The 117,170-nt window shown below is 39.2% G+C and overlaps 2 protein-coding genes across 3 annotated transcripts; both read left to right on the top strand.

Moving 5' to 3' along the window:
• The first annotated feature begins 670 nt into the window (after positions 1–670).
• MSMO1 (methylsterol monooxygenase 1) lies at positions 671–9,234 on the top strand. 2 transcript variants are annotated; one of them, XM_087737824.1, is made up of 6 exons: positions 671–879; positions 2,551–2,860; positions 3,921–4,069; positions 4,669–4,795; positions 6,575–6,729; positions 8,263–9,234. In XM_087737824.1, the coding sequence occupies exons 2-6, from the start codon at positions 2,606–2,608 to the stop codon at positions 8,468–8,470; spliced, it is 894 nt and encodes a 297-aa protein (XP_087593950.1). In that variant the 5' UTR covers positions 671–879; positions 2,551–2,605; the 3' UTR covers positions 8,471–9,234. The 2 variants fall into 2 exon arrangements, with proteins under 2 accessions (XP_087593950.1, XP_087593951.1); XM_087737825.1 differs by lacking the exon at positions 671–879 and adding an exon at positions 1,149–1,268.
• Positions 9,235–18,749: 9,515 nt separating this feature from the next.
• On the top strand, positions 18,750–76,299 carry CPE (carboxypeptidase E). Its single transcript, XM_087737375.1, has 9 exons — positions 18,750–19,066; positions 58,249–58,445; positions 60,313–60,480; positions 61,431–61,548; positions 62,550–62,732; positions 69,030–69,169; positions 71,468–71,567; positions 73,720–73,838; positions 75,587–76,299. The coding sequence occupies exons 1-9, from the start codon at positions 18,778–18,780 to the stop codon at positions 75,683–75,685; spliced, it is 1,413 nt and encodes a 470-aa protein (XP_087593501.1). The 5' UTR covers positions 18,750–18,777; the 3' UTR covers positions 75,686–76,299.
• The last annotated feature ends 40,871 nt before the right edge of the window (positions 76,300–117,170 follow it).

Raw genomic sequence — 117,170 nt, 5'->3', positions numbered from 1 at the left:
CTGAAATTAAATGGATGATTGCAGTTTACTGTTGGTACTGTACGATGCATTGTGGGTTTGTGTAGAGGGCTTCACTAGAAACATTTTATTTGAATTGTACATTTGTATTATTTGTAGAATTTTACTTGCATGATACCAAACTCGATGAATGGGGTTCTGGTCCGTTGCTACTCGGCCACACCCTTGTATTTCAAATCTGATGGCACGTGGGCACCACCCGTCCCCTGCAGCCGCGGGCAGCGCTGTCAGGGCCGAGGCTGCGTGCACAAACCGGAGCGCCGCTCCTCCCCGAAACAGAGAAGACGACCCTCTTGCTAAAACGATGCCTCAGGAGCAGCGCGGGTAGAGCTAACGGACCGCGGGGCCTCCTGTCCGGAACGAGCCGCCGTGGGCCGCGCTCTGACTCCTCCCCCCCTCCTCCTCCTGCGATTATGCAGCCGGTCACGCCCTGGGGCGCGGCACCGCGCAACGCTCCCGGGGCTACGGAAGGGCCGCGCCCCGCCCCCCCCCTCCCCCCCCCGCCTCACTGCGCCCGCCTCTGCCCACCTGAGGAACCGCTCTCCGCCTCATCACGTCTTTGACGTCACCGGGCCACCCTCACGCCTCATTGGCCGCGCGCCGAGGTCTCACTATCCTCACTCCACCCCTTCAGCCAATCGGCGCGCGGGAGCCGCAGCGCCGTCCCGTGCCTCCTCACGCCTGACTCTGCCGCTGCCGCCGGCCGGCCAATGGGCGCCGCGCCGGGGCTGGCTGCGCGGCCAACGGGAGGGCGCGCTTGGAGAGCCGGCGGCGCCGGCGGTTGTTATTGCTGCGACGGGCGCTGCCGCCCTTGCTGCTGGTTTCGCCGCCGCGCCGGGAGCCGCTGCCGCCGTCACCCAGGTGAGGGGGCGCGCGGGGGCGGGGGAAGGCGGTCGGTCGCGGCCTGACCCGGGGGTGCCCGTGTCGTTGCCGGGGCGCGGGTGCCGGTGCCCGGCCGGCTGCGGGGCTCCTCCCGGTGGCACCCCGACGCGGAGCGGAGCGGAGCGGTGCGGCGCTGTGCCAGCCCGGAGGACCGGCTGTGCGTGTGTGCCGCCGGCCGGGCGTCTCCCCTGGGCTTACCCCTCCTCGCCGCCGTCGTCCCGCGCGGGGGCGGCCTGTGGCCGCTGCCAGCCGGCGGCGTGTGCCAGGGTCTCTCCGCTTCCTCGCAGGGGCTGGACGGGACGGACGAGCCTGGTCCAGGCGCAGCCTGGCCGCTGGTCCCTCGGCTAGGCGGCTGCTTTTTCGGGAGGGTAAGTAGCCTTACAACCCAGGCGCTCGGGTTGCAAGCTTCCTTGGCATCTGCTGTGATGTGTTTACCGTGAATAAAACGGTATCTGCTGTGATGTATTTGCTGGTAATCAGAAATGGTAGCATTTTGGTGCCGTTGCTAAGGAAGAAAAATGGTAACTGATGTTGCTGGATGCCGAGCTTGGCACGTTATTTATGTTGGACCTAGTCGGAGTGCATCAACAGGGGACTAACCAGCGTCCTCCGGCCTGTGAACTGTGCACACGTTTTACGTTTTAGAGTGGAAGATGGACCTGTTAGAGGGGGTCGTCAAAGGGCACGTTGCCTGTGGAGAGGGTCTGTGAGGGCTGGGGTTGTTTAGCCTGGAAAAGAGAAGGCTCCCGAGACACCTTACTGTGGCCTTTCAGTATGTAAACGGGGCTTACAAGAAAGACGGAGAAAGACTTTTTGCTAAGGCCTGTAGCAACAAGGCAAGGGGAAGTGGTTTTAAACTAAAAAAGGGTAGGTTTAGGTTAGACATGAGGATAACATTTTCTACAATGAGGGTGGTGAGGCACTGGAACAGGTTGCCCAGAGAAGTTGTGGATGCCCCATCATTGGAGGTGTTCAAGGCCAGGTTGGATGGGGCTTTGAGCAACCAGTTTGAGTGAAAGATGTCTCTACCCTCGGCCGGGGGGGTTGGACTAGATGACCTTTAAAGGTCCCTTTCCACCCAAACCAACAAGCAGCCTGCTCTGTGGAAGTGGCAGAAGTTCTGAGCCCCTGTGGGAACGCTGCCTCTGTGCTCTTGGGAGCTGTGATGAAAACTCCCTTACTTACAGAAAGGTGGATTGCCTTGAGCTAGCTGCAGTCTAAAGGCAGTCTGCTGTGTTGATGTAGTTTGCGTGGATTCTGGCTCACAGCTATGAGAGGAATGAGGCTTGGATAAATAGGAGATCACAGTTAATTTAACTTCTAAATCTGGTTTGAACCTTTCTGTGCCCTTTTAGTACAGAATACAATTATCCTGCAAAAGACTTGAAATAAAATTGGGTAATAATTAATATTTCTTTATTCTTTTGCTTCCTTGACCTAATCTCAAAACTGGAGAGCTGATTGCCTCTCAAATTGGTTTGCCTCTCAAACCAATCTTAAACTTTGTTTTACACTATTCTGTAGAAAGAGAATCTGTCTTTCCCTTCCTTTCTCGGTTTTTACTTTAAAACTAGGTCACAACTAAGATAGGTAATGCTTTTTTTTCTGAAGGTTAACTGCTGTTTATTTAATTTTTCTCAAAATTTGCAGGTTACTTATAGACAACAGTAGAAGAACTGTAATTGTGATGCTTTATGTTTGAACAATGGCAATGAACGACAGCGTTAATATCTTGAACTCTGCTTATCTGGCGGTGGAATATATAGACTCTTTCTTGCCTGACAATCCATTGCAGCAACCATTTAAAAATGCCTGGAATTACATGCTGGATAACTACACAAAGTTCCAGATTGCAACTTGGGGATCACTTATAGTGCATGAAGTTTCATACTTCTTGCTCTGTGTACCTGGATTTGTCTTTCAGTTTATACCATACATGCAAAAGTATAAAATTCAGCAGGTAAGACAAAGTTGTGAACTACACACTTCCTGATTCGTCTTTGAATATGTGAAGTAGACCATATAACTGCAGTATCCTAGTTTCCAATTTATATGACCCTATTTCCACTATCACTGTAGACACCCTGGAAGTGACAGAGCAAACTTACAATGTGTGTGAGGAGAGAAAGAGGAGTGGATTTTGGGGAAGGAAAGGAGTTATTTCTGAGGGAGGGTATCCTTTCTACCGTGGTGGTACAGAGAGAAAAGAGTATGTCAATCTCTATGTTAGCAAAGTTAAATTTTCACCATGTGAGTTTATATATCTGCAGAGGAAAGTACAGTAGAATCACAGCATCCGGTAGTAGAGCTGTGTCTTAATATTATGAAAGAATTACATGGTGTACTTATTTAATAGCAAGTGCCTCTTTCAAAGTATCTCTATGCACACCCTCTTGAAAGGATTTTGAAGTATTTTAACAATGGAGAAAGTCTAGGATGGATTGCACACTACTAATTGGTACCAAATGCACATCCAGTGTCTAAAGATGATTGCTTCCCCCCAGTTCCTTGTAATATGAATTAGAAATTAATAATACCAGCTTCTGAAATTATTACAGTAATTGGTAAAATGTCTCCCTGCAAAAACTGGATCTTGTCAACACAACTTAGTTCTTTGCAAGTTTGTATCTTCAGCTTCTCTTTGTATTATTTTAGCTATAGAAATACATTCTATTACTTTAGCTGTGGAAATACAAACTTAGATTTGTATTAGACTGTAGAATATGAAATGTTCCTGCTAATTACAAACACTGAAATAACAAGAGTAGTTTGGGGAGACTGGCAAAGATGACCTTTGTTAAGAGAGACTTACTTTAAATTTTACAGAAAGCTAGCTTAGAAAATCAAGAGGTTTTGATGAAACTGAATCCAATCCCGTGGAATTTATATTGCCTGAGTTAATTTGTATTCTGCTATCTGTCTTCCAAGGTGAAATGAAACTGCCTCCAGAGTAATTTTTGCAGCACTTCAGTTATTTGCAGTAGAAGTATCTAACACCACTGATTCTTTTTGCTTCTTAGGATAAACCAGAAACATGGGAAAAACAATGGAAGTGTTTCAAAACACTTCTCTTCAATCACTTTTTCATTCAGCTTCCTCTGATTTGTGGCACCTATTATTTCACAGAGTATTTTAACATCCCGTATGAGTGGGAAGAGATGCCTAGATGGTAGGTAGATTTTTCTTGTATGTTGATGCTGAGTTACATACAGCTGGAGGCAGAGTATTTAACAAATAGTGTTGTCAACTCTAACACACAATATTTTTTAGGCGATGTAAACTATGTTTGTTAATTTTGCCTCTGTTGATGCTTAACTGCTATAAGAGCTAGTTATAGCTTTCTAGATTTTTTTTTTTTAAATGCCTTTTCATTTTGTGTTTTTTTTTTTTTCTGATAACTGTTCTTTACAACAGAAGCTCATGTTTCTTGGAAATTTATTTTCTGTCTGGTTTAGATAGCTGATGCAGCTGTATATTTTTATATGTACATCTTACACAGTCTGTGGGTGTTCTTTATGTTGAAATGACAGTTTGTTATACTTCATGCTAATTCACTTCATATCAACAGATGAGCTGATGGGTACAAGGACTAACATGCTTGGCAATTAATATTTTTAGTATGTTAAAAAGGTAGTGTTAATGCACTCTTATTCAATCAGTAACATACATAAACATTTCCCACCCTTACTAGAATATAACTATTATATTTTTCAAGATTGTGTATCTGCTAGTATAGTCTATAACTAATAGCTCTTCTCCCTTTTAAAGGTATGTTGTGCTTGCCCAGTGTTTTGGATGTGCAGTGATTGAAGATGCCTGGCACTATTTCCTGCATAGATTGCTGCATCACAAGAGAATATACAAGTATATCCATAAGGTTCATCATGAGTTTGTTGTATGTATTCCTTGATTATTATTTTTTTAGTAGTTTTTAGCATAGGCGATTTCATACAACTTGTTTAAAAGGTCTTATTTGAAAGACTTAAGAATTTTGCATCCCTCTGACAGTGGGATAGATGTCTTGTCTTGAGCTCTTTGTCAAGAACAGTCATCCATTTTGTTTCTGGAAACACCTCCTGTAATTTTATTTCATTTAATGGGAATGAAAGGTGGCACCCAACTCTCGAGGTTTGATTGTGTCCGTTGAGCTAGGTGAAAGCAAGCTTTTAAAAGTGTGTTACATGCTTGAATGCTAGGGAAGGGGGAAATGGTGGGTTTCTGGTTTTGATTGTTGGTCAGTTCTCCGCCACCTAGAGTGTTATCCAGAGTATACTAATCCCCAGAACACCATCCAAACAGGCGGCTCCTGCATGGCCTGGGTGTGTTCTTGTTATATGCAGGATATATGATTCAGGAAAGGCTTATAGCTTTGGATATAGCCCTCTGGAAGCAGTATAGCCAGTTGTGTGATACTGCATGGAGAGCACAGTGCAGTACAGAGATATGTTGGGTGGTTCTACGTTTAGCAGTGTTGGAGCTGACATTGGGCACAAAGTAATGAGCCATGCTTGACTGGAGGTGGCACTGTTCTGAGCAGGTAGGGTCCAGCAGTGCTTACACATTAGAGTTGGTATAGCTGCGTTTAGATGGCACTCTCTGGATCACAGAAGTCAGCGCTACCGTGTTTGTCTACTGCTGCGTTTCAGTGTGTAACCCATACTGTTCCTAAGGTAAACTGCAAGCTACTGGGTATGAGGTGGTTTATACAGGCTGTGATAATAGAGAAACTTGGTATTGATTGATGCATGCATACGTACATACATCTGCAGCAGCAGCAGCTGCTGTTTTCCTCTTGTTCTTGGCAGCCCCTCAGGTCTTTAGCAGGAGCAGTTTCTGGCCATTATTCTTGAGTGGTTAGCAGTTCATACAGAAGTGATCTGTAGGCTAATGGCTGTTTTACTAAAACCTTTCCCTGATAGTAATTTTTAAATTAAGCTGAAGTGAATTTTTTTTCCCCCCCCGATAATCAAACTTACAACCTTGAGCATTAGGTTAATTTTTTTTTAATTATTGTCTTTCTATTGTGGTCTACTTCTGAAAACTCTATGGAATTTCTTTTTTTGTAAACCAAATGTAGACATGATTAGGGGTTGTTTATATATATATATAAAAATATATATACATATATAAAGAAAATGTTTTATTTCAATCTTATAATAGTATTTGAATAGTAAGAATATATCTTAAAAATTGTCAAAGATGAGGGGGGCTTTTTAATTATTTTTTAAATAGATTTCTAAGTGAATCCTGACTCTGAGAATATTTTGGCTTCCTTCTTTCTTCTGCTTCCAAGACTGGATGTATAGCAAAGCTGATAGGAGCTTCCCAAACACTTTTAATATTCCTGAAATAATGCTTTGGCCTTGGGTAATGGTAAGCCTAAATAAGTTTTCAACTTTTCAACTAGTAGTGAAGTGTTTGGAATCACTAAAGGAATGATAATCCTTACGACCTTGGAATACTGTTTCTTGTTTTCCCAGCGAGGAGCTGAACACCTGTGTTAAGGCCCTTGCTTGGTCAGACCGTTTCCTTTACCCGTAACATCATTCTGCTTGTCCTATTGTAGTCATGTGGGGTAATGGGAAGGGGAGAGTACCACAAAATGGTGATTGTGATTTGGGGGTATAGAAAATTGAAAATGGTGACTGTTTTCCTGTCTGTTATCTCTTTCTAGTCTCCATTTGGAATGCAAGCAGAATATGCACATCCTCTGGAAACACTTATCCTTGGAACTGGCTTTTTTATTGGAATTGTTGTTTTCTGTAACCATGTGATTCTTCTGTGGGCATGGGTGATATGTCGCTTGATGGAAACCATTGACGTGCACAGGTGACATCCTTATTGCTTTTTAGTAATTGCTTTTTCTCTTCTCCCTAAGTCTGTCTTAAACTTACTTGTCTATTTCACTGAGCTTTACTGGTTATTTTGCACTGAAATGCTTTTATGCATCTTACAAAGAATGACACAATCTGAACAGTTACACTGCCTTCTGTTTTGAGGTAGTGTTAATAGCAAATGTTGCTGATTAAGAGTGTAGACTATAGCTAGAGCATCTTGAGGAGGGTTTCAGAAGCTGGGTGCCTCATTAGGATGTCTGGCTCTTGATATTTGGTGTACAAGTGACCTTATGCATATTAGAACACCAAAAACCAATTACAAAATGCGATATTCCAGCCAAGGGTTCTTTCCATTTAATACTTGTCAGCCAGTTTTCCTGAGCCAGAGAAACTTTAGGCTATAACCAGGCTAACCACTGACTGTATTTTAAATATTTAAATAAATTTAATTTAATTATTTATTTATGGTAGATACAAAGGGCAAGACTTCTTGTCTCTGTAGTATAACTGGCTTCTTTTCAAATTTGGCTCTGCCAAGTTTTGCTAGCGCAAATCCCAGTAGGCTTAGCTGGGTTCATCTGCAAATGAACGAGCTTTTCTTTCCTGTGTTTGAGAGGAAGGGGTAAGTCAGAGTTCATTTTTGAAATGCTAGTATTACACTTGACCTTGTCTCTGTAAATATATTATGAAGCGTATAGTGACTTACTGTAAGCTGAGTGTCAAGTGTTTTAGTGGAACATGAGCTACTAACCAACTCATTGTACACATCATTGCTGGTTTAATTATATATTGGGTGTAGACTGAGAAGTATATGTTGTGACATATCATAAAGTAATTGATGCAAAATATGAATCTCTGATGATTATCACTTTAATTTGTGGTCCACATGAGGTGTTTATAACAAATTACCTCACGCTGTCCCCACTAGGTGGTGGTAAGATGCTTTCCAGCACTACTAAGCAAAAGAGCTGAAATCCCTCTAAAACAAACTGTTCTGGTTTTAATATTACTTTAATTGTATATTTTGAATTTTAAACATTTGAAGAGCTTGCAGTAAGCTGAAAATAAGAGTAGAAATACTGCAATTGTAGTTGATTTGAGATGCTGTTTGATAAGCAGCTGAGCTGATGTTCATAGCTTGTCGCTAAAAGATAGTGTTATTTCTTGTTCCTCCTTCCTAACGTCACTCTTGAGTCAGTTAAAGCTGCTAAGCCAGCAGGAAGTCAGCCACTGTGATTTTTTTAGGTTACTTGCTTAAATTTTTTTGTGTTGCCTAATAAACTGAGCTGAAAAGTTCAACAAGTGGCAAAGCCATTGTGGGATAGTTTACAGAAGCATTTGGCTGCGATAGGATGGATCTTGTTTTCCTATTAAGCCAGCATTACAGTCATTACCTCATGGCCTTATAATAACAAAAAATCTTGTTATTTTATAAAAACAACAAGTTAGTGTCTATATTTTGTGGTTTATATCTGGGAAAATTCCTTACTCTAGTTGCTTTTTTTCCCCTCCCCCTCCCCTGTAGTGGCTATGATGTTCCGCTGAACCCTCTTCATTTGGTGCCTTTCTATGCTGGGGCTCGTTTTCATGATTTCCATCACATGAACTTTATTGGCAATTACGCTTCAACCTTCACATGGTGGGACAGAATCTTTGGTACAGACTCTCAATTCATTGCCTATAAAGAAAAAGAGAAGAAGCAACAACTCATAATGAAGAAGAAGGCTAACTAAATTTCCAGTGTAAAAATTCTGATGCTAATACTGGTAGTCAACTTTTGCTTTTCTGTAAAGCAAAATAGTGATTGGGTGTTAAGCGTAAATCTTGTTCCTTGGCTACTAAGTGGTAGGGAAAAATGGCTAATTACACTGCAGTATCTTCCTAATGGGAATGCTTTCTATTTTATATGTAAGTACTGCATATATTTTAACTACAGATTTAAAGATGATGCAAAAAAACTGAGATGACTTGTGTCTATCCTTTTTTTTTTTTTTTTTTTTTTAAAATCAATTTTATCTTTAATGTTGCCCACTTTGGATCCAGGTAGAATTATATATGTACACTGAAATTGGACTTAGCTTTTTTAAATATATATTCTTAAATTTGTAATATCAAATAGCAGAACATATTAACTGGTGTCAGCACTGTATTATTTAAATATTGGGTAAAAGTTACTTAAAACCAAAACATCTGTTAATAGGAAACATGGACAGGCCATTTGCACACTGGATAATGTGAACTGTTAATAACAGAATATCTGGCTAAACATAAGTTACAGAGACATTCCTGATCTAGACTTATTATGTTATTTTAGATTACAGGTATAAAGAATAGAAGTTTTTATTTGAAGAAACTGTTTTTTGCTGCTCTTTTGAAGTTGGTCTGTCAGCGTACTTAGCATTTATATTATATTCTTCTCTGTATGTTGTAATTTGCTGAACTGACTTGTTGCTATATTTGCACTTGTGACAGATGAAATAAATGTGGTTTGGTTTGATGCGTGTATTATACCTTTCATATGTTTTTTAATACAAAGTTGTGATAAAAAACACGTAGGATATAGCGTCTTACTCTGTTCATCGCTTTAATGAAGAAGCATTATTTCTGGTAGTATGGTCTACAACAGTTCCATCTGTAAACTACTTAGAGACAGCAGTAAGAAATGGAAATAGAGAACATGTAAATTCTGCTGGTTTGTGTTTTGAAGGACGTGGATATATAGCTACTCAGTGTAGTGACAACTTTTGGGCCAAGTGCATTCTCAGGTTAAGCTACAGCTTTCACAAACTAGAATCTCAAAATCTACTTGGGTTGTACTAGTAATAGAAGCAGTAGTCTAATATTGTTGAATCTACTCTACATATTTGTCTGTTGCACAGGAAATAACAGTGGAAGTATTTAAGAAGGGCTTAAACGCTTGTAAAGATCTTGCACTTTGTATTTTAATGTCAGCTGCTCTTCAGACTTCAAATACCACTTCGTCTACCATCTAAGTCCTTTAGAGATGCTTACAGTGTTTTCCTTACTCAGGACCACCTCAACTTTCATGCTGCTCCACATGCAGTCTGGTGTAATACTCAAAACAGGCACTCCTGTGAAAGTGCAGATGAGATCAGGCTTGTAACAAAAAAACAAGGTGTTAATGATCTTCAGAGTGATTAAAATATTATTTGAGATGTGGGAGTGGTTCAGATTCCTCTTCTGCAAGTGTTTTGTAGAAGCTTTTACTTCTCCATCTGTATCCCCGTTGAAATTTGTTGTGCTTTCTCTTCCCCTTCCCTCTAAAAGGATGTAAAAATGCTTGACTGTGGCAGGTGAATGGAAGCCGAAATCCCTATATTGCTCAATTTTTAGCGGGGACTGGTACTTAAGACTTCCCAAATCTGTATGTACTGTCAGCCTGAACTCTCCAGGGTGGAAGTGACGTCTTTAATCAAATTTCAAAGATGGCCATTATCTTCTTTGCTTTGTCAGCTCCCACTCTCATTGTGCAGCCGCGGCTATACTTCGCTTTATTTTACTGAACCCCTAGCCTAAAATACAAGGAGCTTTCAGTGCTTCAGATTTTCCCTGTGTATATGAATTCTATTCACTGGTTCTCAGCCTGCTGGCTTATGCCTATACAAGCACTGTCGCAAAATTGTGTACAACTGTGAGCCAATTGCTTAAACACTCTAGTAAAGGTATTTGTAAAAGCTTGGTGTGTCCTCAGCTATTGGAGAGCTCAATCAGAGCACTAGAAGTTTGATAGGATGACTTACAAAGTTAGGATGTATATTCTGTTCTTCAAGAGGTTTTGAAAATAATGAATGTAATTTTAACACATTACTTATGCCATCTTTTTAGGTACAGTGTGCATGGGGTGAGTTTTCCATTCTTTTTTTTCATTACTTGAATCCATATTTTTCTGACACACACTGCTCCTTCAGGTTTTTGGGTTATTTTACATACATCCTTACAGTAGAATGTGATCACATCATTGCTTTTGATCCTCTTTCTTTAACAAATCCCTAGAGAATTATGCAAGCTGTGCTTTAGAAATGTATTTTTTGCTGAAAAAATGTGTCCACTGGACCTCTTTCAACACAGGAACTTGCGTTTGAAAACCATAGGTTTGTTTCGCTGCAGGACTCTGATAGACCTGCATTTTGCCACCACCCCAGCACCTTTTCAAATGCAGAACCTTGTATTCATTACTGAACATGATGCTGGCTAGTAAATGACCTCATTACTATGTATCTTTTATGCATATTAAGAACTATGTTAGGCAATTACATTTCTGAGGTTTTAGGCCTTTATTAAATAAGACTTCACTGTTTTTTTTTTTTCCATATTTAGAGAGACTATAGAGCATGTGTAGTTCTGAAAACTAAGAGGTTTTTGTGCAATAGGGAAAAAAGCATCATACAGGTGACAGTTTTTGGCTCTTGACAAGGCACGACAAAACCTTACACAATCTGTTCTCCTTTAGCAAGGAGATAGATTTAAATCTTACAAGTGGTAGGATAGGGCAATAAGTGGGGTAGCAACATTTTTCACAACTTAACCTTTTTCTGAGAGTCCAGTTGAGTTTAAGTGAGGTTCATCTGTGGGAAATAACAGCTTGTACTGTTCCTTAGGATATGACAATAATTAAGTCCTATGAAATCAATGAATTAATTTCTTAGGTTTTGTGTCAAAAAACATGGAAACTTGAAAAGTTCAATGAATTGTTAAGGTTAGGATTGCAAAATAATCAACTGCTTTTGGCTGCTGATGTGAAATACTAAATAAGGAGGTTTATATTACACTACAGCACAGCTTGCCAGAAAATATTAATAATGATTGATATTATGATGATATTTGTAATTTATGAGACTTCATTTATTTTCCTCACTGAGTTTATAATAAATGTTTGCTGAGTGTTTTAAGATAATTTTGAAGTGTGATGTATTTCTAGATTTTTAACATTCATTTTTGTTGAAAAATGTTATTATTGAAACCTACATTATGGCTACAGATGGTTAGTGCTAACTGCAGTGTCTGGTTCATTGCCTCCAAATCTCCATCCTGTTACTGCTGCCTCTCTCCCCCCGTCAGCTGCAGCCTTCTGGTGAATCTCAGCCATTGAAACCTGTAACTGGCAGATCCAGGGAGAAGGCAGCTTTTTGCCATTGGTTCTTGCTATGATCTTCTGTCTGTGAAGGTAATAAGCACAGCAGTGAAATCGCTTTTCAGTTGCATTTTTTACCAGCTAACTGGATTATATCATGTCCTCTGCAGTAGGGTATTTCCTCTATTTTTCAAATAATTTCTGTGGCTTGTCTCTGAATTTTCGATGCCTTGTTTCAGCTGTAGATATCAGAAGTGCGTGTCCATTCTCTCCAATACCACCTTGGTGGTATAATCGCATCCTTCCTCTGAAGCATTGTCCTTCTGGCTAAACATTCAAAGATAAAATTAGCTCTTCTGCAGCATTGCGCTGGAAAATAGAGTCAAGTTACCCATCTATTTGTGATCTCTCGATGCTTCTAGCAATACTGCTTGCCAGACTGTTATGAGTGTGGTTTATATTTCTTGCGCTTAAGTATAATTTGCAATTTGCTGCTCTGAAATATTTAAATGTGCTCGACTTACTAAGTACTCTAAATCACACTGCAGAGCTGCTATGTCCTTATTATTCACCATTCTTTGTCATCTGCAAATTTTAATCAGTTTTGATTCACATTTATGTAATTGCTGAATAAATTAGCCCCCGGACTTGAAATACCAGTCCCTGTGGAAGACCAGAAGAACACTCCTGTTAGGTAATGACTCACCACTTTTAAAAAACCCTGTCAGCCAGTTCTGCAGACCCTCAAAACGATCCTGCATGGTAATTTCTCTGTAAGAGTGTGTGGCAGTGTAGCCATGCCATCTCTCAGAAACAGCGTTGCAGTTCAGTGTCCAGGACCTAGTATCACCCCTGGAGCAGTGATTACTGCTGCAGTCTGAAACAAGGGGCAGAAATAAGCCACTGCCATTTGTGTCAGTATGCAGCATGTAAGTGCAAATGTCAGGTACGTTTTATGTGAAATGTAAGTTGCAGCCTATAAAAAGGCTTTACACAGAATTGTTACATGTATAGGATGTTCACCACCCCACCCCAACAAGAGCACAGTAAGCTCTTAAATACCTGACAGGGTTGAGTTTCGGTAACACGGGTAGGTCCTGTAACAGGTGGAGCCAATAAAAGATTCAGTCTTGCAATACATAACTGGAAGGTAGTTTTATTTCCTTTCCCTCTCTGTAACCTCCTGTGTTACTGCCTCGTCTATATTTGGATTTTAAAACATTTATTCATTCTTTATATTTCCTTTGACCTGCCTTGTGTTAAGCCTGTTCTCAAGGTACTGGGAAAGCTGTGACTTCCCATGTCTCAACCCTGTTTTGCAAGCATCCAAGCAATAGAGCCACTGAGTTGTGCAAGACATTTTGGAGGTTGGTATTAGACGCTTCTGTCTTAAAGGCAAATCTTCAAGTGCCCAGAGCTGCCAGGTATAGTATGTGTATATAATCAGCATTCAGATAAGTTTTGTAAAAGCTTCTTACATCTCACGAGTTATCTCTACCTGCTGGCCTGGTAGTTTGTCAACACAGATCAGCTGTTCTCTTTTTAAAATTGACTGGAACTATTCTATTCCTGTCATTAATTTCTTAATTGAAACCCTTACCAGCTTTTCTGTGGTTTGACCTGGTCTTTTAGTACATATATAGTTTATACCTGTTCTTTCCGAATAGTTGTGCTGTGTTAATGCCCTAACTAGTCTTTCAGAATTTTTTCAAGGCTTGAAAATGCGATATAACTGAATATTAGGAGGCCAAAGATAGCCTTCCTCAGAGGGGGGCTTGAAGACCAACTAGTCATTTGGTCTTGCTGGTCTGAACACGCTTCTCCCTTACGCCTTATGTTCAGCATCCTACTTGCTTATTTGTATGTTAGAAAACACTGCCTTCCTCGTGCAGCATAGTGCACCCTCTCACTTCTTTCCAAATATAAGCCAGAGTTTGCTGAGTATTTCCATGGCGTCATTATGAGCAGTACTTTGTTATTAATAATATAAGTATCTGATCTCCATCATAGAGTGTTTTGGGGATTTCTGCTGTTCCTAATGTACTTCTATTGTTTCTAATGGACATAGCTTTAGCGTGCTCATTTTGGGTTATAAAAGAAAATAGTTGCCTCAGCCTGCTTGTCGTGCCACACAAATGAAAAAAGTGCAGAGTTACTCAAGTCTGGTAAGCAGAACTCTGAGAGTGAGGGTGGGTTTTTTTTTTTTTTTGGAAGTTTTATTTGTATACTTGCTGGTAAGTCATGAATTGCTGAAAAAGATTCAGGCAAGTCAAAAGCATTTGGAAATTTGAATCACATTCAGCAAATTGTTTTGGCCACAAGAATGGAATGATAGGTAAAGATATATGAATATTATATATATGTTTGTACATATTTATTTGTCTATGAATATGTATTTTTGTAAATGTCAATGAAGTTTTCTTCACTATTACCAAATTATTTAGGCAGCATCTGTTAGCAAAATATAATTTACTATTTGGTGTCATATACAGACATAAGAGAGAGGTAAACCAGATTTGAAATCTTCTGATCAGGACGTTTTCTGTACAGGGAGCATTTGAGCTCTATGCCCTGCTCTAATTAGTAGGATTAGCTTACCAAGGCCATACCCAGGAGCCTGGTTATGCATATAGCCTGGGAATGCCCTTGGGGTTAGGTATTCCTCTGAGACTAAGGCAAGTGCAAAACCGTTTTCCATACTACAAGGAAATTTGGCCTTTGCCTGTGATGATAGTTGTCATCTCTGAACTATGGAAAATGGGAGGAGGGATTGGATGCAAAGGAAGTCATCAACTTATTCCTCCCGCTCAGTTCTGCGAATGTGCCTAAGCTCTCTGAGAATCTAATCATTGTTTCTTAATCCCTTATTAAAAAGAAATTAGTATGTGTGAACTCAAAATGAAATATTTGATGGTCTGTAAAGTGCCCTGTTTTATGTACGATGTGTATGTGCATGTGTTTTTAGAAGTAATCATTCTCGTCATTTTTTTAGGGGTGAGGGGATAATAAGTATGAAAATTAATGGAAATCGATTCAGACCTAGTTGTGAGACTAATTTTGTGTAGTGGAATAATAATTCACTGCTTGAATAGATGAAAAGAAATAGATGATTTCTGAGCCTAGTTGTATCTTTTAGTGACATTGGTTTTGGGGAAATAAATTTAAAGGGAAGCCAGTGAGAGTTGGTACACTGCACAGAGGGGTTTTTTGGACTGATCAGAAAGTTCTCCCAGAAAATGATACTGTAAGTCTAAAATCACAGCATCAGCAGATTGGTTTACTTTGTGTATAAGGCACAAGCGAAAGTGATGAAGAAAACAAGGAATATTTACCCTTGTGATGAAGGTAGCCAACAAAACTGATTAAGAATGCGAATCTTTTGAATTCTAGGTCAGCTGCCTTTATTTGTAGTTAATTTTGAGCTCTGAGCGCATTGCACATATTGCACATAATTCTAAAGTGGTGTGAAGTCGTAATACAATTCATGCTGTTAGGGAGGAGAGAAGTCAGAGGGATGGTCCTTCTGTGATCCTAAATCCGAACAGCAATCTTGGTAAGAGAAAACAATATATCAGGGAGTCTCTGTACATCCAAGTCTTGCAAAATGCTTAGAGCAAATTCGCGTTGTCCTAACCTCAGAGCTAACGTGACGTGATATGATAGGCATCTCCCAAAGTTTTCTAGCAGTAAGAATGGAGAGTTGACAGCTCCAAGAAGTGCTCTGAAGGTGCCATTGCACATGGTTGCATTCTTGTAACCCTGGAATTAAACTGGGCAGAGAAGCTTCTGAACCAGGTTGGCTTTGAAAGATGGTAAGGACTGGATGAGCTGACCTTTGGTTCTTGCTATGAAGAAACACATCAAATAATCCAGGACTGACAGTCAGAACACTGAAAAATAACAAGTATAGGTGAATATAGACAAATAGACATATAAGTATTTACATACAGTAGTTGCATTTTCAGGTCTGAGTTTCCGAGCTGGTATATCACCAAGTGTCAATGAAGATGTTCTCCTAGAACATGCTTACCCATGCTTATGGGTAAAGATCAGAGGGAAGGCTAATAAGGCAGATATCCTGGTGGGAGTCTGTTAGAGACCACCCAACCAGGATGAGGAAACAGACGAAGTTTTCTGCAAGCGGTTGGCTGAAGTCTCACGATCTCTAGCCCTCGTTCTCATGGGAGACTTCAACTTACCAGATATCTGCTGGCAATACAACACAGCAGAGAGAAAGCAGTCTCGGAGGTTCCTGGAGCGTGTGGAAGATAATGTCCTGATGCAGCTGGTAAGCGAGCCAACCAGGGGAGGTGCCCCGCTGGACCTGCTGTTCATGAACAGAGAGGGCCTGGTGGGCGATGTGGTGGTTGGAGGCTGTCTTGGGCTCAGTGACCATGAAATGATAAGAGTTTTCAATTCTTGGAGAAGTAAGGAAGGGGGTCAGCAAAACCGCTACCCTGAACTATAGAAGGGCAGACTTTGGATTGTTTAGGAGTCTGGTTAACAGAGTCCCTTGGGAGGCAGTCCTGAAGGGCAAAGGAGTCCAGGAAGGCTGGATGTTATTCAAGAAGGAAGTCTTAAAGGCACAGGAGCAGGCTGTCCCCATGTGCCACAAGTCGAGCGGGTGGGGGAGAAGACCAGCCTGGCTGAACAGAGAGCTTTGGCTGGAACTCAGGAAAAAAAGGAGAGCCTACCACCTTTGGAAGAAGGGGCAGGTGACTCAGGAGGACTACAAGGATGTTGTGAGGTTATGCATTAAGATTAGAAAGGCGAAGGCCCAGCTGGAACTTAAACTGGCCACTGCCGTTAAAGATAACAAAAAATGTTTTTACAAATATGTCAGCGACAAAAGGAGGGCCAAGGAGAATCTCCCTCCTTTGTTGGATGTGGAGGGAAACATTGCCATGAAGGACGAGGAGAAGGCAGAGGTACTTAATGCCTTCTTTGCCTCAGTCTTTAATAGTCAGACTGGTCATCCTTGGGGTTTTCAGGCCCCTGAGCTGGTAGATGGAGATAGGATGCAGAATGAAGGCCTAGTTGTTGAAGAGGTGGCAGTCACCGACTTGCTCCTCCACCTGGATGCCCACAAGTCCATGGGGCCAGACAGGATCCACCCAAGGATATTGAGGGAGCTGGCAGAGGAGCTTGCCAAGCCACTCTCCATCATTTATCAGCAGTCCTGGTCAACCGTGGAGGTCCCAGATGACTGGAAGTTGGCAAATGTGACGCCCCTCTACAAGAAGGGTTGGAAGGAGGATCCGGGGAACTACAGGCCTGTCAGCCTGACCTCGGTGCCGGGGAAAAGTCATGGAACAAATCATCTTGAGTGACATTATGCAGCAAGTGCGGGACAACCGGGGGATCAGGCTCAGCCAGCATGGGTTTATGAAAGGCAGGTCCTGTTTCACTAACCTGGTCTCCTCCTATGACAAGGTGACCCTCTTAGTGGATGAGGGGAAGGCTGTGGATGTTGTCTACTTGGACTTCAGTAAGGCCTTTGACACTGTCTCCCACAGCATTCTCCTGGAGAAGCTGGCTGCTCACGGCTTGGATGGGTGCACTCTGCGCTGGGTTAAAAACTGGCTGGACGGCCGATCCCAGAGAGTGGTGGTGAATGGAGTCAAATCAGTTGGCGTCCGGTCACGAGTGGTGTTCCCCAGGGCTCAGTGTTGGGGCCGGTCCTGTTAAATATCTTCATTGATGATCTGGATGAGGGGATTGAGTGCACCCTCAGTAAGTTTGCAGATGACACCAAGTTGGATGGAAGTGTCGATGTGCTGGAGGATAGGAAGGCCCTGTAGAGGGATCTGGACAGGCTGGATTGATGGGCCGGGACCAACTGTATGAGGTTCAGTAAGGCCAAGTGCCGAGTCCTGCACTTGGGTCGCAACAACGCCATGCAACACTACAGGCTTGGGGAAGAGTGGCTGGAGAGCTGTCTGGCTGAAAAGGACCTGGGGGTGTTTGTCGACAGCTGCCTGAACATGAGGCAGCAGTGTGCTCAGGTGGCCAAGAAGGCCAATAGCATCCTGGCTTGTATCAGGAATAGTGTGGCCAGCAGGACCAGGGAGGTGATGGTGCCTCTGTGTTCGGCACTGGTGAGGCTGCACCTCGACCACTGTGTTCAGTTTTGGGCCCCTCACTACAAGAAGGACATCAAGGTGCTGGAGCGTGTCCAGAGAAGGGCAACAAAGTTGGTGAAGGGTCTAGAGCACAAGTCTTGTGAGGAGCGGCTGAGGGAACTGGGGTTGTTCAGCCTGGAGAAGAGGAGGCTGAGGGGAGACCTTATTGCTCTCTACAACTACCTGAAAGGAGGTTGTAGCGAGGTGGGGGTCGGTCTCTTCTCCCAGGTAACAAGCTATAGGACGAGAGGAAACGGCCTCAAGCTGCACCAGGGGAGGTTTAGGTTGGATATTAGGAAAAACTTCTTCACCAAAAGGGTAGTCAGGCACTGGACCAGGCTGCCCAGGGAAGTGATTGAGTCCCCATCCCTGGAGGTATTTAAAAGAAGGGTAGATGTGGTGCTCGAGGACATGGTTTAGTGGTGGACTTGGCAGTGACAGGTTAACGGTTGGACTCGATGATCTTAAGGGTCTTTTCCAACCTAAAAGATTCTATGATTCACCAAATAGAATAAAAAAAGCAATGTAGGAGTCGCGCCCCGGGATTCTTCCAACGCTTTTCTCCACCTGGACATCGAGATGGGTTGATGAAAACGGCTTTAGCGGCTCCGGGCCGCATCTTGCGGGGCCGCGCAGTCCCCGCCGCCCTCCGCGGGGAGCTCTCGCTCCTCCCGCCGCGGCCCGCGGAGACGGGCGGAGCGGCCGGTCCCTCCCTCCCTCCCTCCCTCCCTTCCCCGCCGCCTCCGCCCGCCCCCCGCTCCCGCCCTCCCTCCCTCCCTCCCTGCCGCCGGGGCCGGCGGCAGCTGCGCGGCCGCAGGCGGGCGGGATGGCGGTGCGGGTGCTGCTGGTGCTCTGCGGGCTGCTCGCTGCCTGCCGAGCGGCGGCGGAGCCGGCGGCGGGGGCGGCGGCGGGGGTCGCCAGCCGGCGGCGGCGGCTGAGCGCTGAGGAGGGCATCTCCTTCGAGTACCACCGCTACGCCGAGCTGCGGGAGGCGCTGGTGGCCGTGTGGCTGCAGTGCCCCGCCATCAGCAGGATCTACACGGTGGGGCGCAGCGCCGAGGGCCGAGAGCTCCTGGTCATCGAGGTCTCCGACCGCCCCGGCGAGCATGAGCCCGGTAAGGGGGGCTGCGGCGGCGGGCGGTGCCCGCACCTGGCGGCAGGTAGCGGCGGGGCGGAGCGGAGCGGAGCCGCTGCCCGGGGCTGCTGCGCTGGGCCCGGGTCCGGCGGCAGCGGGCAGATGCTGTCCCTAAAATATTCGCTGTCAGCGATCGCCTGCACTCAGCGCAAAGCCTCTCTGTGTCTCTGTCCTTGGATTTAGCGCCCTGTTAAAGAGAGAAACACGCAAAAATCGCGGTGAAATGTCAGAAGATGCAGCAGCAATAGGGAATGAACGCGCTCCCCTCTGCTCTGCGGTGAAGCACCTGGTGCAGATGTGCTGAAAGGGAAAGCGTTGGCCTCCCCCTTCCCTGGCACGACCCAAAGTGTCGGGGAAAGAAGCACTAGGTATGAATGTGCCTGTGTGAGCTGTGTAACACGGCCAGGCTGCCTGCGGAAACAGTGTTACTGCATCGCGCTACGGGCATTTGCACAGGTGTCTCGGGATATATGGCTACGTGTACCTAGGGTTTGAGACGTTCTTTATAAAAGGGGATGTGATTGACACTGTGCATTTGTTTTATGTCTATGAGGGTGCATTTTTCATCGTTTCCAATTTCAGAATTGGTAGTATCGCTTAGGTCTATACGTGAAAAAGCTTAATCTTGAAAGCTGCTCAGTACCTAAGGCCCAGCCATAAGCCACCTGCAGTCGTGTCTTCACATTTCCCTTGGTAGGTTACAGAACAGGCCTGGAGGTCTGTGATTTTTAGGTGGAGATGTGGATTCTGTGGGTCTCTGGGGATTTGGTCTATACAATTCGTGCTTAATGTCCTGCTTTATGACCTGAATATAACCTTGCTTTGCATCCTCAAGGGACTTAAATTTTTACTGACTGCGTTAGGGCTACTGATAAAACTTCAAGGTCATAGGATATTGGATGTAAGGAAGGCAGGGTAGCAAAGCATTGTCTTGAAAAATGTAGGAATTGCAGTGAAATTTGAAAAATTTCTTTGTGGTATGTTGTCATCTTCATATGAAGGGTGATCCTGAAGCTAAGAATTAATCTATTGCCACTGTGTAATTTGCACACGGGAATGGTACATGGTTATTGTTGTGACTTTGTGTTACTGTCAGGGGACAGTCGCTACAGCTCATTTATTTGACGCTTCTGTCAAGCCAGCTGAAACAAGGACGAAAAGAGCTCTCCGTGCAGTCTGAGATGGGGCTGTGGCTCTTCCCAGAGAGGCACTGCTTCTCCTGGTGGTGTCAGTGATGTGAGAAAGGGTTTGTCACTGAGACCAAGCAAAAGAAAATTCAACTTTGTATCAATGAGCGATAATAAACCGCTGAAAAGAAAGTTTCCTATGGATTGCATCCATATATAAGCTACAGTGAATGTCAAGCATTTCCTAGAACGTGCTCGGTCTCTCACAACAGGAGCCCATGACGAAAATGCCACATGTTGTAATGTCCAAATCGCATGTCAGGGAATGTGATGAGTCCTGGCAATCTTTAGTGGTGGATGCTGAAAATGCTGGGTTTTTCAGAGGATTAAGCAGAGTTTGAACCAGAGCAAATTCATTGTTTTATTTAAATCCTCAGTTTCATTCTGCGAGGTACTGAGCATTTCTCACACAGTGGAGAGCTGCTGCAGCTTTTCGCTATCTGCACATGAGAGAAACTCAGGATCTGTTTCAGAAGGGCAATGAGCCAGACCCCATGCCTAGTTATGGTTGTGCTCCTTGAAATAATTGTGAAGGCACTGTTAACATCGCTGCTTCTTTGTTACAGAGCCTAAGCACCTAAATATTATGCTAATGGTTGCATCAGAGGCGTTTTCTTCTTAATAACATGCCCTTTCTTCTACTGCGTAGTAAAAGGTAGCACTGTTTATTTTTCTATGTGAGCTTTTTTAAGCTGTCCAGTAAAAGAAGTGGAGCCTTGTACTAGCCTTGGCAGGAGATACGAGGCTGATTCTGCAGCTCTTACCTGAGGGGGGATCCTCGCTCACTCTGAGCATCCACGCTTGATTCCCAGGGCAACAACAGGAATAAGGATGTTTCCTGTGATTAAAGCTTGCAGGATCAGGACCTGATTTATCATCATCTATTGTTAAAAAATGATAGAGAGATTCACAGACACATACATACACATAGTTATTATTTCTTTTTTCATGATAGGCTAAGAAGTTTTTATTCCTGAATGTAACCTGTTCCTACAAGATATCCTGAGTGTCATGGGGTTTATTTTAAAATATATATATAAGTATAAACAAAATATATGCGTGACTCATAGGTTTACGGTCTGTAGAGAGCTCATGCTTCTAGAAGCCTGGGGATTATGCAGGGATGGTACCTGAATTATCTAAGTGAGCTGCTGTGAAAACAAAACCAAACGTTTCCATTCACTTAGTGGGCAAGTTGATGACAAAATAAATCAGGATGGTGTCAGCAGAGCATCAATAAAGACTCTTTGTACTGAGTAGAGAGGCTTTGTACTGAGTAAATCAAATACTGTACATACATGCATACATTGCGTAATCACACATATTGCATGGCCGTGCAACGTTGTGTGAATGTATTTGATCGTATGTAAGCATATAAATCAACTTTAATTTTAGAATATCACCTATTTTTGAAAATAAATTTGTAATATATGAGTAATATTTGAAAAAAAAATGCATGAGAGAAATAGGAAAATTTTAGAAACGTGTTTTAGACTTCCAAAGCAACTGGAACAAATCCTTAGTGAATGAAGCAACTGGAATAAATCATTAAGGCCTTCTTTTGCTGGGGTATATGTATATTTTGCTGGGGTATATGTACATTATGAGGATTTTTTTAAAGTCCTGATACTGCATTGGAATCCAGAACAACTCCATATGAGCCAGTCTGGTTTCTTGTATAAGCATACAAAGTGTCCTGGCAAATCTTGGAAACCTGGATTAGTCACTTGGAAGATGAGCATAGCCTTCACTGGGCTCTTCCCAGGGACGTGCTAAATGCCAGAAACGTGAGAATGCCTAAAGTTTCTGATCCTACCTTAAATACTTGGAGAATGTGCTCTCTTCTCTGCAAACTTGAACACCATGCCACGTGTATTTCCCTTCTGGTTAATGCCAGAGTTTGTTTTAATATTTTGCAATTTTGTTTTTTTATGGCAGCAGTTTCTTTAGGCTGATGCTGCACCCCTATGGGAGATTAAAGCCTGCAATTGCTAATGGAAAAGCAGCCCTTGAATAAGGAGAAGCAAAAGCCGCAGCTGAGGATATTTGAACTTTAACAAATAGCTTTATACTGAGGAAGCTGTTCCGTGCAGATAACCTCACTTTGAGTCGGTGGGGACTAGAAGGTTAAGGCAGAGGAAGACTTGAATGAGACTATATCAGTGGTTAGGTGTAGAAGGTATTGTATGAACCTAGACTGGAAGTGACCAAAACATTTTGGAGTGGCTTTGATGATGTGAGAAAATATAATTCATTTCCTTGTGCTTGCCAAAAATTGGCAAAGTTGACAGAAGATGGTGGACGGCAAGGTAAGATAAAGCAAAGAGAAAGAGATTGTGGGAAGTTGATGATGCACCAAGGAAAAACAGAGGACAGTTGATAGTAAAGCACAGATTATTTCTGGGATAAACTAAACAATATTTTACCTTAATTCAGGTGCAGGAGAATACTGTCTACGCCTGAGAGAGGAAATAGGCTCTTGCTTTGGATATCTGATGTTCTGTTGAACAAACACCCAATGGATGCTGATCTCTTGAGGCTTTTTTTATTCCCATAACTAAGCTCATTTGGGCATAAGTTTGTATTCTTTAATAGCAATGAAATATATTTAGAATTGATTAATGCCAAAAGCAGTTCCTCCACCATTAATGTTCAGCCACTTGTTTAGGCATGCTGCCACTTCTGACTCATTTGTGCCATTGATTTTGGTGGTGCAAGACCAGTCCCCTCCATTACTGCTTCACTTTGAACGTGAAAATGAAACATTTTGACACGAAGATTCTTAGTTGTTTTTTTTTTTCTTTACATGAAAAAATTGCAGATAAAAATTTCTCTCAACTCCTACCTTTTTTTTTTTTTTATAAATTACTAAGATTTTTATAGTGGTTATTTTTCAGTGTTTAGTTTTGTGAAGAAATCCTCAAAGTAAGGCTTATTAATTGACTGGTTATGTGTGCTACAGATACAAACTCTGAAAATTACTTTGGCATCCAATGGAGGGGAGAGAGGGTGGATGAAAATACAGATTTTGTTACAACAAAATGATCTGCAAATTTGTGACATTTTTGTCAAGTTGTTTATACTAGAGAAAAGGAAACAGAAATCCTGAAAATATCAGAATAATAGCATTTTGGAAACAAAATATTTCTTGTTTATTCAAAGCAGTGTTTAATTTGGAAGTTTTTTCAATGTTAATGATTTTATTGTTCATCCTTCTCCCCACAAGCATCTTTAAAAATACTTCAAATAGAAGGAGAAGGTGTATTTGTAGTTGAGTGAGACATCTGATTTTCTAGAAGATGGCATACTTGGACTTTTCAGTTTTGAAAAACAACAAAGCATTGTGAGCTGGTGAGGCAGGAGCACACCGCGCATGAGGTAAGCAACGTAGCTGGGACTCGGAGCATTGGCAGGGCACCGCGGGTGTGACTTCAGTCAATTTTATGAGGTGCAACTCAGCTACATTAATCCCCAGACCCATCACTTTATCAAAGACCCCACTTGGCACAGTGAGGAAATGGGTTGGGTGGGTCAGTGCTGGCGCTGAGCCTAAATAAGCTGCTTGGCTTCCCAAATTGCAGCTCCTGTACTGGCCCCCCCAAAGTCACCCAACGTTAGGCTCTCAGTTTCTCACACTCCAGCCCTGCAGTGCTGAAGCCATTTCCTCCTGCAAAAACATAATTAAAGGGTGACTAAGAGAGAAGTGAAAATCATGCCTCTACTGTATCTTAATGAATGGGGAAATCCAAGATCTGTCCACTAATGCAGAAACCATACCTAGGTTTTTTTCTGTCATTGAAGTGCACCCTCATTCAGCTGTGGCACCAGCCATGTGAGCCAATACTTTCTGTGATAAGAAATTGTGATAAGTAAAGCTGACAAATTCACAGGGAAAAAAATTGTTGCTCGTAATGTTTGTATTTCACTGTTGCACAAAACCCATTTTTTAATATTTTTTAAATGATTGTAATTTAAATGATTCTGCAGCTGTTCCAGAGAACCACGAGCAAGTGCTGCTCTTTAAAAAAGAGAAACAGCAGCGCAAGAAGAAACAAACGTGTAGGAGGCTGCCGTGATTTCAGCCCAGCGTGGGCAGGAATCTTCTGTGCTGCCTTAGGGCGGTAGCCCAGGAGCGGGGAGACTGCTCGGGATCACCTGTGGGCCTTGTGGGATGCCCTGCTTCAGATGGGTGAACGCAGCACTCGGATCAGCGGTAGGGCATTTTAGCAGTGGTGATGTTAGAAAGCACGCAGCTCGTCTCTTGGTTACGGTGATGTCATCAGATGTGGCCATTCTAATTTTATCTCTTACAATTTATTGCACTTGAGTTTGTAAAGCTTCTTTTTCTTACGCTTGGAATTTGCAAGTAAAAATCTTGTGAGCTCTTTGATGGGTCCTGTTAGTATTTCCCAATTTTTCAGAGCATTAATACAAATTGTATACAACAAGAGCTTGTTATTAAATCTAGATATTAGAGAGCAGACCTAATTTTTGCATGCTTGAGGTTTAAGCAAATGCCAGTTTTTATCAATGGCCACTTGTTCAGTATTCCCTTTTTGGAGGGAGGTGTTGAAGGAAACAGGGCTGGTCTCTGGTGAACGCGAGTGCACCGAGTTGATATCTATCCAGCTGCAATGCATACGGTAGGGGCTGTAAATGGGTGGATATAAGCAAAACACTTTGTATCAGGAGTACAGGACATGCTGTGCTGACGACATTATGCTGTCACATTTTTCCTTCAGCTGTGGTTCAGCTTCTCTCCTTCTCTCATGGCTTATGTTTGCAATCCTCTTTAAAGGTGAGCTGCTCTTCGGGCAGCAGAGTAACAAGAGCACCCACAGTGCCAAACCGAGAGCATGAGCAGGGCAGCTGCTGGTGTCTCTGCAGGGATGTATAAAACAAAATGCAGAATAAAATGTGGTTGAACCTATTATTCACGTAGCCTTCTGCATTTGGATTTTTTCTTTCCTTTGTGCATCAGGGAACAGATTTTTCTTTCAGAGCTTGTGAGGACGTTCTGGCTTTCCCATCAAACACCGCATGGGACACGCTACCAACTCACCTCCTGGGAGTGCAAATCTGGGGCTGGTTGTACCTCTCTCATTCTGCAGAAGACTGAGAGGCTGTAATTAACTTTCCAGTGAAATTCCTTATGGGTTGTAGTGCCACTTAAGGTAGTCCCTCAGGAGCCTCCCAGCCAGGATTTGGCCTGGGGTAGTCTCTGGCAGCATGATTTTAATGTTGTCTGTGTTCAGAGAGGGATGTCCAGTGTCCTTCACAGATTCTGTAGGTTGTGCAGGTCTCGAGAGGGCTGTAGGATTTGCTGGCAATAAGATGGCTGGCTGTATGTGCTGAGCGGGTTTCTTAAAAACATGTTTTATTTTTAAGAGCCTTGAATAACTTAATATTTTTTTAGAATGTACTTGGTAACACTCAGTTTTTTGAAAATGGATTTTTCTTCCTTAATATTTTCTTTCTTAAATAAATAATATTTCTGAATTCATCTACCTTCCTATCCCAGTTTTAATGTTCAACTAAAAACAGAGGTGTAGAATACCAAGAGAAAAATGTGCTCAAAAGCTGGTGAAAGTCAAGGAGATGTAGGCACATTTATAGATCACAGTTGCAGCTAGCTGCTAATGCCATTCACGTTCCCATTGAAGTCAATGGAAATTCACAGTAAGTGTGGTTAGGCAGCTGTGCTAGGCAGTCTCTGCAGTGTTTCCTAGAGATACAATACCCTTACTCCAATTGCTTCACTGGCTGAGGTATTTAAAGACTTCCCTTTTTGTTAGATCATTTAAAAAAGGGTTAAGAGAGGCTGTGTGCTACCTGCAAAAACACTGTAGATCCCAGCTACTGCATCTCAGAAGTTTCTCTTTTATTTGCTGGAATAACACAGAGGGCAACCAAGCTGTAGTAAAGAGGGCTGTAATCATTAAGAATAAACATGACTCTACAGAAGGCAGTTGTTTTATTTTTAAAGCTTAAAATTAGTCTGAGTATGCAGAGTGTTCAGAGTTTGTCGGTTTGACCCAGGCTGGTTTTGACAATCCCACTCCTTTTGAAAGAGTCGATTACTTTAATATTTTAAAGAGAAGAGTTGTCATCACCTCCCACATCTGCAGAATGCCTTAACAGTTTCCAATGAAAACAGGAGGTGAGCCTGTTTTGTTGTTGGTTGGGATTAAAGGGATGTTTTATTATGGTGACATCAGTGTGAACTCGAGAGAATTAATGAGAAATATATAAAGCACAGCGATTTCCTAAGATTTCATGAGACATTTTGTTAAAGGTAGTAAATTATAATCATGTGATTTATCAAAAAATGACCTTGTTAAATCTTAATTAACTTTATTCAGGAGAAACTGTTTATTTTTCTATAATTTAGTGATCACTGTCTCTACTGACTATCAGAGGAGCTGACATTGGGCAGGCTTCTAACTTAGGAACATGTGCAAGAACTTATGGTTAAGACCTGATGAACCCCAGCTTTCATGTGTCATCATGTAAAGTACGTTGTTGTACTTTATAGGCTTGCTTTGTGAAACATACTATTTATGAACCCTATCTGATCTTTTCTCAGCAGATTAATTTATATTGTTAAGTCTTCATACCTGTTTAATTCATGTTCCTCCTAAAAAAAAAAAAAAGTCATATGTCACATCTTTTTTTGGTCTATGTTTTCTTTTTAAAGAAAAGCCTCATGCATGTATTACCACAGGCTCTTGCTTATTTTTTTCCCATTGAGTTGGGAATTAAACTGGAAAGAAGGTTTGTAGCTGAATTCTCTTAAGATGTTGTGGAATCAAGCAAAAGTGAAAACTGCAGTGTGTACTTTAAGGCTTCTGGGTCAGTTAATTAAAATAATGGGTAGAATTGGGAGCAGTGGAGTAAAGGATATATACTTCATATATTTCATTTTGGAGTAAGTCGCAAATCAAAAGCCAGGGTTCAGTGAATTCAGTGGGATCAGAATGTTATGTTGGAAGCTTACTTTCTTGTATGCTGAGGCTAAATGAAGACACCAACGGCCTTTGTAGTTAAAAGGTTGGAAAAAACCAATCCTTATCAGTAAAATGGTAGCAGGGTAGGGAGGTTTGATTGGCAGTGTGACATAAATCTGAGCTCTTTTGGCTGCCATAAATCTGCATGTGTTATCTCAGGTTTGAAGCTGAAAGCTGGTGCTGTATGGGGAGTCGGTTCGGAGCTCTGCAGAGCAACAGTGCTGGAGAAAGATGCTTGACTTGCTGGGATTTGGGATTTTGGAATCCAAGTGCTGCCATATTATGAAGAAACGATGGTATGTACTGTGACATGATAGGTGCCCTGTGGCACTGAAGTTGTCACCTTGCTTAGTCCTTTCAGGTGCACTGTTAGGGATGAGAACAGTAGACTAAAAGCATGGCTTGGTCCATAGTGCCCTTCCCTTTGGAGTGGAGGTTTCTTGCAGTGCACTAATATTGTGCTATCTGGATCAGCGCTGGACACATCTTCCCATGACAGCAGCAGGTAACAGGGTGATTGTCAGAGGGGTTTGGTTCAATACGAAGGCATATGTTAGAAATGTGTCTGTGCAGCTACAATGGCCAGGTAAGAGAGAATCCTGAATCATAAAGCTGTGGTTGGCAGTTCGAAGGCAGTAAACATTTGTTTTTAATTAATTCTTTTTCTGAAGTGAAACATTTATAATTGTATAAGCTAGTAGCTGCTTCCTGGTAGTTGTTCATATTGAATTATAAGCAAAACCTGACATCCTTGTTTACTCACAAATGAAGTCCCGTGGAGCAAGCTGAGATAGTCATTATTTGTGTGGAACTGTTCATGACCATGGAGCACGAGCTGCCTGCTTTACAACCAAAGAAAGATACTGCTCTGGCTGCAGAGCTTGCCTACAGCAAGAACAGCCACCATATGCCGTTTTGAATACTTATGCTTAGCGTGGATCTGCCTTAAAGCCAAGTGGAAAGAATTGTTTCATCAGGTGGGACATCCAATTGGCCAAGGTTTAATGAGCTGTTTTCTTGGCAAAGGCATCCTTGCTGGTATACCAATCTAATGATCCAGTAGATTTTTTTTTTTGGTATCAAGAAAATGTGAGGTTTCCAGCTGCAAGACCTGTAATTTGAATGTCCTTTTACTTATGTGTCCCTCAAAAGTAAAGGGAGCCCACGGCGTGATGGTCTTTCAGTTACACATTGCTGTCCTTCACTGTTCTGAACGGTGTACTCCTTGCACACTTAACATTCAAAATGAACCTTTCTTGCCTATGCTAAACTGAAGGTTTTGTAGTTTTGGCTGGCTCTGCATTTTGGCTTATTGCACAAAAGCACAGTTTTAGAACTATAAGCAACATCGGAGTGAGTCTACATCCTAAATATACACTTTTTACACATGTTAAAGATTGTTACTGCAAAGGGAGCTTTATGGCTATGGTAAACTGACTCTCCATGTCAGATTTTCAACTGATATAAGCTAGACAGGGGTTTAATTTCTCCTCCTGTCCATCTGCTGAGCATCCACAGATCAAACTGAAGTCACTGTAATCTGTACATCTGAATCTTCATGATAACCAGGAGGCTTATAAATCCTAATGCTCGAGCCAACTTGCATGTGTGCCATAAAAAAGAGGTCTAAATGTGACTTCAATTTTGTAATAGCCTGCAGTTAAGGAATGAGTGATCAACTTTTATGCCTTTCTGAATGAAATTTCTTCTTTCTTTTTGGTGACATCAGTACGTAGTGGGATGGAGAGAAGAAAAAAGCTGTGGGGTTGGGAGCTGGGCTTTCACATGTTTAAACTTTAACCATTACCATTGTAGGAAGTTGTTTCACAGAGAGGAAAAGTGATTTTGTGATAAAGGATGTCTGACTTCTTTCCTGGCTCTGCCGTGTATTCCTCGTCTTTTCGGATAAGAGCATCCTCTCCCTGTGCCTCAGGTTCTCATCTACCTGCCTAGGTTCTCATCTTCTATGCCACAGGTTAGCGTGTGGCTATGCCATGTATCCAATATATATATGTACCTGATAGGTGGCATATGGTTCAGCATTTGATCTACCTTTAAGATGCGGTTCCTACCTGCTTCCTGCCAGACTTTTCATAGCAGCAAATAGCCCCAATATTTGGGCTGACTCAGCTATGCTTATGGACACAAGGTGAGGAGGAGTCAAGAGTTTCTCTCCCTGTTTACCTGCTGCAGATATATAATTTTTTTGTTTTTGTTTTTGTTTAAAAATCTGCCTTGATAGCAGAGGAGTGTGAGGAAGGTACCAATTCTGCATTTTCTTCCAGTGCTAGTAGGTTTCACAACAGAGACATTTTGCAAGGATTCCATGTGTTACAGTTAGGGGAACTATTCCACTGTTTCCATAGTGGAAATAAATAGTACAAATCTTCAGTGGAAATCTTATAGTACAAATCTTCAGTGGAAAAGTCTATAAATAAACAGAAACAGAGGAGCATCTGTTCCTTGATACTCCATGGAACAGCTGATAAAAATAAATTCTGTATTACAACGGTAGCCAATACAAAGTGAAAAAGTACCTGACAATGGAGGACCCCCTGAATAGAGAAGTTTAAGAGCCAACAAGCTCATCTGACTTGAAAATTGAAGAATTGTCTGAAATAGATGTTGCCATGGAGACAGAGAGGATTAGCAGCCTGAGACTGATTTCATTGGTCTGCTGCTAGCACAAGTTGCTTGTTTGAGTAGCATTAATATGTTGTCTCATGCTGCTTTATATGCTGAGACCATCTGGCATTAGTGGTATTTAAAGGTGCAGTTCTGCTATGGAAAGAGTTGGCCACCGTGGTTTGATTTATGCTTGTAAGACGAGTTACAAGAGTTAAGAGGTCTTTGAAAAGCTGCCTCATGCACTGAAAATATTCTCAAAAGTCACGGCCCGTACAGAGATGAAGTGGGGCTTTGGCAAGCTGTATGGGGAATTTCAGAAGTTTGTTTTATACTCAATCAGTGCACATTTAAAGTATTCACTCCACAAACATGCACTTTTGCATGTTTCTTCAGGTGTGCATGTGGAGGTAGCCACATTTCTCTTTTCAAAAATAAGCCTTTTCACTGTACACTGAGAAGCTGCTTGGGAGCTACAGCTCCACCACCTTGAACAAGCATGAGATCGTATTGCTCATCATATTGTGTATTAAGGAAAAGTATGTCATAGAGTTTAATGAACAAAATAAGGTTTAACCAAACAGAGCCCCTCTAGGTTACTTCAGAGTCCATGCTTTCAAGAAGAAATATTTTCTTTTAGTTTGACTCTATACCATTGAAAACATATTTTGTAGCAAAGTATTTGATAAGAATGACAGTTTGTAGAGACTAAGATAAACCTTATCTTTGATCTATTTATAGCTGTGAGTCTTCATCTGCTTTCCTTAATACCACTCTGGAGTGGGAGTTATTTTCCAAAGGAGCTTATATGATAGTGCTGACATTCCTCAGACGCTGTTCACTGTTTTTTTTTCTTTGATAATTATTATCACGATACTTAGTAATTCTCAAGAGGTTTTCCCCAGACAGGGATGGATGGTTAAAGACTGACCAAATAATAGCCAGAAAATGTTCCTGTCTGAGCTTATGAGTTCCAGTGTAGAGGTCTGTCTGTGGCTGAGCATCATAGGAAAAGTGGCTGGAGGGAAAACTAGCTGGAGGCTTTGTTCTCCTGGACAGACTTAAAACTATTTGAAGTTAAATCTTGATAAGAAACACTATGGAAAGCATAGGAATGGAATAATTTTTACATTCTCAAGTTACCGATGTTCTGAAGTTACTAATGAAAAGCATTCATCATGGTGTTCTGCAGCTGTGTAACACTTGTCCACAGATATAGATGTGATATTCATTGGATATTGGTGGTGTACTGTGTAGTACAATAATAAAATGAAATGAGGACTTGGGATTTATTGCACAAATCTTTAGGTTTTAAGCTTTTATTCTGGAGCACAGACTTTGATGCCAAAATAAATTCTTTGTATAATTTCACTTAAAATACCAGACCCAAGAAATACATAGCTGTGGATGTTCTAGCTCCTTTAAATAGCTTTAGAATGATTATATATGATGCTTAGTGTTTTTACAGCTTAGTTCTGTTTTAACTCTGTCAGAATGAATATAGGGCACATGAAGAAAGCCAAATAACTTATCTCCCCAGCCCACTCTCAAGCCCCAGTTCCTTGTTTGCAAGTCAGTTTGCTCCCTGGGTTTTTCTTGAAGCTGGTCATCCAGTTCTCTGTGAGACAAAGCTTGGGTGCAATTTTGGGGATCAGTTCACCCCAAGACCCACCTCGCGGTGATATGGACAAGACTGCTACAGGACTGCTTGCTGCTGTTATCCCTGAGCAGTCTTCCAGTGTTACCTCGTCATGTCTCACAGCATCACATACATCTACCTACTCTCACAACACACCCAAGGCATGCCACACACTTTCACAGTGTTGTGCTATTAAAATCAGCCTGAGAGGCTGTGGCACAGCCCTGACATGATTGCAGGCACTTTGAACTAAATAAAACCACAAGTAATTACTTCCTAAAGACACCTGGTGGGGCCCTTTGTAGCCTTGTCCAGCCATGGGGGTGATCAGAAGGGACTATCCCTGAGGAGCGAGGGTGTAAGTCACCAACGCCACCTGGCACGAGACGTCTCTTGGGTGCCCTTAGCAATGTAGGCATAGCCATAATTGTTGTTTTCCAGTTTTATAATTAGAAGTTATAGTTTCTTGAAAGTTATTTATACTTAAAAGCTTAATTTCTGGAGCCGTCTATTTTGGCCAGATGCTACTTCATGCCTTTGCAGTATTTGGTTTGTTTCAGTTCTCCAGATACTGAAATTTCACATATCAATATTTATAGTCTGGGAATGAACTTTTTTTTTCTTCATTCCATTCATTTCCAGGGATGGAATGCCACTTCCATTCTTGCTGCATTTCCATAGCACTTTAATGAACCTACTACAGCTGATTAAACTATTCACAGGTTATTTTGGTGTGAGGAAAGATGATCAAATTGAGAAACAATACCATCTGGAATAGTGTTTGGGCAACTTAACATTATACTGAGTTGCAAAGTCTGATGACTTGGACTGTCTGAAATTGAAATAGTTGCAACTAGGCTTTCTTGTCTGGAGTGTCCAACCCAATTCTTTAAATTTATTGTTAATGTGAAGTGGAATGAACATAGATCAATTCAACATATATTTTGGGATCTATTCTACTGGTAGCCCTGAAAACTAATGATATGGAAATGTGCATTTGAAATAACCATCCATAAAAGGCTATTGACAAGTTCTTCTCACAATACCATTACAATAGATTTGTAGATCCAATAGATCTATTTTAACAATATGTTTTCTATATTCGGTGGATTACTTTAATTAATAGAATTCCATATTATGGGGGCAATTTCAGAAATCCGTAGTTAGAAACATTTGACTCATCAGAAGGCGAAATGTCTCCCATACAAAGAATCAATAAAAGGCTCCAGAAATGCTCTGCTTAAATGTAAACAGAGCTGCTGTTAGATTTATGCTTCCTAAGCTTTGTCCCAGGTAAATTGCACCTTTGGATACAATTCCAGTGCTATTCCAGTAATCCCAGTGAAATCACTATATAAGGTCACTCTGGAGTGCTTAGGTATTGCTCAAAGACTTGGCAAAGATTTAGTACCTGTCTATACCTCTGACTTCCTCTGCAACTTTGAGAAAGGTTCTTGTTCTGCCTGTACCTCAGTTCACCCTCTGGGACCCTGGAGCTATAGCGCTTGCACAGCTCACAGGAATCTGTGAGGGAATCCTGTGACGTCTGTGTTGCCCAGCCACCGCAGGAACTGGAGATATTAGTGCACTCCAATCCGTTTTTCATTTTCTCCTTCCTAGGAACTGAAAGTATTAGGATAATCTAAATCAAAAATGTGAATTTGACGTGGCTGGAGGAGGTGGAGTGTCTTGTTGCAGGTCCTGCTTAAGGGTTCTTTAGTGTCCTCTCTATTGACTGGCAGCATTGTCTTCTGCTCTTATTCATCTGCTCTGTAGGTATTGGCTAGAACAGAGCATGGTGTCTCTGTAAGTTCCTTAATCACTTTGTAGTAATATTTACTTCAAATTACTTTAAATAGATAACACAGATCACATCTTTTTTTCCAGCATAAAATAGATTGGTGTGAGGCAGGACCTTGAGCATCATTCTGCTAGCCAGAGTTAGGAAGAGAGCTGTATTTTGCAAAGGACAGGTGAGCATCCAGAGCTGAACAACTTACAATTTGCTTATTGCTGGTGCTTGTCATCTGGGAGCACTTCCAAGACTATTTCTATTAAAATTAATTGCATGGACATTGAATTAGATAGACCTTACCCTATTGCTGGTATAAAAAATGTAGGTTGAAACCTTTATGAGCTCCCAGTTCTAATTTAAACTCATCGCATCCTGGAAAGCTGTGAACAGCTTTTTTTTTTTTTTTTTCTTTCTTTTTGATATAAGGATGAATTTAAAACATTTTTCTCTTTCCTTTCTTCCTCCACCTTTCTTTTCACTATCTTTTTTTTCGTTAATTTTTTTTTTTTTTTTTTTTTAATCACTGCAGTTGTCTTTTAAAAGCAGCCTCTCAAAATACAGCAAAGGTGAAATAGAGGAGAGGAAACAGAAGAGACTAAAGAAAATGTGGTTTTGCTGCATATTCTGTAGACTTCCAGTTTTCTCCAGCCTTAAGGCTGCATTATAGTGTGCATGAAGATTATACTATCCAGAAGGAAGCTGTAGCTGTAACTTACAACAAGAACATGGCACGTTAATCAGCAATCTGTTTTTAACATTGTGGTTTAGAGCAGAACTTGCCCTTTCTGTAGGAGGATCTCCAGCAGAATATCAGGAAAATTGAAGCAGCTGTGGCTGTAAAAGGAAATGTCCATTAAAAATGCCAGGGAGAAACCACAGGCAAGGTTCCTCCTATGCCATTTATAGCTCTGTGATTAAATGTCCCTTTCAAAGCTTTGAATGGAGATAGAAATCATGTTTACATATAGATACATAAAAGGAATAGGCAAATAATGACATCAGTGGTTCAGCTGCTGATGACATGATTGCTGTAGTCTGTAATAAACTGGGATCTGTCATTGTAGCTAGTGTCTGAATAGAAACCTCTGAGAATAAGAGCATGGGAATACAAGAGGCAGTAAGTGTACAGTCTCACCTAGTCTATAGGACTGGAAGGAAGCCAATGAAATATTGTGATAATTTCACTATTAATATTTTTACAGAAAAATGCTGATTTGGTTATGGAGATTTTCATGAGCAGATGCAACAGGAGTGTGGATCAAACTCTTCCCTCTGATTGCTTTAGGTGAGGGACAGGCTGATTTCAATGCACTTTATCCTCTTCTGTTACTTTCTCTTTGGTTCCCCTTGTGTTACTCTGTGTTGTTTAAAAAAAATTGAGATTAATGCAACATAATTTCTTGTTGTGTTTACTTGGCAAATTGCGTAGCATGTTTGATTTCTGAAACAGTTTATCAGAAGTGCACTAAGTGCGTTTCAAGGAATGTATGTCAAGTTATTTCTTCCAGCTTTCCCATTAACTGGTTTACGGTGATGAATGCATCTTCCAGTAAAGCAGTCAAAATTAAATAGCATGAAAACCTATATGGATTTCAGTTCTGCACACAATGAAGTCCATTGAAGCTTTGCCAGTGACATCAAGGGATCCAGAGTTTAATGTATTACCTACACTGTTAAGTACTATGGAAGTGAGACGAGAGGGTGGGCTATGTGTGCCTTCATAAGCCCTTATTAATAGTATGAAATAACTTATAATAGGTTAAAATCATACATGATTGCATGTGCATATTCATGTGTACATGTACCTTTTATATCAAAAATCTTCCAAAAGGTCCTTGTAGAAATGAAAAATTCAGATCTCTCAACCATTGGCTGTGTAGAGGAGCTGTTTCTTGGGAGCTGTAGCAGAAGCTTATCAATGTGGAAGTAAAGGTGCACCGATAAGTGGGGTAATTGCTGAGCTGATCTTTAAAGCTCACTGGATACTCCAGAGGAGAAAGTAAAGTTAAAGATTGGAAAAAACTTATGCTAGTACTTATCTTAGATAGGATTCCACATTAAAAACTAGATACTTGGTAAACTTTCCAGCCCTTCATATTCGTGCTGCAATTACCTTTTCATAAAGAAATGACATTAAATGCAAAAGGAAGCATGGTAAATACTTCATTTTAACATTCTTAAAAGAGCACTGATGGCATTCATTGGCCACAGCAGTGAAGTCTCATGGAGACTTCTGAATTATTATAATAGAATTTTTTAGGTTGGAAAAGACCCTTAAGATCATCAAGTCCAACCATTAACCTAGCACTGCCAAGTCCACCACTAAACCATGTCCCTAAGCACCACATCTACCCATCTTTTAAATACATCCAGGGATGGGGACTCAACCACTTCCCTGGGGAGCCTGTTCTAATGCTTGATAACCCTTTCAGTGAAGAAATTTTTCCTAATATCCAACCTAAACTTCCCCTGGCACAGCTTGAGGCCGTTTCCTCTCATCCTATCACTTGTTACCTGGGAGAAGAGACCAACCCCCACCTCGCCACAACCTCCTTTCAGGTAGCTGTAGAGAGCAATAAGGTCTCCCCTGAGCCTCCTCTTCTCCAGGCTAAACAACCCCAGTTCCCTCAGCTGCTCCTCATAGGGCTTGTGCGCTAGGCCCTTCACCAGCTTCGTTGCTCTTCTTATGGGCAGGGCAGGCCAAGAAGCAGCCAGTAGTTTTGAGATTTTGTTAATTCTTCTGTTTGAGAAGCTAATGAATCCCAGATCATCTGAAGATAATATATGGATACAAATTAACACACAGTTATGCTTGATCTTGTGTTGTAAGTTGGTTTATATTGTTCACAGTGTGCACGGTTTAACAACAGATAAAATACATGAAGCCCATGCTCTTCCCTTGTTACTAGTCAGTAACAGAGCTAATTTGTGATGTTTCACCTTTCCTGATATTATTAGCAAAGCTTTAGTGGTCTGCAGTGTGTGCAAAATGGATATTCTGATTGGTTTTCTTTCCTGTTTCCTTGGCTATCCCTAGTAGCAATTATAATTTCAGATTGCTTCAAAAAACAGTCTGTCTTACTAAGCTCTTGGGGGAATTAAAAAAAAAGAAAAAAAAACAAAAAACCAAAACCAAACAAGCAAGAAACTTGTTCCAAAGCTACTTTTTATTTTCAAAGCCTTACAAAACAAAAATGTATTTTTTGGACTTTGAAATGTCAAGAATCACAAGTCTTGTCTCTTTTATTTGTATTCCTTGATTTCCTGGATCAGTCAAGACTCTGTATTGGGAGTGGTCGTAAGTCTCCAGTGGCAAGGTTTAACCTTGAAGAAAGATGTTTTTTTTTTTCTAATATAGTTTGGTTAAATAAGTTTTAATAAGAATGAATAATCAGGTAAAATTACTCAACTACTAATCAGAGTTTTAAGCATGCAAATATAGTTGGAATTCAAGTCTCAATTTGCCATTCTTGGTGCATCAAAATTCTCCAGTTGTTTATTAAGTCTTTTTGCAATTCATTTCCTGGCATATGTTGACCCATCCTTCAAAACTTCAAGCATTATTATATGTTACAGAAAAAGATCTTTTGAACTTTGTGGCAACTCTATAAAAGTTACAATGTGCTCAGGGGAGGTTTCTCAGGTCAGCCTGCTTGCTTGACTTGCAACAGTGAGGCCAGTATCTGTAACACTGCAGACACAGTTGTCCTGTCTTACCAGAGGGTCAAGGCAAACCAGAATACCATTGGTAGGTGGCAGGATGAAAGATGCCCTCAGAAAACAGAATTTCAAATGTTCACATTGGGCTCAAAAGCCTTTAAGATCTACTAAGCCTAAACTGTGTTCAAGTCAAGAGCTTGCTTTGTTTGCGATTCCGTAATTTCAAAGGGGAAAAACATAAATAACTTTAAAAAGGAAGTGGTCTTAGAGAATGAGAACAAAAACATCAAAGGTAACTTTCTAAAACTTTCTCATGTATTGAAGGGATAAGAGCAGATAGGTTAGAGGCATATGGTGCATCTTGAATACTGTTTTATTTATTTCTTTACAAATAGAGAAAAGAAATAAAAGAATCTACCTAATGTTAAAGTCTGTGAAAGCTTTTTAGATAAAAAGAAACAAAATTCTCTCAAGAGTTTTACTGTGTTGCTATGTGAACAATTGTAATGCAGTAGCAGAAAATGTTTACTGAGTGCCCACTATTCTAGGAAGTATTTTCTGTAGCCTATATCAAAAGAGAAAGAAGTGTTTTGATGCCAGTTAAAAAGATCTGTCCATGGAGTGAGATTTGTTCAGTAGTGTTTACTCTGAAAGATCATGGCAAGCCTGTTTACCAAGACTTGAACAGACTCTAAAATTGCTGAAGAGTTAAGAAGACATTCAAGGACAATTTCATTATTGTTAATTATTGATATATGGGTATTATATATGTGTGAAGGACAAATTCATTCAGAAAAGAGATGCACAGACTCATCTCTTTGTAGGGTGTCTACCAAATAACTAAAAGTGCAGTTGTACCAGAACGTATACTTATACTTTGTTTAATCAAGTGGCTGAATCCAATGGTGTTGATGAAAATATGTTAGTAGAGGTTTTCCTCTATGTTAATAGAGCTTTTCCTGAGGGTGTTTTGAGCTGACTAGGATTTTTGGGTGCTTATTTGTATTACTAGCCTATGCTTAAATGTGCATCTCCATCACTGTTGTCACCCACTTAGGTAGGTTAAACTTGTCCGTGCTGCTGTCACACCTCCATTTATAAGATTTCCTGATGCAGTATGGTCGTTGAAACTCAAATCTGGAGAGAGGAACAGGACAAACAACCCATTCATTAAGGCAGTGTCACAGAATTTTAACGAGGACAGATATGACTTTATTATGGTTCCTAATAATCTGGAGATTGGCACTCTCGGAAAGAGAGGATCTTTAACAATGTGAGGCATTCATTCCCAATGGGATTGGAGGTATTGTAATATCCAGGTATTCTGTGAAAATAAGCAAGGAAAGAAATCTTGTTTGACAAAATGTCTTGCTTTGTCAATGCTGATGACATTATTGAAGTGCTATTATTAGGTTTTCCTTGATATTTTTCTGTGAAATGATGTCTCTAGCTGATATCCCAAAGATGATGTTGACTGTTCTCATTGTCTTATTGATGCCACTGTTATTAAACTTCTTAATTTTTTTTAATATTTCCCTGATAAGTAAAATAAATACAATTTATTAAAGAAGTCAAATAAAATATAATTATATTTATTATGATTTAGTCAGTTTTCTTTCTTCAAGGAAAACTTTGGGAACTCCGTTCCTTCCTTCTCTACATTGTTATTGTGTTGGGTTTTTTTTCATTCAGAACTCTGGAAGGAAATTCCTGACCTTTTGATTTTTCCCATGTAAGTGCTGAACTTCATTTGACATGTCAACTCATAATGTTGTCATAATGTCACAACTATGGTTTCAAACCTGTGTCTCTGTGGGGTTTCCTTAGGAACCAGGAATCATAAGCAGTGTTTGTAGATACACTCTATGGTATTACATTTCACTGATAAATGGAATGCAAGCAATTAATTAAGAAGTGGTTTTAGTTAATTACTAAGCATTATCATTTTTAGAATGATTAGAAGAGAAAGAACTGGGCAAAACTCTTCATAACTCTAGTAAGAGTGAAATCACAGTATATATAAGGTTTTTTTATTAATTTGACTTTTGAGAGTGATCTGTAATTGAAACATAATTTTGGTCCATATTGTGGACCAAAACATCAGTATTAAGGATACTTTTTCCATCATTTGAGTTTATTCTACTTATAACAAAGATGGATGCATTGTTCCTGCATAGTGAAGTCAACACAACAGTGGAAAAATGAGCTGGCTTTTGTACAAAGAGTTATGGACTGCACAGCTAATTAAGTGGAAGTAGAAATTGGTTGCAGTATTTTTTTCAGGGGTAAGAATACTGTGATGATGGATATAATCTAAAAATGTAAGGAAGGAAGGTTAAAAATGGTTCAGAAAGAGCAATGTGTAATTTGACACATAAACTGGGACAATGCATGTCCCATCATTGTCCCGATGCATGTGATGTTCCATCAGTTCCCAGCGCTTGAAGAAAACCCCAGTGTTATGGTCCTCTGGGAGGCTAAGCGCTAGTTATACTTTACCACTTTCCAAGGCCATAAAGAGAATAAATGTAAATATATTAGTTTGGCAGTAACCTGGGAGACGTAGCTGCTGCTGTCTTGGGTGTCCAACAGGTCTCCAGTGAATAGATGCTAATTACTGTGCCAAATGGAATATTTTTCAGGGTGGATGGACAGAAACCAAAGGCTAAGGATTAGAATTAAGCAGTGCTGAGGTCACATGCGGAAACTACTTTTCAGTGTGGAATACCTAATCAGAAAGAAAGTAATAACCTGTGTAAACTTAGTAGTGAGGAGATGGTTTATGAGAAAAAGGTGAAAACCTGAAATAAGAAAATAGTCATGTTAAAAAAGACAGGAAAAGCATCTAGCAATATTCACGTTAGGAAATTAAATTATGAAAACAAATATGAGCAAATTCCTAGAAGTGTTCCCTCCCTGTTTATTCTCAGGCCAGTGCCTGTTGGTCTTGTTAGGTCTGTGGCATGATAAGTTAATGAAGACTTTTTTTCCCCCTCTTTTTTTTTTTTTCTACTGATTACCCGCATAACAATTCTTCACGACTTTAGATGATGTGAAAACAGCAGGATGCTCCAGGTGGTGTGATCTCGCAGGGTGAATGATGATGGAAAGCTGATGCCATGGTCAGCATGTTATAATGAGGTCATGGAAACATTAACTTTGTGGTCTGGTGCTCCCTGTCACTGAGTCTGAGTACGCGCTCGGACTGGACTGGCCACTGTCTCATCTCCAGGAACATGCAGTGCTGAGGCACTGCTTGTCTGAGGGCCATGTGTCCAAATTGCTCAGCACCTGGCCACCTCTATTTCTCTGGCTCCATAGGAGAGCACTGTTTGAGCGCAAGCTGCTGTGTTTGCACCTTCTGCCTGTTGTCCTCCCTCTTTTTGGGTCCCATGCAAAGTAACTTCCCTCTCCCTCCCCTTTTACTTCAGAAGACCTCCAGTTTCTTCAAAGTAATTCTTTGCTGTTCTCAAAAACATCAGCTTGAATCATGGAATAGCTTTCCGGGTAAGTGACTGAATTTCCAAGTGCTGTTTTCCAGCCGCTGTGGTGCTGTGAGACTACTCCCTTTGCTCACTTACAAGCCTTGCAGCAGAATTGAACTCACACCTTTCAGAAGCTGACATGGTATGTTATTTCATCTTACTGTCTGCCTAGGGTAGCTTATCCTGGTCTTGTATTCTTCTCTATAATTGTCTTCATTAATCAACCTCTTATGGCAGCTTAGCTTAACTCTTCCTGAAGTCCACAATAACTTCTGAAATATTTTCGCTTGGTGGAAGAAGTCCAGTGTGATTATATTCTGCATTGTATTTTAACCTCAGGAAATCCTGGCCTCCTGTTCCCCAAGCTGAAGGACATGTAAGTGCTACAGGAGCATGGCAGCATTTGTATTTTCACAGTGATTTCCAGAGGAAAATATTAGCATGTATTAAATGTTTTCTTCATTTTAAGAGTTTTTTTAAAAGTATGTTAATTGCTTCTCCTCTAATTAGTTTAAGTATGCCTCTCTTTCTCCTCTATTTCTGACATTCAGTAAAAGGATAAGACAAATTAAAATCCCACAAGTGTTTCTGAAGGAAGATGAGTGCTTGGAAGTTCTTGGAAGAAACATACTTTGTCTTAATGCAACACCATATATATAAGAAGTGGTTGATGAAAATAATTATAGTATCATAGCCTTAAAATTTTTAAAGGAGAAAAAGCTTATTTTCCTATACCTGCTTCAAGGTGTTATGATGTGAAATGAAGTTTGTGTCCACTCCGATGTAAAGTAGGATTTATAGCTACTATGTAAACCTTGATAGGATGCTTTTTGCATGCTGAACTGTGCCGTACTTGCTTCATTGCATTGTGGATAGTTTCTCCAGTGTATAGATCCAGTGGTGAGATTTGAGGGCGAACTAGGCATAGTACATTAAGCATGGTGATAACAAGTCATAGATTCTCTTCCTAGTGTCTAAATCTTTGCTTTTCTGGTAGATAACCATATATACTATAGGGCATATATGAATAAATTTTGTCTTCTCTCTGCTGTATGCCAGTGTTCATTACTCTAAAAAATGAAGGTATAATGCAATTCCTCTTGTAGGCAATTGAAGTGCACCATGTAATGGAGAGCAGAATAGATCCCAAATCCCATACCTAGCCTCCCCTGCATAGCAAGGGGGACAAAGTTGTCAGGGTCCTTAAATGCCTGTTGCTAGTATGATAGTCTAGCAACTTACATTGAACAGGCCCTTTTAAGAAGAAGTGGAGTTTAGCTTGGTCTGCTACCAAGTATTCTGCTTCCAGAATAATTCTGTGAAATTACCTACATCAGGGTTTGTGTAAGAAAAAAAATAGCACGAAGAATTTGTGCCGGCAAAATGTGGCAGGTTCAGTATCCAGTATCTCCAGGCATAGAATATTGATGCCAAGATAAAATCTAAATTTCCTATATTTAACAGAAAAATACATCTAACATAGAAAATGTGCTCTGAGGGGAATTTGTCTTGCCTCTTTAGTGCTCTGAAACGTACAGTATCACTGAAGATACACTTTTCAGAATGAATTATTTATGGAAGACACATCTGTGTTACATGGCTCATTAGACCAGTAGTGTGCTGCTTCTGTGGTTTGCTGCCACCCAAACTCAGCTGTGTCCATCATCTTTACATCTGTTATTCCTTTATAACTGATAACTAGTTGCAGAGAGATGTCAGAGTAATAGAGCAATCGCATACGACAAAACTGAAAGGGGAAAAACACTGAACTAAAGCATAACAAGAAGTCCAGTACGGCAAATTTCCAAAGAGCAAAAGCCTCTTTCTATATGAAATAATACAGCTAGCACCACGTGTAATGAAAAAAACATTAAAAAATGGGAAATGTTACTTACCCAAGTCTTATCCACATACTTCTTACATATGTGCTTATACATTTGAAGTATGGAGTTTTTGCACTTTCAAACGTCTGGGCCTTCATTTTATTAAAAAGTGGATACTGAAGTTAAAATCAATCAGTCAATCACTATTGTGAACCAGTATGGTGATTTCTGCGCAAGCTCTTCTCTAAACTTAGTTCAGGCTACTTTTCTGCTCACTATCAGAAACAGGTTTAAGTGCAGTATTGAACTGGAGGCTGATTACTTCAGGCAATGATCCTTCTTCAGTTCGTAGGCAATTTGGCACAGGAGTTGAAGTAACCGGGTTTGATACTGTTTTGTCAAATCTCAGACATGCTAAAACGTTTCTATTTTCTGTAGAATGTTAAATTTTTTCATGAATTAATGTTTCCAGCCCTTCAAAAAGCCAGAAATGCTTTTTGAGTGCAGACTCAAACAGTAACCGTTACAGACTCTAATTTCCATGTTAAAAAAGATGTGACTCTGAAGTCTCTCAGTAAATTTGAATATCAGCATTTATTCTCTTACTGATGATGTAACAGGCAGATTCAGTTTAAAAATAAAATTGTTGCAGCATGGACTTTTTCCTTTGACTGGCTCTCCAGGATGCTTCCAGTCTTTTAAGTTGTCAGTCGTAGGAAGAAGAGACTTCATCTAGCTGTAGCTAGGATTTCTGCTACGTGAGAGAGATGGAGTTGAGGGAAAAGGCCTAAAAACTCTGCGTGGGAAGAGAGGTTCAATCCATATAAGCCACTGTGGGAGACTGAACAGCAAGTCCACTTTTTTTGTGCTGATGGTGCTGTGTTGTCAAGCTGCAGAATTTCACCAGTTTGTGATTGTCACCTTTCTGAGACTCCTCTGGGGCATAACAGCTAATTCAGGCTGTCTGTAGTGTCACACTCGAGTGGTGCCCCTTCGAGTGGCGTGGCCATTCCTGGCTCAAACGGCCTCATCCTGAAATCTTGATTCAGATCTGGAGTTCAGCTGCGAAAGGCAGTGCAGACATCGCTTTCATGCTCTAGCGTCCCTCTTTTTCCCCAAGACGGGGTGCTTGTGTAGAACGGGAAGATGGTTTGCAGATTATAAATTAAAGGAGAAGTGAAAGAAAATGGCAGTGAGAAACCTACATCACCTGACACAAGTATCTAGTAGCTCAGTGCAAGGAATTGTTATAGTGGTGAAAGTGATAAAGAAAAATTTCCTGGAAGGTTCATCAGATAGTCTACAAAGGGTGTCAGGAGTTAGTTATTTAAAAATAAATGGAAAAACCTTGAAGGATACTTTAGAGCAAAATCTTCTGGCAGGAGGAGAATATACAATATCCATGTAGGCCTTGCTAGCTTCTCTGGCTTCTTCACTTACCTGGTTAAAAAAAAAATAGTTGTCTTTCACTCTTGTATGTTGAGAGTTAGAATATTCATGGGATTTAAATGAAACAACACATAAAGGGCCTAACAAAAACGCATTCTCTTCTCAAGTTTTTCTAATTTACCTGAAAAAATGTTATATTCACTAGGGGTATAGCATTGCTTCTCACAAAACTTTCATTTTCCTTTATAGGTGGATTTGTGTGGGTGTAATCACAATTCAGCAATCCTAAAATAAAGCCATAAGATAGCACATTTCCTTCCTTCCTTTATATAGAAACATATAGCTATAAAGCCTGATGATAAGTCAATAGCAGCTGAACATCACGTGTCATCCTGCTTTCTCATGCACATCGATGCGATACCAAAATGACATCTGTTAGGGTATTTCTGTAGTGAAAAATCCATGAAGAAAGAGCTCTGCAGTACAGCTGCCCAGACTTCAAAAAATGTTATAATAACACCCTTAAATTTTTGTTTCATAGAAACATTAACAATATACTCAGGAACAATTGCGGCATAATGACAAGTGAGTGCTATGTATTTCTTCCTCTGCCAAAATTCACTTGCTTTTATACTAATTGTACAACGAACTGATTTTCATTTTAGACAGTCTTGCTATCCTTATACAAACCTCTCTGTTTCTTCTTTTTTTTTTTCATTACATCATAAAATGAACTGTACCTTAAGAAAGAATGTATTCATATTCAGTTGTCTATTTGAGCTAAGTGTTGCTTATTCTGCCTATTTGGAGGTTTCTTTGAGTCCAAAGGAGCATTATTTGGGATTGGTACTCGATTTTGTTGCTGTTGAGACATTAAGTGCCAAAATATTAGTAAACATTAAAATATTAATTTGTACTTCTGAGCCATTAACGATCACTTCTGTTGTCCACTGAGCAAATTTTCAAATTTTCAAACCACCTTCTTTGTACTTGCTCCTGTGGTGACATCTGTGGTAGCAAACAACTTCCCCACAACAGTGTCAGAGATCATGATTTGATGCCCTTCTTCAGAGCTCTCCATAATATTTACTTTTGTCACAGCAGTTCCTAAAGGGAAGGGAGGAAAAGGGGTTAATGAGATCTATGGTAAGATCATTGCCTGCCCTGTGTTTGCCAGATGCTTCTATTCTCTTTTCTTCTTTTGCTTAGATAGCAGATGCTCTGAGAGCAGGTACAATCTTTGTTTGTTTGTGACAGCACAGTGGTGTCTGTCCTGTCCTGGAGACTGTTAAGGATTCATGATAATAGTATTAATACTTGTACAGAAAGTCTCTCACTGCTGGAGTGGCAACTTTGAGTAACCTATGGTTAAGATTCCTGCGTGGCTTTCTGCACCACAACTATCCCTTGTAATTGTGCTTGTGTACATGTTGGGAAAGAGGGCTGTTGTCTCTGACTGATGGTTTTTTTTTTTTTTAGAAAATGCCTGTTGTTTAGTGATCAATACAATAAACTATATAGATTTTTTCACATTTGTATACACCACTCAAGTCACCCACCATCGTCAAGCAATCTAAAATAGATGTTTTTCTTTTTCTGGGAAAAAACTTATGGTCAAACTCTTGTTGCCTGGCTGGAAAGAGCTGTAAACTGAAGCATGAACTGCTCAAAACAGGCATGTATAATACAATTCTGGTTTCCTACATTACACAGTGTTATGTTTTAGCTTGGTAGTCTGTAAGTTATGCAGCTGTGACAGAACAACATCTTGATGGAAGTCTGGGAGCCATTCCTAGTCAGGAAACTCTTACAGTTCCTGAAATTATCTCTTGTGTTTTTGGGTTGTTTTTTTTTCTTCTTCCCATAAAAGACTTAGGTTTGCCCTCATATCCTGCTTCCTTTGACACTTTGAGTTGATTATTTGGATCTAATGGGGCCTTATGAATAGCATTAGATATGATAACAGCATAGTTGCCCACATGAAATATTTTATAAGCAAACCTCAATTTTGAGTTTGTTGCTTTCGTGAGTTACAGTAGTAGACTACTATGTCCAGTGGGGGAGATAAAGATTATCCTGAGAGCCTAGCACACATTTGTTCCCAGCATAGCCTTATTGCTAAGGGCTGCTTTGTTTTCCCTCTGTAAAAAAATGTTATTCTCTAACACTGAAGAATTTGAAATAGTTGTCTTAGCATAGCAATAGTATAATATAAATGTAATTTTCCTTTCTGTCTCCCTTTTTAAGCAAAACAAGAGTAAGAAAGGCTTAATGTTTTACTAACCCCAGTGTGCTTTTCTACAGTTTGTTACCAGATACGAGTCTGCAGAGTAGACAGTTAAGCGTCAACATCCCACTACAACCATGTGCCCAGCACTGATACTCTATATTCACCTTTTTTAGTAGCTTTTCAAAGAGTGTCATGATTCTAAATTTCATATTGCCTACTGCGAGATGGAGTTTTCAAGCTTTTAGAAATCTGTTGGTTCATATCTGGTTTGAAGGGAAAGCCTCAGTGAAAACAAGCCAACTGGAGAATTTTAACATGAAAAATTGATTTGTTTTCTCAGTTACACAAGTGCAAAGAAAATATCTGCGCAAAAAAATGTTGTCTTGCTAGGGCCTATATGTTTTTACCCCCAGATAATTTATAAATGGGTGAAAAGCTTTTGCTTAAAAAAAAAAAAAAGTAGTTAAATGCAGATAGAAACCAAATATGGAAAAATTGCATCCAGGAAGAAATTTTTCAGAAATAAAGACTTGATCCAGAATTTACAGGAGTCAGTGAAGAATCTCTTCTCAATGTTGTTGCCTTTGCATGAGACTGTAATGCCGTATTGTGGCAAATTCCGGAGCATGTGCTTGACTTTGTGGTCCAGACTAACCCCTCTGATGCTAATACGCTGAAGTTAAGCATATGTTTAATGTGCTTCACTGGTTCAAATCCTAAATAAAGGGAAAAGGTGATAAAACTGAGCTCTCAATGTAATTTCAATGGTAGCTTTTGCTACTAGCGAAGTTAAAAGGGAAAATATCTTTATTGTATAAATACAGAAGTCTTTATAGTGAGAAGAAGAGAGCCATATCAGGTCAAATATCACTCGGACATTTTTGGGAGAAAAGTATTGTTCCTACCTGCTGGGTTAGTAGCATGTCTTGGTGAGTTTTATGTGCTGGCTGCTCTTTCCCAAATTTGTTGGCTTTCATTAAGTGCAGTCTTTAATGGACAATGTGGTAATCTTCAGTCCCTTTGCCTTCCCATTTCTGTGTTCCTATAATCTGAACACAGTTTTTTAAATTATTTTACATTTTGTAACTATTTTTTTTCTTTATGGCTTAGCAGACAGCTGGAAAAAATATACTGAAACATGCTTTTGGCAGTCATCACGCTGTGATCATAAAAGTTAAACCCAGGATGAAAGAGAAAGTTAAGTAAAATACATATAAAAAGAAGTAGAAAATATAGCAAAGACTGGATAGCTAATATTTTATAGAACAATCCAAGCAGCTTAAGGTTTGTCTTTTAATGCAAAAATATAATCATTTGATAAAAAAGGCTTTTCCTTCACATTGTTTGATTAAATAAGAATGAACTACTGAGTCTGAAGGTGTAAGAGGGTTAATAAAGACGGGGAATACTGGGTCACTTCCTAAAGGGTTTCTTTCTCCCTTGGAGTCATGTGGTTTTGATTTTGTTTGTGAACTGTGCCAAATCTGTCTTTTCATATGATTTTGAATATCTGCAAATGCAATTTCTTTAGTTAAAATTAGAAGCGTGCTTTAGGTCTAAGAAGATGTTAGTGAACAGAAACATGAAAAATATTTTCATGACCTGGGGATGACCTCCTTGGTGCCTAAGTCTCTCAGTGACGGACGTTCTTGCATGTCTGTAAGATGTACATGCCCACATACACACACAATAGTAGAGAATTGCCTGTGTACTGCCAGAAAAGATTTTGCATCCGCACTACCCAGTACTGTTCCCCTGTTTGTTGAATTACTGTCCTTGAATTAAGAGCTAGTCAAATGCATGTTGGATCAGACACCACAATGTCTTCCTATTTGATTGGAATCAGTATTTCCTAGACTTCCTCTTCTCTTCATTAGAGAATTTTTTCTTCTCAAAAAGCCCCAAATGCCTGAAACATCAAAGTGAAAATACTGCTGTAGGGCTTATCAGGAGATGCCTTTTGGATGTATTGTGCTTTCCTCTGTGGGCTGGCTAGTTAGCTACTTCATGGGGTCTCTAGCCATGAAGAATGATGGTATGTATGAGAAAAGTAATTTCAACAATCTCAGAATATTTGTTAATAAATAAAGGTACAAAATGCATGAAACCATCTTTTAAAAAAGTGCCAGACTTTATTATACCTCTTCATTGTACCTTGCCAGGCTTCTACACCTACATAAAATTGAAATAAAATGGAATAAATCTGGAAGGTAGGGCACAGTTTTCCTCTCACTTTCGCTGCTTTAATATTGGTCTGAATTACAGAAGTATGGCAAAATATTTCAGCTCCTAGCGTTTTACTTCACTTAGTAAAAAATATAAATGACTACACAGGAATCATGGTGAATACACTCAGACTAATGCCAGATACCACTGATACCATTAACAAAAGCCTTTTGGACTCTTATTAGTGAAGGAATTTGCCCTTAGATAACATGTACATTTTCACTAACATAATGTTTCCTCCTGCATTGGCAGAAAAGAGCTTGTCTGATATACTGCTAGTAACATAAAACAGAAAGAAAGTTTCAAGTGAGATGAAATGGACCACAAAAGATGGATTTGCTGTAGCCCTTTGTATTGATCAGAGGAAAAAAACATTAGACAATGCTAGGAAAAGCTACTCAGTTTCTGATCCTGTTGGTCATTGCACTTTAATGTGCTTGGCATATTGGAGGCATAGCGGGTATTATTGTAGGAAATGGCTATTATTCGCTCTTTTGTGAGGAACCATGCCTTCTTACTTTGAACTAACCTTTCTGCTTGCACTTAGAATAAACCCTAGGTACCTTCATTTTATATCAAGTTGCACAAAGCTCTATTGCCCTACATAGAGCTCATTATAAAATACCTAGTTGCTCAGCTGCTGGTTCACTTTCTGCACTTATAGGTGCTGCTCAAAGACAAGATTGTGTTTTTTGTCATCTTTGACTGTAGACCATATGGACAACAGGTACCCCTCTCTCCTTTCTCTTAACGGAGGACTGTCTTATTACTCTTCAGAGGGGAAACCCAGTGGAAGCTCTGAGGAAAGCTGAGAAAATACCAAGCTTTTATGTTTGTTCCCCATATGAGGAAAAAATCTGTCTATTTTTAAGACACTAGGGTGTGTGTCCCTGAGCAGACCTAAAAGCCATTACAAATTTTTTGTTAAGCATTTGTTTCTACCTTATGAAGGCTGTTCTGTATTTTGCAGCTATACAGCTGTGCTGTGGCTTGCAGTGCTGGAGTCGGTATCCATATGGGATTTTTTGTGTGGAGCTCCCTCATCTAAAGGCAAAAAATCTCTTGAAAGCCTTCTGAATTCACTTCCATCTGCTATTGAGACAAAGGATTTGTCTGGTTCTGTCATCTCCATCATTATTCTTGAGTCATCAAGCTGTTACATGATTCACTTCTTCCTCTTATGCACCAAGCTTGATTTTATTAGCCTCTGCACCAGTTTAGCTTCCTCTCCTTATACTGTCTTACTAGGAATCATCACCTTTTTTCCTTTTTTTAATGTTTAAGATGATATAGGGGGCATTTTCTAAAGGCTATCTATATTTCAAACTTACATGAGTGTGAAGAGATAGACCGCCTCCAAGCATCCAGATCTGCATTTCTACCTAAATTGGCTATAAATAAATTGTTAAGGTACGATATCAATTTTAAATAAAATTTTATATACCATTGAAAAATTCTGAAGCCAGGTATTGCAATGGTTGGAGATGTAGTGTTGGACTACCAGTCTTGATCACTCTCTACCCACTTATCCTTTTTTCCTTCTGCTTCCTACTGACCTGATATAACTGGTGCTATCTCAAGAACAAGTACAGTCAAGATTTACTGCTGGCTATCACATAGCATTCATACCTTAAATGCAGAAACTTGAGATAATATTACCTGCTAAAATCAGTCTGGAGGTGAAGTGCAGCAAAAGAATAGATCCCAATAAGCTACTTTTTCATCAGGGTTTCACACAGTTTACCAGGTTTTTAAGCCTACAATGCAGCAAAAAAACCCCTTAACTTCTGAAATGACAGAAATCTGTTTTTAAAAATTATTTATACCAAAAGGGTGATGCTAAAATAGTATTAGGACTAAAAGAAGCTACCTGGGTATTTGTTGGTTTCTGAGGATATTGACATAAATCAGGTTGTTTATGTTCTGACGTAAATGGTGTCCTCTGTTAGTCATCACATCAATCTTGCATATTGTTTTTCCACAAAGGAGCAAGGTAACAGTATAATTAGCTCCTGCAGTTTGCCTATGTCTTTCTTACTGTAATTTATTTTAAAAGGGCACTTTATAACTCTTTCTGTAAACTCCATGGCCAATAATCACAGAAGCTAAGATCAATAAATATTAGGGCTCATCTAAGCAAGGGAAGCTAAATAAATATGCCAGTGCAGAAGAAACTCTTATTTTGTAACATGCTGTCTACACAAGGGACTTGTTACAGATGTATATTTATGGGGAGATTTTATCCCTCTCCATCTGTTAACAATGACCAGTGCACTTCAGCATCATCCGTCTGAATCACAGATCTGCAGCCCACAGGTTTTTTCACACAGTGTCAGATTGTGACAAAACAGCAGTGGAATAAAATAGTGTTCCAGTTACCAATAAAGAAGCAGCATCCACTATGTGTAGCCTCAGTGGAGTAACAAGTGCCATTGTGATGCCTCAGAAAGGCTCCTGGAAATCAAGGGAGGAAGTCTGGGGGCTTACTACTAGTTGTTTCTAGATCCTTAAGCACAGAAAGTGTATTTCGCAAGGACCCAGAACGTCCTCGTGATGGGAATTGTAATCCTTTTCAGTCAGAAATAGCTCTCCTCTACAGAGAGAAAATGCAAAGAGCGAAGATGAAATCTGTGAGTGAGCTTCCCTTGCACATGCTGGTGCCCAAGGTAGCACAGCCCTGAAAGGTGTCCTAGCTTGCTTTCCTCCTGAACCAGAGCTTCACAGCGAGTACTGGGGCATGAGGCTGCAGAGGTGGAACCCTGGCCTGACTTTACCCTCTCAGCCCTCTTCAGATTTGCTTTCTGCTCTGGGCACTGCTGGGGAAATCACAGTGCTCATCATTTCCAGCCTGGAAATAGCCTCCAAGTGACCTCATGCCTGTGCTTCCATGCTTTTGGCCCGCCATTTGGCACAGGGAAGCCTCATGGCAGTGTTGAATTGGGCCTCTATAACTTACTGGAAAAGACTTATTTACACCTTTTCATCGACTTTTTATGGAAAGCTACTTTTGTTTCTTCACCTTTTTTATCCAGCATTTCTGCCTAGCTCTTTGACTTTAGAGTCTGGGATCTGGATATAAATGGGTTATTTCTGACTTTTATTTCTTGTCTTCATGAAACGAGGATGAGGAAAAGCAGAGCCCAAATGTGTCTCCTGCTGGTAGGAGGCATTTGAACTAGTTTAGCTTTGAAATTTCCTGTATATTTGTTGCATGAAAAAGGAATGAGATAGATGAGCTCAGTCCTTTTGAAGTACTCTGATGGCTGGCAGGTACTTTCATAGTTGAAGTGAAAAAGCCGATTCTAGAGTTTGCTGAAGAGAGAAAGCTTGTTAAGTGAACTTGATGAGGAACCATCATAAATACACGTCTAAATTATATATCAGCTTTCTCTTCATCAGAAGATCTGTTTTGATGATGGATTAAAAAACTATCTTTGCTCTGTGTGCCAGCCAAAACTGGAGGGATACAGTGAGTGTCTTTGAAATGAAAATTCACTTGGTCACACATAATTATAAATGGAAAATCCCCCCCTCTTGAAAAAGATGAATTGAATCAGTTGTATCCCACATGTGGCATCGCAGAGAACGTATAGAGAGTTACTTGGGTAATCTCTGTACTGCCAGTGTCCTTCATAAAGAATCCCAGGGTACGTTTTGGTCTGGGTTTTTTCCTCGCAGTGAAAGCAAAAACTGGGAGGTGAAAAAAATGTACATGTCTTGTACTCTGCCACAGACTGGCTCAGGACAGTTCATTTTATGTTTGGTTTCTGAGGAATCTCATCTTCAATGCTGAGCTAATGATACCTGCCACTGTAACAAATTCCATAAATGCGAAGTCCTATTCCGTTTTACTAGAGCATGAAAAATGCAATGCAATGTAAAACTAATCTGGTTAATCTGCTTGTATATATAGATGGTTATTTGTTACTTCTAAAATTCTGATGAATTTTAAATCTGCTTTGAACTTCAGAGAGCACTTTTTAACACACACAAAATCAGGGTTTTGTGCATATCACATTTCAGTGTTTCTTGTTCAGTTAAACGGTTTTGATTAGATAAGTAAACTTGTTTTGCTTTACAAATGATTTGTTATGATTTAAAGAATCACCATCATCAATTTTATTAGATAGCACCGTCACTTTGTGCGCAGTAACTCAAACCTAGTAGGCAAAACTCATTCTACTCTCTGGTAAAGCAAGTGGGCTTTACCTGAAATACCGAACTCAGTGCTATACTGTGCGCAGTGTAAGCGCAGGGTGTTGTGGAAAGATCAGCATTGGGATGTGCCAGCAAAGAGCTGTAGGTGGGGACTGGAGGAGCCGAGCAGATGCTTTGCCCACTTCTTGTGGGAGGCTCTGCCAAGTCCTGTAGCTGCAGGGGTGAGAGTGGGCTGTTGGAAACCTGAAGAAGGAATCAAGATCGAGTCACGCAGAACCTTTTTGGTGGAAATAACTGTCTTGAGCATGAGGTAATCCATCTGGAGAATTTCATTTCCAGCACAAAGACATGTAAGATCCTATTTTGAAGTCCAACCGACAGACTTTATGCTGAGTAGAATGCAGATCGCATCTTAATTTGTATGTGTCAAGGCCAGCAGAAACATAGCTGTTCTTTGTGAGCTCTCGCTCTGGGTTTAATGTGCTGTACAGACTTTGTTGTTAACTTTAATTTTAAGCAGTAGTGTTCAAATAATTATGAAAATTTCCAGAAAGAGCTTGAGATCACTCTTGAATCATAGCTGTTAAAAAAATGCATGCATTTTTTTAAAGCAGGAGATTGCCAAAAGAGCCTTAATTTTCTTTTCCTCTTGTGTTCTTCTCGGTGTATTTTCTAGCAGTTAATGACAAGAAAGTGAAAGATTGGATTTTTCACAGGCTTCAGTGTTGACCCATTTCTGCTTTCATGTAAGCCACCTGTGAAACTTGCAGTAGTTTCTCTTTCAGCAAGGTTAGATCAATGCTACATCTTAGTAAATGTTGCTCTAGAATTATGTAAGGCCTATCCAATGATTTAGAAACTAATACTGCATTGCAGTTCTATCTTTCAGTGCTGTTTTAACAGAAGTCGTGGAGACAACATTTCTATTGAAATGATGTTGAAGCAGGTTGCAGACATTTAGTTTAGAGGCTGTTAGAAATCTAAATTTTCTAATTCTTTCACTTTCCAATCTCACCTCCTCATTTATTTTCTTCTTTCCCTCTCTTACTTTTTCATATTCAAAGGAGAAACCCATTTTATAATCCTTGGTTTTCCATGTAGTTCATCTCCAGAGAATTTCTTTCTCTTTGAACTACTAACAAAAATGTGGAGCATAAGAAAACCTTCAAACACATTTAATGAATGAATTTCTTGCCAGCAGGGGTTCTGAGATTTTCCATGCCATTTATCTACAAGGGAAGTTTACTTGTTGCCATATTAAAAATGACAAGCAACTGTAAGTAATCAAAAGCACTAAGTCTGTTATTGCAGGAACGCTGCTGACTTTTCTGTAAGAAATACAGGAAAGCAGAAGAAGGACTCTAGTTTGTAAGCACATTTGAGGCTGATTTGCAAAACAGTTCATTAAGCACTTAAACTTTCCAGTAGTTAATTTTTTTCTTCCATATGGTTTGCACTTCCATGAGTGAAATACTGTACATTTTAAGGTTAACTGCTTGACATTAGACCATGACTAGTGGCATGACATTACCTTGACTCATAGTCTCATAGTATATATAATTAGTAGGTGCTAAACTTTCTGTCCCTACATTTTAGAAAATTACTGTCTTTACTGTACAAATAGAGCCTGACCGGAAAATGGCAGTGGTTAGCCATCTTTAATTGGACGACCTGACTAATATTAATGATGTACATGCTGTTCCTAGGAAACTGCAGAAGACCTTAGCTGACAGTAACTGCAGAAGTGAATGGTGACATTTCACAATGTTTGTCAGGCACGAGAAAGGCACGACATTTTAAAATACTTTTTCCTCAATCGTTTATCAGGTTATAATGTACCACGCAGTCAATCTAAGAGGGATGTAAAAGCCTTCTAAAAGCCATAATGATGTGATGACTTAGGTTTCACCAGAGATACTGAGATATTTATAAACTTGATTGCTGCATTTCGTTTCTTATGACTTGCCCTGAAAGATGTTAGTATCCACCCATTCATTTGTTATCACAAACCTCTGTATCTGGGCTGAAATTACGTTTAAGCATTTATAAATGTCATGCTCACATTGTTACACAAGGCATACTTTTGCTATTGTGAATGAGAGATTATAGTTTGAAAAGATATTGTCAGAAAATGAAAAAAATTAAATAATTTAAAATATTCAAGCAATAGAAATATTCCTTTGTGTTTGTCATATCTTGCACCATGGGAATCCATTAAAACAATTTTACTTTTTTTGTAGGGGTCAAATAAATGAGAAGAAACAGTTATATTTCTTCATGCTTCTTCTCCCTTCAAGCTACCTCCAGTTCTCTGCAGTGGAACAGGAGCGTGTCTACTGATTTGGAGAAACTATTTAAAAGTTCATCATCAAATTGAGATTTACAGAATCTTTTCATAAATAAAATAATTCTGTGAAGCAATTACAGTTACAGAATCCTATGAAGGGTGATTAAGGTCTGCATTAAATGGCTCCAGAAGGATTAATGGGAAGAGCAGCTCTTCCTCTAGCTCAGTAGCATGCTAGCAAGAGGTGACCAAAGACTGTTTTCCCCATGGGGTGGGCTGTTTTCCAAAGAAGCCTGAAGCTTTTGGAGATGGTGTGGCAGGAGATAGTCAATGAATAAACCAGGGAACCCATAAAATGAGGAGTGCTGGCTTAAGGACCGGACAGCTCGGCATTTGAGTTATCTGTGTTAGCCCATTGGGTGGAGGAGAAGCAGCTCATTCCTTTGGGAGCTATAGTGGGCCTGGGATGCTGGCTGTATTGCAGAGTCATTCAGTAAAACTCAGGCAGCTGGGTTTGCTTAACTCAGCCAACAGAGCAATGGCCTCAGCTAGTAGTCTGCCTTCCAGCTTGGACTTCATTGGCCTAGAGAAAAAGATGATTAGGAAAGGATTTAGGTAAAAGTGGCTCCAAAAAAAGGTTTCCAGAAGGTACTCCCTGAGTTGCAGTTTTTAGTCTAACATGAAAGGCTGAAATGCAAATGCAAATTAAGGGCTTCATTAACTTCAAAGTCGTATCAGCAGATAGTAGCCTGTGGAAGCTCCCTCGGCTTTTTGGGCACTGTGATGATAACTAATGACTTTAGCAACATCGTCGCATTTTCCAGAATAGAGTCTCTGACTTTGCCTGTGATGGGCATGGACAACTAATGAGCGAACTGCTAATTCCCCTGCAGTTGGCTTGTAGCATTAATTTATTTCCGCAGAAATAAACAGTAAAAGTCAAGTTTGTTTCCTTTGGAGTAGCTGCAAAGTTTAGATATGAGAAGGACCCGTTTTTTCCATTGTTCTTTTAGATGTAAATTACACTGTTGAAATGATGAAGAGTTTTCCTAAAATTGTCAGATGCAGTCTGAAATTCAATATCTTCTGATATTGAGCATAAACCCAGTATTTCTTTGGTTGCTGTGCCCAGAGGTAAGTAAACAGGCAGTGCTGGGGAGCTAGCAAAGAACAGGTCCCATGTGTGTGGACCGCACAGCCTTGTTCTCCACAGCCAGAGAATCAATAGGAGATGGATTTCTTTGCTTCAGAGAAAGGTGTAAGAAAATGCCCAGGGAGCTAAAATAGCAACACAAAGTTAAGTTTTGAAGCATGGCTGTTATTGAGCTCTCTGTTATCTTTCCCTTTTAATTCTTTTTCATTTGCTTTTAGATCAGTTTTTAACTCTTGGTTTGCTAGCAAAACTTGGAGTTCTGCTGACACCTCGCTGCCAATAAGATTCTTTGAATACTGGTTTCACACTTTGTGTTATAAGTAATGTTATTTTTCTTTATCAGTCTAAAAATGGTCATTGTTCCCTTTCACTGAAAATCACTCTCTTGTACTGTGGTGTAGGGAAGTGCTGTTTTCCAGACCAGTTCCTCCATGCCATAATGGTTGGTATATTTGACTTCCCCTATTATTCTGCCTAAGGAAATGGGGCTGATCTCTTAAATCACTTTTCATAGGAAAGACTTTCCATATTTCCAGTGACTCTCTTTACCTTTTCCTGAACTCTTTTTAGCTTTTAATGCTCATTTGAGATGGGTCATTACCACTGAAGATATGCTGTAGCTGAGCCTGTACTCTCGGTTTACTGTAGACTCTGTGCCTGTTTTCACAAACCCTTCTAAACACTGTTAAGAATTCTTTGGGGAGAGGGTCAAGCAGTACCGTACGGGTAACATATGGTTCTGTTTCTTCATTTGAACCAGACCTGTAAAATTCTCATGGGAGAGAAAGGTAGGTGATTAATGCACAGGGAATCAGGAGAAATGATTTCTCCTTCAGGCTTCCTTAGTGATGTCCTAGGGAAAACCACAAATGCAAAATGCAACCATATTCATATTTATTGCAGTAACAAATTTGCCTGTTGGCTTGTGAAGCACTTTTCCCATATGTAACACGCACATGCATGAGTATTCTAATTACGAGACTGTGCTGTGCAGTGCTGCCTATTTTATTAAATAGTATCCATCTGTTTTAATGGGATTGGTTTCATTGCATGGTCAGGATGATTAGACCTCTTGCATTCCCTGGTATTAACAGATAAGAAAAAACAGTAAATAGGAGCTCAGTGCTAAAAGAGGAAATGGAGGTTTTTGGCATTGTGTCTATCGGATAAAATGAAGCTATTTCACTGAAACTGGAAAACTTTTTAACCTATCTGACAAAAAATTTTGGGACAAATCCATATGTACAAAAACATCTTAGCTGGAAGGAAAGAAGTCGCAGTATTAATAGCCCTCTGTCTGCTAATATCACTGGATTAAGGTTAACAAGCAGAGACTGAGGAGTCATAAGTAGATATGGCTGTGTGCTTGATTAGCAGTTATTTAGGTCTCATTTGTGTAACACTCTCTCTGGCTTGAATTTGCCCCTGTGATAGTGCTAAAGGCTATTGCAAAGTGTGTTCAAAGACTATTCAGAGCATATAATCAGAATGTTTGATTAAAGCTGTTACAGCAGAAGAACTGCATTTAAAAAGGAAAAGGATAAGAAAAAAGGGCTTCAACCTAGAAAACAGCACATTCTTCATTTTACTTCCAGGACAATCCTTTTAATCTCATTTGGGTATTTACATTACACTAAAACCTCTCTGGAATTAGGGCCCAAAATGTAGTCTTTTAAAAGGTAAATCCTTCACAGCTATAAGACCTATCTTGTATGTTTTTCATGTCTAGGGTCATGAGAATGCAACTAATGAGCAACTGGGAATATTGGACTGCTCATTTATATATTGAATATATATATGAGTATATATAGAATATGTATTGAATACGTATTATACATTGAATATTATATATGAGTATACAATATATATTAAATCAACATTGAATATATACATAATACTGGACTGTTTATTGGAATGTTAGATGGCAATGATTAATTTTATGAGTTAGGTTATTGCACTTGCTTCATAAAGTCTGAGCTGGCTATCCAAAGCAACTGCTGAATAAGATTTTTCAGATCACTAGGATCAACAACTGTTGCTTTGGTAAAAGAAGTGCAGTTTAATGCATGTGTAGTGTGATAAACTTAACCTAATCTTGAAGAGAACATTAAAGATAAGAAGCTCTATTAGTGTCTGTTTATATATTTAAAAACTACCTAATCAAGACACCCTTTTGTAGTATTGAAGGATTAATTGCATTAGATCTCAACAGTAGTAATGTTAATGGCTGTGCTTAGCATTTATTTTGGCATACTCTGTTATCCTTTGATATTCTTTCTCTGCCTTTGGCAAACAGCTGAATATAAATTACTATTTGTTTAGCCAGAGTTTAGAAAAAAAACTAAATCCACTTTTCTGAAGGAGGCTTGTAGCTTCCTGGGGGGTACTGTGACCAGTTGTAGTTATAGTGATAGGCACATCTCAGCTGTGCTGTGTGATCCAGTCCATGGGTGATTTTTATGTGTTGTTCTAAGACATTTTCTTCCTTTTTCTTGCAGGAGAACCGGAATTTAAATATGTTGGGAATATGCACGGGAATGAAGCTGTTGGAAGGGAGTTGCTCATCTTCTTGGCTCAATACTTGTGTAATGAATACCAGAAAGGAAATGAAACTATTATCAACTTGATCCATAGCACACGTATCCATATCATGCCATCTTTGAACCCAGATGGCTTTGAGAAGGCAGCATCCCAGGTTTTATACTTTTTATATTTATACATATATAAGAATAGTTACCAATGTCTATATCAACCTTAGGATCATAATGGCACTTGGACTAGTGGTTTTACAGATAAATGAACTCTTGGTGGTGATTGTTGAATGGAACAACATAACTGAAGTATTTCCTAATAGTACAGTAGGCTTGTTCTGTTTAACAAGGAGGATTTTATGCTTGGGTTTCCAACAAATAGCCATCTCTCTTGTAGTTGATGTCATTATATTTTAATATATAGTAATGTTTATGTTTCATGCATGTTCTTTCATCTAAGTTCACTGACCAAACTGCTTCCTAAACAAGGAACTTCTAGTAATACATGATATTTCAAAAGTGGTAGAAAAGGGAAAGTTGGTATTTCCTTTAAGAATATTCTCATGTAAATGCACTTACGTGAATTATTCACATTCATCAGAGCTTGATCCCAAAACAGGCAAACTTTGTGAGCCATCTTTTTAATATGAATAACCTTGATTCTGAATTTCAGGCATGAGATACTTTAATTAGGCTATTAGTCAAGAAAGTTTAGCATGTATTTTAGAATGATGACTCAGTCAAGAAACATGTAATGTGTTAATACATAATTAGTAAACAGAGGCCAAGTAGGATGCTGTTATATACAGCTTCTGGTATGTATTATGTTCTCAACAAAAATAGGATTTTTCTTGCTTTACAAGGTGTATTAATTTTTTAAATTAATAGGGAAATGTTGAATCTTTTTATGTGATTGTTTATTATTAAATAAGTCAAACCTTATTAAGATCTTGATTAAACGGATTCTCATGAAGTCTTTAAAAAACCCAAACCTCAGAGAACTCTTTTAAACCATATTCGGTCGTATGTCTCCCTCTCGTGGCAATGAAGCAGAAGCTGGCCTCCAATTGGTGCAGTGTTTTACTTGTTTGAAATCTGTCTGTAGAGATTTTGTATTAATATAATTTGAAACTTTTGCTCCTTAGTCAAAGTACACTTGCTTTTACAGCACTGTCTTACAAATTACATACGATTTATAATACAATTTGTTTTAGTGTCACTGTTATTCTAATTTAGAAGTATCTTGCTCCTGTACACAGTGTGTGACAGTAGATTCAATATACCCCAAGATTAAAACCAGTAATCAAACTAAACCTACTTTATAGAGTACTGAAATCTTAGAGAGACAAGCTAGGGAAAACTATGTGCTCTGAAGGCATTTCGTTAATGCAACCCAAAACCTATTTTAGGGAATCAGCTAAAAGAAAAGATTTTTGCAAAAATTCTCACTGCATCTTTATTCAGTGTCACCATTGCAGTGAACGAAGCTGACAGACACTATAAAAATAAAAATCTTAGGTAAATAAAAATTAAGGTCCTTCTTTACCTTGAAGCTATTTAGAGGAACTTTGAAACAAGTGCAAATGTTCCTTCTGGCTGGCTGATAAATCTCCAGCTGCTCTGAGGCTCACTAAATTGAGGTCTGTAATTCATGAGCATAGGCATGAAGCAATGGGGAAAAGCCAGGTCTCGGGGGAAGACTCAGAAGGCACTGGAAAATCTGATGCTGCTGGTAAATTTGCCCATCCTTAGTCCAGATCTGCCACTATGAGAATGATCCTCTCCTCCGAGACCCTCAGTGCAATAGATGTTGGTTTTGTTCCCACAGAGCTCTAGGAAGAAATAGAAATGACTCAGCTTTTGGTGCTTCAGAAGTTTTTACTCCTGCAAGATCCCTTCTTATTCTCAAGAACATGAGAAGTAAACCCATGATTTAAATTTGCATGGCTAAATATGCCCATATAAAGCTTGATATGTAATCTCCTGAATCTACTCATCTCCCTTCTCTTTCTGTTCCCTGTCCTCATTCAGCCCGGTGAACTTAAAGACTGGTTTGTTGGTCGAAGTAATGCCCAAGGGATAGATCTAAACCGAAATTTCCCTGATCTTGATAGAATAGTCTATGTTAATGAGAAAGAAGGTGGCCCAAACAACCATCTGCTGAAAAACATGAAAAAAGCTGTGGACCAGAATCCTAAGGCAAGTAGGCGCTTAATATCGGGTCACTTACATGCCCATCTCTTCCCTTTAATGCAAGCAGACATAGCAACCTCTAAGAGCTGTGTGTATGGTCTTTACGATTCACGTTCTTATAAATATTTTTTTCATTTTGTTAAATTTATCTGTCTGATGCTTCCTGAAGTTTTTCTCAAAATGACTTGCTGTAGTAGAACCTTTTGATCCATGTTGCTTAATCCTTAGACAATTCCTCACTCAAAACATGTTTTATTTTTAAGGCCAGAGATTTTGTCACCTTCTCCCTTGATTTGAAGCTATTCTTGCAGATATTCTGCATTTTTACCATTGCCAGAAATTCACTTCTGTATTGTGCTTAATTGCATTGCTGCCTAGATAGCTATTCTCGCATATAACACATGCATTTTTGTGAAGCTTAAGCCTTAAATATACAGGCGTATATCTGGAGGGATTTTTATCTTCTTGTGTTTACCCCCAGAGGAGGTTCTAGAAAATATAGTGTTGTGACTGCAATCCCATAGGATTGTGGCCTTAATAGCCATATTCTGTCTTCAAATTCAAATTATTAAATGAAGTAATTTTACTTTCCGTGCAGAGAATAGACTGCATCCTACCAACATTTACTTTGATTTAGTTTATTTTCCTTTATTTAAAATTTGGTAGGCTTTTTTTTAGTCATAATGGGAAGAAGTAAAATATTGAGATTGCTTTATGCGTGATCTCATTCTGAACTAATTTACACCAGTTTTAGACTTATATTAATCTACTTAATATAATTATAAATCTGATGTGAAGGACTGATTCAGTTCTCTCTGCAGCCAAAATAAAATTGCTGTTCATTTAAATGTCTTGCACAATATATGTGATAATAATTAAGCCCACTATATATAATTGAATAAGTTTCTATGTTGAATTATCAGTTTGTAACTGCTTGTAATGCTATTTTGTTGTAGCTTGCTCCTGAAACAAAAGGTGTCATTCACTGGATTATGGATATTCCCTTTGTGCTTTCTGCCAATCTTCATGGAGGAGACCTCGTTGCAAACTATCCTTATGATGAGACTCGGAGTGGTATGTAAGAGAAGTTAACATGAAATAGTAGGAGATAGAAATTACATTCTGTACTTATTTCACTGCTACTTAAGGTCCACTTGGTAAACATCATGTCATTGCATTGTAATGACTTATTTTAGCATGTTAATCACATGTTTAAAGCTAGTCACTGTATGTCCATGTTTTCTAGTTTTGAAGATGATAATTTTTTCAGTAGAGTTACATCACAAAAATTATGTAATACCTGAGGGAATCATAGTCCCTCAGATATTTTAATTGAGGCAACTTAGCTCTTAAATCAGCTGGGGCTGTTTGTACGCTGTTAACTGAAGTGAGAGAGATGTGTCTAGGCTGCCTGTATGATCTAAAATTTCTCTACTTGCACCTTTAAAAAATTATTTTCTGAAAGCATTAGTGTGCTGACAGAAACAACTGTCATTGTTTCCACTTTCTCAATATTGGTCCTATATAAAAAGGATCGCATTGTGGCAGAGATGTTATCATTTAGCACACAGCAATATTAGTTTGTTTTTTCTGCTACTAAGGGATGTGCACATGACTGAAATGGTCATGATATGATGGTATTGTTTGTGATTGTCTTCCTTCAGTCTACTTTCTCACAGTTTAATTGCAAATCCTTTTAATATCAGACTGTAAAACTCTTTAGGGAGAGACCTTTGTCTATGTACTGTGTGTTCTAAGAAAATATTTAAAGCCTACAATAGCTTAGATTTTGTGGTGCACTTTTAAATTAATATTTTCAAAAATATTAAGACTGGTATGAATAGTCACCTCAATAATGGGGCAACCTGGTACAGGCAGTTGATGAAGTATTGGGGAAATGTTAATGTTATTAAGATAATGCTATATTAGTTTTTGATGCTGTAGGACACTTACCCATGTACAGAGAATTTCCAGGCACAGTCCTGCTGTGCAGTGCTGGTAATGTAGGTTGTGAGCCTGGTCGGTAGGACTGCCCTTTTAATAATCCTTGTTCCTGGACTTTTTTTCCTCCCTAGGCAGTGCTCATGAATACAGCTCCTGCCCCGATGATGCTGTTTTTCAAAGCCTGGCTCGCAGTTATTCTTCTTTCAATCCTGCTATGTCTGATCCAAACAGACCACCATGTCGTAAAAATGACGATGACAGCAGCTTTGTGGATGGAACAACTAATGGTGGTGCATGGTACAGCGTCCCGGGAGGTGAGCTCCACTGCATGGGGCTTCAGTGTCACTGGTGGTTATTTTAAGCTTAGTTTTCACTGATTTAATTACAGACTGGAATACCACCAGGTTATCCGCAACTGTTGTTGTGGTTAAGGCTAAATCAAAGGCTGAACACTCACCACAGTATATCTATAAAATCCCATAAAGGTCATTGTGATGCCTATTAAAATATTCTTCTTTTATTGCTTTTTCTGCAGTGTTTATTCAGTCAGGGTTCAGGTCGTTGCAAATTTAGTAGTTCTACAGTAAGTGAGCAATTGCTATGATATCATGAGAGCTTAAATATTTGTTTTGTTTTGTTTTTTTTTTAAAGAGTAAAAAAATCCCCTAACAAACCCTGAGGAGAGAGAGCAGGCTACTGACTGTTCATTTTAACCTCAATAATGAAAGCATCCAACCTTGAAAGAAGTGGAGAGGCCTGATTTTGCAATGTTATTGACAATGTCAGTTTGGCCTTTGATTTTCATGGGAACAAAATCCAGCTGTGAAGATACTTGCGTCTCCGTACTTTGTGGGTTAATTAGTGCCTGATTCCTGCCCAGGCAGTGTTCCCCTAGACTTTGGTGGAGCCTTTTGTGCTAAGAGGAACAGCAGAGCTACTATGACCACTTCAACACTAATTTTCCAGGAGAAGTCTAGAAGAGTAGCCTGAAATAATGAAACATTTCATTCCTTTTTACTAAGAATTTTGATATGTCATTTTCTTTATAAACTGAGGCAAAAAGGTGTTGGGATATTTAAATCTTTGAGTCTTCTTTGTCTGCTAAACTCAGACAAAACTTTGGAGTGAAACTGAGCTCGGCATTTCTGAGCTAGAAACTCAGCTCGCGTTGGAGTGACTTGCCTGAGCATTGGCTTTCTTTATTTGTACCACATAACTTTGAACGCATGTACCAGTTTTATTGTTTGCTTTCCTCTTAATATTCAATTACAGGCTCTGAATGAATTTTAAATTTTTTACCTGGAATAAGTAGGAATCTCTCAAAGCATTTGACAGCATAGATGGTAGCCTAACTCTGCTCCTGTTGCAGTAAAGAGGGTATTAGAAGAGGAAAATAATTAAGCTCAGGTGAAGAAATTAGAAACAGAACAATGACTGGTAGTGCTCACACAGCCAGCAATCACCTGCTTATTCTTAGAGCTGTTATCTCCAGTCTTCACAGAGGCAGCATGTTTCCTCTGCTGTGGTACCACAGGTACCAGGGACTGGGTGTAAGGTAAAATGTTGACATTTCTAAATATGACTGAAAAGCAAAAATTTCCCTTTGTGTGAAGCTTTCCACAGACTTTAAATTGGAACCATTAAAACACCCTTGACAAAACAGAGTTTGCATAATTTGAAAAAAAATAAATATAACAAAATATTGAGAGGTTTAATAGTTAAATTTTGTTTCAATTCAGTCCAAAAATTATCTTAATGAAATATTAAGTATTAACTATAAAAAAGTGGGCATATTTAACTTCAGCTTTTTTTTCCTTAGGAAAATGCTATAAAAAAACCAGTCTTTCCATTGTTTTGATGAAATGCTTTGGTTCTGACTACACTGCACATGCCAAAGGCACATTTTTCCATTGGAAAAACTTGTTGGAAAGTTTGAATTATTTCCTTCTTTTGGATCTTATTTTAAGTTAGACTGCAAATTCCCCAAATGAGCCCTTTCTTTTTCTCATGTATTTGTGCAGAAGTTAATAGACAGGAATCAGTTCTAACCAGGTTCTATGATCCTAATATGGTGCAGCTAATAGAAAATATGGAGATGACAATGTAGTTTGGACCATACAGCATGAATCTGTTTTTTTTTCCAAGCGTAGAAATCAACTGGCAAGCTGTGACTTTTGAACAAAACCTCCATGGTAAGGTTTGTCACAGGCTGACTTAAAAAACCAAAAATAATTCAGCGAAAACAGTTCTGTTTTTTTTCATGTCTAGTGCTAAGGAAAATAACTAAACATTGCTTAGTTCAAGTGAAAATTTTCTTGGAAGCTTTAGTCTGAAAAGCTCTTTCTGGAAACTGAAATGTGGTGTGCAAGTTATCTGTTGTATCAGTGACCTTTTGCTGTCCATATGATAATGCACTCAAAGTTAGCAGTGATGTAAGCTATTGAAAAGCCATTTGTATTGCTTTAGGAAAAGTATTTCATTGTATATCCTTACCAGAGTTCAGAATTTATCAAGAGAAACTCTCCGAAGACCTTGTCTGCATGGCATCTGCTCTGGTTCGGAGCTAAGGTGGTGCTTCTCTGCCTTTTGCACCTTTGGGTTGCTGTAGGCTGTTCTGGGTCCTGCAAGGGGACATGAGAGTAGCTCAGTGTCCGGGGGCACCTGCAGGTTAGGCTCGCGTCCCTGTGTGATCTCCCTGGGTTGAATGGAGGCAAAATAAAAGAGGACTTGCCACGAGTTTGTAGAGAAAGGAGGAGAACTGGAGCAACGTGACTGAGAATAGAGGTAGAAAATAGGTGAGACTAGGTACTGGAGCTGTGTTTGGTGTAGAACGGAGTGCATGGCTTTAGCAGAGCAGTGGTGAGGGAAGGAAAAAGGAGAGAGTGGAGGACAGCTGAGCTAGATGAGAGAGGCTATGCTCTCCTAGATGCTGCCTTTGACAATACCTCATCAGACCAAGAGCTCTGACCTAGGAAGGGCTGATTTTTTCTTTCTAATAAATTACTAAAGTTGCTGTTGCCCTATAGAGCTTATTATGGTGGCCCCAGTTGTGCTGCATCAATTTCTTTGCCCGTATCATTCGCCCACAGGAACTTCTACCTTCTGTAAAAGACAGTACTGCATGGTGGGCCAGCAGCAGTCTTCATTGGTTCCTCAGCATGCAGGGATAATATATGGGTGGCTCTCTTGTGTGAGTATAGGTTGCTTTTGCATATGTTTTTCTGAATACCTGGGTTCTTTCAGTAGGAAGGTTGAATGTCTGGTGGCAGAAAAGTCTGGTAGCAGCCCTTGTCTCAAGCTGGAAGTAAGGATGAACCCTCCATTGCATTCATGTTCTGTCCTTTAGCATCTTTGTGCTAAATCTGAGACTATGATACCTGTTACACTTGTTTTGTATTAGTTGTCATCGGTAATTAGTTGATCCTTGTAGGTTTTTCAGAGAGCAGCAAGCAAAGGCAAAGGGGTCATTCTTCTGGGTTCAGGAAAGGCCCTTTTAGCCACCAGATCCTTGGGAAAAACAAGCCTGTACATAAAATCCATGCTATTTTTAACACCGGTCTTCTCCCTATCGGCATGTAATTAATGATTTCACTTATGCACAAGAAAGCCAAATTAAATTTACACAGACAGCTTTAATTTTGGCATTTCCTTAGCTGTTGAGTGCATAACTTTTCAACATCACTAATGGTTTTTTAATGTACCTTTTGTGTGGAGTATCTATTTGGAAATACAAATGAGAAGAACAGATAGCAATGAATTACTAGCTAGGCACATGCCTGTTCTGCTTGTTCTGTCATTACAGAGTCACCTGAGTCTAATCAGATTTGTGTCATTACAAAAATAGCATTTCAAAGCAGCTTACAAATTGCTGTATTATTAGGCTATTGTTTAAGTGTTGTTTTATTTTCAGATACTCTCAAATCACTCTTCACAATTAATTAGTTCCTAACTTGAGTTACCTTTCATGTTACCAGTTTTGGAAGCAATGTTAGGTAAATTTTTTTAGGATTTTATGAGACGTGTAGGAGGCCCATGTTCTCCTTATTACGCACAAGGCTCAAGCTCATCCTATTCTGCTAAAAGTTACTGTCTTTATAGGTGTAGACGCTGAACTAGTGCTGTAGCTTGCAATTCAAAGTCTAAATAATTCTGATGCCTGGATGACAAAGGCCCACCCTGCGCTCCACTGTCTTTGTGAAGGTTGGAGTTCCTTTTTTAAAAGCTGAAGAAATTGATTTTGTCCCATATTCTAAGCTTATTTATGCGAGTACTAACAAAGAGACACTGTAGTCCCTCAGGACAGTAGAGCAGTGCAACAGAGGAGTGTTTGTGTTGCTCAGTTTCAAAGAAAAGTCCTACACATGGTCAGCAGTGAAGGGCATGAATCTCAGTTATATCTGAGGTCTGCTAAGCCTTTCTGATCTTCAGAGAGTGGTCCCTGTTAAAGTATAGGAAAGTTAGTTTTGTGCTATCCTTTGTTAAAATGAGAGGCTATGGGAGTGTGGTGGTGTGAATGCATGTGATGTATGTCATGTGCATAACAAGAAGGCATAAGGCAGTTAGAGAGCTTGATCAGTGCCAGCAAAGTTGCCGCAATGTTGAACAAATCTTTTGAAATGTATTGATTTCTTGGATATCGCACTCAATTGCCATATTGAACAGGCAGGTAAAGAGTGCAAATTGTATGTAGCTGGCCTGATGCTCTCCAGATTACAGATGTGGTAGGCCACAATTTAGATCTAGGCTGTCTTCACCCCATTGTCCATCCCAGAGATTCAGATCATCACCTGCAGCTTAGTGATGCAAGATGAATTTTTTCAGGAGCAACACATAAAAACTACGGCCCAGGCCAGGATCTGGGAAACAAACTATAGGATATGGCCACTGCACAAAACTGGAAAACATATTGCTTCTTTATTGTGCCCTTGAGAAACTTGGGCATCCCTGAGTATCACCTTGCTTTGGGAGGTGGGGGGGAGGGAGAAACTGCCAGAGAATTGGAGCAATAACGGTCAAGAGTTGTTGGCACTACAGTAAAATTACATCATGCCCTTCAGCTTCCAGTTCTTCTCTTCATAGATTCTTTCTTGTAGAAGAAAGGCAAAAATCAACAAAACCAACATTATCTAGTGTCTGGAACAGATGTCTGGCAGTCAGCACAGCTGTCAGGATTTTACTCATAACTCTGCTGCTCTCTCACTGTGTACTGCTGAATGGTCCATCTTGCATTCTGCCTGGTGGGCCATCAGAGCCATCCCTCCCAGGACCACCTTTGCCTTCTGTGTCCTCATTTTTCAGCCATCTAAAAAAGGCTTAGAAATAAAAATGTTCTTTTAGGAGTCTGAAAAGTCCCTGTTCCTATCAGTAGTTAGGAGTCTCATTGCCTGGTTGGCAGAAAATAGATTCATCCTAATGTGCTGGCAAAATCCCACCTGACTCAATCTGTTCGCTGCCCTCAGTGTTCTCTTTTGTATATGACATCAGCTCTCTGGACATTTCTGGGTCAGTGCACAACACTGATGCTTCTGTAAAGAAACTTCATTAGGTCTCATATGTAGCTTGCATGGAGGAACATAGGGCTGAATGAATCAGCTGTGTTCGAAGGACTTTTAAATCCCTCACTGACCTCCATGGGGATGCTCAAAATGCTTGGTAGCCTTTTTCTTTTCAGTCCTCTGAGAATCATCTGACTCTGCTAGCTAGATAGACTGGGAAGACAAGTGCTAATTCTACATCAGCTTCTGCAAAGAATATATTTATAACCCTCCTGGGGGCAGCCACAGTCCCTCTCCAGCTGGTTGATCCAGTTACAAAACTGGAAACCGCTTCGGTTACCAGTTGACTGATTTGAGAAAATAGCCGATATTTCCATGTAGTAAGAGAAGGGGCTCAGAAGTATAAAAGAGTACATCTTTCCCATCAAATTTTTATTCCTAGTGGTGATGCTACTGTATATATTTTTAAATTCCTATGGTTAAAGTTGCATTAATAATGATGTTTCTCTTAATGTATTAATTATTTATTTTGCAGAGGCATTGAGTCGGTTCCCTATCCATGGAAAAATTTCCATGTAAAGAATTTTCTGTAAAATGTTACTGAGTTGAAACCTATTTTTTCAGAAAAAAAACCCCACGTTTTTGACCAGTCTTTATAAGCCTCTTTTTCAGAGGCACTTTGTCATGTTTCATTTGCTTTATAATTAATTGTCATTCTTCTCGGTTTACAAAGTGATCACCTTTTACTTTCATCTGGAAATATTTTAGCCATAATCAGAAATAATATTCTGTTCCTGAAGAGAAAAAAAAGTAATTTATATGTCAACTATCCAAAAACATGTGTCAGGTAGGGGTATGCAGGCCAGGTGGAACGTCAGGTAGAATTATACAGGCCAGGTGTTAAGTCTTTTCTAAACTTTCTGTGGGAAGAAAATGTTCTTGGGAATTAATTGTCTTGTTGGTTTTTCTAATTTAATACCTCTGATTTCAGAAGTAAGCTGATTAAATAGAACTGCACCGACTGTATTCTTTTCTTAACAGCCCCAGCATCTCACATGCCCCCCTTTATTTACTTCAGAACAATGCAAAATGCATCACTCTCTTCTGGCATTGCAGGAATGCAGGATTTCAATTACCTCAGCAGCAACTGCTTTGAAATCACAGTGGAGCTTAGCTGTGAAAAATTCCCACCTGAAGAAACTCTGAAGGGCTACTGGGAGGACAACAAGAACTCCCTTATCAATTACATCGAGCAGGTAACAAAAAAGAGGATGGCAAAACTCTAGTTATTGTACACAAAACTTCTAAACCTTGTGCTGTGTGAACATCTAATTCAAAATTTCATACTAATCCCCTTGGTGCTCCATAATTCTTATATGTCTCTAAGGTGGTAAGTCCTGCGTGAGCTTTCTAAATATGTGGAAGAAGAGAGGAAAAGAAAGAAAATGTTACAGTATGGAATTCATTTCACCTTACTTAAGCTGTTACAGACATTTAATTTAAATGATTTGTGTTGGCTTCCTCAGTGAAAAGAAATACACATCACCAGAGTGTATATAATTCATTCCCCCAGCACTGATGTGTATACTAAGAGAGATGGATTGCCCTCTACAGATAGCAAAGCGTGCCTACAGATGTGGGATGAATCACTCTGGGTGTACAGGGAGCCTAGATAGCTGGATTAGACTGGAACTGCCTGGAAGTTCACTGTAACGTCAAGGGACATCTCGAATCCTGGGTTTGTAGATATTTCACTGCTCTCTGATTGCATGAGCTGCTGATATTAAATGTAGAGCTGTCAATGTGATCATTCCATTAAAAATGATATGAAATCTGGTTAGAAGTGTAAAGCGTAATAATGGTTTTAGTTACTCTTGTGCTAATGGGTTAGAAGTTAAGACTTCTGAAATAGATCTGTATGTGTGTGAGTTTGGGGTTTTTTTGGGTTTTGTTGTTGTTGTGGGTTTTTTTAATCATTTCATGCCACTGTAACAGGCTGCACTGAAATGGTGGTTCCAAGCTGCGTGGGAGTTTTGACTCTCTGAAACCTGGCTATTGTAGTTAAAGATCACAAATATATCTGATATCATTAACGGCTGCACACCTGGGACTGAAAAATCAGAAACATACTTTGTTAGCAGTGCTGGCCAAGTAATACATTCATTTCTTTAAGAATTGATTTGTGGAGAAACGCTTTAGTTAGCCAGAAATCTGAAATATTTGGATATATGAAATGTTTGTTATACAGTTCTGTTAGTAAGTTGCATGTGGGCTGAGGAAAAAGCTCTATCTGCACTGCAGGTTTTTACCCATTTATGATGGGATCCATCTCAAATTGTTCAGCTTCTTTGCGCATGGGTTAATTTTCTCTGACTCATGGAAAACTATGGTGTCACTGCATTTTCATATTACTAATGTGTAAGAGATTATTTTGCCAACTTCCTCTGCTCCTGTGGAGCTGCTGGCTTTATGCTTGAAGTTCCCATGGTCTATCTGGCATTGGTTTTTATCCTCTTACAGGATGAGAGGTCCAGCTCTATGCTCCAGCTCCCCCATGATTGCTGAGGACAGTACAAATATGTACTTTCTGCTTTTCTAAGCCAATCTGTGTCAGGCTTCTCCCACAGTGTAAACTAGAGGAATCTGGTGAACTAAATTATAGCAGCTGAGTACACCATATAGGTTCGTAAAGGGAACATCAAAATCTCAAAATAAAATTTGTGATCCACAAGTCTTTTCAAATATCACAGAATCAGAGAGAAGCCTGAACTCAACACTTCCCCACTTAATTTCCAGGCTCCCAATGAGATGCATCTCTGCACAGGTTCAAAACATCCCCATCTCCCTAGTGCTGAGAGCTCCCTATCTCAGGCTAGGTAGTTGGTCCTCAGCCTCTTGCCTCTGAGGAGTTCAGTCTGCTTTCAGACCATGCTTAATAAATACCAGCAGGACTGGTCTCTCCACACACTGCAGTCAAATCAGTTCTTTAATTTCATATAAGATGGGAACAGACAGATTAGGTACTGCTGATGCTATTGCCTGGAGTATGTTGCCTAAGAGGCAAGAAGGAACTAGGGCATGACCAACCATCATCTTTCTCTCACAGGCCATGTGGGGAGTGTTGTGACTATATGTAGTCCCAACTCAAAGACCTGGATGTTTTGGGTGCATAATAGAGAGCTCAAGCACCTCACACAGGGATTGCCCATCAAAGTTCAAGTGCCTGCATTTAACTGGGGGTTCATTAATCCCCAGTGACAAAGACTTTCAAGTCAGTGTTCACATATGTTATGATTTGCTGCATATTTCTGACAAATGCTTGCATTGCCCAGAGAAATTGGTATAACTACCAGCTGAATTATTTTTCCTCTTCACTGTTTGTTCCATTATGATCTCAGTAATTACCCTTGATAGTTGTCGGCATGTAGACTGTGGGATCCATAACATGCATTGTTAGATATATCAATAGATATTTCACTGATGAAAATGCTAGCTTTTCTTAAGAATTTTCCAGGGATTTCCCATGTGTTGCTGACTTTATTTATTTATTTTAGATTCATCGAGGAGTGAAGGGGTTTGTTAAAGATCTTCAGGGCAATCCAATAGCAAATGCTACAATTTCTGTGGAGGGGATAAGCCATGACATTACATCAGGTGAGTGTTGTTCCTCAGGAAAACAGAAAGTGCTGGAATACACTGCTACTCCCTCTGCTTGGCAACCTGGAGCCATTTCAGATCTTATTAGCTGAAGCTTTAAGGGAACAAAATTTTGAAGCTGGGAAAACATGTTGTGCCTCAAGAAGCTTGTTGCCTGCATCATGAACCTTTCTCTTGTATTTTGCTCTCAAAGTAGCTGGAGACTGGTTGTTGGGACTTCCTGGATCTCTGGCATGGATTGGTTCCGGCAGCCTTTGGTTATTCATGCTTAGTTTGTCTTCTGATTTCTGGTGCAAGTAGTGTTTCACAACTCTGCCAGGATTTAAAGTCCTGTTGGCAGTGCCATTTTGAGCTTGAAGACTACATTGTAGTCCAAAACTGTTATATTACTTCTGATGCAATCATACCTTTTGGTATGTAAATTTTTGACAGATTTTCAGTTTCCATAACTTGAACGGCATATTTTTTTTTTGTTCGTACAGATACTAATTAGAAAAACAATAATAAAATGCCAATGCTTTATGTATGAGCTAACATTATGGCCATTTTCTCAATGATTTGTCTCACTATATTGTTACAGAGATGCAGAATGCTATGAAACAGGACTGGTAGACCCTGCAGCTGGCTTTGATTTGTATTTGTTCTCACATCACTTGCAAAGAGAACAGCATTTCTGCCAAGCAGGAGAACAGTCTATGATAACATTAGCCACCTTCTTTCACTGTATATAAGAAGGCAAAAAGTATAGAGGCTGGACATAAATTTTCAGGAATAATAAAAAGGGAATAAGCTGTGCAAAGAGATACTTTGAGGTATGAGGGTGATGCATACGATACTACAGCTCATGCTTCTACAATACAAAAAAGCATGTAATCATGAATCCTCTCACATCATTGTGCGTGTATAAGGCTGGAAGTCATGTATTGTCAAAACAGTGAGGAAAACAAGTACTTGAATTTTATCACATTCAAAAAGAAGGGTAAATATTCTTTGACTTTTTTTTCCCCCACTCCTTTGTTCGTGAGTTAAAATTCAGCTTTGTTCCAGTGCCAGGAATTAGAATAGATCATTATTGTAGCGCTGCAGCAGTAATTTTTTTCCTTTCTGTTTTATGAAGAGAAAAGTCTGTGAACAACTGGGCTGACTACTGACATTTTTTGACCGTGTGAATTGCAGACATTTAAGTAATATTTCCCTCAGTGCGCTGTGTAGCTGCAGATGTGCTGAAAAAGCATTTAAGGAACTGGCAGTAAGAGCATGGCCAAGTGCTTTAAATGGCACTGCTAACTGACCTTTAGAATAGCCTTGCAATGTTTTCTAAAATTCTGCGTGGAGATAGAGAAATTCAGAGTATTACCCTGTGACAAATTAGATGATTGCCTACTTCTTCTGCAGGGAGGATCTGATTCTTTGTGAAAATGGGAGAGGGTCATTTCTAGAGAAGAGGACTATGCATTTTTATTCTGTGACTGAAAAAGATGGTCTGCAGTAACACTCAGTGCAGTAGGAGCCTTTCTTTGACCTGAGTGGCTCAAACTTTCATTTCTTTGTTTAGCTGAACAGAAGAAAAAAGCCCCAGACATTGCCTGGATACTGAAACATGTAGATAATGATGCTTCAGAGGTGATTCACATGGAATATTCGAGGAGATGATAATTTATAGCTTTTTCAGCAAGATAAATTGAGAAAGGTGGTCCTATTTATTTACATTTGATGGCAATAAAATTTATTTAAATTTGGATTTTCAGAATACTGAGGAACATTAAAAATCCACATTGCATTGCCAACTGAAACTCAGACACTTAACAGGAGCTGCACTTTAGCCAGGGGTGCTTCTGAAGTAGAATAATGTCCCAGATTGTCCTTTTCTTCAGTGTGCTGGAGAGCCTTCAGCCTCAGCAGGCAAAATCTTTCATGGAGGCTACAGCACAACTTCAGAGTTTAAATCTGTGTTTTGGTTACCTGAAGAGAAGAAAATCTGTAATGATGTATTTATACAGCTCTTACAGAAGAATCCTTTCAGACAGACAAAAGGAAAGGGCTGACAGGAATACAAAAGATGCTGGCAAGGTATACGGTCCCTTCTCCTTAGCTGCATAATTCAGTTTATACGTATTTATTTGGATTTTTTTTTTCTTCTTCTCTACAGCCAAGGATGGTGATTACTGGAGATTGCTTGTGCCTGGAAATTACAAACTTACAGCCTCAGCACCAGGCTATCTAGCAATAACTAAAAAAGTGGCTGTGCCCTTTAGCCCTGCAGTTGTGGTAAGTGCTCACGTGTATGTTGATTTATAGAATCATAGAATCATAGAATTGTCAAGGTTGGAAAAGACCCTTAAGACCACTGAGTCCAACCGTCAACCTATCACTGCCAAGTCCATCTATACCATGTCTTCAAGCACCGTATCTATCCGTTCTTTAAATACTTCCAGGGATGGAGACTCAACCACTTCCCTGGGCAGCCTGTTCCAATGCTTGACCACCCTCTTGGTGAAGAAGTTTTTCCTAATATCTAACCTAAACTTCCCTGGCGCAGCTTGAGGCCATTTCCTCTCGTTCTATCACTTGTTACTAGGGAGAAGAGACCGACCCCCACCTCGCTACAACCTCCTTTCAGGTAGTTGTAGAGAGCAATAAGGTCTCCCCTCAGCCTCCTCTTCTCCAGACTAAACAACCCCAGCTCCCTCAGCCGCTCCTCACAAGACTTGTGCTCTAGACCCTTCACCAACTTCGTTGCCCTTCTCTGGACACGCTCCAGCACCTCGATGTCCTTCTTGTAGTGAGGGGCCCAAAACTGAACACAGTACTCGAGGTGCGGCCTCACCAGTGCCGAACACAGAGGCACCATCACCTCCCTGGTCCTGCTGGCCACACTATTCTTGATACATATCATCTATTATATATATAAAAAAAAGCATCTTACCTTTTTTCCTTCATGGTATACATGTAAGCAGGAGATGATTTTTCATGATGTTTCAGAATATGCTGATTTAGAAGACTGACTGGAAATCTAATCTTCTAGTACTCACTGCAGAAGCAACTGAGAGTAATCTCATTGTAAATTCATAATCTCCTGTTGGTCCTATTTAAAATGAAAAGACACAGTGAGGGGTAATATTGAGATACTTATACTTTTTTTTTTTATTGGTTGATGTGTGAATAGCCAATCAGAAGATTACAGAATATCTTTAAATAGTGCAACATAAAAAGTAAGAGATGTTGAGGTTTTCATTGAGACTTGATGTTTTTAATCTAAATTGTCAAGTGACTACGTGCATAGGTTAAAAGCAGTGTTCAGCTCTGTGCAGAAAGATAGTGATAGAGCTCTGCTTTGTGTAGATACCCAACATGTATGGTGAATAAGACCTAGGCTGCATCTAAGAGTTCAGAAGCATTTTTAATTCATCCTCTGTACAGGTGTGGATTCCACTCTTAACAATTAAAATAAATGCTTATTTCTCTAGCATGTATCATATGTTAGGATATACTACAGTAACACTTCGTATCTACACTAATGAGCCATGTGTCAGAGAAGCTCTCTGGATCTTCTTCATGGTATAAAATTGAACATGTGTTTTGATATGCTGGGTGTCTGCATTGCTAGGTGTTAGACAGCAATACACTGATGATACTTTCTATTATATGCTAGAAGATTTCTGTCGCTGGCTATTATTCAATTTTAATTTCATGGGCCTGTATTTTTTTAAGTGTTTAGACAGTCAAAGAATGGACAGATGTCTGGTTTCTTTTGGAAATTTTGCTTGCCTATGTGCATTTTTTAGTGATATTTATTGTACTGATATGCTAGTATTGTACATATTTAAATGAGCCCTGAGAGACTTTGAAATAAACCTAGCCTAAAATGGAAGGTACCTCCCTAAGCCCCATGTCTGTGTTAAACAACTTCTTTCAATAAGTTCTTTCTTATTCTTTCTTACTCTTCTTTCTTAAAAGCCTACACTTTTCTCTCTCTACAGATCTTACTGATGTTTTTGATTGTTTCTCTTACTTAGGTTGATTTTGAACTGGAGTCATTGTCTGAAAGAAAAGAAGAGGAGAAAGAAGAGTTGATGGAATGGTGGAAGATGATGTCAGAAACACTAAATTTTTAAATGAAGATTTTGGCTTTACAGCTTTTAATCTATTATATGTTGACTTAGTATAATGTACTGTGGCAAGTCCATATATTCTAGATTTTGTGCACTTCACAATAATTAACTTTGAATTTTTCAGTCATCTTTTGATTAATATGATTATAAATAACTACTAGCCTCCTAGCTAGATAAATAAGTTATTAATTTTTTTTCATATTGTTATAGAAAATTTACTCTTATATACAAATCAGAAAACAATGAGTGAATGTCTCTGCAGCCTATATGGAAGTACAATCTGTTGTGTATTACTTGCAAGTTCAGAATATGTAGGTTAACTCTTAATTTTAAAAAAGAAATGTGCTGTAGTCAATTCCCAATACTGCCAGAAATATTTGACAGTGCATAGTAATAGACAGTGCTCTTTACTGAGTTCTATAATGGATGTTATTGAAAAGATTTATGATAACAGTGTGTGGTGTAATAATGTTTTACAAGGATTAAAATTCAGTATAACATTTTCTATGTCTCTGGTGTTGGGGCTATTTAAATATGTAAGAAACAGAAACTGATGTCATTTTAGTAAGCGGAAGGAATCTGTGTAAGGTCTTTTATTAAAGATGGCATGGAATGAATTCAGGAAATAGCAGAGCTTTATTCCTTAAACTGTTCATGATCTTTCAAGATCAGGTTTTAGTTATTTCTCATTACTTATTAATCAAATTAAAAATTGTGAATGGGTGAAGAAGAGCTTGTGCATCTTATTAATATACTGCTTGTGTTTGTTTTACAGCAAGAAAAAAAAATCGTTTCAGGTGATGTCTGTTTTAATTAGATAACTACCTTTTCAGCAATCTTTACATGTGTCAGTGGTGTCTAGATAATCAGCCAAAAGTTCATGTGTTCACTGAAAGCTACCAAAACATTACAGTTTAGACAATGAACTGGAAGTCTACTGAGGACATGCATTTAGTCTTACAAGCCAAGAATCGTTTTGTTTCCAACTTTGTTTCTTCTGCTGGTTAGTCTTATCTAAAGCTAGAAGCAGGACAGATAAATGAAAATTTTTTCAGTGTGGTTTAATTTTACCAAAATACTTGAAGATGATACAAAGAGCAACTTTGATTTAAAAAGATCCTTCTTCCTCCCATTTTTTTAGTATACTTGAATTAACTTGCTTTAGTATTTTGTCTAAGACGAGTGAAATTTGCGGAGTCAGAGAATACATATGAACAGTAGTGGGTGCAAGTTTGGTATAATTCTTCTGAAACCACAGCTGGTATGCTACTTGATAGCAGCTAAGCATCTCATCTGTTTGAAAGCTTACACACTATTGCTGGTCTATTTTAATTCAAGATCAGATGTTCGATATAGATTTCCTTCCCCTGTTTTTTTAGTATCACTGTCTGTGTTTTGATTAGCATATTATTTTAGTTGATACTGTAGAAGTTCAGTACCGTTCAGAACCAACCAACAATGCACTATCATGCTCCTGCAGTAAGTGAAAAATCACATGTTCAGGAGTAGGATCCAAATTTACCTCCTTTGGGTATTTAAAAGCTACTGAAAATACTGTTTTTTGAGAATTTGAAATTCTTTAATAAAAATAGCACTTGATCCTTTAAAGTAACAGGCTTAAGGTTTGACACACATTGATAGATTGAACAGCAATAAAAAGGCATAAACTTTCTCTGATCAAGGATTTTCTGTGTAACCTGTAGCTCATTTGGGTAGTAGATATTTAATTCCAAACTTCAGGGGAACTTCCCTGGCTGTAAGTTGTTAAGCAGTGATGAACTTTGAATCTCCATTGCGATGAGGAACCCCTGTGGCAAATGAAGAATTATATGTGAACGTGTCTTCATAACAACTTGTGGCTAGCTGTGCACAAGAGCGTGCGTAAAGGGTGCCCAGTTACACCAACTCAGATGTTTATGACAATTTGAAAGGCTAAGACACGTAGCACAAAACACACTCTGTCTCTGGAAGTAACGATACTGTTTTTGACTGAACCAGGTAAAATTGAAGCAAACAGTATAAAAATGAATTAAAACAAGAGACCGCTGGCATGTGGGCAAATGGCTACAGGAGTGTTTGTGACCTGTAAATTAATGTAATAAGGCAAGTGTATATTTGTGCAGAACACCCTGCTCTCCCCCTTCCAAACCTAACAATTTCAATCCAAACAATATCAGTACGTGGTGTGGTGCCTGTCATGCATCTGGTCTTCCTGTGTGGTGGATTGTGTGTCATAGTTAGTGCAGATATTACATCAAAGTGATCTCGTAACAGATTTCTAACCCTTACTTGTATTACGTGTGTGAGATCCTCTGGTCTACTGTTCTATGCATTTGTGATTAAATGTAGTAGTGTCACTTAAATGATCTCTTCGTTTTGCTCTAGATGACTGCTTGCTATTACTGTGCTGAGAACAGGTTAAAGTGATTAAATGTTACAACACCAGAACCACTGCCACTGTTCTTGCTGTAGGTAAATACCCTTAAGAACAGCATAGCCAGGACTCTTAATAAATTAATTAATTATGTGGATTTCCTAGCTGAACTGAGCTGTGTTGTAGGACTGTGTATGTTTAATTGGAAGATTGAAGTGTTGTGTGATGCTGAGCTTTTGGTTAAAAAGGCACATGCTGTACTATTGTATAATAAATCTACAGGTTTATTTAAAATGTAAATGTGTGAGTAATTTACAGGTTCAAAACATGACCTCTTTGGCTGTGCATGTCTGCAAAGTATGCCATAAACATCCACAGTGAGGTGCATGTGCCAATTAATTTTCCATTTGAACAGAGAAACGAGACTGGGATTAATGCCGGTATCCCCTTGAGAGCCACCCATAGCCCCTTAACTTTGTGCCAGAACATCTTCCTTTTGGAGTATACATCTTTCTGAGTGCTTTTCCCATGCAGGTTTTCAAGTAAAGTAATGGATAAGAATGAGATGCTCTTCATCTATGCACGGTTGTTGGGGACAGAGCATACACTTTTGCATGTCTCTCCCTTCCACAGTATTTACAAATCTATTCTTTTTCCATATCAGTCCTTAGGATTAGAAAGCACAGTGTGCAGTGTGCTTGCAAACCTGTGGTACTATGCATTCCTTGTAATTACAGTAGTCAGGATTATAGTAACGAAGTAAGTCAAATAAAATCACCGTGTTTGAATTATGTTTCCCTTTTCCTAGGTTGTGGTGTTCATGTCGATATATGTGAATTCACATATAGTCCTGGCTATTCCTGAGCTGATAATAACATACATTAAAGTGTAAATTAAAACTGAGATGGTATGTAAGAAAGAGTTGCTACCAAGTTTCCTTCTCTGAGGTTTTTTAACAGATGTAACAGGTGTGTTAGGAACACTTAATAACTAGCCCGTGAAAGGAAGAGGATTCAGAGAAGGATGACAGGTAGGTTTAGAGGGGCTGGAATTTAAAGTTAAAAGGCACAGTTCCCATAAGCCTGATTCTCTCCCATATCTGAGCTTAGTTTGACTCAGGATGGCAGAGGCTGTATAATAGCAGCAGGTTAATGACTGCCTCTCTAAGAGTTAGAGCAGCCGTCTAGATCTTCTCAGTAAACCTGCTCCACCGGAGGAGTGCCTTGTTTCCTACTTGTAGTTAGCACTGGAAATGCAGGACGCAGAAACATCACTGCAGCGCTTGCTTTCTGCCTTCCTGAATCTTGCAAAGAGCTCATTCTGGTCGGCTCCTTGCAGGTATTTTATTCCCCCTGTATGTTTCTGTTCATGTAGAGCTACATCTGTTGTGAATAATTTACTGCTTGTTAATTTGACTCATAAGTTCGGTCATTGACACAGCCTCTGTTCCAGTATTTCAGACTTCTATAATTAAATCCAGAAAGCAAAAACACTCTGAAAGTATTTTCTGAAAGTCGTGGCATAAAAAAACCCAGTGGGTTTGTTTGCCTCCTGGCTTGTGAGGGTTTTGAGTGAGCTTGCTTCAAGTTTCCATTTTTAAAGCCTGCTTTAAGGGTAGAAGAAAATGACAACTGAGAAGTTGATGTAATCCTATGCCTCCAGGGGCTAAGGTTTTGAGCAGTATAGCAAGTATTGGAATAGGCAGTATAAAAATGAGATATTTAAAAACAACTGCTGTTTACTTTTACTAACTGTGATAATGGGAGTATATTAATTTGAGTTAAATGGCCTTGCAGTGCTGATCTTTCTTCAGCCCTTCTTGTTTTGCCTCTCCATGCCCCAGGCATTATATTTCAGTGATGACTTAAACACATCCATGATTAGGCACCATTTATCACAGTGCTAGATTTTCCCTGAATTAATGGTTAATACTTCATGTTATTTTATCTTTGTCCTACTTTCATATTCAGTTAAGCCACTACAGATTTTTGTAATCACACGTCCCTCTGTGCACAGTGGAAATTGTCAAAGAGAGAAGCCGAAGAGTTTGGCTCCTGCATTGGGAATGTAGAGGGAATTTGACATCTGGGAATATACTGGAAGCAGTTTAGTATTGTGAAATAAGTAGATTTTGTAGACCTTTTTGCTAATCATTCTTTAGTAAAGGGCTGAATAGGATTATGTGCCTATGGGATTCTAGGAGTGCAGTATGTCTGTGCCTTTAGACTTTAGGTGAAGCTACTCTGGAAAGATTCCTGTTAGTTTCACTGAGGTTTTTATCAGACTCTCATGCCTGGAATCTGAGTAGTCAGGACTATTTGGTGCCAAGGCTGCTCATTTTGCATTAGCAGTAATTGTTCTTCATCTTTTCCAGGAGCAAGAGGCAAAATAATAAACAAGAAATGAAGTCGATTTTCACAAAGTGCAGAATTGGTCATGGAACTTGTTAAGAGTCACTGCAAGACCTAAAGCAGAAATAATGGAGATTAGCTGGACCAGTGGCAATCTACAGCTCACTAAGCCTCTGAACTGCTGCTCAGTGGAAGCCAGGAGGGTAAATAAGGGTGATATTTTTGTTACATTCACCCACTGAGGATGTGGTCAGGGCCATAATTTAGAGACAAAATATAGAGCTAGATTAATTTCTCACCTGACTGCAGCATGGCAGTAATAGAGGGGTTCACAGTGTTGCAACACCATCCGGTAATGTGAGATTCCAGTTCATGGACGTGGAGGAGCATCTGTTCTGCGGTCCTCCATGGTGTGTGTGCTGGTGTCCAAGGGTGCAGAACCAACATCCCTCCTCCACATTCCAGCACCTCTCACACAAAAGGTAAATTAAACACATTTCAGAAAGTATGGACAAGATTCAAGAGAGGACTTGACTGCCAAGAGCAGTACGAAATTACAGTCTGACTTCCCTCCCTTCAGCTCACTAAATATCCGCTCATGTGGCTTTCCTTGGCTGCTTCCAGTTCTCACTCTGGGTGTGTCAAAAACTAGTCCAGCCTGAGCAGCTCAAGGATCACTTGTGCCAAGACCCATCAGGAGTGGATTAAAGGGCTTTCTTGTGTCAAAAGATCCTAAGTTTGCACTTGCACTGTGAGGCAGGTCCCCTGGCATGGCCTGGCATCCTGCATCTTCGGGTCTCCAGAATGGGGACCCCACCAGTAGCTTGCTTTTGGTCTGCATGCTTAGATTTCTTCCAATCGAGGTAGAAGACAAGCTACTACACCTCCCTGGTGGTATAGGAGGAAGGATCTGGCCTATGCCTCTGACTCCATGTCAGAGCATGGCAGGCATACATTAAGACTTGGAGGCTGGGAAGTGCTACTGGATCGCATAGGTTGGACATGGTCTGAGACATGGTTTCTGAGACATTGTCTTAGAAACTCAATCTGTAAAGGAATAGGAGTAAACCTTATACTGCCTTCAGAGTCAGATAATTTATTTGACGGTTTATCATGATAGGTATTTATCCCTGTATATGCATATATCAGCATATCTGCTTTGTGTTTCCTGTGGGGGCTGGAATGTTTTTTAGTTTAAAGAAGTTTTGGATAAAATACAGAAGCAGCTTTGGGAGCAGGAGCACACTGAGACACAACTAACTGGCTTGTAATTTATTATTACTGTGTGGCAAATGAGGGGCATTCACTCCAGTCCCGGTGTTACACGGTTTTAACAGATGTAATAAAAACTGTTGGGAGGCAGTTCTTGCAGATGTTTAGTGTATAAAAACTTAGGGCACAAAAAGATCTTACTGCAAAGAAAAGACTTAGGTGTTGCTAAGTTTATCTTTTGGATTCACTGTGTGCATACATGCATAAATGTGTGTGGGAGCGGAGGAGCAGGGCAAGAATGTACATTGTCTTGTCTAAGGCTATTTTAGGCACCTAATTGCTCAGAAATCCTTGAAGGCACCTATTCTGTTTGCCATAAAGGGAATGGAGATGCCTGGTTATAAGAATCACAGCTAAATTAGATGCTTATGTTAGACAAGTGAATCCCAGGCAGACCTTTGTGTTATGGAGCTAGGTGCCCCTAGGGGGCAAAGCAGGTGCCCCTCAGCAGGGAGGGCCAGCCAGCCACCTTACCAAAGAGGCTTGGGGTCCAGTTACTGCTTACAGGAATATTTTAAAATATGTAACATACAGCTCTAATGTAGCTGGTGACTATATCAAAACGACAATGGTGGCTGCTGACTCGGCGTGCAGGCTGCCCTGCATCCACCTGATGCACCAGATGCCCTTCATGCACTGTGCTGAAGCCTGTAGACCTGTATCTTTTCCTGCATTTTGACCTAAAAATGCTATTTATTAGCTGTTTTAGTAGGCCTTTTGCAAAAGAAACTTCTAAAGGGAATGTTTTCTTTTGCCTTCTTCAGGAAACTGAAGGATTAAATGAAAAGAAACTGATTCTGAACCTTGTTATACCAGGACATGGTACATGCCCTTCCAAATAAATACAGATTCTGTCTTCAGCTCTCTGTTTCCACATACATCTGACAGGCCTCAACATCAGATGCCTGTTCACGTATGTGGTAATATGCAAGATGTTAAACATCTGCAAAATCTTCTGATCATTTTTGTAATGTCTCAAAAGTTAGACATAGCTTGCAGGGGATTTCCACTGAAAAGAAACAAAATTTGGAGGACATTCTAACTTAAGTCATTCAATATTTGTTTGCCAACGCACTGGATGGTATTACAAGATGCCAAGATAAATTCAACTTAACATGAAAAATATTCAGTACTATTAGTTGTGGGTTTACATAAGTTGCTGGCGCATTATGTTAGGAATTCTCAGATAAATAGTTGCCAGAAAAACAAAGTCCAAATGAAAAAAATAATAATTACATATAATACACTTGAACAAGTGTCACAGAAGAATGAAATTTTTACCCAGTGGAATTTTGCTTCAGCAAAGCAATTAAACATGGAGATGTGTTCACAGACCATTTCAAAATTAATTGATCTCAAAAACCTCATTTTAAGTTTGAGAAAATTGGAGCCAAGGTAAAAATAGAAAACACTATGAATTCCAAAATAAAAATACAATAAATACATATTTAAAAGATTGTGAAAAGATTGCTGTGAATATTTGTGTACCAAAACAATTCACTTATGATAAAACTTCCTAGATGCCTTAGGTGCCTTTGAAAACTGTAGGTTGAAAAATAATTTTAAAAAAGGGTTATTGAAAGGTAAACAGTAAAATTTTGAAAAACCTACTATTCTGTAAACCTACTTGAATCTTTCATCTGTAAAAATGTCAATTCAGATTTTGATATTTTATGGTAGAATGCTTATACTTAAAAGCATTTTTACTAGTTTCATATTTTTTATTAATGTAGCCACATAATTGAACCCACAGGCTAGCAAAGAAAGACTGAACATGATCAAACAGTTGGCAGCTGAAACTAGGCAAATTCAGAAGCAGAACTAATGTTCAGTATTTTCTTAGTGAGGCTAATTCACCTTTGCAATCATTCATGTAGCTCTACAGTAGATTTTTTTATCACATGAATTTTTTTAAATAAGACTGTTGTCCTTTTGAAAGACCATTTAAATGCTCTTTGGGTTCCTTGGCTGAACCAATCCTTTATTCTTCATGGGTATGCCATTTCAGTTGATTGTCCCATCTGGTTTATTTGTTTCCCTGAGGCTTTAGACAATCACACATCCCTTTGAGCTTCTGCTTCATCAATCTAAGAGCATTTTTGGATGCATTAGTTACAGGATTCTGAGAATCCAGGCTTGGATTCCATGGGCAGTATCTGTATGCCATTAAAAATATCTGGATATTGATTTTCCATGTTTGCTTCTGGGTTGGTTCCCTTACTATCTGTGCTCTGAATGAAGTCAAGTGAGATTTTTAGCTTTGATTCTGAACTGAATTTTCAAATGTAACAGAACCTGCTGAAATGTTGTAGGATCAATCAAAGTGCTTAAAAGGGCTTTCTCTCCTCCTTCAGTCTTACATGTTTCTCAATTTTCTTGGCATTACACTATTCCTAGAATTTACTAATTAAGGACTGGCTTGCTTGCATGATATTTATAATGTCAGCAGCTTCAGCTCCCATAATATCCAAGAAAAATATTTGTATTGCAAGTCTCCATGCTTCTCAAATCCATCCACTTCCATAGTAGGAAAGGATGGAGTGTCAAAGCCATACATTTCCTGCCCTCCCCCTTCAGCAGCTTATTTGTTCTTTCTCCACAACCTCCTTTTTTCATTCCAACATCCCTGAGGTGTATGCTAAAATCCTGATATGGCCTGTGCACTGCAGAAGGTGCTAGTTTCCAGGTCAGTAAATGTGAAAGAGATTGCAATACGACGAAATTTATTATCTAAAAGGTGAAACTAAGCTGCTGCTGGTAATAGAAGGCCATACAGTCACAGAACATGCACTACTTTATCATTTCTAATGAGCGACCCCATTATTCTGGGCCTTTGGATAGAAATAGTTGAAGGCAATGAGTAGTCTTTATACTTCATGTCCTGCCAGATCTTCACTCAGGAATTCTTCTCCTTGAAGATGGGGCTAGAAAGGTGTGTTCATAAACTGCAGTTCCATTCCTTTTCTGCTTCTGTTTACTCTCGGTTCCTCATACCGTTAAGTCTCTTCTATTAGAGCAAACTACTCCATGACAACTTGCACTTTCTTATATACGAATGGATCCTTAGGTGGATATTATGCAAACCATAAAAAAGCACCCACAAAAGGGAAACAAGATTATGAATGTTCTGTTTATACACATATACATACATACATCTATATATACATCTATATATAGATATATGCATATATATCTATATACATCTATTTATATTTAAATATACACATATATTTAGTCTTCCCTGAATTTCAGTGCTTCACTTGAAGTGTTTTCTTCACCTAGTCTTTCATAAAACAGCAACAATAAGGTTTATCTCAGACCTCTGTATTTGTTGGGCAATAATAAACATCCTTTTCTCTCACTACACTAGTGGGGGGCGCAAGGCCCAGCACTTTTCTTAGCATGTTACAGTCAGCTGTAGGTGACTCAGAGTTCAGGACTATCTCATGGTTTTATTCATATTCTATTTCTCATTTTGCCTTGCAAGGCATATTTTCCCTCCAAGAGAGGATGGCCCATGAAATGTCTTTTTTTGACCTACCCTAATCCCTACCACATCAATTTCAATACTTGAAAAACTTGTTCATCCAAATAGTTCGAGCTGATGCTTTATTGTTTGATAGTCTTGGATTAGGACCTGAATAGTCTTAATCTTAGAATCAAAGCCATGCTTAGTAATGAGAAGAAATACCAGGATAAGCTTCATTAACTGTAGGTAAGCAGCTAAGAGCACAAACATCCAGGAGCACACCCAGTGAAACTCTTTCTTGACTACAGCCAAAGCTGAGAACTTGAAAGCTGCGTGTTTATGGGGACACTGAATGTACAACGAAGGAAAACAACAAAGTCGCACCACACTTCTAATTTTAAACCGGTTCTTCTCCAGGGCATCACACAATTGTACTATGGATTTTCATACCTGAGTAAGTTATGGGGGGGGGAGGAGGGGAAGCTTAAAAAGGGGATTCTGTTTGGTTTGCTCTTCTTCTCTACACTTCCCTGTCATCAGCTAAATAACTAATATTCCTTAGCAATAGCTCCTCTAACCTCAGAGTCACAATTACCATGACTGAGATTCTGTCAATCTCAGCGTATATTTTCCTTTGATGTTTCCCAGATATTTCTTCTGGGTATTATGTTGGAAACCTTGAAAGCTGACTATGCCTTGAAACTTTAGGATGCTGAGGTTAGGCTGAAGGTCCACAGCAGCTGTCACTGGCATTGCTGTAGGGAAGCTAGCGGAGGCGTGCTGATAGCTACCAGCTGTGAATCTGTGCTGTGTGCAGCCAAGCAGTAACTTGCTGGAATATTTTGAGGCAATAGCTCACAATAATTTTGCTTATACCAACAATGTCTTTTCTACCTCTTCATAATGTATATGCCCACAATGATTTGTTTACAATGAGGTTACAAAGAGGGGACATGAAGAGACATGATGGGAACTAGCTGTGTGGAGATGACAGGCCTTTCCCATACAACCTTGCAACTCTCATCTGTGTTGTAAGTTCAAGGAATGTATCTCAATTATTTCCCACTTGCAGAAAAGCTACAGGAAAGCTACAATATGGTTATTTATCTGAAGAATCAATGGAAAATTAAATAGAAACTCTCTCTCTCTCTTTTTTTTTTTTAATCTGGAATGCACTCAGAAGCCTAAAATGGGGAATAAAAATTCCCATGTCATACTTTTCCAAAGAATGTTTTCCCTTTACAAAATTGCAGAGCAAAATAACCAAAAGATAAAAATCAAGTTGTGCAAACACTTCCTGTTGCAGCTTTTTTTTTTCCCCACAAAGTCTTTAATATTTGGAAAACTTGCTTTGAAAAGTTAAAAATAAGATGCTACAAAAAACTTGGATTCTAAGTATGTGGAAAAATCTAAGCGTAAAATTAAGAACTATGTAAATGCCCTAAATACCCTTTAATCATTACTTGATGACCAAAATTTAAAACAGGATCTGGACATCTATGTTACCTATTACTGCCAAGACTACATTATTATGTTTCCACCTTGAAATTCTGTGAAGTGGGAAATGCATTGTGACTCTAACCAGGCCTGCTGCTGTTACAGAGATGGGACAAACAAATTTTGGCTGATGAGGTGACCATTCTCTGTATCACCCCTTAATCCAACACTTTTTGTGAGTTAGCAAATCCAGGTAATTAGGTACCTCTCTGGCCCTTATCCTAGGTGTCCCTAGAGCGGAGGAGAGACTTTAAAGATGTGCTGAACTAACTGACTCTCCACCTCCTGTTGTGTTTAAAAAGGGATAACAGCCAGAGTCTATTTTCCACTCTATATTTAAAACCATTGACTTCAGTGGAATTACTCTGGATTACAAATGCCATCCTTGGGAGTAGAAAATGACCTTGTGTCCCTTTTCTTTCCACCACAAAGATCCTCTTTCCCAGCTTTCACACATTGAGCAAGGGCAGTTTGGCATGTGCTACTACTGCGCGTTTCCCTCCCAATTACCTGTTTCCTCTCCTGTGTGCATTTTTGGCATAATGTGTTGTGTTCTGAAACCTCACATACCTGAAATATTTGGAAGCACTGAGTTCTGGACACATCTGGTTATTAAATTCGAGATGGCTGCCCCTTTTGTGAATAAAAGCCTCACACTGCCATAGGAAATTCCACTAAGATTTCCCCCTCTATATTATAATTTTGCCTCCAATATTTTACTGCTTCTTTTATTAAAAAAGAAATATTACAGTAACCATGCAAAACACTGCAGATGCTTAAATGGAAGATGTCATTTTTTAGGACAAGAATGTAAAATCTTCTTACAGGTGAGGGCATACATCCCTCACAGCTAAATTCAGTGGTAACTTTTGCCATCCACTGTGGTGAATGCTCAGTAACAGGCTATGGCCTGTGGGAAACAGTTTTGTAGATGACTGGCCAGAAATAATGTTTTTCTGTATACTTTTACTGTGAAAAATTGTGTGTTATCATATAGTCAGCAAACACTTTCTTGTAAAGTTGTAGTCTGACCAGCTTGAGAAACCTCTTGTTTGCCTTCAGCCAGCTACTGATGCTTGCCATCAAACTGGCACACAGAAGTGCTCTTGGTACATGCTTCACCTTCAGCTCTAGTTGAGGAATTAGTAGCTCAGTGTCTTCAGAAGTTTCTTGACCTTCCTTTACTTCCTTAGAATAACATCTTTCCCATGCTTGTAGAGTTGAAATGAAAGGCTGGCTGCTAACTTAAATGCTGAATGGCCTTGCTAGAGCTAGCAAAAAGATTAAGGCTCATTTATAGGAAGCTGTTGAAATCTCTATGTTATTAGGCATCTAACGAGAGGAGTTCTTTCTCCTCTGAATTTTAATGTAAACATCTTGCTGTTTCCACTTTGGCTTAAAAAAACCCCCAACCCATTCAAAATCATTAGTAAAGGATCCTGTTATAGATACTCTCTTCTATTTGGAACAGTTTTTCCTTAGTTAACAAAAATTTATTCTTCTTTTAGAAAAATAAGGCAGATACTACCACTTGTTTTAGAAAGAATTACGTTCTTTTTGTCTTGCTCTCTGAAGAAAACATCCATTTATTCTATTAACTAATCATACAGTAAGCTGGTGATCAGGTAATCATTTGTAAGTGCTTTTATTTTAGTAAATGGGGAAAGTACCAAGCTATAGCTATAGCAATGGCAGCTTTTTCTGACTACATGCCAAAGGGCTACAGATAGGCCTGAACTAACTTAGATGATGCTGTGTCTGCCTATGAAAACCTGTGAATATAAGGCTGGAAGAAGCTTAAGGACAGTGCTAGAATGAGGGAAACAGTCCACAGGAGGGCATGGAAGAGGTGTACTAAAATGTCTCCCTAGTTCTGTATCTGTAGATTATTATATTAAAGACTTAAGTACTTGCTTCACTTTTGTACTGGAGTTGCTGTCCTATTAAAGAAAATGGGAGTATTTACACCATTGGTGTAGGTACAGGTATCAGTATCTTGCTGAATTAGTGTTCAACATATTTATAAAAAAAGGAATTATAATCACCCTGGAACTCTATTTACACTTGCTACCTTTTCTCTTGGCATAACGCCCAACAGCTGCACTAACGAGAGAAGTTATCAGCCCTAATTGTCCTTCACCTCCCTCCCTGCTGGAAGGGACTGGCCTCTCTGATCTGCTGACAGAGCCAGTGTAGTGTTTCACTTAAAATGACACTGGTTAGCTCAAACAGTTGGCTTTTGCTAGCCTGGCTCTTTTAGACTGAAATGAATTAAGACACTAGCTAGCCTCCTCCCCTAGCTCAGTTGTTTATGGGCTGCATGCATGTTTGCATCCTGAAGCACAGTGTAAGTAATATATGTGGGTCAGTAACAAACCGAGACTGAATTTGATAATGGATGTATTTTGAATATTAATTGTAGTAATAACAAATACAAGTGTGTAATGTAGTGGCTAAACAAAAGGCTACAGGCTATTAAATATATTTTTTGTTACTACACCTTGTGCAATATATCATATGATAAGGGCAGTAAAGCAAGCGAATGTGTCAACAAAGAGAACCAGTAATTCAAGACCCAACAGCTAGCAAAACAGAGGTGAAATCTGCTGGTTATGTATAACATCAGGCCCTTGATATCTTGCTAAAATGATGAGGCACTGAAAAGAACAGCTGTAGCCAGTTCTTGTAAAACATGCTATTTGTAACTGATGTTGGGGTTAAAGGAGCTTCTTTAGTTCCTTAACTGGGAAGCCTGATTTTGAAATCAGAGACATGGTTTTGAAATACTGCTTCCCTTTCTGATCATAGTAAGGGTTCTTTCCTGTTCTCTCTTTCCAGTGGAGAGCCTGTTTCTGTCTCAGGTGAACTGGCAGATGGGGTGAGTGTGAAACCATTTTTCTCTTTTTTGCTCAGCATTCGTTGCAGCACTCCAGAGTCCAAGGAAGGACTGGAAAGGAAGGTGGGAGCCCTCAGTGCCAGACTGGCCTCCCCATAAACCTGGTGGCCAGGGGCTCTTGAATAGAGTGCCAGCGCATTTACTTGTTCCTTTGTCGCCTTGTCTATGTTATCAGTTAATCTTTGCATTCTGGATTTGGGCCTGTTTGTGTTTTGAAAAAACTCTTCCAAAAAAGATAAATCTTACCATAAAGATTTGAGAAACATGTGCTTCAGAGGTCTTGGTTTAAAAGCCCAAATTCTTAAACTGGAGTGAGGCCTGTGTATTCAAAAGCACGGTGGGAAATTGCTCAGTATTTGGTGTTGCAAGATTTCAGAATGGCCAAGCTCCACTCTTACAAGCACCCAAATGTCTCCTGTTGTTAACTTGGGTGTGACGTGCCTCTAGCAGTGTTCAGGTACTCTTACCAAGTAATGCAGGTAAGGACAGTACTCAAGGGTGGGATATGCAACTGCTAACATTCTGCACAGGGTAGCATGCTTGTGGGAAACCTCAGTTCCTCCCGGAGTAGGATTGGGAGACTCCCATGCCGCCACCTGGGGCAGCAGCACAGGGCTTGGGGAACACGGTGGGAACACCCCATGGCTCCTGCATGGAGCAATTGGTCTTTTGCCACTGCAACACGAGCTGTGCCTCTTTGCCATGCAGGGACTCGTCAGTGCAGCTTAGCTGCCCTCCTTTTCTCGCTAAGTTTAATTAGTTATAGAAAGCTGGAAGAGAAGGATTAGGATCGTTCCTCTCTCCTCAACCCAGTGTCACTCCAGAGCGTGGTGGTTGTGTTGCTGTCAGGGGTGAAGGCTCGTATCCCCTCCAGGGGAGGATCATTGAATCCCAAGCACCCTTTGCTGCATGAGAACAGTTGAAATTCCTAAAACTTTTCGTGGATGTACCTACTAAATACAACAGAATGGGATTCAGTAGAGCAGCTCCTTTTAGAGTAGTGCTTTCTTTATGGTGCTGAATTTCTTTGAAAGACAAGTCATATGTTTCTTGGGATTGAGTAGCCTGGAGGAAATCTGTCTTTCTGCAAGATAAAAAGCATTGAGGAAAGCCAGCTAAGAGGAAAATTCAGCTGCTATATACGATGTAATGGTTTCCTGGGATTTACAATATATACTGCATACACTAGATGGCAATGTAATACCTGCATAAAGAGGTTACCGTTGAATTCAACAGAAAGTAGTTTGAGGTAGGTACTATAAGCTCTTTCAAAGTAATAGCTTTACCTTAACTGTTTTACTCTTTTTGTGAGCAAATGTTCTATCACAAGGAAAAAACACAGGGCCAGTTTAGGTCAGTAGAGTTTGATTCTTGCTTGTTCCCAGTTCTTCAATAATTTTCAGAACTGTGTATATATTTGTCACATGGCTTAATAATTATTTCATAAGATAAACTCTGGTAGCATGTGGTTTAATGTTCTTCATTAGGTTTTGCATCTCCTATCCCTGTTTGACACTAGCTCAAATAGCTTTGAAACATCCTTCCCGTATATTCCCCTTAGAATACTTTAGACATTGCAGATGTTCCCTTTTCATTTCCTCTTTTTCCGATGAGCAAAAGCCTGTGTAATAGCTCAGCAATGTTTCTGGGATACAAGGAAGCTTTGTTGCTTGTATATTCCAGGTCCACCTTTTTCTCAGGCTTTGCTGTGGTTTTCTGCATTTAGACCAGCCATAGATAAGTCTGTGATAATATTTGATTTAACATACACTGTACTGTACTTTACTTATATTTGGGTGATTGCCTCATTCAAATATGGCCAGTACAAAAAGGTTTAATACATCTGAATGTTCAGTAAGGTTGTATAATATACTGAGAAACTTTTCCTCTACTGTTTGGGTTTTTTTTAATTATTATTATTAATTTGTTTCACATACTATTTAAATAAAATCTAAGGGAGATCTGCTGTCCTGAGCTCATAGCAGAAATTCTAATTAATTCTTTTGTAGTGCTGCTGTCATCAAGAATCAAACAGGGAAATCGATGTGTTGCAGCTTTTGAATTATAAGCCAAAAAGTTAATATTTCAGTTATACCAGTTTAATCTAAGTTTTGGTTCAATTCATACCCTTCACAGCTTGCTTTATTGTGTAACCAGAATGAAATGCTCCTTAGTTAGTGAAATTCTGGTTTTTGTTTTCAGTCAATGAAGGATTAGTGGGACACTCCAGATGGTGTTCTTCAGTATTTCTGGTATCTAGGTATGAAGAGCTGCTGTAACCCAAGGCAACAACCAGTAATCCCATATGCCCCTCAAGAATCCACCCTGTCAAATATCTTTTTATATCCCATATAACTGTTCAACTTTGTTTCTCAGGTCTTCATTTTCTATCTCCCAGTTAATTCTTCTAGTATTTCCCCCACTTAGAGAGCAGTCTCTCTCTCTCTCTGTTTATTATTTCCGTCCTGTCCACCCATCTGCTTTTTTTAGCTACCGTTTCCTTCCTTCCGCCTTGCTTCTGTATAGAATGTACCCTCAGGGATCAGGAACTTATACATTGGCTTGCAGGGAATTAACAGAAGTATTTAGATTTGTTTTCTACTGTGAGGACTTGGTTTCGTATTTCTATTTCTTTATACCCATGCTTTGACCCTGTCATAAGACCTATTAATTATTAGTTTTCTCAACAGAGTGTCTGAATGTAAGCATCCACATTTAAACTATAGGAATGCTTAACACCGCATTTCAAGGACTAATTGCTGTCATGTATTTATCCTGACTGTACCTCTTCCTTCTTGTCTTCTAATGTGATGAAAGCTCCTGTGCTATGCTTCCTTCCTTAGCCTCTTTTCTAGCAAGGACCTGCTTTTGCAGTTGAGGTCAACAGTGGAGCTATCCTTGAATGCAGCCCTCTATTACAAACCAGCATGGGCTTGCATTGCACTGCAGTATTGCTAGCCTCAGGGTTTTCTTTTAAAGTGAAACAGGCTGCAAAAGTGAAAACTGAATTAAGTCATTAATTTATGGAAAATGTCTTCCCTAACTGGGTAATATGGCCTTAGATAAAAAGTCAGTTGAAAATTCTCCATGAAATCCTTTTGGTGCTTTTGATTGCTGAAGGGGTCACAGGATAAACTCCTCCATTCCCAATGCCACACGTACCATCAGGCATCTTGCATTTGAGACATTTCATTATGTGATACTGTCAGCAAGTTAAAAATATGCATTTTTAAAGCCTATTAAATATATATTAAAAATATCTGTACTTTAACCACAGCTGGTTAGAAAATGTATTTTAACATCTGTTGTTTGATTTGACGCTTTGACACAAAGACATTTGTCCTTTTGGTTTCTGAGTGAGAGATTCCCTTGAGGTATAAGGTTAGCAGCCTTGGGTGAAAGATGTCTTCACACCTCCATACAGAGCAAGAGATTAATATATTAGAGATGAATTTTATGCAATTAACTTTTTTTTGCAAGTGAGGAGCGGTCTTCACTTGTGTAGAAAAGCAAAGAAGCCTGTGCAGACCTATTGTTTCACTCTATAATTCTGGGGCTATAGTCTTATGTCATCAGGATATTATATATTAGATAATTTCCATGCTTTATAAGGTACTGCACAGTTCCAGGTGTTGGAAAAAAGCAGGAGCCATTCCATATGTTATTTTATTTTAACATATAAAGAATGTATATTAGGTAAGGAGTGAAAGGTCAGTGTAATTGGTTTAGCCTCAAGACACAAGTCTTCCATATAAGTAAATTTCACAGTTCTTATAGCAAATTCTGCAGAGTGGCTTTCTCAAGCAAGAGGAAAATAAAAAAGTAAAATTTGCTTCACTGGTAAACTGATTTGATTCCAGAATGACTGACTTATTGAGATAAAAAATGAAAATTTGCATGTGACCCTCTTTGATCACAAATTCCGCAACATAAATCAAAATTAAGAAGCATCTAATAAGTCATGGATGACTGAAATGCTAAAATAACTGCTCAGTCTCTGTGGCAGTTACAGGCTCTCAGCCCATTACTGCTTTGCAATTTCCAGCTGAAATTCTGTTTCAATTTTGTTGCTATTTACAGTTTGTTATGTGAAACATAACAAACCTGATGTGAATTTTCTCTTTCTTTGCTGTGTTGTAAGTTAGACATACAGTGAGACTGTGGTGATGACTGCAGTAGCGTGTATTTGTTTTCTGTTTAGGTTGGATTTACACTCGCCCATCAAGTTTTTGGGTTGGTTGGTGATGTAGTTCCCTTCATTTAAGTTAAAAGACTTCCCCATAAGGATTTTTCTCTAATTATGGGATTCTATTTCCAAAAAGGAAACCAATTGTACAAATAATTCCCACTGCAAACCTTTTGCATCTGGCTTGTTACAATGTTCAGAGTGGATGGCTTTGCTATCTAACTTTCTGTTTTCCAGGGTAAAATGGATTAACCATGGAGTTTAAAGCAAATCTTGACTGATTTAGTAAGAAATGCCCATAGTGCTTATGGTGATCTGCAAAGGTCTTAAGTTTAGAGGACACAGCAGCTGACTGAAATTCCCAGAGAGAAAACAGACAGGCTATTACCTCAAAAACAAGACGAATCCAAAAAATCTAAGTAGTAATAATTTTCATCTCCATATTTCCAGTAATTTGACCTGCATATTTTGGAGAAAATCCTGCAACCCTTTGTTGAGCAATTGTTTCTTCAAGCGTTTGCATTTGTCTTGACATCTCAGCTTACTCAGGGAGCCTGCTTTGTGAATGAGCTCATTAAGAGCTATGGTATCTGGACATAAGACTGCCGTTAAATGTGCCTCAGCATACTATGTGGGCAGTGAAGAAGTGTGGGGTTTTTTGAAACTTTTTTCCAAAATGATTTTTAAAAAATTGCTGAGCTGACAGTAATGGTTATGTTCTCAAAGTGAATCAGGCATTCAGTTTTAAAGATTCTCAATGAGATTTTTAAGATAATCTTCATGCCCTAAACACTGGAGGGGAGAGGAAAAAACCAGAACAAAAAAAACCCCACCCCAAACCAGCACCACCCCCAAAACCTACAAAGAAAACAAATATGTCTCTTTTTCTTCACTATACAAATATGTGGCTCTCCTTCTTCAGTATAAAGTTTCTTTAATATTTTGGTATATTTAATACACTGATTCTTATTTAAAAATAAAGTTATTAAAAAATGCATCGTGCCTATGTTGTATGCTGAATTCCCTCTCCCTCCCCCTAAGCAAAGGTTGTATTTGTGCTGCATATAAAGCTAAGATGGCCTTTTTCTGAAGAGGCACAGTCAGCATGCTTGTTAAATCTTTCAGTGGAAGGAAATTAAAATACAAAGATGAAGGATTAGAGATGGTAAATATAAACAATAAAATATTAAATGTTGATAAAATTGTGATGTAGTATGTATGAATTAGGTGCAAAGAGCATTCTTTTTCTTTCTTTCCTTTTTTTCCTCTCTTCTCTCTAAGAAGCTGCATTTTGTGACTGCTGGTAGCTGAAACATCTTTAGGATTATGAAAAGTTTTAGAACCAGAGGAGATCATTTGATAATTTGAGCATTTGCAAAGCTCCAGGTAATTAAACTCTCCTCCTTTCTATCTGGTCGAGGAAGAGCAGTGAGTACTTCAAACTTATTTCTCATTGCATTTCAGCACTCTCTTTTGACATCTTCTACAGATTCATTGTAATAATTAGATGGATAAGAAAGAAGCTGTTGCTGTAGCAGCTGACTACTGTTGAGGAATGAAACAAACATTTGGGGAAGATGAAACAATGGAGGGCACCTGGGAAGGGAGCTCAGGTTTAGGAAGAAGTTTCTGGTGGGTGGTAAGGCAGTGGTATTGCAAACTTGAGGAGATACAGGGAAGAAAATATGGGGTTAAGTTAGCAATGGAGTATTGATGTGGGAAGGATAAAAGCTTAGGAGAAATTTGTGAAGGAAATAACAAATGTAGTGGGTATGGGGGTGGAGGAGGCAGTAGCTGAGGAGAGCAACTGCAGAATGAGCAGCTTTTCAGAGAGCAGAGGAAGAACTTGGAAACTTAAACCAACAACAAACCCAAGATTAGTGGCAGGCACTGTAAGCACGGTAACGATAAGATCATGAGAGGAGACAGGCAGCATCCTGTGTTCATTCCATGTGCTGAGCTCTTCTGGCAAAATTGCCATGGTGGTTTGTGAAAGAAAGCGTGGTACAGCATCAAAGGTTTGGGGATGGGGAGGTGTCAGCTCATGTTGCCCTGGTCCTCCAAAAGTGCAGTTGCAATTTTAGCTAATAACTTCCTGTGAAAGACAAGACTGAGCAGTGGACAAGCTTGAGGTGGGAAGCCAGGGTGGCAAAGCCCTCATGTAGCAGCATATCTTCAGACCGGTCTTGTTTGCACTTCACCTGGTTTCTGGTGCTGCTAGAGGCTGTAGCCTACTGAACTTGAATGGTGTAAGGCAGAGAGAAGTGGAAAATCTCCAATCCAGAGTGCTGAGAGAGCATTTACAGGAAGTGGTTAATGGCAGTGCAAGGCGGTAATTAAAAAGCTTGCTGCATCCTCATGTCTTTGATCTTACTGTGGCGCTTGTCCCATCGATCATTCCAGTTTATTCCCCTATCTATGCACATTTGCTCTTTGTGGAACTATTTACACAATCCATCCTCATTAGATTATCAGGTGAGTTACTCCCTGTCTACACAAAACCAATCCACAATGGGTGATTCCATTGATGTGCAAGTGGGTTTTGTACTGTTCAGTTGATGCTGAAGTAAATTGCACTGCTGTAAACTCGCAGGTTTATAGTATGTGTGTGTGTGCGTGCGAATGTGGTTTAAGGGGTTGGCAGAATTATCAATTACACTGATGTTGATCGCTGTACAGAACAAACCCTCAAAATAGAAAGAAACTTAGATGAGAAATATTTCAAGAAATACTATTTTACAGCATGGTGATACAGAATAAAACTTACCCTGAAGCAGATCTTTCTCTCCATGGTTTAATAACCTCTAAAACTGAATCTTGCTATCAATTGTGTAAAAAAAAAAAAAAAAAAAAAAAAAAAAAAAAAAAAAGCCCACGACAGTTAACATTTCAAGTACTGGCTTCTTTTTTTATGACTTCTAAATGGGGGAAAAAAATCCCTAAGAATATAATCTTTAACTATAAAGGATTTATTTGGATAAAATATTCCAGTAAAAACATGTTTCCCAATCTCTGTGCTCGTAAAATAACTTGAATACTACCCAACATACTTTTAAATTTCCCAAGAGCTTAAACCATGATTTAATTTTAAGCATATTGATTACTGAAAAGAATCAGGTGCCTAACAGAGGGCTGAAAAGAAGAATTGCTAATAGAAGCTAAGATAAGGAAATAAAGGCTACACAGAATAATAAAGTAGTCACATCAGGGCATCTGCATTGAATGCTGCGCCAATCTGGATGATGGGGAAGGAACAGCAGCTCTGGAAGCCAGTGAATGATAACAGGGGTTGCTCTGAAAGCGCTAGTATCCCTTTTGTGTCTCTGGTCTGCTTGTGCTGCTCAGGAGAAAACTCTTTTCTGCGTTTGAGGGTGGTGCTTCAGTACTTTGCTCTTATATCTACTTGGTGGAAATTGAAAAGAATCTACCTACCTGGTTTTCTGTTTGGGTGGATGTTGCTGTTTAAACTTTTAACTCTAGTTCAAGTGCTTCAGAACTACTTTGCTCCTCTTAGTCTTGAGTCCAATCTTCAGAAGAAGAAACAATAATGATAAGATGTCATTTGTTAGTTGATTAAAAATGAAGTATGGTACAGTGGAGGCAACAAGATTGCAGTGTGGTTTCTTTGATGCATCAGTTACTTTACCAGAGACCCCACCAATCTGGTGCTGATGTTGGATTGGATTAAGCTGCTTGATTTTGTATTTGGGAATTAGTGACAAAGAGATAAAAACCAGCTCCAGTGGTACTATCATGAAATATTTGATGTCATTCCCTCTCTTAGGCAGTGTCCTAACTTCTTATGAAAGCAGTGAGTGAGCAATGAGCATTTAGCAGTTGTGCTCTGAACTGTGTGTGTTTAGCTAGGTTTTGAATGGACATACAATATTTTGCTATTTACTTAGTACTGTAGCTGCTCAGGCTTTATTTTTCCCAAGAAAAATGTGGGAAGGGAAAAAAATTACATCTTATAAACTACCAGGAGTAGGAGCCTGGGTTTCACAGAACAGTCTCCAGTAGGGGAAGATAAATTTTCTGATAATGGCAGTATACTTTGTTTCTATAGACAGCAAATTCAAAGAACACTTTAGAGTAAATATCGAGCCATACAATACGTCTCTTGGGATAGACATTAATTTGAATCCTGAATGATGTATCACTCTAATAAAGTCAAAGTCAGAAGGAGCTGAATAAAGGATGTCCTTCACCTGCTGCTTGGCCTGTCACGCATTTTGGAGATGAAGTAGTGGATTACATTCACACAACTAATGAAAGGTCTTAACAAATGAGAGGATATGCTAAAGAGACAGAGCAGTAGGTCTTGCTTCAATAAGGAACCAACTGTTTCCAAAGTGCTTTTTTTTTTTTTCCCCTTCCCCCCCGCCGCCCGTGATTAATCCGTATTTGAGACTGTTGACCTGAGTGATCGTTCCCAAATGATCGTCTTTGTTTTTGCTCTGCTTAGTCACTATAAATCTAAAGCTGAAGCTCTATGCTTTCCTAAGATAGTTTCACTTGTTCTGCTTGTCTCAATAGGTGTTTTTAGAAGACGTCTTTAATTAAACTTGGGAGGACTTAAACTAAAAATCCCAGGGAGGGTTTTAGCACAAGGTATGAAGAACTGCTAAAGTTTAAATATTGAAACATTTTGGCAGAAATAATAAAGTACATTCATTACATTTGCTAGGAAGGAGGAGGCTGGAATTCAACAAACTTAACAATGGCAAAGGTTTAACACTTGGGTATAAGAACATTTTAGAAATAAATGTATAGGGTGGTGATTTTCCAAGTGGGACTGGAAGTAAAATTAAAGTCAGATCAAGATGCATGAAAAGATATTGCATACCATTTTGGACTCGTGTTCTGTGATGCACTGACATTATTTTGGCAGTATGAAAAGTAGCACTTTTATAAGTGAGTTCACACTCTCCTACTAATTCCAGCCATAGAGCTACGACAACATGACTGGTGAAGAAAGATGAATATGATGGATTGGGTAGAGTGCATGGATTAATAGGTGTCAGAGCAGAGAAAAAATGTGCAATGAATAGAAATGGGGCATGGGAGGAGAAGGAAAACAGGTGTTGTGGCTTACTGGAAGGTTTATGGAATTTGGCACAGAGCGTGATCCCATGTTCACTGAAGCTGATGGCAAGGCTCCCATCAACTTTAATCATGCAGAATCCAGACATTTCCCAGGGTATCCAGAAGAAAGTAAGAAAGATTTTGGGGGAGCAAAATAATCATTAAAAGATGGGAACCTGGAGAACAGCAACACCGAAAAATACAAGCTTGTCAGGATCCAGCCAGCAGAATATGGTGATTTATTAATAATAATATTATTCCCTCTCATAGTCCAAGCAAATACAACTTCAAACAAAGGTAGAATTGGTTTAAAGAATTCCTGTTCTGTCATCTGCATCTATCTAAATAAATGTTCAAATGTCAACTCCTGTGAATTAACATGGCTCAGAGCAGTATGTCTATTATTTGTTGATGGACTGTGATGATCCAGAAAGACTCTGTTTCATTCTGTGTAGATGCTTCTAGCAATGATGAATGTCAGACAGTAGTCACTCATTCTTCCTTAAGGAAGAATAGCTTGTCAGGCAGATGTACACTCCTAATTTTGTATGTTCAGCCTGTTTGTGCATCCTTAAATTTGCTCAGTTCTCTTCCCTATCTAAATGGTCTTTTAAAGGTGACTGAAGGACAACTGGAGAGGACTGGTGGGGTGCACTGCAAGACATCTATTTTGAATACTATCACTACAGTAGGAGAATGACTTCAGTTTTCCTGCTGAAACCACAGTTCTCTCAGCCTGTTCAAAGCCACCAGGCAGTGGGTATCAAACTGTTGGTTTTACCATGTACTGGTGAATGTGCCTTCAAGATATTTTTAGCCTCTGAGCCATGTTTGAGAGTACTTGAAAGTTGTAGACTGTAAATAACCTATAAGTGTTATGCAGCAGTGAGGAAATCTCAAAAACAGATTAAAAAGAAACCAGCCTGATTTGTACTTAAACTATCACTCTGTTGTTTTCAATAGAAAAATCTGAATCACAGAAAATGGTGGAAATAAAAAATATTCTGATTAAGGGGTTATGAAACAAGATGCCTGATGGTATCTTCAGAGATGGGACTGCTTAAAGGAAGGCTTTATGAATAGTGGAGAAAGTGTTATTGTCTTTATTGTTATTACTTATTATGTGGTATAGTCACATTCAGTGGTATATATCCTTTTCTTTATTAGATTGCATGACTCTCGAAGCAGTTATCTATGATCAGAAAAGGTTTTGAATTAGTATACTGCTAGAACTCAATTGTCCATAGTCACAACACTGTGAACTGTTTATTATTATTTTTGAGAGGTACTTGGGAATAGGAAACAAGAATTTTTTACTGGTTGGATTTTTAATTCTGAGCAGCAGTTCCTGGAGTTATTTTCATGGACTGTACCTAATACTTTGGACTTAGGCTAAGGGCCTTATAACAAAATTAATCTGTGCCATGGTACCTTTTTGTTCAATATCAGTTCCAGGATGCACTTGGTGAATGGAAGCTTATGACCAGGGAGAATTCAGCACAGTTACTGAATGAATTGTTGAGAGGGACTAATGCAGCTGGCTTTTCTAATAATTATTTCAAACAACGTAACTTTCTGTCTCTGTCACATGGCTTTGCTCTCATGAGAGCAACTAGTGGATGCCAGACCTGCTCAATGAATCCTGTTTTTGGCATACATGTGGGAAACACTTTCCAGTACCAGCACAGCTTTGCTGGTGTCACAGCCTTTGCTGCTGGCCGGGATGCTATCGGCAGCCCTAGGCTCCCTCTTCCGTATCAGAGAGCCGACAACTGGGCTTTTTTGACTGCCTGTCTTTGGTTTGCAGGTCGTGCATCAGGCCAGGATATCTGTTATCTCTGTTACCAGCTGGCATCCTTTCTCTGTCTGGTAAAGAGTAGGCTCTCACTACCCCTACTGATGGCTGTGATATGCTGCTCCTGGGACTGACCCTAGTGCAGATCGTCGTTCCTGGTATCTCTGGAAAGGACTTGGTGGCTGCTGCAGCTGTGGCAAGCAGCTGGTTCTGCTGAGGACTGCCACGACTAAAAAGGCCATGTATAAACACCATAAAAAGAATTTGAAGGTTACAGTTTTGGCAGCCCTGGCTTTTGAGTAGTATGAGATTTAGTGTTAAATACAATTTAATTCTTAGCTATCTTAGAACTTGCAGTGTTGTATAATGATGAGCCAGCTTGAGGAGCAAGGACACTGCATAATTAACCATAGCAAAAATGCACATATTTTACATTAATATGTGCTCAGGATCAATGATTATGTACATTTGTCTAATTATTGTAATTGAAATCCAGGTATTTTTCCCCACCTGAAATACTGGTACTTTTTGGCTGAGGTATTACTTGAAAATCAAAGTGCCCAGTCATCATCATCTTTACAATGTATTAATAGCATATACTTCTGTCTTGTTCTGTGTCTGGCTTTTACATGCTCATCCACATATATTCTTTATTTTGTGAAAAGTGCCTAATATTAGATATAGATTTTAAAGGCTGTTTTCTTAGAGGGAGATCGCAGTATTGATGTAACCTAAGAGCAATAAAAAGCAAAGGACAGAGGCAGTGCACACATCAGCCTGAACAGGGAGCTTGCTGAAGCTGTATTTGCTAAGGAGATGAAGTGCCCTGGGGGCAGGAGGATCTGCTGGTAACCAAGCACAGCACTGAGTCTGTGAGAAAGTGAGCACCGGACCAGAGTAATATCTTGCAGGATAAACCTGTGAAGCCAGACAATTATTTTTACACTAGCAAAAAACCTTATTTGGTGTTTACTTATCCTTTCTCAGAATTTTTCTCTGTTTGCAACTAAACATGAACTACCTAGGTCCATAATTCAGGTAGATACATCCATATTTAAGTCTTCTTAAATGTTACTTTTCTGTCTGTTACATTTGTTAAGCACTTGAACTCGTTAATGCTGACAGAAACTTCAGCTAGCTGTGTGCATGCCAGTACTGACAAGAGACTGATTATGACCTTTGCTGGGACTTGAATGAGTCCTAAATTGCAGATCATAAAGGCACGTATGTATTGTCAATGTCTGGGATTGTGTGTCTGGATGTTTGATTACAATGCTGACTGTCCCCAGCGTATTCTGTGGTCTAGCACTGGAAAGCTCAGCATGATGAATAAGACAATTGCAAAATTCTGCAATCAAATATGGATTATAGGTTTAATTCCATGTTTCATTATGACTGTCTTCAATTTAATTCTGTAAGGCTGTAGAGCTTACCTTATAAAAGTTTCTGTGAGGAAATATCAATAATCTGCAGCACCCAGAGTAGGTATTTGAATAGAGGTTTTAATTTAGTGATAGGAGAAGTTGCTTGATTGTAGTAGAGCAGTGAGTTTCCTGTGATTTTGAGTGACACTTTATATAAAGTATTTTGTAGCTTTCTGAATAACTTCTTGACAAAACTGACAAGAAACCTATAGAAAGTTTGTCTCATTTGAAACTTCTAAAATGTCTCTGGGATAGAGATGTCTACATGTGTGGAACCAAAGTAGTTTACTCTCTCTCTGTAATAAATAAAAAGGTGACATGTGACTCATTTAAAAATGACTCTATTAAGGTGCTTTTGACATGTTGTGTGTAAATAACTTGGGAGTACTATCTTCCCTCGTTCAGGAATACATCTGAAAATGTGCTGATGGCAGGTGTAACAGACCACTACTTAGAAAGTGCTGCTCAAACACTTTGTGTTGTCTCTGCTTCTCCATTTCAAAGTAAATGTGCTGTTTCTCCTCTGCCTGCGTCAGACCTTATTTCGCTGATCATAGTTGAAAAACAGAGGCCAATAACCTAAAATGACATTAAAGGGCAATACCTGTTGCTCTGAAGTGGCAGTAATTGTACCTTGTATTCAAAATTTATGGCAGAGCAAACTTGCTTATCAACTTCGATTTCAGGGGACCATTTAAGTCTTTAGTACGAATGTCTGTAATCCAGAAACATTTTTGCTTTATATTACCTGCAATGCCTCATACCAGCTGAGCAATTCCACCCTACCGTGAGGATAAACATGTTACATCTGCATTCAGTGCAGTATTTAAAGATATCACAGATAGTTCTGTATGGAAATAACAGTGTTCATACAGAAATATTAAAAATGAGTCCATGTGTTTTGCTATTATGCTCACCTCTGAACTATTTTTCTTCTGCTGTGCAATTCATCTACTAGCAAATGATAAATTTACAAGCATGCCTGTTGTTAGCATTATGATTCCTATGGTCTCCAGCTTAGATTTGTGAGGCATTATGCTAGGAGAAGCCAGTATGGCTGAAAATACCGGCTTCGAAGGAATGAAATACACAAGTCACACAAAAGCAGAAGGGAGGAAATATTACTATTCTAATCTCAGTATTAAGCAGATAAAGAAACAATCCACCAAAACTGAATGACTTGCCTCAATGTCATCCAAATTTTTTTTTGTAGTAAAGCCAGTGAGATGATTTTGATTTCCCTAGTGCTTAACCCCACCCTTCCTTCACAATGTCCTTTATTTTAAAACAATCCCTAAATTCTGTTCATATCAAGTGAGAGCAAAAGAAATTTTTGCATCTTGACACAGTCACACTATTAATTTGGAAAGAATTCTGAAAACATCTACAGTATCAATCCAGCAGCACCAAATAATTTATTGATTTGTTTCTTGTCACCAGAGTCTTTTGATACAGAGATTTTAAAGTTTTGTTTGTTTTTGGTTTTGTTTTTGTTTTTTTTTTAACTACATGTAGACTGATATCTGTATGTTAAAATGTTCAATCTGCTTGCTCATTACTGGCAAGAGAAAGAAATTTTGAACCTTCTTCTGGCACGTCTCCATCCCTAAATCTGCTGCACATTGCTGTTCTAACGTTTCCTTTTTTCTCCAGAGTAGGCACAATCACTCTTTGTCCTCTACAGAGTAGATCAGTGCACAGGGAAATCTCATCTCAGCCCTAGCACAACTTGAGTCCTGTGGTGTTGCAGTACTGAATTCTGGCCATCTGTGTCTTACTGCTTCAGCAAGTTTCCTCTTAGTATTGTCATTAAGCATTTTCTGCACGCAGCCTTTGCACTTGGAAATGAGCAATGTTGTGTTAATCTGATTCTAGTGCATCAGCTAGACTGTGTAAATTTGTGGGGACATGTCATTTGGACCAGAATACATATTTCCTTTGTGTTAAATACATATTTCCGCCCTTGCCACTAGTCTTCCAATTACTTTATATCACATATCTGTCCTGTTGCAGACTACTAGTTACTTTACTCAGAAAAGAAACCCTGGCTTCCTCATGAATTTAGTGCCTCTTGATGTGATGAATAATTGTCAATAATACTTTCCTTTATAAGACACAATACAACGACATTTATGCAAGAGGAAGGGGTAACAAAGCAGTTTAATTTTTGCCGTTCTTCAGCTTGGGTCCCTGTCACCTGCTGGATATTATGTACATAATGTCCAGTGGTGTGAGAATATAAATGTGCATTTGAAGGAGGTAAGCAAGCTTCTTTTGCAGTGACTTTTCTATTGCCGTTCTGCAAAGGCGTGTCATTTGTCTCATTAGAGATCTTTAAAAAAAACCCTCAAAAATAACCCACACAAAATAAAAAACAATAACATTTTCTATTAAAATGAAAAGCAAGATTTCTTCTTTGTACTTAATAGTGAAGTAACAACCAGATGTCTCAGTTAGGGATGGGATATCTCTTTAATTAGCTATTCTTCACAGCAAACAGATGGTTCCTGCCACAAAACACTAAACATCTAAACACATGATGAAAAATGAGCAGATATGGCAGTCAGAAAATGCAAAGAAGCTCTATAAAAGAGGCACTGAATGCACAATCTAGGTGGCTTATATGCACAAACCAATGCATGCCTTGGCTACCCCTTCAGCTGCAGTAAAAGTGGGGGAAGATGGAAGTGGACAGTTCAGTAAAGCAAATTGACAGCTTCTGTATAGACCGAAGCATCACCTGGTTCAGCTTGACATGTGCAGCTGAGAACAGAGGGCTTTTGGGCACAGGCCTTCTACGTTTCCAGTGCTACAGGGTCCTGGAAATTGCTACAAGTGAAAATACTTCCTGCTCTGGAAAATCAGTAGTCTGTCTTCTCTATATTATCCAACATGTTTTCCTCTGTTTATTGAATTTGAGTTCAACAGAGGGGCCTTAACTATTCCAGAACCATAAACCCATCTCTTCTTGAGCTTGTGAAGCCTGGTCCAAGGAAAGACTGTGAATGGGTTCATGTGAATGTGTTCATGCATTTCTTCTCTCTTAGCTCCGAAGTACACTTTATTTTGGAAAACGAATGTTTTGTAGAAAGAGCATGAGGGGGTTCACAGCAGACTCTAACTACCGTAAGGACAATTGATGTCGTCTTACTGATGATGAAGACAGTTGCTGTCATGCAGCCCTGCTGTCACATGGGTCTTCCTAGCAGGTAGCTGGGCTGGCAGCTGTAGTTTTATAACTTTTTGTCAATAGTACAGATCCAGAAGCTTATTTTGTTATTACTTAAAAAACAAGGTTTGTTCAGTTTCATTGGCTTTGCTTGTCTTACTGACAGTTTTCCACTGCTCGGTTGCATGGTTAGGTTGGTAGACTGCACACTTTTTAGTAATTTGTGGACATGAGTTAATTCAAGTTAAATATTCAATGGGGTTTTCCAACTGAATATGATGTATAGATGCTGCTTATTTTATGTTATTCATACTTGGTAGTGACAGAGACCTCTGTGGTAGGGAGCAAGAAATTTTTAGCCTTATTTAATAGTTGTCTCATGTCTCTGAATCATGTAATAGGCTACACAACCCTACTGAGCAGAAATAAATTGCTTAACAGAAATAAAGGGAAAGAAATCGCATCACAAGAAGGCAGTTCATAATGACCTGCATGAGATCTCCGTGAAAGTGATTTAATCTGATATAGACTGTCCCTATTTAAAAAAAAATCATCTCAGATGAGCGCAAGAATTCCCCCTGATCCCACTAGATGTTGGATGATGGCATTCGTGGACGATTCCCAAAATTTGTTTAAAAAGTTGTAACTTGAGTATTCTCCCAGAACCGGAATTGAATCTCATTCTTTTTGATTATATTTCATGTCATATGAATTTGTGTATTTTTTTTTTCCTCTGAGGATGAATGTAAGTGTCAAAAGAACTAAATTGGGCATAATGGGTGCTCCACAGCAGCTGAAAGTCCTTAGGTGAAGGACTCCAACTGCTGGCTTGTGCTGTGGTCTGGCACCTGTGAGCCAAGCCTGGTGAGAGCCTTGGATAATGAGAGAGGTTGATGAATGTAGGACTGTTTGATTCCACCCCCCCCCCCCCACCCCCCCCGATAACAGCACAGCTATTCTGAAAGTATACAAATTCATTTTAAATGTTCAGCTCAGGTTGTCAGGTTTATTATTCTTTTAGGTTATTGCAGATGGTAAATTCTTTTTAATCTTTCTTTTAATGTTCTGTACATTTGTTTAGAAATTCCTTAACTTTAGGAACATCTGCATTTTGTTTTCCCCAGTATTATTAAAGTTGTGTCACATGCATCAGATTTGCTTTCAGAATATCATTATGTGCAGCAGTGCCACCAGATTAAAGAGATGATTATGAACTACCCATATGTTTACTTCTCAGTTTTATGCCGCTCTGTAAACTGGCTGAGTGGATCTGATTTGCAGCATGGATTTTTTTCTGCAATATGCAGATGATTAAGACCTATAATTAACTAATGATCTATACAGCAATTCGACAAATTCTTTTGCTCTGATTGCCTACTCCCCGCAGAAGCCTTTCTGTAACTTCACAGAAATTTCCGCTCCTGGCTCCTCCAAACATCAGCTATGAAACATCTTTTAATTTCTAAAGGAACTTAACATTCCTCTTTATAGTGGAGGAGGTGGCTATGCAAAACTCACAGTTTACAATGAAGCATAAGTGGAAATACAAAAACTAACAGTCGCTAGGTAAAAGAAGAGCTTGTTACAGCTATCGTTTAACTGCAGCCAGCAGCGGTGTCAGCCAGCCATCCTCCGCAAAAAGTAAAGTTATAAACATGTCTTCTGAGAGCAGAGCAACCTGGCATTTCTGAAGTAACTGTAAATGTAACATCTCCTTTAAGTGACAACCTGAAACAATAATAGTGTTTAGGGAAACAATAGCCTGTTAAGAGCAAGTGATGCTGGAACATGGGGAGCATTGGCTGTCCTTGACTTTCTGACAGCCTGAGAGCTGGTGAGGAAGCGCAGATGGAGCCAGTCTGCATGGGCTTCTTCACACTCACTTTTTTTTTTTTTTCAGACAGCAGGAAAATATTGAACAGTGCCAAAGTCTGAATGAGCCACTTCACATACAATAGGAAAAATCATAGAGTACTGAAGACCACCTTAGATGTGAGTTCAAAAGAAAAATGTGTATACATATCTTGCATGTATCACTGATGTTCTTCCTTTAAATCCCCACTATGAATTTTCCAGGAAAACATGTGACAAACAACAAAGAAAACGTTCTATGATTTATATTGTATTCTAGAATAGTAGAAGAAAATGTTGGAAAATAATCAGGGTGACGTTTAAAAAAAAATGTGGGCACATCTCAGAAAAGTTGATTTAGAGCCCTATCAATCTCCTTTTTAAATCAGTGGCTAACCTCCAAGTGGCTTCAGAGAGAGAAGGATTCAGCATGGAGAAAACAGTCTGTGAACACATTTTTTAGCTTAGGATTTTTTTCCCCTGCTTTTAAATGATTGAAAATGTAAACCACATTTAAGGCGACTGGTTCTCACAGGTAATACGGAAAGCATACAGTGGTGTTGCAACTAAGTATTTCTGCTTTGACAATACCAGAAGCTACAATAACCCCAAAAGAAATGTATAATTATTACGAAGGATGGGTTTCAGCCACTAGAAGTAAACAAGAAAGCTCATATCCTCAATTAGAGGAAAGCTTTGGAAGAAAAAGTGGCTATGGCAGAACAGTATGAAAGGCAAGCAAGAAAACTGAGGTTAAAGCCTAAGACCATCTGCAAGAATGGCAAACAAAGACCTGAAGATCAGATTTCTTAGGGCCAATGAAATTTTTGACATCAAAGATGTGCTGATTGATTTCAGTTGTTTTGATTTAGGGTTTTTAATTGGATTGAAATTATTATGCCAGAACATACATAGCAGCAAAGGTCTAAAACTAGATGTTTGCAAGCTGGTGGCCTAGTATGTGTGAGGAAGTCACGGTGGAATCAACAAATCAGGAGTTGGTTGTATTTATTCTGCATGTTGAGTCATATTTTATATTTTGGTCTCCAGACTGTTTTGTTATATCTTTGTACTCCCTCAGCATTGACTGAAAAGATATTCATGGTTCATAACAGTTGGGCAAAAATTGAATTCCATCTGTTTCTTCCATAATAAGTAACTGGAATGAAGGTCTTAACAGAGAACTCCTCCTTGCTAAACACCACATCAATGCTATTTGTGGTTTTATGTCTAAAATTCTTGCTTAATGTATTTGTGCAAAGAAAAACTGCTTTCCTATGCAGAAGTCCATATGATCAGACAGCAGTGCCGGCTGATCATCCAATCTGGTAAAAATCCCACAGCCACTTCTGATGTGTAACAGCTCATGGATTTTTGACTGGTACTTCAAGATAATTTTTGTAGGATAGGAGTTTTCTGTGGAAAATTGAATGAATGACAATTCCAGGTCTCTCTAACAAGCACTTTAATTGTGACAAATTCATCCAGAAATATGTATAAATTTACTAAAATGTTTCTCATTCCTTCATAAATTAGACTCTTTAAGGTTTTTCTCTCCAACTTTTTTCTTATTTTGTTTTAAATTGTGCTTGCTGCTGATCTGAAAGCCAAGCAAAAATTAATGTTTTCTGCAAGGACCTAAATGTTAGCATTTGGGTGTTGAAACTGATCTGTCATTAGAAACTCAGTCTAGCAAAATAGTTCTATTATTTGGACGGGATATAGATAGAACAGTAATACAAAAAATAAACCCAGAGAAAATATAGTCATAAGCATTGAATACCTGCAGATCTAGTGACCCTTGGGGCCAGGGAGGAAATAAATCTAGGGAGTTTCAGAGCAAAGACAAAGGAAATTGGTAGTGAATACTACATTAAAATAGTTTTGTATGTCTGATATAACTGCGCAGAATGTGAGCCGAATCTCAAATGTTATTGCATTTCAGCTGCCTCACCTCAGTTTACTCTCTTATGTTATGAAGCTTACTCCCTAAGTTATGAAGAAATTGGCACAAATTCACTGATAGCTTATTCTGAGTGATATTAGAAATGGATAAACAGTCCATAAGTCTCTGAAAGTAAGCATTGGCAGCCCTTGTTGACATAGAACCCAGCAGTGCAGTTCTTATATCCCAGTCATTCTGTAATCATTGCCAGAGATAACTAGCTATCTCTAGAGCAAATGTTAACTCTGCTGCTAGATGAGATGTTTGTCATTACAACAGATAAAACAGAAATTTGAGCTGAATATAGTTGTTCCAGACTAAAGGAACTAAAAGGTGGAGTCCAAGAGCTCTGCAATATGCTGTTTTATTCTTTTCCTGAGAAAATAATGGATTGGAAACTATCACATATTAATCGTTTTTATTAGATTTCCTTTCTATGTCCCTCTTATGTCCTTTCTGTCTACTTTATGACTTCACATACAATTATAATCTAAAGGTGCATGTCACCACGTTCAAAATGTTACACCCGTTTCTGGCAACATCCTCATAAATAGCCTGGAGCATATGCTTCCTGTATCATCCCCCTCTCTTAGGAAGAAAGGCTGTTATTGCTGATAACAAATCAGCTCCTCTGTGATTCATGGGAATAAAGAGCCAATACACTCTTAAATGTTTCTGTCTCACCCACAGTCTTACCGCTTGATACTGTGTCCTTACTGAGGACTTCCTAAAATGGTGTGGTCATCACCTCCTGATGCTCTTTGGCACCAGTGAAGTCTACAATGCCCTTGGGTAAAATGACTTTACTTTTTGGAACAGAATTTTATTTCCTACGTCAGTAGTTTTCACTGATTCCATGGAAACTACTTTCAGGACCTCATCTATTTTCTACTTGAATTTATGGGCGATTTGCCTTTCAGCATTGGAACTATTTTTCCAATCAAATGTTTCTCTGTGAGTGTGTATTTTAAAAAACTAGTAATCTTTTAACAAGCTAACTCCTAATTGTCAGAGAGGTGATAAAAATAGGCTATTTTCAAGAGCTAGCTCCTCTGCCACAGTCTGCTCCTCAGATAAAGTGCTCTGGAGATCAAAAATAGTGAAGGAAAATGCTGTATTTAAATAATTTGAAGCTCATGGAACATGAAGGACTCATCGACTTAACTAGTAACTGTTTCTTCAGAGAGATTTCATCTGTGTCAGTTCTGCACAGTGTGTTTTGTGGATCCTTCACAGCAGGAACTGCATATTAGAATGAAGATTTCTTTTCAGTTTCAGCAGAATCTCACAGATTCAGGGGAACACTTTAAAGCTGTCTTTCTTACAACTATAACTTAATGATGTGAAGCAAATCACATTTTAGCCTAAAGCATATTGCAGGTATTGTTTAAACCTCCACCTGCTCCTTGCAAAAAAAAAAAAAAGGAAAAACAAAAAACCCAACCAACTCTGAGACTGGTTTTGAAAAGATACAAAAGAAAAATAACCCCAAAACTAATAAAAGTAGCATCAGAAAATTATTTTAATACTGTACTTGGAAACATCCTATGAGCTCTTTCCCCTTTAGATTCAACCTAAATATCCAGTTTGAGAACCTACACTATCATTAATTGCTGCTTTCAAATAGAACTGGTATAATACCCTTACATTTCTCAATCCATTTAACTGAAGGATCAGGCTTTCCTCTGAAATAAATTAAAGGATCATTTCATAGCATGTTGCCACAATGGTTTCCATTTACAACTCAGTGAATAAATATATATTTATAAAATATATTTTAATGCAAAGCAGGCTGAGAAACATAACTTTAGTGAAGGCAGTGTTTCAGAGGTTTCTGACTAGCTGTGCTGGAATCACTTATAGTCCATATAACCTCCTGTAATTTGGTAGCTGATTTGTCTGGGTTCATCTCCCATTCGCACAAGCATGTCTGTGTAGTTGTCTGCCTACGATGGATTTGTTAATACACGTATTGCAAAGTCTAACTAAAACTGTGGAATCTGAAGTTATGTAGTGTCTTACAAAAGATCAGGCTTTTACACCAAAGATGTTGAGTCATCTGTAAGTATGTTGTAGCTATGAAAATATCAGTACCTGAGAAGTGAGGTTGCTACTCTTTGCTTCAGATTTTTCTTTCCATACCATCTGGACTTGATTCCATTTAAAAATGTCAATGGAATGAAAATACCCCAAAACAACCCAGGAACCTCAACAGTGAAGCCAAGCAAGTTATTAATAATTACAGATTTTTGACTCTTCTGCAGCTAGAAGCATTTGTCCATACAGAATGAAAAGCCCCATTTAGATTCAATTTATCGCATTCTCAATGTTTTAGTGTTTAATTAAAAGATCTCACCATGTCCAATGGCACAATAAGTTCATCACATTGAGGAATGACTTTCTGAGCAGGATATGCTAACATCAGGGTTATTTTCTACCTTTCTCTGATAGTGATCCTACTTGCTGCATTATTTTTAGAAAGTTGTCTGTTGATAAAAAGCTCAGTAAGGATGACCTTTGAAGAAGCCAAGATGATACTTTTTCCCTTGCACAACAGCCTCTGCCTCCCCGCCTCAATCCCACCTGAAAGCAGACACTCTTGCCCTTGATATTAAAGGGTGCTACTTCACAAATAGAAATAATTGTCTGACTTGATACTGTCATTTTCAGTTTCCTAGGTATTATAGGAAACATCACACATTTTTATATGTAGTATATTTTTCCAGTGTCTGCTTTGTCCCACAAATTTTTTCTTCTTCTCTGACAGGAAAGCTGATTTCCACACACCAGTGCTTCTGGGGCAGGGAATAATAAAGCCTGGAACCCCCTCCCTCCACACAATTTAAAAGTAAGCTTTAAAAAACCCAAAGTAACCAGCAGGCTTCCTGCAAAGCATTAATGAGTCTATTTATTTATTTATTTATTGTCCCTTTAAATATCCTCTCTCCTTACCTCCAGTGGGAGGGATTTGAAGCCCTACCTCAGCAGTTATTGAGGTATCCAGTGGACCAATGCAATCTTTTTCTTCCCACTGTACAGGGAGGAAGCAGAAGACTCTAGATGTCTGGTTGTCGAGATGGGTTCGTAGTTCCCCAGGCTCTCAGATCAGCAGGGTGAAGTGGGCAGGAGGCACTGGCAAAACCCAAAGATACGCTGTAAGTCACGGTAGGAGGAATCTGGTGTTTTGCTGCTGGGGTGAAACAGGCTCTGTGAAGCAGCATTGCAGCTTAAGAGGATGGCTAGGAGGATTACTTGGCAATTACTGTTTAGTCTGATCCTGGAAGGACCTAATTGTGAAAGTTTGTCTAAGCTTTCCACAAGATGCCTGAGCATTCAGCACCTCAAAGTGTCAGGGCCAGAAATGGGAAGAAAGGGGAAATGATTGCTCATGATGACTGCCAAATCTCTGTATTTGTACGAATTTGGCACTTTATAAATAGCATGCTATGTCCTCGTAACAGTTTAATAAACTATAAACATTCATTACAATGTTTTCTAAATGTGATGATTAGTTGGTTTTTTTTTTCTTTAAAATGGGACAGACATTCATTTGTTAAAATCTTGATGGAAGCAGAGAACTATTTCCCCACTTATCTCCCCTGGGAAACTGGCCCATCAAATTTTAGCTTCTATAAAAGGGGATAGAAGACAGTTCCCAAGAACTAGACTTGGAGAGCAGATTGTGGAGGTCTGTCTCATCCTACTTAATGCAGTTCAGATGTAGGAGGCTCCACCTACTCTAAAAGATGGTTAGCTTCTAGCGATTTTCCATAACTAGCATAATTAGATCATTTTTAATGTTGTACAGTGTCTGTCTGCAGTGAAATAGTTCTGGTGAAGGAACTGACACAGATTGTATATTGCAGTGTATGTGTGCAAGAGAAATTGGTTTCTATCTTCCTATTTTGACTTTCCTCCTCCAGAATTAAATTTTTGGACACACCCAAGTTTACACTGATCCTTAAAAACCAAGCAATTATGTTTAAAGGAAGACAGAAAAGTTGTTATATTTTCATCCAACTCTTTGACACAGACTGTGGGGGTACTAAGTTTTGAGGAACTGTGATGTGAGTAATTCCAGTAAGAAGATTTGTAATCACAGGCTGTGTATCCTGTTAGTTAATTTGGAGTACAGGAACAAAGTTTCATGAAAAGTTTGTAGCAGCAAAATGATTTGTCTCCCTTAGGCACCCAACTGAATGCTCAAGAGAATCTGAAATTGGAGAATTAGAGTAGAAAGTGCATCTGGAAGCCCTCAAGCATTTGTTTGCCTCAGTATGCTTACCACACAAAGTCACCACAGGTTTTTATTACCTTAAATTTATTGTGAAATGTTGCCATTATAGAGTTTTGAGATTTCTTCACAGTGTTTCCAATAAACTAGTAAAGGAGATTTCACATGATTTTAATGCAATTTGATCTCCATCTCAACTGGAGCTAACAATGTGTCTGTATTATCCTTTTTGTTTGGATTAAAGATACACTTTCAAAGTGATCCTCTGGTGATCCTCTCCTTTCACTGCACTTTGGTTTGTATTCAGGAGCCCATGAGTTAGGCTGCATTGCTCATCCAGCGTAAACAGCTCAAAACCCATATAGCACCAACGACTGGTCCTCCGTACTACTTGCCAGTGTATAGATATTCTGTATGTACACAGAATCATGTATTCACATAACTGAGCACGTACCCTGGTGCAGGTTTCTATTCTTCATAGTTACTTGGGATTTAGTCTGGCAGCCTGGTGCACATCTCCTAATTCACTTAAAATATCTTCCTTTTTGCAAGCATGGAAGAACAAGACGTCAAACTTTGAGCAAGCCGGTACTGTGCAGCACACAGCGTGCTCTTCCCAAACCACACTGGTGCTCTGTGTTCAAGTGGCATGGCAACTGCTGCTATGGAAACTGCTTCCATGATGACCAGTGTCATAACTCCCCTCTGTTATCAGCAAGCTATTGCACTTTCAGAATATCAAATCATCCATTTGCCTTAATGAGTAGGAAGATGTGAGAAAGTCACTAATTCAACTTCTGTTAGTAAATGTGACTGATTCTTTTTCAGAGCGTATGTTAAAATAATGTCACTGTTTCTTTCTTAGCTTATCTCCATTACATGCAGTTTTGCAAGTAGTTTCCCAAGTAGTGAGTATGTTAACATCCACCTGAAAAACTTTTGGCGATAGCCCTGAAGATTTTGTCCCCCCTGCTTTGAGTCTTCAGTATTGAATCTGAACAGTGAAGCTGGTGCAGATGGAAAATAAAGAAGGGGAAATGTGAATATGTAAGAACCTGGAAGATGAGCATTGCTATAGTCCTCTGCACAATACCAAATGGAGAAGCTTGGTAGTAATTAGCAACCATCCTGTCTCATGGAACTGAGGACTGAGAGTGTCCTTTTAATTTTTTTCTCCTCTGTGATACTGCTATTCATATCACTCTGACGTATCTTGAGGAGATCATTGCGTAATTCAGGAGCAGGAGAACTGACTAAGTGACCAGTCACTTCACTAGCTTGTTGTGTGACCTTGTCTTGTTTCACTTCTGTGTGATACTATTCTTCCCTCTCTACGTTTTGTTTAAAAATAAATTTTTCATAAAGGATTTCTTAAGTGTAATCAATATTTGCAAACAATTTTGTTTCACACAAAAAAGCAGTGTAACAGCATAATGACATGACACATTACTTGGCTTTAGGCGTTTATTATTTGTCTGCAAATAGCCTTTTGGCTTAAGCAAAAGGAGTGCTGGATGCAAAAATTCAGTGTCAGCAACTTCATATCCTTCCTATTGCCTTATTTTCTTCTTTCTTGAAAAATCTTACTTGTGTTCTTAATTTTACTGGGTGCTTGCTGATCAGTTTTCTCAGCACAGAGATTGTGCTCTGCAGACAATACTTTCACATGCATTGGTGGCAGGGATGAAACCATGTTGTTTTATCAGATTGGCAAATGTGATCTAGGAGAACTTCAGTTTATCTTCATGATCACTATTTTCCAATTATTAGTTTACGTTTCCTTAACTGATCTTTTGAAAAGCTGCCTTTCCACGTGCTTTGGATTCTGTTTTTTCTTGTTTATTTATCAGAATGAGTAAAACTAGCATAAAAAGAATCTAGCATAAGACTCTGCTCTGCTTGGTGTTGCTGTATCAGGGAGTGAGGATGGTACAGTGCCTGCCTCAGAGAAGGTGCTGTATCCCGTTGTCTCTGGGATACAGAGCCACTCTGCAAAAGTCGCTGGATGATCTTCAAAATACCAACAGCAATGTCATTAAAGATCTGCCAAGTACAATGACTGGGGTACTGTACAAAACACTATTTCAAGACTACTGGAAATTTCCATGAAACACAGGGAGATGTGAAAAAGAAAAACCTGAAAAATATTGCAGGTTGTAAGCTAAATGTTTTAGTAATGATTTGTGGATGTATAGGGATCACAGAAATTTGAGGGAAGCTTTCCACAGAAAGAGTATAAGATGATGCTACAACATCTAGTGCCTGGAATATATAAAAGAGTCGGGGTTTTCTATGCATAATTATTTATACATGCATATGTCAACCTTTTATTGCATATCATGTGTTAAGTGTAAATTGGACAGCCTCCTTCATTCCAGATAAGAATTCTGTATATTTTAAATATGGCTGCAGCAAAGAAAAAATTAAGATGAAACATAGGGCTTGGTTCTCCAGTAGAAAAAGTCTTTGTAAACCAATAGTAGCCCTTTGCTTAACGAGAGGCTAAGCAGAATATTTCTGCCAGCTCTGCTGGTGTAAGGGATTCAGAAGCAGTGTGTGGCCAAGGAACATAAGGAAGAGTGACCTTGGTATCCTTAAATCTGTTTCTTTCTTTTTCTTCTCTGTTTTGGTGAAGCTGTGCTAATTTGGGGAATTTGTCTTATTATGATCCAAATAAGAAATAATATGCTAGCTGAAGCTGCAAAACAAAATTAAGTACTTTTGAAGTTGTTCAAATTATTTTAAATACAGTTTTGAACATTCTTCTTAGTAGTTTTACCCTAGACAATAAATCTTGACTATGGTAACACTTTAAAAGCCACTTGAAATCCAGATTTGATAATACTTTGTTTGTTCTACTTACTCTCATCTGCCTTTGTGTTTCTTTTCTTTTCTTCTTATTTGTGGTTTTTTTTTGTTTGTTTGTTTTTTCGTTATGCTGATGTGGGGTTTTTTTGCTGTAAAAATGTGACTGAGGCTATTTCTGTTGTCTATTGCCTAAATGGCTTTTTATAGACTTTACTACTTGGTCACGCCTTCTGTTTTCTTCTTGATTCTTTCTCCTGTCAGTTTTAGCTCTTTTTTCCTTCCTATTCTTCTTTTTCTTCTTCTATCTTACAACTTTATCTCTCTTTTCCAATACTCATTTTTTCCTCTTACCTGGGAACTCCTAAAATATAACTATTATTGTTTTACCTTTTAACTTCTATTTTAAAATAATTTATTAATGTTATGTGTTGGTATGTAGAATATATAGAATTATGCCTATATATCTAATTCTGATTTAAGTGAAAAACGAAATAATTTATTTCTTTGACATGATCTAACAGGATCAAGCAGAGAGTTTGTTAGTACTTACAGTTTGCCTAGCAGAAAAACTGAATAGATTTTTTTTGACATCAGGGACATTGGATATTACTTCAGAAGGGAACAAAATGATAAAGTTAGTGTCTGTCTTTAAAGGGACTGAAAAGGAATTATTATCCATGAGTCAGCTTTGCTTCAAGGCATGGAAAAATACTGGAACTAAAAATCAAGCCAAATATTTGTAAATTCTTTAAAAAAGGAGAGTAACAAAAAGAGATAAGCTGTAGTCAACACAGGCCTGTCAAAAATGTATTAAATCTATTTGATTTCCACCCAGGACTGGCTAATACCCTTCGTCAGTAGAGAAGAGGTATTAAATACAAAACTGGGAAGTGCTGTTGACTCTCTTGAGGGACAAGAGGCCTTATAGAGGGATCTAGATAGATTGGAGCATTGGGCTATGGAGAAGGAGATGCTGAGTTCTTCTCCCTGGTATCCAGTGATAGGACATGTGGGAATGGTTCAAAGCTGCACCAGGGGAGGTTTAGATTGGACATTAGGCAGCATTTCTTTACTGAGAGGGTGGTCAAACACTGGAACAGGCTTCCTAGAGAGGTGGTTGATGCCCCAGGCC

This window comes from Nipponia nippon, unplaced genomic scaffold, assembly GCF_047370975.1.
Source record: "Nipponia nippon isolate SJK-2023a ecotype South Korea unplaced genomic scaffold, ASM4737097v1 scaffold_6, whole genome shotgun sequence".
Classification (NCBI taxonomy): domain Eukaryota; kingdom Metazoa; phylum Chordata; class Aves; order Pelecaniformes; family Threskiornithidae; genus Nipponia; species Nipponia nippon.
This window is presented reverse-complemented; position numbering and strand designations above follow the sequence as displayed.

What these genes read in the sequence shown, in the direction of transcription:
- MSMO1 (XM_087737824.1), top strand. Translation starts at nt 2,606, where the DNA reads ATGGCAATGAACGACAGCGTTAATATCTTGAACTCTGCTTATCTGGCG. An exon ending in TGGGAAGAGATGCCTAGATG is followed by an intron (nt 4,070 to 4,668) that starts GTAGGTAGATTT and finishes TCCCTTTTAAAG; the next exon opens with GTATGTTGTGCTTGCCCAGT. An exon ending in GAAACCATTGACGTGCACAG is followed by an intron (nt 6,730 to 8,262) that starts GTGACATCCTTA and finishes CCTCCCCTGTAG; the next exon opens with TGGCTATGATGTTCCGCTGA.
- CPE (XM_087737375.1), top strand. Translation starts at nt 18,778, where the DNA reads ATGGCGGTGCGGGTGCTGCTGGTGCTCTGCGGGCTGCTCGCTGCCTGC. An exon ending in CTGTGGACCAGAATCCTAAG is followed by an intron (nt 60,481 to 61,430) that starts GCAAGTAGGCGC and finishes ATTTTGTTGTAG; the next exon opens with CTTGCTCCTGAAACAAAAGG. An exon ending in ATGGTACAGCGTCCCGGGAG is followed by an intron (nt 62,733 to 69,029) that starts GTGAGCTCCACT and finishes CTGGCATTGCAG; the next exon opens with GAATGCAGGATTTCAATTAC.